This window comes from Drosophila montana, unplaced genomic scaffold, assembly GCF_035044405.1.
Source record: "Drosophila montana isolate Dmon_TW-CO22-7 unplaced genomic scaffold, ASM3504440v1 contig_3231_1, whole genome shotgun sequence".
NCBI lineage: Eukaryota > Metazoa > Arthropoda > Insecta > Diptera > Drosophilidae > Drosophila > Drosophila montana.
In genome coordinates this window covers 3,772-125,667 of record NW_026998113.1, presented here as the reverse complement: position 1 = coordinate 125,667, position 121,896 = coordinate 3,772, and the positions used below count along the sequence as shown (strand labels likewise).

General features: G+C 40.6%; 3 protein-coding genes across 19 annotated transcripts; 2 read left to right on the top strand and 1 right to left on the bottom strand.

The window, feature by feature from the left end:
- Positions 1–204: 204 nt before the first annotated feature.
- On the bottom strand, positions 205–2,688 carry Sse (separase). Its single transcript, XM_064690021.1, has 7 exons — positions 2,525–2,688; positions 2,271–2,466; positions 1,738–2,203; positions 1,302–1,685; positions 946–1,244; positions 561–886; positions 205–504 (listed from the first exon to the last, which is right to left on the bottom strand). Exons 1-7 carry the CDS (start codon positions 2,595–2,597, stop codon positions 326–328), a joined length of 1,923 nt encoding a protein of 640 aa, XP_064546091.1. The 5' UTR covers positions 2,598–2,688; the 3' UTR covers positions 205–325.
- Positions 2,689–7,071: 4,383 nt separating this feature from the next.
- LOC135433842 (uncharacterized) lies at positions 7,072–11,394 on the top strand. The gene is made up of 3 exons (XM_064690107.1): positions 7,072–7,166; positions 11,195–11,315; positions 11,381–11,394. Exons 1-2 carry the CDS (start codon positions 7,101–7,103, stop codon positions 11,291–11,293), a joined length of 165 nt encoding a protein of 54 aa, XP_064546177.1. The 5' UTR covers positions 7,072–7,100; the 3' UTR covers positions 11,294–11,315; positions 11,381–11,394.
- sif (still life) lies at positions 11,387–104,102 on the top strand. Of its 17 annotated transcripts, none has more exons than XM_064690102.1 (33): positions 11,387–11,516; positions 12,111–12,304; positions 12,403–12,521; positions 16,279–16,450; positions 16,847–16,993; positions 17,413–17,699; positions 17,816–18,159; positions 18,228–18,691; positions 19,776–19,832; positions 20,039–20,207; positions 20,272–20,520; positions 20,583–20,712; positions 53,368–53,513; positions 54,525–54,804; positions 55,762–55,893; positions 67,155–67,337; positions 69,076–69,276; positions 73,180–73,407; positions 74,447–74,633; positions 78,462–78,576; positions 80,488–80,639; positions 84,045–84,229; positions 87,811–87,981; positions 89,377–89,571; positions 89,697–89,805; positions 92,028–92,207; positions 92,275–92,412; positions 92,500–92,657; positions 92,735–93,103; positions 93,170–93,401; positions 93,506–93,788; positions 94,353–94,456; positions 101,044–104,102. In XM_064690102.1, exons 1-33 carry the CDS (start codon positions 11,410–11,412, stop codon positions 101,127–101,129), a joined length of 6,273 nt encoding a protein of 2,090 aa, XP_064546172.1. In that variant the 5' UTR covers positions 11,387–11,409; the 3' UTR covers positions 101,130–104,102. The 17 variants fall into 17 exon arrangements, with proteins under 17 accessions (XP_064546172.1, XP_064546175.1, XP_064546174.1 ...); XM_064690103.1 differs by having other exon boundaries at positions 11,399–11,516; positions 12,120–12,304; XM_064690105.1 differs by lacking the exon at positions 19,776–19,832 and having other exon boundaries at positions 16,252–16,450; positions 87,838–87,981.
- The last annotated feature ends 17,794 nt before the right edge of the window (positions 104,103–121,896 follow it).

The window sequence follows — 121,896 nt, the reverse complement described above, 5'->3', positions numbered from 1 at the left end:
ATGTTTAGATTTGAACTCTTATGCGATTCTATGTGTTGTGTTTGATCTTTTATGCAACATTTTTAAGCACTTTTTACATGCAAAGCGGGTGAAAAATGGCAGCTAAAGGGTAAATCTTTAATAAAAGGGGGATTGGGTGGTGGAGAGGGGAGAGGAGTTGTAATTTCAGATCTCAAACTCTGATCAAAATAATACACATTAAGCTGGGCTCTGTTTATATATATAATTAAGTCTGATTTCAGTTTTGGTTGAGCTTTTGTCAGGTTAATACAAATATTTGATTATACTTATATGCTAAGCCTTACCCTAATCACGACTAGTTGGGCTAAAAAGGCAGCTGCTGCACGGCTAAATTCCAGGCGGGCAAGCCGCGACACACATAGACGCAACAATTGTAGATTTTGGGCTCCGTTTTGCCCATCTGAACGTTGGCCAAAATGGCGCACAGGCTGCCGATTTGGTAGTCCGGCTGCTGGGCCAGTGTCTCAGTGTTGCCTTTCAGTGCTGCAGAGTTAGGTTTAATAATTAGCGTGAATCCTGTGTATGCTCTCTAACTCTACCTTTGACAGTGCCCTGCGAGACCCAGGCCTGGCGATCTATGTTCGTCCAGGGTATGATCTGTGGATTGGCTGGCGTTGTCCACTGGCTGAGCATATTGGCGGACACATTGTCCATATTGCCGTCTAGCGCGGGCATCAGTGTGCCAACCACAGTGGGACACAGTGCGCCATGGTAATAGTCCTGGGCGCCATATAAGGCGCTGTACAGACCCGAGCTCAGCACGCGCGTCGAATCGCAGCCAAACAGAAACACAACGCCCTTGATGCGATTCCGATAAATCAAGCGACTAGAAACATACTGCAGACTCGAGCCGTGACCTGCATAGCTGCAAGAAAACGTTGGATCAGTTGGTTGCCAGGTTCGAAATAATGTGGTTACACATACACAAAGCAATCGGCTTTGAATGCCTTGTCAATCATAAACTGCTCTGTGGGCACCGTCTCAAACATGTGCTGCCAGTGGGTCAGCCAGTACTCGAGAAAGCTGCGCAGACGGCGACCCGAATTCGCTAAGTCTGCATCGGGATTGATGAGCGTTATGCCGCGCTTGATGTTAACCGTATAGTAGCCGCATTGTATCTGCTCCTTGTGGGATTTAAACAAGCGCCACAAGCTGTGCAGCGATTTGATGCGTGTGCACTCCTGCATGGGCGCCAGCTGCTCCCAATGCATATGATCCAGGCGCTAAAAAGAACAACCATTATGAGTTTGATATCTGACTATGCTGCGAGCCTAGCTTGCCTCATCCACCACCAGAATGACGGGAAAACGCTTAGCAGCCAGGGGCTCACGTTGTTCCACCTGCTGCCAGTCGCTGGCACAGCTCTTGAGCAGCTCATAGACGAGCAGCGCTTCAGTCTCATTGTTATTGTTATTATTCTGGCTGTTGCCGCTGAGCTCATAGCTCAAGTGTTTCATCCGGTCGCGTGGCAACCGATTCGCATGCAATGCCGCCTGCGAAAGGAGTACGCGCTGATGATTGCTCCAACTGTGCTGCACACAGAACTCATCCACGCGGCCGTAAACAGCGTTGGTTTGCTGCTGCACTGCGGCGCAGGCGTAACGCTTGCCCAGAAACATAAAGCTATAGGGGTTCAAAACGCTGCCAAGATCCGCAATCAGTTTCTGCAAGATTCAAGAGCATGAGCATTTGGTAACTGTCGGATCGAAGCTATACCTTCAAGTACTCTTCAAAGGCATTCAGTTCCTTCCAGTATTTGGCCTTGGCCTCCTGCCCCTTCACCGCCAGCGGATCGACTGTGACCACACGCCTGAAACGCTCCACCAACGTGCCGTACTCCTTAAATAAGCTGGCCAGTGCATCGCTATTGAAGCGCAGACAAGTGGCGGCCAGCTCTGGACTGCGGCAGTGACGCAGCAGGGAGACATAGATGTTACCATTGGCGCCGGCGATCTCGCAGAATGTGGAGTATGTGGTGGCAGCATTGAAGCTCTTGCACAGCTGCAGCACGCACCACTCGTCGGGCAGCTGGTGGCATATGTGTGTGATGCGCGCAAAGCCCGCTGCGGGCTCTGAAACATCTTCGAGAAAGTCCAGACTATCGATGGGTGGTTCTTTTGTTTTTGCCTTGCGCTGCTCCAATTTCTGTTGGTATTTCAATATGTTCTGGAAAAACTTGTTGCTGCATAGAAGGAGAGTACGGAAAGTCGATTTGTCAGTTTACATGGTTTTTAACTTATTACACTCACCTTTTGTAGTCGGTCTTCTCCTTGGCGGTGGCTTCTGACAGAATTTCCGCTGTGTTTGGCGGCTGATTTTCCAGTTCCTGTGCCTCGGTCAGCAGCCGCATGTCTGCGCACTGAAAGAGCGCTCTCACCTGGTAATAAATCGAGTCCTGCTCGTTCCCATTGCGGTACTCCTCGTCCGCACGCAGCAAATTGTATTCTGCCAGGACGCGCACTTTGCAGTTGGTTGCTGATCGAAAATTGTGTATTTCACCTACCTTTCGTTTCGGGGCCTACCTGCACGCTTGTTAAGCCGCGCAATTCGTTGTCCGTTGCTTCGGCGTCCAACATTCTGCATTAATATTGTTGAAACTTTAATTTGTAAATTCGAAAAACGGCGCCGTCTGCTTCAGTTTCTGCATGCCACAAGTTGTTGTTGTTTTTACAGTTTGCTTGCCACAGTGTTAGCAACGTTGCAAAAATAGAGCTGCGCATCACTGCAAATATCGATAAGCGCACGCAGTAGTCCGGTACGAGCACTATATCGATACTGGTTAGGGTAATTTTTAGTACATTTCTGCGCGGGTTGTTCAAAAATTGCAAGCAAAGAAAGCATAATTAACAAAGTTTGGTTATTTTTAGTGTATTATTTATAGTGCAGTGTGGGAAATTTGAAAATTGCTCCTCGTATTGGAAATAATATATGAAAGTGAATAATAAAAGGTAAAAAGAAATATTCTTCAATCAGGTATGGTTTTAATCACAATTCCAGCACGGGACGTGCCGCAGACTGCGCGCTCCCGGCTCAAAAGCTCTGCCCTTGCTGTTGTTGTTATTGTTGTTGCTGCTGCGACCGCGTGTATTCATTCATAAAAACGCAACGACACGAAAGTTCGCGTGGCGAAACGTTGGCCAAAGCTCTGCGCAGCGGCGCAGATGCCCATACACCCAGAAAACTGTGTCAATCTCGTCTAACACATGTGTTTGCGCGTGTATGTATTTGTGTGTGTGTGTGCGTGAATGTGTGTATGTTTATACATTGTACATTATATTGGCTCACCGGTGAACCACACCCTCCAGTTGCCCTAAAAAACCTTACGCAACAACAAAGCGACACACATTGGCAATTATTGCAACAACAGTAACAACAACAACAACAGCATAAAGGGCAACAAGAACTTTGACATTTTACAGCAAGGTCCAGCGCTGACTTTTGTTGTTCGCGTTTTTTTCTGCCCAGACGCGTCTTTTTGCTGCCTGCTGCAAGCGGCTGCTGCAGTTTCTAATGACGTTTCTTAAAGAGATAACGACAGCAGCAGTAACAGCGGCAGCGGCAGCGGCAGCAACTGCAGCAGCGGCAGCGGCATTGTGCGTGGGGTGTGCATGGCTTGTGTGTGTGTATGCGTGTGAGGGTCTGACGTCAGTAAGCCTGGCGCAGCCCGTTCGCATGTGTGTGTGCGTGTTTATTCATTTTTTGTTTTTGTCGGCCGCTCCCCAGCTGCTACTGCAACCTGCAGTTTGAATGCGACGCTGCTTTACCCAAACAACTTCCCTACCCCCCTCCCAATCAACCAATTCGACCGCTTTACACTCTCTTGGGTCCTTTGGCCCCGGTCTAAGGTTGTTGAATTATGTATTTATTGGGTAAATGAATGCAGCGTGACAGTGGCAGCAATATTATTATTGATGCAGCATCCGCAGCAATGTAAGCAAAATTGACAACTTGACGAGACTTTCGTTAAATATTGAAAGCACGCCGACGCACAAGCACCTGCTCTCTCTCTCTCTCTCTCTCGCTCGCTCTCTCTCATTTTATAAGCTCTTTCCCTGTCTGTCTTGCACTTTGCTTTTGCTACTTTGTGTTTGTTGTGTATTGTTGCGCTGCCAGCGTCGCTGTTGGCGTCGCTGCTGGCCCGTTGGCCGCAGAGCACTCAGCATCCTTTCTACTTATTAATTTTGATGTTGCTTTTCACTTTTACTTTGTGTATGTTAAACGTGCCTCAGTCTGAGTCTAACATTTTCTGTGAGTAGGTGGGTGTGTGAGTGTGAGTGTGAGCGTGTGTTTTTGTCACAAATGTCCCATGACAATCATATGTTGGTTTTGCTGTTGTTGTGGCTACTTGAAGTTGCAAGTTTTGTCGTTTGGGCCATAAAAAGTTGACTTGTTGTTTGAAGCGCACGTTCAATCTTTTTGACCAGTGACCATTTGCACCACAGCACCATTAACCATCCCCGCAACCACCTGGCAACCCTTTGCATTATTTATGAGCCACTGCCAATGCAAAAACTTGGCACGTACATGTGTATGTGGCCAACCTGCGAGCGGGTTGAGTGCGTCGTACGCCTAGCAAATTATAACATTAATATTACATTAACGAACACAAGCGTGCATGCTCACACACACACACACACCCACACTCACACAAACACACTGCGACAGGCACACACATGCATCGGGGAGACATTAAAACAAAACAGAATGGCAAAAACTTTCATTTGACGTTCTAACAGCAAGAACAACAAGAACAACAGCAAAAGCACGCGACATGTAAAATAAATGTAACAAAATGCGCCCGAACACGGAGCAGAAACAGAAACAGTAGAAACAGCAGAAGAAGAAGCAGCAGCAGCAGCGCGGCAGCATCAACAAAAAAAAAAAACAACAAAAGGCCATCACAAGCACTGGTAGCGGCAGCGGCAGCGACAGCAGCAGCGGCGGCGGCGGCAGCAGCAGACACCCCAAAAAATATGGCACACATTCCAACAGTTGCAGCGATGCCAACGTCGACAGCGACGCTCAGCAGAGATCCCTCTGCCAGCTGCTGCTGCTCCTGTTCGTTTGTACGCTGCTCGCAAAGTCAAAGCGATTTTCGAAGTCGACGGTTGTGTGGCTCGCGCTGCTTGCTTCGGTGCTGCTTCCAGAAGCAACTAACAAAACGCTTTTAACACTTAACCGAAAAAAAAATAAAGAAAACACCAACACACACAACACACACAACACATATATATATATATACTAGGAAATTGCAAAAATCGACAAGAAAAGTAAGCGAAAAAAAATCAACAACAGCAGCGAGCAGAGCGCGTGAAAAAAAGTTTAGCTTGCTTTTAGGCAGCGCACAAATGACGCCAACGACAAATAACTTTTGAGATTAACAAATGCCAATAGAGCAGTGTGTCAAGTGTATTTAAATCGACATTTAAGTAAATTAAGGTGTGGTGATTTATGCAACTTTTTAGCCACACGCACGAGCACAGGGCGGCGACAGACACATACATAGGCGGAGTGAAGGGGACGCAGAGTGGAGAGCAGCAGCAGCAGCAGCCAACGACTGCACATACCTCTAAGCCATAGCCCACACATATACGAAGAGCGGAGGCATACAAAATAAAGGATAACGACGAACGAGCGACGAAAAAGCAAGAAAGAAATCGAAATTAAAATATATGTTGTACAACAACTACAGCAACAACAACAACAACAGCATCAGCAGCAGCAACAACAACAGCGCAAGCAATTTTCGGCTGTCGCTGTAATTCGAAGCTCATCTACGCTGCTTTGCTCTCTGCTGCCGCTGCTGCTGCTGCGGCTGCTGCTGTGTGGCTGCTGCTTCTGCTTCGCTCTCTCCGCTCTGCCTGCTGTATGTGTGCGTGCGTGATTCGTCAAGTGAAAACATTTCGTTTCGTCCAGTTTTGTAGGTATTTTGGCTGGCCAGGAGGCTGCTACACACAAATCTACAGAGCGACGACATGTTCTTGTCATCTGCTGCTGCTGCTGCTCCTGCCTGGCAAAAGTGAACAAAAATCTAAATAAAAATCATTAAAAAAATATCTTAAATAAATAATAATACATTTCCAGGACAACTCAAAATAAGTAAATAAAATACAAACTTGCACACACAGTTAAAAAGCGAGCACAAGGAATTGGAAAACCAAACAAAAAAGAACATTTTTGTGTGTGTTATTTTGCAAATAGGCAAAAGGCGTTGCCAAATCAAAAGCAGCAGCACGCATTGTGGCAACAAACAAAAAAACATAAATAATAAACCTATCACAAAACAGGCACAAAAGAAAGTTTTATTATTATAACTGAAAAGAAGATGAGAACTGCAAGCATAAATTAATCATACGCACCGTTAAACACCGCAAAAGGCAAAAAAAAGCAACAGCACCAAAAGTGAAATTTTCAAATGACATTGTGAAAGGCAGCAACATTCCAGGCTGCATTAATAATAAATACAACAATCATATAGCACATATATAGGATATAAAAGGATAAAAGGACTCGGCACAGGAGGCACTCTGCCTGTTCTATTATTTAACTGCTTACAACAGACGTTTTCAACTTGACGAAAGCTGATTGAAAGCCGCTTTCAACAACAGCATCCGTCGCCCACGGACCGAAAGAGAGCGCAACGCAGCGAGAGAGGGAGTGAGAGAGATTGTGAGCGTGACAGCAGCTGCCGACGTCAACGTCAATCCGCTCAATATTTATATTGCACGAGACCAATCTACGCTCAAAGTGCTGGCAACTCGGACGCAGACGCCACTAGGTCCTGGGTTTCAGTTTGTGGCTCTGGTTCATCTGGTGCCTGGTCCAGTCGCAGCACCAAAATAAATAACATCTGACAGCTGCTTCTGCTGCTCCTCCCACGCCAGTGCCACCCACGCCTCGCCAGTCGAGTCGAGGCCTAGGCAATAAACACAAGATAAACAAACTACAGCTGTATCTGTGACTGTAACTGTAGCTGTGTCTGTAACTGTAACTGTAACTGTAACTGCAACTGGAACTACAATCAAAGACAACAAACCAACAAAATAACAAGCAAAAAATAAACAACTAAAAAACACGCAATGGGTGCCAAGGAAAGTGTCGAGGCGGCCGTCAAAATGAACGCCGATGGCTGGGGTCACGTGGAGGTGTGTATACAAACAATATAATAGTATAATAACAACAACATTAACATTTTACTACCCATAAGTTACCCACGATAAGATATATAACTGTTTATTGTGGTTTTATTGTGCTTTTGATTGCAAGCTCAAAGAAAGCAAAGGAAAATGCGCAATTCTTTGCAGGCAATTGCCTTCCTCAGAGTTCTGAGCACAACTCTTTAAAAACTATATAAAATGTAAACTATATAAACTAGTTTACCTACTTTATCAAATAGTTTACTTAAACAGAATTTCGTATAATTATGGAGCCATATTTGATACTGATATTTAAGAGTTAGGGATTTGGTAATCGTTGCGGATATTTTAAAGTTATCTTTGAATTGGGAATCGTTGCGAAATAGCCTATATATGGACCATATACAGCCTATATATATCCTATCATAAATATAAATTTATCATTGCTTTTAGGGATCAAGGAATATTTGTAATAAAATGATTATTTAGGTTAATTATTGGAATAATTTTGATTAGAATGTGCCCATTTACTTTTTCTTTAAAAGAGAAACAAATTAGACATTTCTGATAATTGATTAGGAAAAAATTTCTTTTAAAATAGAAAAATCTCCAAAATAGTTTACTTAAACAAATGAATTTTCTATAATTACAGGGTTAATTTTGAATTGGGAAATTGAGCTTATCTATAAAATGTTATATGTTAATTTTATTAAAAATATATCATTGCAGAGCAGAGCATTGAATGCAGATTGAGAATATGTTTCTTAAAGTAAAGAACTCAATAACATTCAATATACCAGATCGACATCTATAATAAGCCTTATCCCTTTATCTTTTCATTTTGCTGGCACAAAAACTAATCGAATATAAGTAAACATTACTTGATAAAATATCACAAAAGATGATATCCTTAAACTCTTTCGATTATATATAATTATTGCTTTTACTGCACACACACATGCACCACTTTTAACCATTTAAGCTGTGTATTTTATCAAACCTGAGTCATCTTTTACTCGTATCAGGCTGTCAATCGCATTTCCCACAACTCAATTTGTCAATGGTAGAATGGGGGATGTGGGATGGGGGCAACGTCTGTGGCGAGTGTGACCCAAAAATCGGCAGAACTGTCGCCACCTTCATTCCTTATTGCATTTTGATGAGCACTGCGACAATTGAGAGCGACTGAGTGCTATTTGATTGATTTTAAAAATAAATTTCAACAAAACAACGAGCAAAAACGAAACACGTGCAGAGCGCCACAAAGTGTGGCATCCACTTGATGAGCCCAAAGTATGCGGGCAGCAGCATTCTGTCTGGTTATCGCCAGATCTCTTGCGGCTCTTGAGCGCAACAAACGCTGTGTGGGCGAGCGTCAGCTCTTGAGATCGCGCCGAGACAATGAGGCTGCTGCATAAGATTTACGGCTAATGTGGAGAGCTGTTCGAGATACTGAGAAACATAGAGAGAAATAGAGAGGGAGAGGGAGAGGGAGAGAGAGAGAGTGGGAGAGCGTTACGTAGCGACTGAATGAATGAATGAAAAATGCGCTTTGATTTTTCCCTCAATTTCCGTTTGGAGTATTTAGTTGTTTGCTTGACTTTGTGGCGTGTATTTCAAATGCTCTTTTGGCACTCTTCAAATATTTATATAAACAATATTTAAAGAAATTCTATGACCCCAGTCGGCTCGTAAACAGGTGTCTGTTTGTCTCAGCGGTAAAGGCTCGTAAGCAAAAATAGGTAAAGTGTACATATATAGCTTGGCTAGCCAAACAAACAACAAATGTGCTCAACATATGTGGCCAGCAACAGGCTGCAGACAGCCCAAAAAAAAAAAATAAAGAAGAAGAAAAATATGATATATATAAATAAGTTTATATTTGAGGTGTACCAAAAGAATTTAAAATTAAATTCATACAAATAAGGGGGCAGCAGCAGCAGCTTCTAATGTGCAACATGTGCTCGTGTGTGCGTGTGTGTTGGTGTGTGTCAAAGAACATAAAACTCACCGATCAGATCGAATCATAAACAACTAAATCAAAGTGAACTTCAAAGCACTTTTTTCCGCTAGAAATCTCCAAGTTGTAGCGTTTTTTTTTTGTCTATTTTTTTTTAATATTTGTGTTGTTGACACCTACACGCCAGCATCGTTGCAGCATGCGGCATGAGGGGAGCCGAGTAGGAGAAGGGGAGGGGCTCTAACCGGCAGAGCGACTGCATTTTGGCCAGCAATAGCTTTGGACTCGCTTCGTTCGCACCTCTCGACAACGGCAACGTGTTGGTGATAATAGCCCTGGCTGCAGCCGGCGTGGGTTGTTTCATGGGTTAATCATACATCTGGAAAATTAAATACGATTGTGGCACAATCGTTGCTTAATACATGCTTCAAGTTCAAATTAAATGATTAATGCAGCAGATCTTGGTATGTCTGGTATTTGACTGCATACGATTTGTCCCATTGAGTTTGAGTCTATATATATATGTGTATATAGATTTCTCTGTTGTTCGCTGAGCTTCATTAAAAAACAGGTGAATAAGTCTGCAATATCGATTTACAGTCTTAAGCTTCAGTTGGGTGTTGCAAAGCTGAGGCAATTCATGTACCAAAGCTCAGCTAAAGAAATTATATAAACCCTAAACTTAAAATGATTTTAGTTGCATGAGCGAATGTTTAATTATGCTTCAATGGGTCTTAAACTCATTCTCAGAGCTGTACATTATAACAAAATTAATACGTGTTTTCTAGATTTTGAAAAGTCTAGCAGACGGATAGACAATTGTCAAAAACTGTTGATAACAAGCTGCTTTTCTGCTCGATTTCAAACTAAAGATGAAGGACAAATAAAAAATATTTTTTTAAATATTTCAAATAATATTTGTGATGTCTTATAACTGCAGGAAATAAATTGTCCTGGGCAATGCCGGATATGGCGTGCTTTATTGTAGAAAAATAAATATATTATATATAAAGCTGATTTTGGAGACTTTTCCATGTTGAAATATATAATATATATAAGACAAAAAATACTCCAAAAACTATCCAAAAAAAAAAAAAGGATTGGGTAAAGTAAGTTACCTGTCGTATAACTACTTAAAATTTTAATTACGACTAAATTTTTCTTAACTCATGTTTAAAATACCCAAAGTGCTGAAAAAATATCCTTTTGAAAGTACAAAAATATATTTTTAAATATCTATTCTATTAAGCTCAGAAAAGACTCAGATAGAGTCTAATATCGTATAAGTAAAACTTCCATAAGATAGCTATTCGGTGATAACACAATTCTTTAATGTCTTTGCGGATTTAAATTGGAGCCCAATCTTATATATATATATATACATAATAAAATAGGTAATATATAATATTACCTTAAGATCTATGATACATAAATTTCATGTCTTTTATGTAAGGCCCAATTGGAGCCCAATCTTATATATATATATATACATAATAAAATAGGTAATATATAATATTACCTTAAGATCTATGATACATAAATTTCATGTCTTTTATGTAAGGCCCAATTCTATAAATGTTTTACGTTTGTTTCTTATAAATGACTTATAATATATAATAAGAAAGCCTTCCACACAACTTATAAGAGGTCTTTACGGATTTTGAATGGAGTCCGATCTTATACTTAGATTGAGAAAGACTTTCTTATGTTTGGATAATAATAAAATAAATCCTTAACAATTACAGTTAAAGATTCTTTCATAAGGGGTTTTTCTTATAAAGGACGAATAATCCATTATTTCAATAAGTAAAACTTACCTAAGAGAGCCATTCACCATTTTCACGAATTTTAAACGGAACCCAATCTTATAGTTAGATTGAGGAACGATATTCTAGAATTTGGATTATAATAGAATATTGCCTTAAGAATTACAATTAAATATTCCTTCATAGAAATGCTCTTAAAGGGCTACAAATTAATTATTTCCTGAGCTAGCCACACGCATGATCTAATTGATTTGACTAATAATTCTTGTTCTTTTTGCTATCTCCTTTCTCTCTTGACCCGCCTCCAGCAGCGCGGTAGTCGCTACCACGGCCATCGGCATAATCAACGGTCGCAGTCGCTGAATCGCGGCCAGGCGCTCTCGCAGGCGGACGTGACCAGCATGTGGTGACATCGGGGTGCCTCTGGTAAAGGTGAGTGTTCGTATATCGATCGATTTCGATAAACATTAATCGATAACTTATCCCCACTCCAGCAGGAGCTGCGGTGAGCTGTGCCAACTGTGCCATGGGCAACAAACTGAGCTGTTCATGTGCGCCTCTTATGCGCAAGGCTTATCGCTACGAAGATTCACCCTGGCAGAGTTCGCGTCGTCGGGATGGACATCTATTAAGGTGAGTTTGGCTGTTTAGGCGTTGGCGGCAGCAATCTTTTGCCTCTTGTAGTTGACTCTTTTGTTCTCTGACTGGCTGTAAATATGGAACAATAACAACAACAACAAAAAACAATTGAATTCGCTATTTCGAGAACTTTTGTAATTTAACTAATTGTGTTCTTTTTCTGGTTTTTCTTTCTTTCAAAAACTCAATATGAAAACAAAACGAATAACGAAAAAACTTTCGACTTTTGCCTTCACATCCAATAATCCAACAACAACCAACACACAAACCAACACACTGCCTAATCAAATTCGTTGGGCGCTTCAACAACAACAACAACTACAAATCTGCAACAACTTTTCCTTCCTAAACGACTGCAACAACAAAAAACAACAACAACTGCCAAACTGCGCTTCCTTTGTTTGACTTTACGTTCAATTGAAAACCCTCCAACAAAAATGAAACTTCCTCAACAACAAATTTGCACCAAATTTCAATTGGATGAACCAACCCAACAACAATAACAACCAACCAAACAACCAATCAACCAACAACAACAACTTTTGCAATAATCAATTTGTCAACAATCGTTTTATTAACCAACGCTAGTTCGTTCAGGTTGTGGGCTGAGGTCTTTCACGTATCGGCTAGCGGCGCCGGCACCGTCAAGTGGCAACAAGTGTCCGAAGATTTGGTTCCTGTCAATATCACATGCATTCAGGATTCGCCCGAGTGCATCTTTCACATCACCGCGTACAATAGTCAGGTGGATAAGATACTCGATGTGCGACTTGTGCAGCCAGGTGAGTTGTAAAGCCCCTCCCCAAAGCTCCTCTCCCTATTTACTTTTGCTAATTGAATATGGTTTTAATGTGTGTGTGTTCGTGTGTGGTATTTGCAGGCACACGCATTGGCCAGGCATCGGAATGCTTTGTTTACTGGAAGGATCCAATGACAAACGATACTTGGGGCCTCAATTTTACATCGCCCATCGATGCCAAACAGTTTCGGGAATGCTGTGTAAGTATTCTCTTACAGTTTGTTGCATATTGCAAGCGCGACGACGACAAGCAACCACCTCAACTGATACCTCAACCAAAGAACCACCTCAGCCAACCACAACTACAAACACTGAAATAACATTTGCACCCCACACACACACACATACAACCACATAGACCCTTCCTACTAACAATAACAATAGCATTTGGGCAGTTCTATGCGGCATGCAACAAAGTGTTGCAAGCAACTGGCCAAATCAAAGCCACAACAGCTGCCACAAATGTTAACCACAAGTTGATGATGCTGTGATGATGACCGACCGTGATGGAAGTTTAATGATAATGCGGCTCAAGCTCGTTAATTTTTTTTTTTTTTATCTATTGAGCTGTATAACTTATCTAGATAAAGTCCGTTCCACGAACCCAATTTTAAATCAAGTCAAAATTCTTTGGTAAACTTTCAACAGCTTTGAAATGTGTACGCGAATCCTTTCAATTCATGCCATGCCATGCCATTTGTCACAGTCAGTATCACAGTCGCAGTCACTGTCGCAGTCACTGTCACAGTCACAATCGCAGTCACTGTCACCCAACACACAGCCAAACACAACAGACAGACACCGCTCTCTAAACTGCTTTACTGTTCCATGTTAATATAATTGTACAAGTATATATTTATATATAATACTATATATATTCATATATATATTTTCTCGTTCTTAGTTGACTAACATATGACATATTTTGCAAAATTTGGCATCGTACTTGAAATTTATATTTGAGTTCAGTATTGAGATTGTGTTTTCTAATCTTACTTTTTATTTTTATAATAATTTGGAAAAATAATAAGATAATACATATATAGTAGTGATATTTTATTTAAGAAACCCGCCTTAACACGTTGATTAACAATATAAACCAATATACACACAAGAAAACAAATGATCAGAAATTGAAAGAGCGAAAAGAAAATGGGAGCAACATAAAGCAACATTAACTAACTTTGGTCTTGAAATCAACAATCAGATATGATGTCTATATATATATATAAAAAATTTAATTACTTTTATATAAAAAAACTAAAAAGAATAAGAAGTAAAAAAACTCAATTCAAATTCAATTTCTGATCAGAGACTTGTACTTACGATCTATAAACACACCCATACAAACACACACACACACACACCGACACTTGACAACGCCCTTCCCCCCAACTTTGCCACTCACATAGTCAGAGTATACTGTCTGAATTAGTGTCTAATAATTGTTTCGTTTCTTTTCTTACTTTGCGCCTCATTTGTTGCAGGTATCTTACATAGTAAAAAAATACGTTAGTATCGCTTCATATTATTTATTTGTCACAAAACACAGTACTATTAACTTTACAAACTGCTGCTACTAAGACTCTACTACTAATTAACTAATTAATTTTATTAATATCACTGCAGAGAAAAGTACTCCTATAAGATAGCTCGTATTTATATACAGATCTTAATGTATTTTAAAAAACCAAAACATAAACCCATTCAAGTAGCGCTTCCCTTTGTCGGGCATGTGTAAGATCTACCATAAATACTTGCATACATATGAACTTCTACTCACCCACGCACATGCACACGAACACGCACACACACACACATAACAGTGTCCTTAAGTGTCGTTACTGTTTGTAAGCTATTCAATTTTTATGTGTGCCTGTTCCTCCACCTCCTCTATCAGTCAAGTTTTTCAACCCAATTATCACATTAAACTCGCTATCAGTACAGCCAAAAACACACGCATACCATAACAGTTATATATACCAGAAATATACAAGATAAATACCAGATATATACCAAATAAATACTAGCTAATTATTTCAGTCCAACGACGCGAGTTGCATTCATTTTGCAAATGTGCAAAGTTCTTCAGCTCTTGTTGTGTGTGTGTGTGTGTATTAAAAGTTTTAAAGGTTCCAAAAACTACTTACACACACCCACACATTGTTTATACCCACACACACACACACACAGACTGACGTAACTCACACATACAGTTACACGCACACCCACTAAAATTTGTTAAATGTATTTATATTATATATTCTTTCATTTCTTTTCTCTCTTCTAATCATTTTCGAATTCATTCTCGAAACACGCCAAAAAACATATATATGTATATTAAATCAACTGAAAAACTAAATTTGTTTTCAAATATTTCATTTTTGATGCATTTCATTTTGATACTTATGAAAAAAAAAACAATAAATGTCGTACTTAAATTTGAAATATTACGAACAACTTTTTCGAAAACTACTTTTACAAAAATGACCAAAAAAAAAAAAAATACTTTACACGCAACAAAAACGAAAACAACAACAACTACAACAACAAATAACAAAAAAACAATTTTGAATACATTTCTAAATGTACACTTTACAAATCTATCTATCTATAAAACTCTGTCCCACCCGAAATGCTTTTATTATCTAAAATGAATTTTATTTAACTACTCTTAACTATATATTTATGTGTGTATAAATATATATTTTTCAACTCTATTCGTTTGCATTTGACACGTGCGCCACAAAAAATAATGAATAAATAACTAACGAAATCGAATCAATTGACAATTTCCATTTACAAAATCGAATGAACGAAAAACGTAATGAACGTATAAAAATTTCATAAATTGACTGATAATTGTATAATAATTGTTCGAATTGCCAAACGTACAATGAAAATGCAAAAGAAAAACGCAAAACGCTTTAAAACAATCGCACGTATCCTCTACTACAATACCGTTACCTATCCACTGCAAACCGTTTCCGATGAGCCCTAAGTTCCCAAGTACAATCCAGCCCGAACCTAATCCCAAGCCAAGTGGGCGGTTTAAATACGCAAATGAAAATCAAATATCGAAACAACTTTCAAAAACAATGCAAAATCTTAGACTCGAATCAAATGCTAGCAGCGCTAGGAATTAGAAGAGTGTAGCCAAGTGCTACGTTTGAGAATCGCCAAGAGAGGCGACACACAAAGTTAACCAGTTGAGCGTCAGAAGAGGCCAACGCAAATATATATTATATATTCTTGGAACATAATTTTAAGGTTTCCAAAACCAAAAACGAAATCGAAGCAACACGCACAGGCTCACAATAATTGTTACCGCAGCAAATTAATCAAAACTAAGCTAAAGATGAAATATAACTAAAACTAAGTGTTATTGTTAGGCTAAGATAAGTTAACAGTTCAAATGTTGCTTCCACTAAATGCAACATTTGAATGCGCCTAGCGCCCCAATATGCTCTCTGAGCTCGTAAAAGATCACACTGCTTAAACGAATGCACTTTTAAGGCTTCATAAACTTAACTAAACTCTAACTACTAACTAACTAATGCTTGTATGTGTATGTTTGTCTACTTCACTTTACTAACTATCAATTTCTATATTTAAACTAACATATATATATATGTGTATAATCTGACTCAAGGCTTGAGCACATGTCTAGTAATACTACCCTATGTAAATTCTATGCACTCTTCTAATAGTTCTCTAAGTCCTCTAAATCGCACACTAAGCAACAGCTACAAATTTCGCCAAGTCACACGGCTTGTGCCAGTTATATAGATGCAGATCTATATAGATCTATATCGAGATATATAGACAGTTAATGAGAGAAAAATTTCGAAAGCAGTGAAAGCAGAAACCGCACACACAGAACCTTGTAATCCCAATCAACTAACCTAATGATAGTGCGACGTTTTACAGTCGCCTTCTTTCAAATTTTCACGAAAGGCCTCGTCGAGCTACTCGCTGAAACTGGATCCGCCGGGCAAGGGCAAGGTCAAGGCCAAGCGAAAGCCGCTCAGCACTCCCGCGTCGCCGTCGCGCGTGCGCCAAGAGCCCCAATGCACCTGCATGTCCGCCGAGCAGTATGCGCGCCTGAGAACCGATCCACGTGTTAGAGGTGAGAGAACAAACCAATCCAAAAATAAAACCAAAAAAACCAAAACCAAACTCAGCCAAATCAAACTATAAGCAAATCGGTTAAGTCAATAAGTTGGCGAGCGCTTCGACTCGTACTACCCACTTTTTTTTTGCTCTTCTTTTTCTTTACGTTTCCAGTTTTTTCTTTAACCTTTCGCGATAGCCTCTGGCATTCTTATTTTTTTTTTTAAAGGGGCCATAAGAAGCTCTTGTAGATCTTCTGGTTTACCGTTTGATTTACGCTTAGCATAGTCTCTTCATGTAATACAATGTACCCCCACTCGTATACCCAAATTATACAGTTAAACGCAACTTAGCAATTAGACGCCAATACCACCGCATCCCCCATCAAATCTCATCGCCATACTCATTGCAGGTTCATCCACTTTGCCGCGTAATGTCGGCTCACACAGAATCACAGATGTCGATGGCCAGCAGCAGGGCAAGGTTGTAAGCGCCGTGAGCAGCACCTCTTTGTACGATAACGTGGCCAGCAGTGGGCCGGGCGTGGCCCAAGGAGGCGGTAAGTTCTTATCTGATTGAAATCAAATTGTTAAAAAGAACTTTAAACAGTTTGTAAACAAGATTAAAAAATAGAGCAGATGATCAAGTGTTAAATCTGATCTGGTGTGTGATCTATAACTCTAGGCTCTGAACCTAGAGCTTTCATGAATTCTGTTCCTATTATGAACGGGATTTGGCTTCATTAAAAATTCAATTTTTTTTTGGTCAAAAATGTGCTTTAAGATTTTATTTACACATTTTGACCTGCAAATAAACCTCTCTAAGCCGGCAATGTATCTGGCCTGCAGTGAGAAACGCTTCAAAAAGAAACGTTCACCAGTTTGCTTGCCACAGTGCAACATATGCTGCATGCTCTGATTTGACATACGATCCACTATAATTGTTTTTAATCTCTCTCGCGTTCTCTCTAATTCGCAGATACCTTACAACGTCAGCTCAAGGGGCAAGATGGCAACATGGTGGCCAATGCGGGCGTCAATACCAATACGCCGGGCGTGATTGTGACCGGCGTGGGCAGCGGCTCGGACATGTGCTCACAGAATCATGTTGGCTCACAGGTGGGCTCAGACGATGCCGGCGCCTGCCATATGGAAATGGATCTGCCTAAGAGCGAGGGCACACAGGTTGGGGGCGGATTGCATCAGAGTGTGGGCACCTCTACCAAATCAACAGGCACACGCACCAAGGATTTCAACGATGATATGGTAAGCTGAGTGCATCCAGGCACGCTAACTAGCCGGCACAATATGCCTGTCTCGCTTAGCGCACCTGGCTGGATTGTCTGTTCTAACCGCCAACTCTTTGTGCTTCTGCCACACAGACACGCGACGCACACTCGCACGATATGCACCACCAGCACAACGTAATCAACAACAATACACGACGCAAGACCAAGAGCACCGAGGACATGAACGTCGATACGAGCACACTAAAGCGCATGCTAAAGCCGATGCCCAGCACCGAGAGCCCCGTCACGTCGCCGGAGATGGGCCGACGGCGTTACAACTACTACAATGCGAATGGGGCCCAGACATTGGGCCCACAGCACATGCATCAGCACGGCATGGGCATGGGCATGGGCGGGGGCGGCGGCCATCACGTCATGAACAACAATACATTAGGCCGCGGCAGCGGCAGTCAGTCGTCGCGCTTCTCCGGCTCGAGGTGAGTTCTGTAAATTGCGCTTTTTGCTGTCAACTAGTTGGTAAACAATTTTTGCTTGGACTTGACAGATCTTCGCATGAAATTGGTCGCGGTTATCCGCCGCGCAATCTATATTTGGAATTGGAGCGGGAGCGTGAGCGTAGCTGCATTGAGGGCTCGCCGCCATCAGATAATGTGATGTTCGATAATCAGTGCTATGCGACCACGCCCAGCTCCAGCAATGGCAACTCCGATCAGGATCAATCGTATGGCCAGCAGCAGCAGCAGCAACAACAGCAGCCGCATCCACAACAGCAATCGCATCAGCCGCATTTGCCGCATTTGCCGCATCCACAGCAGCGAGCATCGCGCCATCAGCATCATCAGCATCAGCAGGCACCGAATGTGACGCCCACTCCGGGCAGTCCCACCTCGCGTCTGCTCATGGAGTACGAGATGCATTTGCGCAATACGCTGGCCAAGGGCATGGACGCCGAGTCCTACAGCCTGCACACCTTTGAGGCACTGCTCTCCCAAAGCATGGAGAATCTGGGTGAGTTGCTCGCACCGCCAGCCGCTGAACGCCTACATTTTAGTTTGGGTTTCGTTTGGGTTCGCTTTTGGTTCACATTCGGTTTTTGCTAAACTTGTAGCTAATTTAGTTTTCTAAACTTTTCGTTCTCGTTGTTGTTGTAGCTGAACATTTCGTCTTCTTCTTATTATCCACACCTCCTACTTTCTATTATTTTATTGTGCCCCCTCTCTAATCGAATTTTTAATTAGCTTGAGCTCTAGTGCGGTTTGTGCCCTCGTCAATGTCTCGAATCAAGTCAAACAACGTTCGCATTTCATGTAACACCTGCGTCTGCTAATGGGGCTGGTGTATATACCTTTAGCTAGTTGCTGATAATCTGATTAATGTGAGTTGCCTTTCGTTGGGGTATTTCGCAATAATGCAGATAAGCTGGTAATGGAATTCCTGTTGAAATCAGAATGTCTTTTTAAGTAAATACCTAGAGCATCTAGAGAGCTTTCGAGAGAAATTTTAATAAGTAAAATCAATTCATGTGGGGTACAACGGGAAAAATTGTTTAAGGCAGAATGAAACGATTTTAGAAGGTATTGCCAGCAATATTGACTATCTAACACCTTCTTCTCTTCGGGAAGACGAAGTCAACTTTTAATTAGGCAAGAAAATTGTTGAAAAGTCTTAGTTATGTGCATATGAAAAGTCTATTGCTCCAAAATTAATGAATGCCAATTAAACTAATATTAAAATGATAAAAACAAACACTTAGATTTCCTATAAATGTCATGCAGAATACTTTTCCTGTACTTGAATTCTTTTTCATAATTCTTAATGTGATTTCTTCATTTTGCAATCAAAACACCTCTCTCTATCTCTCTCTTAATAACCATTAATTTATAATAATAATTAAAACTTAAATGCTATCCATACATATCACAAAATGCTCATCATGCGCTCGCACACAATAACCACCACAACTATCACACCACGTACCATCAATATAAATAACAACAATAATAACAACAACAAAAACAACAACAATATCAACATCACTATTAAATATAACAAAAACAACAACCACCACAACAATAACAACAACTATCATCAGAATTCGCTGAAAGCCTACCAGGATCAACACAGCGCAGCCCATATCCACTACGTAGGCGTAAGTAGTTCCATTGAATGCACGTCTCTTAATTAATTCAGTGTCTTAAACTATCCTTAATGTAATCCTGAAGATCCTTGCGCCAATTCGCCGCTCAATTATAGAGATCTGAAATGCATTTGCCTGCCTGTGTTATGCTTTAGCTTTGAAATCAATTAATATACAAATGAACTTAATTTAATTTTGTTCTTGTTTTTCCCATGCAGCCAATGCCAAGTCGTCAACCTTGCCGCTGCCCCCACATCGCCCCCTATCCACCATACGGGATAAGGAACGCGATCGTGACCGGGATGGCTACTACAGCGATCGCAATGAGTTAATACGCGAACGTGAACGCGAAAGAGATCGCGGCTATCTATCCGATCATAATGCCAGGTAAATATCACATCTTTGATCTTATCTGCGATTTAGTTTCACTCAATATTATTCCACTTGACAGTTTCTCCAACTCGCGTTGTGCCAGCTGCATTGGCGAATCGGCACGCGCTCAGTGGTTCCGTCATTCGGATGGCTGGCGCTCGGGCAGCTCAACAATTGGCTCCGGTTCTGGTCACGGCATGATGACACAACAAATGGCCGGCGGGGGGCACAAGCGTTCGCCCTGGGACTCGCTGCCATCGCTGCGCCAGGACAGCAGCCTCAATGATTCCGGCTATAAGAGTGCACGTGCCGATTCCTTGGAGCAGCGGTAATAATCTATTAATTTGATATTATATTCTATATTAAATATGCATTATTTTCGTTTTACAGTGCGGAGTTTATACGTCAGGATAGCTTGCGCTCTGAGTATTTGAGTGATCGTGAATCACGCTATGGAATTGTACAGCAGGCCTCCATTGAGAGCACCGATTCGCGCATGTGTTATCTCACATCGTCCGAGGTGAGTGTTAGACATTTAAGACAAACAGGCTGAGATTATCAAAGCGCACTTTAAACACAAGTTTATCTATTATTTTATATTTATTTTCTTAAAACAATTCACTTAGTTGCATAATATTGATAGAGTGCATCTGGTTTGCCTTCAAGTTAAAGAAACCAAAACTTTCGGCCAATCGCAGCTAAACTTTTATTCCTAGTATAAATAATCCTTGCTAATCTTCTCATTACAAATTTATTCCTACTATAAATAATCCTTGCTAATCTTCTCATTACAACAACCGCAGCCCTTATAGAACTTTTTACTGCTACGCAAATCAAGAATCGAACGCAGTTCATCGGCCTGTTGATTGCCTTCAATCGCCCCAAGCCTTGTCATAAAACTCTTCCATCAAGTTTTCAATGTACTCAAAAGTCGTAAGCTTTTTTATAAATATCAATTTAATTCGCATAAACCATTGTGACACAGCGCTTCATTTCTGGCGCAGTAGCAATTGCCTGCCACGTAATGGCACGAAATCCATCATAAGACCCAACCCACATGCAGCTTCTGTAAAGTGGAGTCTGCCAATTCACTGCCCTCCCTGCCTGACAGCACTCGTGAAGGCAACTGTATGCTCTGCTCTATTTATAGGCACCGGGGCCAGGCAACTGGGTCAACTGTTACAGAGCCTTTACTGCCGCTGTTAGCGCTTAACAGTGATATGTTAGTTAGCAGTCATGTTCCTAGTTAACAGTAGCGAGTATCGTAAATTTGTATAGCAATCCAATAGTAACTGTGTACAAGTGTGTGTGTGTGTGTGTGTGAGTGAGTGGTGCAGAAGCGTATGAAATATATGCATGCATATTCTGTATATGTATGTGTATTTATATTTGAGCATACAATGCATTCGCTAAAAAAATAAATAAAATAAAATGAGGAGGAGGGAAAGTCAACTGGCGCATTTGGCTGGGCAACATAAATGATATTTATAGTTGCAGCCCAAACTGACCCAGTTTTGCCTTGATTAAAAACAAACTGCCAGGCATGGTACACACTCACACACAGAAACACACACACAGTTGCAAGCACACACTCCTAAGCAAACACAGTTGCAAGCAGCCCCCCGAAAAACAAAAGAGGAAAAAACTTTCTCTTTTGCAACTCCCTCAGCTAGCAGCCTTGTCAACGTCAACGTTGCTGCCTGCCTACTGTTGATGATGTTTATAATCATGATGATGATGATGATGATGATGATGCCAATGATGACTATGTTGATAATGTGCAAGTGCTTGCTGCATGCATATAAAATTGCTGTGCAGCCGCTCAACGCTTTTGTCTGCTTATTTCGCCTTGGACTCTGGGCACGACCCGGCTTGTCAAGCCGGCTAATGTTAACTGTGTGTGAATGTGGGCGTGGCATGCATAATGCATGTGAGGCATGTAATGTGCATACTTGTGGCACGCTTAAAGCCAATTTTGATCTCTTTGCCTTGACACTAATGAGTCGCAGCAAAAAAGATGTCGCCGCGTCCACTTGCACTGCACTCACGCATCATTGGGCATCAGCAGCAGCAGCAGCAGCAGCAGCCCAGGCTCACGCACACAGAGACACAAGCTATGCGCTGTTAATTGCAATAAACTTCCATTGTTACACTGACACATAATCCAAGCGTACAGCCCGCCCCCACTGCCTATTCCCTAACTAACGGGTTTTCCAGCGTTCTTAACGCGGCGCATGCGCTTTAAGCAGCTAGCGCTCTTTGGCGCTCTCTTGTGCGTGCTTTCGCTCTCGCGGACGGTCTCGCTCTCTGCGTCGCAGCTTTCGCATCGCTTCCAAGCAGCTCTGCTGCTGCGACTGTTAAGATTTCCAGCTGCGAAAGCTTCAATTGCGTTCGCTACGCTTCGCTCCGCTTGCCGCTGTCATTGCTGCTGCTGCTATTTTGCTAGTGTTGCGCTAACTTTTGCTCTGTCGTTTTATAATCAACTCACAGTTTCGCATGTGTGTGAGTGTGTGTGTGCGTGCGTGCGTGTGTTTGCCATTTTGCAATTAAACAATTACCAAATATAATCAGCAAAATTTAACAATAATTAAACCACTGCCAGTGTGTTGTAAAATTTGAGCAGCGCTCGCAAAAGCAAACAACTGTGAAAAATTGTGTATAAAAAATTTGTTGTTTTAAAATTCACGAGCAGCTTCCGTCGCGGCAGTAACTGCAATTTTCTCTCTGTATGTGTTTTTTGTAACGCTTGTGTGTGTGTGTCTGTGTGTGTGAGTTTGCGTGTGTTGAGAGGCGCTCAAAAGTATGCAACGTGTGGAAAAATTCGCTTTATTGCAATTTTGCTGAAATACCAGAAACAACAGGAGCAGCAGCAAAACACAATTTACAACAACAATAAAACCTACGACAATAAGAACAGCAACAACAACAACAACATGAAATAGAAGAACGCAAGGCGCACGTTAAGCAAGTAAATGTCAATAAAACCCCTCACCACACTCCTCCACCCTTCAAAAAAAGAAGACAGGCATAATAAATAAAGCAAAACACGAGCACAGTATCCCAAATCTAACTCTGTTGTGTGTGTCTGTGTATGTGTGTGTGTATATGTGTGTGTATATGTGTGTATGTGTGCGGGTCCTTGTGCTGTGGCATTTTATGCCAAGCTAAGATTAAATGCTTTGTTAATCTCTCATAAGACACAAGCAGTACCTAAGCAGCGGTCCAAAATAAAAGCAACTCAAGCGATTCTCGTAGCACTCAAGCGTGCGTATTTGTGTATCTGTGTGTGGGCGTACTTCTGTGTGTGTGTGTGTGTGTTTGCGGCAATAATAATAAAGCTGGCAATCAAATTTGCTGCCAGATTGTCGCACGCTGCGTTTGCATTTAGCATTTAAATGGAGCAACACGCGGCGGATACACAATGTGCACAATTCGCAGCTTAACGCACAAAAAAAAAACGTTTTCAATTAGGCTACAACAAACATTAAACATAACAAATCCAATAACGATTAGCAAATGTCTAAAAAAAAGCGCAACTCAAATGAAAAAAGCAGAAAATGTCGCTGGCAAATGCGATTAGCATCACGTTTCCCCTTTTACGGCACGTGCACAGCAGTTATGTGTGTGCGTGTGTGTGTGTGTGTGTGTGTGTGTGCGTATTTCGATGTTGTGTTTTGATAAGCCAGCAAGTTTGTATTCACAATGAGGCCGGTGTTTGTATGGCTGCATCTGCCTTTGGGACATGAAAACTGTCTCTTGTACACGCGAATTGTTGGCTTATTTTGTTGCTGGGCTCTGCAGTTAGTTAAACTCTTTTGGTCGCCATTGAGCTGCTTTGAATCAATGACAAATTAAGCTTTTAACTGATAAATCTACCTAGTTGTATCATCAGCGAGCTCTTCGCTTAAGAAATTAACTCGTGATCCTGGAAAGTTGATTATGTCTTGTGGTAGGTTCTGCTTAAGACACTGCAACTTAGCCTTTCGTGTTTTTTCAATGCTAAGGTAACAAGGATTAGATATGAATACGGATTGGATGTATTTATCCCTTTAATACTGTTGTCTTTTGGTTTTGGCATCCTTCAGATCTAAAACCTTGCCAAAACTGCTTTCAAGACATTTGAAAATGAACCTCTTGCTTACCATGACATAATGTTTGTCCCCATATTTGTTTCTATATTCTGAATATATAGATATAGATAGATTCTCAACAATAAATGGAATGAATGAGTTTGATTTCATCTTCAGTTTCCCAATTCTATCAGCTGTTCCCGTAGTATATATATGTTTTGTTTAATTGATTGCTTATTATTAATTTAATTATTTATATTATTCCCACGCAGTTAGTTCGCAATTTGTTTGATATACCTCATTAATTTGCCTTCTATAAGTCCATCATAGTCAATCTGTACTGTAGTCTTTTAAAGAGAGCGCAAACAAAGCTGCGAGTGCTGTTTAAATAATGTAAATCGGGTTGCACCTTAACAGAGCGCTAAAAGCTTTATAAAAGCTTTCGTGCACACCTGCACTCTGTTAAGTATCCGCGGCTGGCAAGCACTTGAAGCCGTTGCGCCATGTTTGGGGATTTAAAAGCTTTGCCTTGTCCACCGGATGTGGCCGGGTGGCAAGTAGCCCACGTTTCTGTTAACAGACTGACAAGCTGCTGTAATGGAAGCTTGCCAATGTGGGCGATGCACGCTTCCTCTTTCTCTCTCTCTCTCTGCCCTTCCTCTCCCCCTCCCCCACTCTCATGTTGTATATGGGATTACGAGCTGAAATTCGTAACTAAATTGCAAATTTTTGACGCAATTTGTGTGCAGTTTATTAAGGCCAAAAAGTAGGCAACCGTTTTATGGGATTTTATATAGGTGCTTGTTAAATTTGATATCTGTCCAAGTTATCGCAAATTTCGCACAGCCTGACAGCAACAATCTGACAGCAGCTGTAACTGAGACTTTCTAGTATCGATTACAGGACTTTCATTATGCTAATTGAGCGTAGTTAATTCATAAGCCATTTATCTCAATTGGTTTAAAAGGTGTACAATAATGCGAGTATTTACAATATTTATAAATAAATAATTTACATCATTATTCACGCTGCCCATCACTCGCCCTCTCTCTCACTTCCCTTTCTCTCTCTGGGGGCGACTATAAAATATTGTGCACACACAGCTTTCGGGCCTCGAATGATCAATCAAATTGATTAATTACCGAAAAGCGTTTTAAATATGAGCCAAAATACATTAATTTATGTGGTTGAATAACAAAAAACAAGAAAAGACAAAATATGCCGCGACTTTCATTAGATAAGCAAATGCAGATAAGAAATGAAGATGGGCCAAAAACCAAAGCTTGCCACCTACGCACATATATTTTGTGGCTTAAGCCACTTAGCTTGAGGACCTTTTTATTTTCCATACCCAGTGTACAACAAATGTTGGCAAAAGGGTAACATGAGCATGTGGATGTCCATGTAACAGTTGGCTGAAGAACTCTTCAAACAGATGGCAGCATATAAAAGCCTGATCAGCTTGGCGAGTTTGACTAGGATAGGGTTTCATCTGTTCGTCTAAGCAACAAATCGTATATTCCCTTCGATCTCAGAGGCTTTGAAAAGCTAGAGATGCGAACTTATTGAGGCATTATTTCAGTAAAGCACAAACAGATCTTGGTTAATTAAACTTTTTTATAACTCTGCTTCTCTCTTCTTGCTCGAGATACTTTAAAATGTCTACATCCTGCTACAATTGGTGAGAACAAGGCCTTGGGAAAATCCTTTAGTACTGTTTATAGGGAATTTTTTCGACTAGCAGATTCGCTTTTTACCTTTCTTTCTTTGTGGTTAAGTTAGCAGCTGCAACTTTGTCGCTTTGGCCACGTTCATTAGCCGTGACAAGCGTGAACCTTTTTGTTTGAGTGTTTTATCATAGATGTTGCTTCAATTGTGAGCAGCTTCCTTTTTTAATTTGTTTAAATTTCAGTTTCGCACCTTTTTCGCCGTCTGCTTCTTTTTTTTTTTGTTCTTTTGAGAAACAGCGAAACCCGCTGATATCATTAGGTTAAATTGACGAACGCGCTGCCAAACAGCTGAGGTTGCCCGCGTCCCAAAGGCGAGAGCTGCAAAACAAAAGCGCAAACTTTGTACCCACACACAATCTGTGTATGTGTGGGAGTGTGTGTGTGTGTGTCTGCTTGGAAGGGACTGGCTCTGAAAAAAGCGACGCTAAATCATTTGGCACGAAGCGTTTCAAGCAAATTGACGCCACGACTAAAAGGAATATCTCGAGAGTTGTGCAGACGTGGAAATTACAATTTGGCTACAGAGTTTTTGCCCCGGCCCCGGCCCCAGCGACTTGTCGCGTCCGCTTTGCTGCTTTGCTGACATTCCCACTGACATTTCAATAAGTGAAGAAACTAATTTTTGTGCTGCAACAACAGCAACAACAGCAACAACGACAACAACTGCAACAAGCAGCAGCAGCAACGAGCTAGCAGACGCGCAAAAAAGTTTCTTAGCAGTTTCTCATCTCAACTTGTGCAACTATCGTCCTTATATCCTTTATTTTTTTTTTTTTACTGAGCAAGCGAGAGGGAAGAAAAAAAACGGCAATATTAATTTGCAGCGAGTGCATTAAGGCGTGAGTGGGCGGGGTCGCTGCCTCGTGGCAGCTGTCAGCGAAAGTTCGACGTGTACGTGGACAGTTGTCCAAGTATTTGACACAAAAATAACAGTTTTTCCTACACTTTTGCCTCTCCGTGTGTGTGTGTCTGTGTGTGTGTGTCTTTTTTAGTGCTGACCAAACGAGAGTTTTGTGCAACTATTACACGTATTTCAGTTACCAACTTGACTTGCCCCCTTTGCTAATATCCTTTTGCAGCAGCTTCCACTGCTTTGGCAATATGAATTGCGAAAAGTGCAACCCCCACCCCCTCCCCCTTAAGTTCTTGTCAATGCTGAAACGAGTCACAATTTTGCAGCGCGCTGCCAAAGCCAAAGCCATTGCCTAGAATTCACTTTTCGATAATTCCTTTTGCTTTTTCTATTTTTTTTTCTTTACATCCTTTTTCGAACTGCCCCAAAATGACAGTCGTATGTAACACACATGAACCATTCCGTGCCAGGCTGGGCGTGGCACTGCGGTCAGCTCAGCATGTGTGTGTGTGTGTATGTGCGACTGTGTGCCACAGATTTGCTGGTTGGCTTTTGGCCGCAGGCTTATGAAACTTAAGCGCATTGCAATGCATTTCATTGCGGCCTCTTCAAGTTGCCAAGCATTTTTGGGGCTCAGTTTCAAATGCAGTTTATGGCCAGCAAAGTTTTGCGGCCAACTGTAAGTCCTGTGATGTATGAGAGATCCTCGTTCCTTTTTTTTTTTTTATTCCCACCCTTCAGCCTTCATAGGCTGCAATATTGGATAAAAACTGCGAGCTGGGTAATATATTGCCAGAGCCGACAGTAAGTTGCATATGTGGACTGAGTTTAATGTGCTTTTCTCTTATTTTGTCTACTTTCTTTTTTTGGGTCTACTTAAAATGAACTTTTGCTGAAAGTTTTTAGGTTAAGGTATGCTGTGTATTCACTGTACTTAATTTTCTTGTGTCTAAAGTTGAATTTTATGTGCAAAGTATTTTTAGTTTCCAAATTTTAAATAAACTTGGACAAACTTTTAAGAGTTTCTAATTTTAATTGTAAGAATTCTTGTTAGAAAAACTGGGAATACTCAGTACTTTGTTTAGACAATTTTCTTTTTTCCCGACAAAAAAACTATCGAACATGTTTGTATATTTATATAATATCGCTCTGTTCCATAGTGATATTTATTGTTCTAAGCGTATTTAAGAGTTTCTAAGAGTTTTTAAATCGAATAGTTAACATTTTTCAAATGACCTTTTTATAAGATAATCGAACAATCGATAGTACAGTAAAACTATCGAAAATGCAGGTATATTATCGATACTTTTCAAAGGGACATATATTGCTTTCCACCTTGCTGGGAATTTTAAAGAGCCAAATGCCTCTTAAAATATCATTTGCCTGTCAATAAGAAATGTAAGACTGCTAAAAACTATTTAATATTAATACAAGCAATGTATTTATATAAAAATAACTCTGATAATACAGATTCTAGCCAAATTGAATATATATTTAAATGCAGCTAAATTCCCAGCTGCGTTGTTAAGTGATAACGGCTTTAACATATATTTTAAGCACTCCAATTACTTGGCAAATAGTCGCGGCCGTTACAGCCCCCATTCCAAACTTGATTACCATTTCCAGCTCTCTTGTGGTAGATTTTAAAATGCTTACACAACTTTTCACTCAGAGCGCCCGAGTTACAGAGTTTCAGAGTTTCAGTTGAAGTGCAAACAAAACTTTGATGCCTTTAAACAAAAACAAAGAAGAAATCGTCACGAACTTCAATTCAACTCGGTTCCAAAATCAGTGACTGTTCCTTTAATCAGATGCCTTCGAACGAGTTGCCTTTAAGCAAATTATACAAATATAGTCATAATCAAGCCTCTACAAAAGCCTGCTGCAAATGAATGAAATTGCTGAATACAAGAATGCCAAACCAGGCGTATGACAGACGCGACAGCCAGTCGAGAAATGGAATGGAATGTGCCAACACAGTTGGCGCATTCATTTCAATTGTAAACTGCGCGGCGGGGGCATGGGCATGGGCTGGTCCAGGGCCAGGGGCGGGGGCGGGGCCAGGGGCAGGGCCAGGGGCAGGGCCAGGGGCGGGGGTCTGAAGTGTCTGAGCAGCAGACGATGAAAACCAGCGACAGGCAGTTAAAGTAAGCTGGCAAAGAACACACTTAAGTCAAAACTGAAACTGTGCCCCAAAATGGAAAAAACTCAATTCGAGATGACAATCTAGCACGAAAAAATACGCCAAATGTTACAAAAGCCCAAAACATCAATGACAAACATTTTAACAATTGAACAAACTGACTGTGTGTGCGTGAGTGTGTGTGTGTGTTGGTGTGGGGCAAACACATCATTTTCCTTTCTTTGGCCTCACACGAGTTGCAAATCAAGTTAGCATGAATATAAAAAAAAGAGAGAGGTGCGCGGGGGCAGCTGGGCTGCTGACAGGAAGGCGAAAAAGACGCAAATGGCAAATGGCTGGCTTGTTTCGTTCCGCCTTTTGACTCGCCGCTCCTTGATTTCTTCCTTCCGCCACAGATGCCGCGAAACGGCGTGTAAGTCTTACCCTAACCGAAAATAAAGTAGAATCGCGCTGCCAAAAAGCGTTTGCCAACTTTTACTACACATACTCTTTTTTCTGAGGCATATTTCCCCCGTTTTTAAATACTCTTTTTAGATACAACTAAGCTAAGATCTGGTCGGCATACCTATAGAAATATCTCGAGTTTTATAAGAGCTATGACCAGCTAATGTTATGCTTAGCTTAAAATATCCAAGTACATATTTTTAAAAATGTCAAAAGAAGAAAAATTGCAATTAATTGCAGTCTACTTTGTAGCTTGCATGGTCTCCCAGCTAATTAAAGGGCATCTAGTAGTCGCATGCTGCGCATAGCTCATGCTTTTTCGCACCTTTGTCAAAAGTCATAAAAAATAATAAAATGTGCGAGCACACAACTACAACAGCAGCAACAACAACATTAAGCAGAAGTCAGAGGCAAGCCGAATCCGAATCCGAATCCGTGCTGCTCACATGAGCGCACCCAAATATGAAGACCATATAACCCCCTGGCCCTATACCCTTGCAGCCTCTAGCGCTCCCCTGCATCCTTGCGCAGCCCCTTCAATACAGTTGTAAGGGCGCGTGTTGAGTTCCTTTTGCATTTTGTATGTAAATGTAAATGTAAATGTCGTTTGGCATTCGCGCATTTTAAGCTTGTGCCTGGCAACCGTGCGTAGGCCGCCGGGGACGGCGCTGGGGCTGGCACTGGGGCTGTGGAGGGGCGTGGCAGGCTTTTTACCTTTAGTCCTCATTTTGGCACCTTGGCACTTTCGGCGCCTGGTAATTGGCATGTGTTCAGCATTTTTGTACATTTCGCACAGTTTGCAAGATCTGAACGCGACACGCCCATAAAGGAGAGAGCAGGACCAAAAAGAAGGGGACAAGCGGCAGCGCAGCTTTGTAACTTGTCGGATTACGTGGCACGTTTGGCAGCCAAAAGATATGAATATAATTAAATGTAACAACTACATTTTTACCTCTTATAAGGCAATGTTTAAATTGAGGCGCCGCCTCTGAGTTGTCTTCCCCCAAGTGTTTATGGGCCAGGCCAAAAGCGGCGTAAAGCCATCAACTAAATTGCCAGTACGGCCGAAAAGGCGGCGCATAAAACCTGCCAATTGTATTGTGTGTGTATTTGCTTGCTGTTGTTGCTGTTGGTCAACAATTAAGGCAATGACAAGCGAAGATTAGACCAAAGTTGCAAATTAACTTCATTTTTTGCAGGCTTCTCAGATTAAGTTTTAAACTTTATGCGCCGACTTGAGTTTCTTAATTTGGCCGGACGTAAAACAATGAAAATTGCAGCTATAAAACACAAAAGAAACTAACAAAAAAGGTACACACAACAAAAATAAAAACAATTCTAATTTGACAAATTAAATAACAAAGTCAAATTGAGTTTTTACTCTAAATGACAATGACACAAACTGAAAGCAAAGTTTTTGAATAACTTAAGCTACAAAGAGTGAGAGGTGAATAGTGTGCAAGCCAAAAGTGTTTTTGAGAGTTTTAAATAAAAAGAAGTCGCTGGTTCAGTTCACAGCTTGAAGCTGCTTCCTGGCTTTAGGTGCACATGCGAAGGATTCTTTGCCACAACTTTGTACTCTAGTATTCTTGGTTATTTTATGTTTTAAATGTGAGAGAAACAATCTTAATTGAAATTTACAATCGCCCGTTGTACTGAGAATATTGCAAGCTGTAAATATTTTCATATACAAGATGCGGGCTAAATTTGATCGGTGCCAAAAGTTAGTTGCATTAATTCAATATTTGGGCCCAAGTTTTTTATGCTTAGGGGCTGGATATCCCACAAAAGTCTTGCAGCTAACAAACAACGCCAAGCCACACACATATATTCCTTTAAATTAAAACCTTTCTTACAAGATTTGCCATCTTGGTCATAATTTTGCTTTTAACATAATTTATTTAGTTTGATTTGGCATACAAATAGTTGAAAAACAATTTCTCAAACCTAATCATCTTTCTTTTAAACAACTAATCTTAAAGTGCAATTGTAATAAAAGTGTTGCCTACTTTTTGGGCAGCCAAAAGAATTTTGTCAAATTATGCTTGTGGTATGCCAATTGACCATTTTACAGTTCTGCTAAATTTTGCATATAAATTCACAATAAATTGGCAATAAATCATCTATATACATCAAATATTTATTTGAAAATAGTTGAATAAACAAATTTATTTCACCTCTCTCTCTTTCAGGTAAGTTTCAGTGCAATTTGCTTTTGTTTTCTTGAACTGTTCGCACAGTGCGGGTAAGTATTTATATATATATATATATATATATCTATAAATATCTATAGTATTGAATTTGCACAATTTTGGAATTTATGAGGCCACTGAAAATGTTGCTAATTTATGGCTGAATCCTGGCCACGACACCTCAATGCAGAGCCAATAACAAAGTTGGTTAGTTATATAAATGCGACTGTATCTCTTATAGCTCCTTGCTCTCTCTCTTTCTCCCCTTCTCTTTGTCCGTCTGTCTGCGGATATCCGCATGCAAGCCATAACTCAATAAAGCATTGTCCAGAGCCAAAGCCATAGAAGTAGCAGCATAAAACAAAGGCAAAGGCAATAGCAAAGGACAAACGACCAAAACTAAAACCCAGCAACACCAGCAGTCAAAGATACAATCGAAATGCAGCAACAACATGCGATAGCCAGCACTGACAGGGCGGTTTAAGGGGCGGGGTAGCGAAAAAATAAAAAATAAAAGAGCAGACAGATTAGAAGAATAAACAAAGCCCTGGGCTTGACTGTCATCCAACCGGGCGACTGCTCGACTGGATGCTCACTGGCCTCCGACTGTCATTGGGGCCAAGAAATAAACATTAACTGTAATTTAGTGGGGCATTGTGCTTAAGCGTTGAGTCGACTCGACTCGAACCGCCACGACTCGACTACACTCGAGACTCGCACTCGCAGCGCTCCCAAATTATAGCCCATTGTAAGAGGCAGCGAATCATTATCCTCGACCCATTCTGACCCGCTCGGCGCATAGCTAGTTTCATGTTACACTAGGCGTTTCGTGCTGGTCAAAACGCTGCGGGAAGTCCCGATGTGAAGGCAATTGTTATGTTGCCTTTGCCTTCATGGGCAAGTGCTCAGTTTTCACAGCGGCCAACAATTAGATGGCAGCAGCAGCTGGCAAATTTACAGATACACACGCAAAGTATATATATAAGTATATATATATATATATATAAAATGAACTAACTAGGCAAAGGCACAAAACTCCACAATAATCGACAACAATAAAAATGATGTTGTGCCCACCGCCTCGCAATCTTTATGAATATTGCAAAGCTTTTAAATCTTCTTAAAACGAACCGAACTGGAAAAAAAGGTCGGCAATTTCTTGATTACCACTCAGAAGAATAATGCTAAGTAGATGAAAAATATGGTAGCTGCAAGTCATGCCAGTCAGCTGACCAGTTACTAAACATATTTAATGCTCAATCATTGCAACAGATTTCTGGGCAATTAACTGGAAACGTGTCTGTAAAATGTAAATGTTAATGCGAGCAGCGTAACAGCTGTTAGCTAACAGCTGGCGGCAGAGCCAACAACAAGTGAAAGGCCCGCCAAAATGCTCTTAAGTGCAAAGCAAACTAAAGCAAAGTAAACGCCCTCTGCGCAAACGTTACTCACCACACACACACACATACACACACAGACACAGACGAACACACGCACACACAGCAGCGAGGCGCGTGGTGAGCGTGTCTGCTTTGGGGCCTGGCCCCGAACCGCCAATGGCTATAACATGGCTTTATTTGGCTTATAAATTGTTCGACGCCGTCTGCAGCTCATGAACTTTACTCATAATTCAACACCTAACAGCAACACCTACAACCCTCAGCAACAACTGAGCGCAAAATATAAAACGCACACAAAATAATAATAATAATAATAAAAAAAAAACCTTTTTCAAATTAAACTTTGCACTCTGACCACTTGATGATGCCGCCAAGCGGGGCAACAACAACAACAGAACAGAACAGAAGCAACGCCTCGGGCTGCAAAATGAAAACAGGCGCAAAAGCTGTGCCTGATATCCACTCGACAGGCAGCAGTCCACAAGCCGCACCCCGCACTGTCTGCCCCCTCGGCTGGCCCTTTATTGCAGCTAAACAATTTTCATAGCCTATCAGCGAGCGGGCAGCGGGCAGCGGCAAGTTGGCAACTTTTTCGAGTGCAGCAACAAATTAAATTTGCGCTGGTAATTGGATTTCAAAACACTTCTGCGACGGCTGTGTTTAATGCCGCCAACAGCCGCAGAAGCTTCTGCACCCGCCACGCACACACACACATACACTCGCACGCACATACACACACACACCCAGATAGACACACTCGGAGATTTGCCACGAGTTGGACAGACGTCGCGGCAGCCGCTGCTGCCGCTGATGTTGAGCTGTCAAAGGCTCTAGCCAGCACTCTGCTTGCGGCCTGCACACGCCTGCCCCGACTGCCCCGATTGCCCCGACTTCCCCGCCTGGTCGAACGAGCCACCCATCCGCGCCCTTAACACAGCTCGACGGAGCTTTGGCCTAGAAATTGCGCACCGTATCGGACGCAAACGCTAACTGCCACCAATTGCGTGTCCGTGGGGCAACTTGAGCCGCAACGCTGCCCCCGCGGCTTCTTTTATTTTATTTTTTGTTGCGCTTGGCAAATTTAGCGTGCGGCGTGTAAAGTAAACAAAATGAACTGGCACACAAAAGGACCTCGAATTGTAGCGCCCCACCGGGCAGTTTATAATTATGGCGCGCAAATAAATCTTGTCATGTTATCCTTGTTGCTGTTGCAATTGTTGCAACAAAACGACAACAGCGGAAATGAAAGCGGACATTGCCGGTCCGGAAATTATAAAAAATTGTTAAATACCGATTTCTTTTTTTGCGGTTGCGGAAAATAATGTGCGTGCCAAGGCGGCAATCGAAGAACATATTTATGAAGCGTTCAAAAAAGGGTAAATAATACTTTATGAAGCTTTAAACTTGGCTGGGATTAAAAGCGAATATGTACGAAATTATCTGAAGATCGTTTCTGAACAGTTTCCAAATATGAAATGCATAAATTATAGTATTCGTACACTCTAAAAATAATTATATGCCGCAGATTTCTTAAATATTTATAGTATTAACAAGTTTTTAATTCAAACAGATAAAGTCCAAAAATCAGTCAAATTCATGAAATCAAATATGCTATAGTGTAAGCTCTTGAATGATGGAATACTTTTTTTCTAGTTTTATTTCAATACAAACAATTCCCAAAGAATTCCGTAAACTCTAGTCAACAAACTAATATTTAGTTGCCATTTCTTTTATTTGTTTTATAAATTACCAAAGTCTTAAATAAGATTCTCAATCCATAATTTATCAAGATTTTTGTTTATCTAACATTTTCATAAATTGTGCTCATTTCTTTTTAATATTTCATCTGTTTAATCTGGCAGACCGAAATAAAAATAATAATAATAATTCCATCTTAACATCCATAAAAACTGCGCGCGCTCCAATTACATAGACAATATTTACAAAGGTTTCCGCTACGCACAGGAAATTCAATGCCAAATCCGTAAGCGACATAACGGCCAAATCCATTAAATAATCCACGTAAATAAACTAAAACCAAACGAAACGAAATGACACGAAAAAGAAATAAAAGGGGGGCCACGTAGTTGGGGCAGGGGCTTGGCTGAAGGCCATTCAAAAAAGCAAAGAGAACACAAAAATATCAAGAACAACAAAAACAAGACAAACAATTTTTGTACGAAACGTAGAAAAAACGAACAGAGGAAAAAATCATTTTTCAAATTCCAATCACAGTTATTAAATCTTTGCTATATGGTTATGGTTATTGTTGTGATTTGATTTTATGGTTATAGATGAGAGAGAGGGTCCGAGCGAGAGAGATAGCGAGGGACAGAGAGGGAGCGCGAGTAAGTGTGAGAGTTTAAGCTAAGCTAAGCTGAGCTGTTGTTGATGTGAAACTATTTTAAAAGAGCCAGCAAAAGCTTTGCGCTCTCTTTTAAGCGGCAAACCAGAGAGAAAAGAGAGCGCTCTTTTTGTTATTATTGTTTGTTGTTGTTACTGGGGCCAGCTACTGCTGCTGCCGCTGCTGCTGATATTTGCGCGCGCTACGGCAGCAGCACTGGCAACATTTTGTGTCAGGCTGCAAAAATGTGGGCCTAAAATGCTTTACTGACGTCATAAACGTGTCTTTTCTTATCTGGCTGAGTATCTACAAGCGAAATGCGATGGATGCGATGGATGATGCCGCTGCCGATGTCGTTGTCGTTGCCGTTGCCGTTGGCCTCTCTGTACAGTTATTTTGCGTATGCCTCTCCGTGTCTCCGTCTGTGTGTGTGTGTGTGTGTGTAGTACAAATGTAAATGTCGCTGGCAGGCAGCAGCTCACCAATACACACACACACATACACAGACACGCACACATGCACAGCTATACGTTTGTATATGTGCCTGTCACTGACGCATAAAGGAAAATAATTATATTTAAAGGCAATTTGGCGGCAGCCGCAGCCTTCTGCAGTGTCCTTGACCGACTTATGTAGATTTTCTGCAGCTTACTGCCGGGCTTTCACAATTTCCACACATATAATTTTCGCAGCTGCTGATGCTGTTTGTCCGTTCGCCCTGTGCTCCCCCTGACAGCGAAATCCGCCACCGTTTCCCGCTCCCCTGCTTGCATTACCACCTCCCTCCCCCCCCCCCCCCACTCCCTGCTCATGTTGCCCAAGCCTTAAACCTTGGATATGTATGAATAATATTCGCACTTGCCTCGCGCCCATCTCATTATTAACATATTTCGAGCTATTTTCTTATTGCAAGCAGAAATATTTATGTGCTGTAAGTGAAAACTGGGTGACAATGCCTGCGTATGTGTTATAATTCTCTTGTGTTTGTGTTTGTATTTCTACGTGTGTGTGCCTCTGCCTGTGTGTGGGCGTGGCAGACCATGTGACTTACTTGAGCCAGCTTAAGCCATTTTCGTTCGCCTGTGATTACCTATGCACATTGCGGGGGCGTTGCCAAAAAATAAAAGGTATTCCGTGAATGGGCCATTTGTGGCCCAAATAGTTGCTAGTAATTAAAACGCTATAAACAACGAAATAAAAAGTGTATTTAAAAAACGAATTGTGAATTGTGCTTAATGGGCAACTGTTGCCTACTTTTATCGCGGCAAAACTGTTGCCTACTTTTATGGGCACACGCTTCAAAATGTGAATTACGACAAAACTATTGCCTACTTTTACGGGCACAAATAGTTCAACTTATTTTAACAGCTAAATGCAACTTTTAAGCCGCATGCTTACCATGCGGCTCATTTGTCGCCACGTGCCACATGCCCATAAGCTGCTCATTTAGTAGAATAACCATTCTAAGTCAACTTACAACTTACTCTTATGGCTTTTTGGCAATTTGGTACCAAAAAACACCTTGCCACACACACAACTTCTACTTCAGCAGTCGCTACTATACAATTCTATTAAGTTGCCGCTGGCGCACTTCACTCCGCCAAAAACTTGTAACAGAGACTAACAAAATAAATTATGCTTACGATTTGTAAAAGCTTTAATACGCCCTAGAGCCAAATCCTAAGTGCACACAGCAGCAACAGCAGCAGCAGCAAGAAAGAGCAGCTGCTTCAGCTTCAGCTGCTGCTTCGCCAGCTTCTGCTGGCTGGCTCCAAAGACAACAATGAATAAATTTAATTTTAGCTGCGGCCGACCTACCGCACCAAAACCTCAGCTTGTTGTTGCTCGTTGCTGCTGTTGCTGTTGTGGTTGTTGCTCATGTTGACTAAACACCTTTGAGATTTCCAGCTATGCCTCGCCCTCTGACAGCTGTCAGGCGTGCTTTGGGTCCATGCCACCCAACCACCACCATCCCCCTCTCTATTCAAATGTTACTGCGCTCTGCCCCGCCAGAGCTGCCTAAGTGCATTATAACTGCATTTTGGTTTTGATGACGTCGACAACGTTGTTGTCGTCGTTGTCGTCGTCGTCGTCGTCTGATTTGTAAATTATGCTTGGGCACAGAGCACACACATACTCACATATACACAGGCACATACACGCACCCTGCACACTCACAGAGATTTATAATGTGACTAAACGGGCTGTTAACTAAAACAGCATCCGCTCTCTTAATGGCAGTTCAATCAAAGAGCGCGAGAGCAGCCAAGTCTGAGCTTGATGGCGGCAGCTTTTCACCGCGCTCATGTGACTGCCGCCAGTAAAAGAGAACGGGCCGCGACGGATGCTGCGAAAGCTTTTTGATTTTGCTGATTACGTAAATAAAAGCGAAGCAGCGATGTTTTACGAAATGTGGCGAAACTGTTATAAACAATTTGAGCGGCGGCCAAGAGCAGCCGAGTTAGCAACGACCCGCTTTTGTTTGTGTGTGTGCGAGCATAAGCTTAGCCTGTACACACACGAAATGGGGCGAAGAGCACCAGCAGCAGCGGCAGCGGCAGCAGCAACAACAATAAAACAAACGAAAGCTAACGAGGCTGCCGCCAGCCCGACACAGAGAGAAATGGCGAGAGAGCGAACCAAACGCCGAGAGTCTATTTGGAAATGCAAGGCGAACTGTCGCTCGCTCTCTCTCTCTCTCTCTCTCTCTCTCTCTCTCTCTCACTCTCTCTCTTTTGGCGCGTCGGCTGCGGCCAGCGTCAGCGTCGCGCTTAGTTGCTGCCTGTGCTGTGTGGTGAAAATCAGTCACAACGGGAACGTCGTCGCGAGCTGTTTGCGCGCTTCATGCACTTGTGTTTGTAGCGAGAGGCGAAACACAGAGAAAGCAAGCAAATTCAGAGACTGCTTACAAATGAAGCCAAATCTCGAATAACCAAAATAAAGCGTAGGAATTTACCAAACAATAATCAAAACACAAAGAAATGTAAAATTAAGCGAATGCATGGAAAACATTTCGCAGTGCGACTTTGTCGGCCGTCAAGTGTGAAAAGTGCGTCAGCAGCAGTGAGCCAAGCAAAGCAGCCACAGCTTCAGCTACGGCTACGGCTACAGCTACAGCCACAGCGGGTGGCGGGCGGCAAAGAAATCAAATTACAAAACAGCAACACACACACACAAACACACAGTTACGAATACTAACACAGCATCCGAGACAGACACACGCAGCGCTCTGAAATCGACGCAGGCTATATAATTTAGCACACAAGTTAAACGCAAAAAGCAAAACGAAAGATGAGCAAAAAAATGCAAAGAAATGAAGTAAAATCGGAACAACAACGCAGCCGCCCAAAAATGCGCGTGTGTGCGTGTGTGTGTGCTTGTGTGCAGAAATCAAATGGAAATTGTTCGGCCAATCGCCATTAAAACCAAATTAACAAGTGCAAAGTTTTCCAAAAAAAAAAAAACAAAACCAAAAACCAACAGTAATAAAAAATATAACAAGTTGCACGTAAAAAGTGTTGAAAAATACCACAGCTGTGCAGCAGTGCGGGGCAATGGCAAAAAGAAAAGAAAACACGCAAATACCAACGCACTTAACACACATACTAACAACAACAATAACAACAACAACAAACAGAGGCATTTAACAGCGTGCACAAAAGAGAGACAGGCAGAAAGAAAGAAACAAAATATAAAACACAAAAAGCAAAATACTCGAGACTTGAGTTTTTGAGTCTAGGCTACGTTCCGTTGAATTCGTATATTTTAGTTGACGCTTGTTTTGTTGGCCAGGCTAACAGCCAGCCAGGCAGCTGTTGTACTTGTTGTTGTTGTTGTTGCTGTTGCTGTTTGCCTATATTTTTAGCACGCGCAGCGAAAATTTAAAACGCCAACGCACAAAAAGTTTTTGCTTGCCCTGACTGGCTAATAAAATACATATCAACAAGCAAATGGGCGCAGAAACAACAGCAGCAACAACAACAACAACAACAATTTTTGTGGCACAATGAAAAGGCAGCGCCTGCTGTTGCCTTTGCCGTTGCCAGTAACGACAGCAGCAGTAGCAAAAGCAATAGCAGCAGCTGCAAGGATAACCAGCCAGCAACGTCATACATGTGCAAGGATATTATCAACGTCATGCCAGCCAAAGCACACACACACACACACACACACATAGTGAACGAGACAAAGCGAGTGAAACAGTTGGCTAAACGGCAGTCAGAGCGAGAGCTAGCGACATTTAGTGTGGCATATTTGTGCTGCTTGTGCTTGACAGTTGTTTTTACTAACATTAAACGTATTTATATTTATGAATGCACGTCTGTGTGTGCCTCACATGTGTGTGTGTGTGTGTTTGTGTGTGCGTGTGGTTGGGTGTGGACTGACATTAAATGCATTAAAAACATGTTGATAAATTCATTAGAATTTATTTAACTAAAAATAAATGCACAGCAACAACCACCCACAGACACACACACGCACACACACAGACACATGTTGCCCAGGCGTAGACACTCGATTGCTGCTGCTGCTGCTGCTGCTCTCATTAGTGCCTGTGGCTGCCCATCGAATTATGCGGAAATCTAATTTATTTGTCCCAGCCAGTCCGTTGATTTCAAATTGCTAGGCGACAACAACAGCAAGAACAACAGCAGCAACAAACGCAATAGCAACAAGCAGCTTCTAGGCAACAAACTTCATGGCCGCAGCGCCTTAACGAGCAAACGAAGCCATTGCCGCTATCAGTAATTCCTCCCGACAAAACTGTTTTTCTAGACAATATTGCTACTCGGAATATGCTGAACAAAAAACGTTGCCCACTTTCAAGCGCAGAACAGAAACTCTTCCAGCTCATTTCATATCATTTTGAGCGACTGCAGAAAACTGTTGCCTACTTTCCTGCGTTTGTCAAACACTTGTTAGAATGTAGCTTAAAGCCAAAAACTTTATGAATTCCACGCTAAAAAGACAAAAGATAGAGAATAGCACAAGTAAGACATTAAGCTAACGCTGAAATTAGGTACACCAGTAGGAGCAGGAGCATATTCCAGGAATAGTATTTAAAAAGAATTGGTTGTTCCTCAACTTCAAAGCATCGTTTAAAGAGCAAGCAATTTAATTCTCATATATCTTCTAGTAAGAACAACTTCTAATAGATAAAACTTTGAGCTCAAAAAGTTGGTTAACAGAGCAAAATATAAACAACTTTAGGCAACAGCTACCCTTTAGGCTAATCCAGCATCTTTATAGAGCTGCTTATCTGCGTAGCCGCTGCTTAATTTTATAATTCAATTTTAAAAACCTCCGTGCCCAAACTCTCGCCCAACTCTCGCTTATTGCCTATTGCCAAATATACGCCAAGATAACTGCCAAAACTTTTTGTGTGTCTAAAACAATCGAAATAATTTATTACAGTTGCCTAGATACAAGCACAGACACTCATAGCTATAATAATGTCATTTAAAGCTTGGAGCGGGTTAGAAACAACTAAAACTTTGAGCGCAGGAATTAACTTTATTGTGCGAATCAAGATAAAATTGCTAAACAAATGCGCTCGAGCATCTTTGGGGCCTACACCCAACCAAGCACAGTTGCCAACTAGTTGAGCTTGCCACACACACACACACCCACATATACACACAGAGACACAGCACACGTGTGCTGCATGAGGGAACGGGGAGATCTTAACTAAACACATGGCAACTTAAACTTATCGACAACTCGCATCTAACGGCTACAAGCTGGCCAAAAGTTTATTATGTCTGTGTGCGTGCGTGTGTGTCTGTGTGTTTTTGCACGCGCGTAAGCCGCACACCCCAACAACAAAATAAAATAGAAAGCAACTAAGACGCACTAATTCACGACTCGCAGCTCGCAGCAGCATCTTCTTCTTGTTTGTGTTTTGTTTTTCCAGTGCAACTTCCCCTCCAAAAAAGAAGTAGGCTATAAAAACTATCAACACTGCTCGAGGCGTTGCTCTCATGATTTTCCCTGGGGCTGCTGCAATAGTAACAACAAACTGGCATAACATAAAAATACGAAAACTTATTTTTTCAAGTTTTACAACAAAACACGAAAAACAAAAAAAAAACAAAAAAAAAAATAACAACAAGAAATATACTGGATCATATAATCCTTTCACTTAACAAGCAAACTTTTGGCAACAGACCGAAAAACTTTGCGCATTTCTACAGCTACTGCTACTGCTGTTGCTGCTGCTGCTGCTGCTGCTGCTCCTGCTTCAGCTGCTTTTTCAACAGCTATGTTGTGCTTTGCATAAACACAAGTCAAGAGCGGGGCGTGGGCCACAGGATGTGACTTGGTGCCTCGCACATACATGACGTTGGGAAAATTTATGCATTCGCCAGCCAGGCCAGAAAAGTATTTATGTATGCGCTTATAAATATATGCGCATCTTGCTCTAACAGCAGCCCCTCCCACTCTCTGTGCGTGTGTGTGCCTGTGCGTGTGCGTGTACGTTGGTGTGTGCAGATAGCCAGCAAATTTATGCTAGCAATATAACAAACAAAATATTTGCGCACCAAGAAGAGTTGTGCAAAAACTTTTTTTGGTGCCGCGCCCCTTTGCGCCGTTGTTGCAAAACTTTAAAATAACACAAGAGCAAAATATGAATATGAATATAAACAAAAAAATGTTTTATTTTTATTTTTGGGGCAGATGCAAGTTGAAATTTAAAAACTTGCAAAGCATGCAACACGGTTTTTTTTTTCGGGCGGCTCGCCTTTTTATATGCTAATTAAAGGCAGCAGACACAGCTACACACAGTTACACATACATACTAATGTGTGTGTCCTTGTGCCTAAAAAAATATATATATTTATATATTATAATATATGTGTATAAACTGAAATGCACACAAAAGCCTAACCCTGAAATATGAAGCTGAAAAGGCGCAAAGCTTGAAGGCTGCCGCTCAGCTAAAAAGTAGGCAACTGAAAGTAGACTAAAAAAAGAAACGGTGCGCCGTGAAGCAGGCAACAGAAAATGTTGCCAGGCATTTAAATGCTTAATTTCAATAATTGCAGCAATTAAGTTATTATACCAAATTAACAAAAGCAACAAACGAACATGCAAAAAAAAATACAATAAATAAATAAAATTAATGAAATCAGCAAGCGAGCAAAACAACAAAAGCAACAACAGCAAAAGCGGACAGCTATTTAAAGCGCAAGCATAATTAAATTAATTGTAAATAAATGCCAAAAAAGCAGCAACAACAACAACAAATGAAACTACGCACGCAACAACGCACAGATAAACAGTTTATCAAATAAATAAAAGAGCAACAAAAATAAAACCGAAACCGAAAACGAATGTGTTCAGTACTCGTATAATTTAGCGAATTTTTTGTGGTGCCATTCAGCGTTTCGCAACAAGTAAAAATAATTAATTATAGATAAATGTGTGCGACGTGTGTGCGACACACCCCACACACATAGATAAATAAATAAATTTCCAAAAAAAAAACCAACAACTGTTTAATAAATGACTGCATTATATAAATGAGCTTTTAGTTTAATTAATCGCCAAATAAATAACACACACACGCACACACTCACACACACGCATACATGTACAGCACGTGCGTGTGCGTGCGTCGATTTGTGTGTATGCGTTAGCTGTGAAGCCATATGCATGGCAGCAGCAACAACAACAACAGCCACAACAGCAACAACAACAACAACAAGCGCAATAAACATAGCCACATTCATCAACAAAAACGCATTTGCAACTGCAACAACAACAACAGCAACAACTACAACAAACGCAACAACGCCTCAGTGCAACAGGAACAAGTTAGCCACGCCCAAGAATTTAGGATATAGCCATAGCTGCCAAAGCTGCCAACGCTGCTGCTGCTGCTGTTGTTGTTGTTGTTGCCGCCGTTGCCGTAATTCATTCTGGCCGCCCCAATACAACAACTTCAACAACAACAAAAACAACAACAACATCAGACAAACAACGAACAGCGCCAACCAAGCGAACCAAATAACAACAACAGCAAAAGCAACACCGCCCACGAAGTCGGCGCCAGCAGCAACGTTGGCGTCGGCGTTGCCGCCACCGCCAGCAACTGCCAGAACAGCAACAACAGCAGCAGCAGCAACAACCAGAATAAACAGCACGCTGCCAACAACGACGGCGGCGGCAGCAACAGCACCAGCAGCAGCGTTGCCCCAGATCCCAAGAAAACCTTCTCGCTACACTGCTGTTGCGTGATCGTCGACATTACACCCGTCTCACATCCGGTGGCACGTTTGACATCAGCAACAACGGCCTCGGGAAGGGATGCGGGGGCTGGCGCTGGCGCCGGCGCCGGCAGCGGCGGCAGCAGCGGCTTGGGCCTCGGTGAAAATGTCTCCCAGCTGGCGAGTCAATTGTTTCGCTTTGGCAGCAAGAAACGCACCGGCGTCTGCATCTGCAATGCCCAGTGCCGGCTGCAGTCGCTCGGCGAGGGTGCCGCGCTTACGACAACGCATCACGGCTCGCTGGATCGCCTGCTCCAGCAACAGCAACAACAACAACAACAACAGCAGCAGCCACAACAGCAACCACAACAGCAACCACAACAGCAACCACAACAGCAACAACAACAGCAGCTGCCACCGAAGCAGCAGTCGAGCGGTGAACGTTGCATAAGTTGGGTCGCTGATAGCGGCGCCGGCGTCGGTGGTATTCCCAGTTCCGATGAGACCAGCGAGGATAAGCAGCAAAAGAAACAGCAGCAGCAGCAGTTGGAGGAGGCGCCACCGCCACGCCCACCGGTGCGTCATGGCGCCAGCAAGCCGCACAGCGTACGTGAGGAATTCGAAAGGGGCGTGGAGGTGGAAAAGTTCTATCACCAAATCAACGGCGACATCTTTGAGATAACCCGACGCGTGCGCGCACGCGATGAGGACACCATGGAGCAGCGTTGCATCCGGCGCAAGGGCTCCGTTCGCCTCACCGAGCCGCACTATGTGCGTCTGCCCGACCAAAAGCCGCAGCTGCCGCCGCGTCGCCAAAAGAGCGCCGAGGAGGTGACAATGCCAAAGAGTGCGCTGCGCCAGGCGGTGCCCGAGCAGCAGCTGGAGTGGTTCGATCGCAAGGCACAGCAGCGTCATTCCGCACGCTCCGCCGAGGGTGGGCAGGTGCGCGAGGAGACCATGGAATGGCTAAAGCTGCAGAAGAGCAGTGCCGTCCAACAGCAGGCGCCCGCGCGCACCTCCTCTGGCCCCAGTGAAATCACCGTGCTCAAGGATGAGCTGCCCGATTGGCTGCTGGAGCATTTGCCGCATCAGCGCGAACGCCAGTCGACGACGGAGAAGCCCGTCAGCTCCGCGTATGCCAAGGCATTGGCCGAGCTGCTCAAGAAGCCACTCTCCCGCCAGAGCTCCGGACCCTGCGAAGTGTCGCTGCTGAAGACGGACATAGTCGAATGGCTGACCAAGATGCAGTCGACAGCTGGCAGCAAGGCGTCCCGTCGCTCGCATCATCGCCGCAACGGCAGCAGCGGCGCTGCGCCGCGCTCCAACTCGCAGGAGGATCACGCGGCCACGGAACATGCGGCGCTGCAGCGCAAACGCCACTCGCTGGGCCACAGCGATGAGGAGCAGCTGCAGCAGCAGCAGCGGCAGCAACAACAGCTGCCAACGCTGGACTGGATTGCGTATCCGCTGAACAAGCTGCAGTCGCTGGGCAAACAGCCGCCGCCATTGGCGACGACCGTGCCCAGCGGCTATGATGTGCCTGTGGCTGCCACACACACGCAGCTGTGCCAGGAGCAGCGGCGACGCGAGGAGCGCTCCCGGGAGCGTCGACTGCGCCACTCGGCCAGCGAGGTGGTCAGCAGCGGAGCGCCGGCGTCCAGTACAAGCGCACACCTGGATCGACTGGAGCGTCTCTATGCCAAGCCGCACAAGGAACGCTATCAGTATGTGCCCAAGGTAACGCCGCCCAAGGAAACCATCACCACCCACATCAGCACCCACACCAGCAGCTCCGGCAAGTCCAAGCGCGAGCGTTCGCGTCGCCATCAGACGCAGCGTTCCGCGACCGTGACGGACATGTCCGCTCAGCGTTCCAGCGGCAGTCACAAGCGCAAATCCTCGAGTGCGGAGCGTGCGCCCCGCTCCCGTTCGCCGTCGCCCTGCACAGATCCCGCCTGCCCGCTGCTGCCCATCTGCACAGATCCGCACTGCCGCTACCAGGAATGCCAGCGGCGACGCTGTCTCACGACCTCGGCCAGCTCGGTGAATCTGGCGCGGCACCAGCAACTGGCCCAAGTGCAGCTGCATGCGGTGCCCGCACATTTGATGGGCGGCTCCGATGCGACAACGCCTTCGACAACGGCCACGCCACCACCACAACAACAACAACAACAACTACAACCACTAACGCCAGCAGCTGTTGTGGCACCAATACCGGAGCGCCGTCTGGTCATCTGCCACGAGTGTCGGTCGTGCGCGCCGCTGCTCAGCTGCCAGAATCGCAAATGCCTCAATGCCGCCAAGTGCAACTCACTGCCTCGCTGTGCCGCCGATTTCAATCGGTTGCGCACTTCACTCGCCCAGCCGCCGGCGACACTTGATGACATTGAGCCGGCGCCGCTTGAACTGGAACAGCAGCCGTTGCCGTTGCTGCCGCCTGCCTCGCCCACACGCCACATGCAACATTATCGCAGCAATTCGCAGCCGAATACGTTGCAGCGCGGCGATTCGACCGCCTCCAGCTGCGGCCTGGCCACAAATCTCGGCTGGCTGGAGCCAGTGCAGCAGCCCTCGAACGGCCATATGCATCATGTGCTCAATGGGAATGGCAAACTGATGAAGTCCGCATCGGCTGCATCGTTAAACTCGCGTCGACGGCGCCACAAGACCGTGCACTTTGGCGAGAATCTGTTGCGTGAGGTGTGCCAGAATCGTAAGCTCATCAAGACGGAGCAGGTGCCATCGGGCTCGGCGCCCATGAAGGCCAACATACAGATGCTCTACAATTTTGTGGAGGGTGTGCTTAGCGCCTGGGTGGACGACGATGAGGATCAGGTGCGTTCCGGCGCCGAATCGGAACCGGAACACGGCCTCGTCGCTCTCCAGCCCATACACCGTTGCAATCGGCTGCGCTATCAGTGCATCAGGCGTGTCGTCGAGGAGGCAGCCGATCTCCAGGGCACCCTCAAGCTGGGCAACTCACGGTATCGCCATCGGCACTGGCGCAGCACCGCCAAGCAGTGCAACGAAATGTTCCTTCGCAAGGTAAACAAAAAACATCGTGTGAAAACCTGATAAGTACTATTCTAAATTAACATATCATAAATTATTTAAGGTATTTCTGCATTAAAAATGCAAAAATGTCTGATTTAAATATATATCTATAATCTTTTTTATAGCAAATGTTTTTACCAAAAACATTTTAAGTAACAGCTTGCCCGCGAGCTGAAAGTATTGCCTATACCTTACCTACTTATGGTATTCCCGCATAAATGGGTTCGATTTTTCAAATATGTATATAAGATCCCATTTTTGGCTTTAACCTTTCAATAACTCATAAATTCCATACATATTTGGGGTGTTCCTGAATGGTAAAAACTTAATTTAAATTAATGGCATTTGCGCTTTAATCAAAGTGTGACCAAACCAGTTTGTGCATTTGCCAGCCATGCTTGCCTTTGTTCTAGCCTTCAGAGGCTATCCTTTACCTCCCATTAGGGGTATTCCTTATTATATGACTGACAAATGCAAGTCGTTATCAATATTTTTATTTATAGCATTTGGTCACACTTGTATTGCAGGCATGCCCTTATTTATTACATATTATTTATTGTATTTTTGTTAAGACCCACAAGTTTAATTGTAAAGTAAATTTTTTAACAATTTTAAAATCGATCAAAATTTGTTGCCGTTTGCTTTAATTTTGAGCTTTGCTTGAAAATCCTGCCACAAAGAGTGTTGTCGAACCCGTCCCCGTTCCCGGACCTGCCCCGCCCCGTGGCTCTTGGCTCTTTGTCGCCAACACCAAATGACTTAAATATATTGTCGCAACGTTGCGTCTGTTGTCCGTTTGTCTGTCTGCTACAAATTCATTTTGGTTGCCTAACAAAACGTTGATCAAAGCCAAAAGCATCCTTTTCACGCTCGAGCTCCTGCAAGGCAGCTCCGGCAACGTCTCCGGCCCCGGCCCTGGTCCCTGCCTGCCTGTGTGCTCACAAAGGAGGCTGGCAATAAATTAAAGCATTAGCCCCAGCCGAAAAAGCTCTTAACAGAGCACACACGCACGCACCAGGCGAACAAGTGGATGATTGTGAGGGTGGAAGGGGGGTGGAAGAGGGATGTGGCGCGCTGATGCGAGGGGGATTTTCATTTACTGTTCGTATTTAGTTTTTGGATAATGAATGGCATTGATTGGAATTCACATGAATCACAGTGGCAAAGTGATAAAGGCTATTTGCAGCATATGTATGTACTTTGTGGACTTGCCCAATGGGCGTGGCATCGTCCATGAGTGCCGCATTCATGCGCATCAACAGTGCAGCCGTAAAGCACTTGTATCTTGTATCTAGCAACTGGTTACTTGTATCTATAGCAACTATGCAACCATTTTCAATCGTGTAGCTCATTTGGTGCCCGGCTAGGGGATACCCTCAATATGCAAGAAGTAAAGAAATACTATACGAGAATCGTCTGGCGCATCTAATGGGCTAAATTTAACGAAGACAAATGATAAACTGGTTCTCCTTCAGTCTGTTACATACATTTGTATGTAGTTTAGAATACCCAATTTGCCTGTTTGCAATGTGCTTAGGGTATTCAAATTCAGTCGAATTGGCCAAGGGAGAGCAACCTCTGCAACTGCATTCAACTTGGACCCAGATACACATCGAGCTGTCCATGTGTGTAAGTATGGCTGAATGGCTGAATTTGAATGGGGCATTAGTTGAATAACTGATAGCTAGCCAAACGCGCTGCATATTAATTAATTGCCATATAAACAGAACATATTGAATCATGATATAAAAGCTGACTCTGCTCCAGTAAATGCATTGAAGCTAAGGTTAAATTCATTCATGCTACATCTCTTGAGTTCCAATTGAATGTAGTTCAATGTAAATTTGTTTGCGAGCTTATGTTTGTGGATCAATTCAGTAGGTTGCAAAAAAGGGAATCTGAAGGTTTTAAAGAGTGAAGAAAATGAAAAGAAGGGTCGATAGGTTAAGGCAAACGATAAAGAGTATTTTTATACGGTTTCAACGACGCGGCAAGCCTTCAGTTTCGGTTCGTGAAGCTGGTTCTCCGCATGTCCTTATCCAGAATTTGGTTCAAGATCGTATTGTTGGTCGAATGTTGTCCAAATTTAAATGAAACAATTGAGGTTTTCATTATTATGTGCGCTTTGCACTAAATATGATTCAGTTTGGGAATCGCATTAGTTTAAGGTTCGGCCCAATTACAAATAAATTGGAATTCCGGGTTTGAACCGGCTGGCTTGAGTCTTATGGCTAAAAAAGAAATTCTCGCAGGCATTGCTCCGTCTTCAGCTCTGCACGCAATTGGCTCAGTTAACCCATCTAAAACCCTTCTTAGTTTTGATTGATCTGCTGCCACAACCCCATCGCTGCACAAACCAATTAATGCTAAGCAACGCTCAGTGCACACATTTAATCAAATGGGAATGTCATGACACATACCTGTGCGTTTAACCCCTGGTTGGGCCCCGGGCACCGCTCCCCGCTCCCCGCTGGCTGCCCAGCGACAATATTTCCGTTTTAATCATTGCCAAAATCCGTCTTACAGCTAATGCCAAATTGCTTTCGCTTAGCTCGCGTTGCACAGAGATTTGAATGCTGCTGAGACAGCTCCATTTGCCACTAAGATGTTGCCAAAAAAATAAATACCAGGGGTTGAGCTGGGGCTGGCAAAGACTTGCAAGGCGCTGCAGATTTTCCATACTGAATCAATTTCTGGGCAACAGGACTTCAGTTTAATGCCTCACTTAAGAGCTGCGCAACGACAAACGTGCCACGAATTTGCAGTTCTTTTTTTTCTTCCATTTCGCTGACAGCGGTTGGCAAACCCCACAACGTAAGCAAATGTTTGCTTACATATGTGAAATTGTGCGAATGTGTGAGATTTGAATGCTTGGCAGCGCGCGCGCGATTCGGCAAGGACAACCGACAACTGACAACCGACATTGGCAACAGCAACAACAACAACAGCGTCCTGCATATAAACACTCTATCAAATATTGTAATTTTTGACAGCGACAGCGACAAATGAAATGATTTTTCCTCTTTTCTTTTTTGCCGGAGAAGGGAGTGTGAGTGAGCGTGTGTGTGTGTGTGTGTGTGTGTGTAGGTGCCACTGGCAGGCAACTCTCACATTTGACATTCAAAAGTCATTGATAATTATGGATGAAACGTGAACGACAGCCGCATCGAGGGATCACAATCAATTCTTGATTAGAAAACGCAGCGCCGACATCAGGGGCGCTGCCACGCGGCAGCTCACCTGTCCGGGCCACGACGAGGGTGTGCCGCCTAAGTGGGCGTGTCTGGGCGCCAGAGTGCGTGCGTGTGTATTTGATTCTGTGCGTAAATTGAATTTTGATTTTGCACCGATGCTGAGATATGGCATATTAGGCCCAAGTAATCAGATGAGAAGAGGCTGGGGGAGGGAGAGTTGTCACAGCCCAGGACTATAGGCATTTAATCTTTTGTGTGTGTGTGTTTGTTTGTGTGCGCGCGTGTTTAGGGCTGCCCATTTAGGCTTACCCATGTGAGTTAGCCCACAGACACAACAACAGACCCATTGTCAGGCAGTCTGTCCCAAGCTGCTGATGAAATTCGACAACGTTTTAGCTATGGAATGGGGCCCATACATACCTTGTCCAGGCCGGGTCATATCAATTAAAAATTCATGAATCATTTGACAAACTCTTTGGGTCCTGCACAAATTGTAACCAGGCGACGGGGCCAATCAGTCGACGTTGAGATTTGATGCTGCCATTTGCGCAGTCTTGGTTACGGTTCGGCTCGGCTCTCGTTTTTGGCCAGCCACCCACACACACACACCTACACATACATAATACACAATTGTAGATGCACAGTAATCTGTTGTAAAAGGTAAAAAACTCGTTAATTTTGCGAGTTGTGTCCTTTTTGCTAGCCACTCAGGGCAGCTTTCTAAAGGGTTTTCCATTACATTAGCGTCGATTGTTCCGAGTGTTTTGTTGTTGTGCACGGCAACAACTGATGAAGTGACTTTTAGTTTTACAAAGTTCTATTTTGGTATACTATATATATATATATATAGATACATATTTACAGATACAGATACATGCGTATCTTAGCGGCAACTCGGCAAAATGTATTTTTGGCCCCTTTGCTTATTGTCTTTAATTTCGTTGCGAAAAGTTCGTACTGCTTATGTATTTGTGTAGCACACCTCGTTGCCAGGGTTGCCATAGCTGCTGGCAGAGTTGCTGCCGCTTGCTTGGAACAGTTCCGCTCGACAGCTTCCGTTCGGCTTGATGATTTCATGGAAAACTTCATTGAGCAAGCGGAAACTATTTCATTTGGCGCTATAAATGTTGTCAGGTGTACTTTGGGGCAACGGCGGGGCATCGCAGTGGTGCGGGCGGCTACTGATAAGTGGGTGAGAGTGCTTTTTGAGTGTTTTTGAAGTTTTCAATATTGAAGCTGTCCCGAATATGATTGCGGCCACTCGCTGGCTATTTAAAATTGAAGCTCTGTTATGAAAATGTTGTACATTAATTTTGTAAAAAATTACACAAGATCAAAACATATTTGAAAATAAATTGAAAGCAAAATTTTATTGGGATAGTTAATTAAAAAAGCTGTGACGGTTATTCAAAGTACATGAAAATGTTAAAAAAAAGGTAATTAAATCGAAACAAGGAAGGCAGAGTGTGTCAAAGGTGTTCAAAATATGAAGAGGAAAATATATTAAACTGACCTATTCAAGGAAAGGTCCTGGTTGAGTGGTAATTAAGTGCAAAGAATTTATAAGGAAGCTTACAATATGCATTCAGTGTTGGAAAATTCCTTAAAAATATACTGCTCTAACAAAAAATAAACTGCACAATGCTTGCTGAAGCTTTTAATGGCTTCTCCGCTTGCCCTGCCCTATTCTATACCATTCCCAATTAATCAGAGCTACAAGCTTTGCACCTTAACACGATTCAATGGAATTGCCCTGCGCCCTCCGCCCACCATGAAACCCCTTGCCACAGTGTGGTACCGCTTTGATGTGCTGCCGTTGGGTTTCCCTTTTTATTATTTTTTTTGGCAATTTCGACTCGGAAAATATTTATGTTGCCGGAGCGGAAGCGGCAGTCACTCAGCCAGCTCACGTTTGGGTATTTGCATGCCTTTGCACTCCTTCGATTAATATAAAATTTGATTAAACTTGGCCAACGACAAACGACGATATGAGGGCGACATCACTTGTGGGTTAAGCACACATGACTTTGCCTGCAGAAAGGGCGAACGACTGCTCCTGAGGATTGGGGCGTGGCTACTGTGCAAACATAAGCGCGCTTGCCACTTGACAGTTGCCCATTTGCCGCCCCCCAGCCGACGCGCCGGGCAGTCAAATAAATAACTTGTAAAACATGCATATGAGCAAAAATGTTTGAAAATTGCCAAAAACGTAAAAGAGGCGGGCGGACATATATGGATGGTATGGGCTGGTGGAGCTGGTGTTGGTGGTTAGGGCGGCACGCTGTGTATCGCAGTAACCAAAGCCAAGAAATGGGGCCGAGGAATCGATGGGTCTGTCGCTGGCTGGCGTCCGTCCCGTCCCGTCCCGTCCCGTGCCGACCCATCCAGAGCCAGCAGGAAGCGAAGACGAAACGAATAAACACATTGTAAATTGATTTCCTTGGGAACTCAAATAAAAATGGCATGAACAGCAAGTGAGCGACATTGTGGGCGTGGCTGGTAGCTGGGGCTACCAGAGCACCCCATCCAATTGAAACGAATGAATGGGCAAACCAATTTTTATTGCCACGCGGGACACGTAGCGTGCGCGCGGTACCACAGCCTCAGCATTGGCAGCGCCGTGTTGCCTCAACTTGATTCCCACACGGACGAGCTACCAGCAAACCCCCTCTCTGCAACCCCTCTCTCTCTCTCTCTTCCTTCCTCTCTCTTTCCTGTTGCAAAAGCAAAATTGGCGCACTGGGCTCTGTGTGTGGTGAGAACGGAAGGAAGTCGCAGGATGGTCCAAGGCAGCACAGCACAGCCCAGAACAGAGCTGAGCAGAGCAGAGCAGAGCTGTCGCACTCGACCCGGCTTTTGATGAAATGCTCGCTAGCCAGCTCGCCTCGATAACATGGCCAAGAAACTGTTTGGCATTGCCTTTATTTTCTACTGTCACATCTCCTCCACTTCCAGCTGCTGCTGTTATTTTGTTTCGATTCGTTTTCTGAGCCTTTTTTTTCTTTCTTTTTGTTATTGTCAATTGTTGTCCATCCGTCGCCCTCTCGAGCCGTCCCGGCAGTCAATTCTGCTCCCATGTTGCCAACTTCACTAAAAATGCAGGCGAGAGAAGACAAATTGCTTTATCGACGACATACGTAACAAATGTTGCTGTCGGCAGTGACAACGGCAACAGCAACAACAGCAACAGCAATACGAACAACGACAACGACAACAACAAGGAGCCAGTCAACCATTATTGGTTTCAAATGGCTTACGGGGTCGATTCGACTCATTGCGATTCGTATCGGGTTGAGTTGTGTATGGCTGGGTGTGTGTATGTGCGTGTGTGGTTGTTGTTGTCGTTGTCGTTGGTTGTGGAGCCTGCCTCTGACTGGCACTGCTAATTATGACTTAATTATTTCAATTATTACCTCGCAGACTTATTGAATTTTTATCGTTGCCAGCATCAACAATCACAACAACAGCAGCAAGTGTAGTACATATATCTGTTTGCTATTTCCTCCTTACTTACACGCTTTCCCTTAATGCATTTTTGCAGATCTCGGACGATGATCGAATGAGCCTAACTACTGCCGTTTCGGATGAAGATGATGGCGAAAGTGTCATGGCGTCACCATATAAAGCAAAAGCCACTGGCACCGCTGCATCCTCCTTCAACTGCACGGGCGCTGTGCGTAAAGCTGGGTAAGTTAATACCAAGCCCCAACTAGCTGTAATCAGTGGCACGAAATGGTATTCCCTCAGGCATGGCCGCCTGCTGCTGCTGCCAGCTGGGTAGCATGGGCACGTGTGCCCCAAACATTCTGCCAGCCCGAGCAGCTAATCATAAATAAAGTAGCAAATGGCCTGGCGCTTGCCATATCATTTACAGCGATTACGGCCAAGCGCATAGCACACTCTGCTATCAGCGCTGTGATGAAGTGTGCGCTGCTCGCAGCTGCAATGCCGTAGAGACTCTCAAAAAGGCAAACTGAGAAAAGTTCTTGACTGTAATAAGAGCTGCGCGCTCTTTGCGGCCACAAAGCATGCACGTTTTGTGTTACCTATTAGCTAATGAACCTTAACTATCTTACCTATTACGTTAAATGAATCCTTTTGCACAAAAATTCACTGAAATCGCGTTTTTTATAACGTAATCTAGTCCACTTCTTTAGCAACCTCAGTAATTTATAAAGTCGTTAGCCTTGAATTTGTGAACACTCATTATCCTAGCTAAAGATACTCTGTCGAGAATTTCCCCATGTCAATTATTACCTCTTTTTTAATTAAGAGGAAAGAACTAGTCATTGTAAATTTATAATTCTCAACTAGTAAAAGCGAGCAGCACATAAAATCAGCAAAATACCCAACTCTTTGGGCAGCTTTTTCCGAATATTCTTTATAATTCTCCACGTCTCAGATATTCTTCAAACTTAGGGATATAAACGCGATTGTTATGCCAATTCAAAGCACATTTATTTTATAATTCGCAACGGCTTCTAGAAAGCAGCCTGCTTAATCAGCTCGCTTTTTATAATTGATTGTATCGATTTGCCAAGTCATGTCTATTTAATTTTCTGGAATCCTCTGAGGGAATACTGTTCATGCTGCTGCCAATGGTATTTACCAGCTGTCTACAAATTTGTTTCCTACACTTGAAATTTATAAGCTGTGCTTATTTAACAACTCAATTTGATTACATTTCTTTATTTACAGCTTTCTATCGGTAAAGAAATGGTTATTACGCAAGAAGCATCAAATCGAGCTGGCTCGCAAACGTGGCTGGAAGGGCTATTGGGTGTGCCTAAAGGGCACCACTCTCCTGTTCTATCCGTGCGATTCGCGTGAGGGTCGCAGCGTTGAGGCAGCGCCCAAGCATTTAATTATTGTGGACGGAGCAATTATGCAGCCAATACCGGAGCATCCCAAGCGCGATTACATATTCTGTTTGAGCACCGCATTCGGTGATGCCTATCTGTTCCAGGCGCCCTGTCAGGTAAGTGCTTCTTGCTGCTAGACTTGGCCCATGCTGTAATATATGATGCGTGGCATACCCAATAAAAACTGGGAAGTCCTTCAAGCGTACAACTTTCATGCTGCAATTAGAAAAGACATCAGGCCCCGGCCCAGGGGCAGTTGAGCATAAAAGCTGGCCTTGTCCTGGCTACCGAGCAGGCACCGATGATAGCATTGAGCAGCACGACTTGGACTTGGACGACATCGTCGAGCCATTGAGTGAGAGCTTGTTTGCATAGGGATATCAAGGATATCTATCAGGCAGCTGCGTCTGTGTGTGTGTGTGGTGTCGAGTTCAGCGCTCGCGGGCTTTCAGCAGACCTTATTCGTAATCGCCATGCAAAATGTGTGCCACACACCAACACACACACACACACGCACACACGCAGTGACAGTTTAAGACTCGAAGGCGTTAACTGATGCAGCCCCGCAAATGGCTGAAATGCAAATCGCTCGGCTTAAAGTGCGATTGAGGCTGGGCATGCGACAGCCAACTGGCAGATTGCCTTGAACCAATAGTTGCTGCCTAGCTGGGTCCTTGTGCCTAAACTGTTACATGTCTCAGAGGCATACGCTCCTCATTCACACCTGCCACCTACCATCTGTCCCTCCCGCAGAACCCAACATACTAACTGACTGAATCGCTGGCTGACAGCATTTCAGCGTTTTGCCTGGTCGCCTCTGTGATTTGTCATTAAATTTGCATAACTGATAGTCAGCCAGCAATGACAACGACAACAGCCACAACAACGACAATAGCAACAACAACAACAACAACAACAACAACGCCGTTGTCGACATTTGGCACTGGGGAGCCATGTCAAATTGCTTGTGGTGCATTTGGCTCTACAAATTGTTGCAACGAAAAATCACCTTTCTCTCTCTCGCTCTTATCAACACTTTCCCTTACCTGCTCTCTCATTCTTTTCACACACAGGTGGAGCTGGAGAATTGGGTAAATAGCATACACAGCGCCTGTGCCGCTGCATTTGCACGTCATCGCGGCAAAACGGGCACGCTGCATCTGCTGCAGGAGGAGATCTTTCGCCTGGAGAAGGCCATTGAATCGGTAAGTGAATGCCAACATTTTACTTAAAATTCTACCACACTAGCTAGCTTATGTGTGCGAGCATGTATGAAAGAGCATGCCTCAGCATGTGTGTGTGTGTGTGTGTGTGCACAAGGATATTGAGTTGAATTATTGCCGTGCATTTTCGACTTGAAGGAAATTGTTGAGCTCCTTCAGCGCAAATTCAAGTGATGAGAATTGAAATTGTGTATTGAGCATAAAAGTTGTTTGTCGAGTGTACACCCACCAAAAGCAACGGCATTATTATGAAAATGATATGCAAAAAAAAGAGAAAAAGAAATAAAAATAAGCAAAAAAGAATATCTAAAGACATGCAAATTCCATGATTTATGAACCCAACTGGTTTGCATATTAGATGGCCGAATATTTGTGTGTGAGCTGCTAATAGAGCCAAGGCAACATTAAACAGTAGAACATCGAAAAGTTCTTAAATTATCGATAGCCCTGTCGATAAAAGCAATACTCCACTCGATATCGATATCGATAAGTTTTATAACATCATTAAATGAAATACTTTAATAGATCAATTTGGCATCTAAGTCTGGCAACATTATTCCTGCTCAAAATTCATGTGAAAATGGTACCCTCAGATATCCTATATAGACATTGGTCAAAATATCCCAGTCCCATAACTCGGTCAAATCTCATCCGATTTCCACTAGATTTGGATCTTTGTTCATGGTTTGGTCTCTAGATCAATTTGGCATCTAAGTCTGACAACATTCTTTTTTGGTCAAAATTCATGTGAAAGTGGTACCCTAAGATATCCTATATAGACATTGGTCAAAATATTCCAGCCCCCTAACTCGGTCAAAAGTCATCCGATTTCCACGGTTCTTTGTTTATGGTTTGGCCTCTAGATCAATTTGGCATCTAAATCTGGAAACTTTTTTGTTGGTCAAAATTCATGTGAAAATGGTAACCTCAAATATCCTATATAGACATAGTTCACAATTTCCCACGCATATATCTCGATCAAAACTCAACCGATTTTTATTAAGTTTGACTCTTTGTTAATGGGTTGGCCTCCAGATCAATTTGTCGTCTAAATCTGACAACTTAATTGTTGGTCAAATTTCATGTGAAAATGGTACCCTCATTTGAGGGATATTTTCCTACATAGACATAGGTCAACATTTACCACCCCCATAACTCGGCGAAGGTTTAGCTCTTTGTTTTTTTATTTTATACGTACCAAGGGCAAGGCCGGAGTATACTCCGTATTATAAAGAATCCATTTTTTAAAGCAACTCTGAAGTTATAGCCACAGCACCTGGCTGCCCAAATCCCTAACAATCCAAAATGAACAACAAAATAAATCCAAGTAAAACCATTAAATCAATCAATAAAATTATCTTCAAGCTACTCATGTACATTCAATTTGAGCTGCCGCAAAGTTTCTTGTTCTATCTCATTGATATTCAGAACATGTTTCTGTATATTTCAGCACCTAATCAGTCGTTAAAGTAATCAAAAACAAAGCCAAATTGTACGAATACATCAATTCGCGATGATTTCTCAACTCAGCTCCCCAACTTTCTGGCAAAGACACAACAAACGCATTTCGTCTTTTGCTTTGGCTTTTCCCCAGCAAAACACGCAACACGCAGCACCCAATTTTCCATCCACCACATTTTGCCTGCCCAATTTCTCAATTTCTGGCACAAGCACAATATCTAGCCAATTTCTCAGTGTGGTGCTCCCCAAAGATTTATGCGCTGCCCTGTTTTTGGTGGCTTCTTGGTGGCTCTGCTCCATTTATGTATTTGCTTTCAAATCAATTCCCCATCAATTTCGCGTCGCGGCTTTGCAGCAACAACATTTGCTTCTTGCCTCCTGCCTCCGACTGCATTGCAATTTATTTGCACAACTTTATGGCCGCAGCGGTAGCCGTGTGGCAGCTTCTCTTGCAACTCAACTCGTGGCAAAATTGAGCGGCCAAAATGAAAGCAAAACACAAATACACAAGCCAACTAGAACTCGAGTTGTTTGGTGGGGGGCGCCGAAGCAGTACAAGGAACTGCACTTGCCACACAATAAATGGCTGGATAAACTCAGCCAAAGTGGCAGCAAGAGATGCTGAGTGAGCCAGTTGCCAGTGCTCTGGGCCAGGGAGCAGACCTCCAGCTTGCTCCGCAGTGTCATCCTGCATATCTTCTTTTTTATTTATTTATTTATTCTTTATTTTATATTCGTTTATTTATTTTTGCATTATGTCATTTGCAGTGCAGCCGGCATAAAAAATTTTGCGACCGATTGTTGGTCTGGCCAGCAGTAGGTTTTTTTACTACTACTTAAAATCCACTTATAGCCCGCATTTCATCAGCGTGGAATACGGCAGGTTGTGAAGCGCAGGTTTTAAATGAAAAAATTCAATTTTTTACATACAACTGCCCATTCTGCTGAAAATATTGTAATACTTATATATTTTCATATACAAAATCTGGGCTAAATTTGAGTTCAACTCAAAATTGGCAGCAAACGAATTTGGTTGGATGCAATGTTTGGGATGTAAGCTATTTATGCTTTAGGGCCAAATCTCGGCTTTGGCTAAAGAAATGGCTTGCAGTCGAGGATCGACTTGGTTCTTTACAATTATTATTAACAGTATGACTTGTTAAACAAGACTGGCCCTTGGCTTAGATAATTTTATATCTTGGGATTTGAACGCCAATCCTCGTTGATCAGTTCCTTGATTTACCTGGTCACGTAGACAACTCTCTTGCCGATTAGGATTTTCATCCATGTTGCATCTATGTACATTTTTTTTAGAGCTTGACCTAGCGTGTCTTAAAGTCGACTGCTTTGAATCCTTCTTCTCATATTTTCACTCCGTTTACTTTACTTTAACCAACCACGAACCGAACCAACATCGAGTTATTATTGTTGTTTGTTGCCGAAATTCCCAAAGAAAATTATTTTGTCGGCCCATCTACGGAGTTGAACTTATTCAGCCGTGTTCTGTGTCCAGTCTGGGTTGACTCATTCATTCATTCGTCTCTGTCGCATTTCCCTTGCGTCTTGCCCCTTTTCTAATTTACATTTACACGTAAAGTTGGAAGTTTTGATGTTATGAATCGTCTTCTCGTTTTCCTTTCACAATTTCTTGCTGCTGCTGTTCCTATCATTATTCTAGTTCTTGCTGTTGTTGATGTTGTCTTGCCTGGCCTCGCCTCTATCTGTCCCTTTGGATAAACCATAATTACTTCCTTGAACGCTGCATTTTTCCTGTCTACTATCCCACTCATAAGTTTTCAACTTGATGTTGATTTCCTTTATTTTTTGTTCGTTTCGTTTTTTTTGTCTTTGTTTTATTTGGTCTACTACGCTCTGGTCGCTGGCAAGAGTCACTTGACAGTCAGTTCGTTTAGTTTTCAAGTGCCACGCCCCCTTGCGAAATGCCCACTGCGCCTCGAATTAGGGTGCCCCATTCTGCTGGCTGCCAAAGTTGGCGGATGAATATTAATTAAATGAGCTGCCGGAGTGGCCACAAAACTGCAGTTGCATTTGCATTTGGACTTGCATTCGCATTTGTTGTTAATTAATTTTGTGTGCAAAGAAAAGAAATGAATATTAAAAAAAATATTAAAGTGCCATCGGATAAACAAAGCCCGCAGGTCATAAAAAAAAATTAAATGGGCAGGAGGCGAATATGCTGTTGCGCTGAATGAAATTAAAAAAGGTGCCAACGCAGCCGGGCTGCCTATCACAATTTAATGGTCGTGAAGGCGTGGCTGAAAAGAGCAACAGTGTTGTCTACGGCTTTTGTCTTGCCTTCTGCTTAATATATGAGTGTGTGTATGTGTGAGCGTGAGTGTGTGTGTTTGTGTGAGGGTGTGTGGTGGGCGGAGTCCACCTACGTACGGCTGTTTGTCTGGCCTTTTTATAGCTGTCACCTTTCGGAAATAATCAAATATGTGTCAGTGGGGGACAGCACTTCGCTTCGTTTGCTTTAGCTTTTCTAGTTTTTCGCTAGCTATCTATTTTTCTTTGCGCATAAAGCACTTGCACACACTCGCACACACACACATACCTACACACAATGCAGGCGTAGAGAAAAAAAAATAGTAGTAGCTGCCCGAGCGCATTTGGTTTTTCGTTCGCTCTGGTTTTTACGCTCTAATTACGACTCCTACGAGCAGCCCCGCCGACCGCTTTTCCCCACGTGTCCTGCCTTACACAAACACACACACACACACACATACACACACCTTGCACCCTCTGCTCGGCTGTGCCCCGCAGTAACTGTTTTTATTCCCAGCTGGCGTAGCTCGTGTGCAATTGCCATGGCGCTCAGTCTAAACAAGGCTCACTTGCCTGCTGCTTTCAATTTGCAATGGCGGCTGTCATTTCAGCTCAATAGCAGCCGCCACCCGCTACCACCCCCGGGCATACCCATCGCCTCGCGGCTCCCCATCATTCATGCGAACTGCATTTTTAAATCGCTGCAGGTTGCGTTTTAAATTCTGCGTGCATCGCTTCATTTCAGACATTTATTCCGCATTCTTCCTTCGATATTTCAATAATTAAGCTAATTAAATGTATCATGTGCTGTTTGTTCAACGTTATTGATAACAATTAATTAGGTTTTTTTTTACAATGGCCAACATTGTACGATTCGGGAATTAAATTTTCCCATTTTCTGATTTCGAAATAAAATTTGCTTGTTTTTCGAGTATTTTGATGTATGTTAGTTTTAGTTACAGAGCTATTTAATTTGATTTTCATTCTTTGTGTGTAATAAAGCCCGTAAAATATAAGCTGTAAAATTGTTTATGAAAAATAATTGAAAATAATACTTTTTTTTTTCTCATAAAATTTAAATAAAGCTCAAATGCCACATAGTTTTTTCAGAACCAAAAGCTGCAAAGCAAATTAAAAGCATTTCATAAATAAATATCATGTAGAGAGTAATTTTCCAACTTTGGGCAGCTAATTTGATAGAACCAACACACAAACATGATGCAGCATAACGCAGTTAAGCCATTAATTAATTTAATAACAATTAAGCTTTAATTCAAGCTTATGAACTCCTTAAATTTACAATGCAGCAGCAGCACCCAAACGCAAATTTGCAAGCCAAAAAAACCCGAAACCAACAACAAAAAAAAACCAAAAACAAGCTGGAATATTGCAGTCGGGTTCTACGAACTATTTAATACTCTATCACGGTCCATATTAGCTTAAAATGCGTTGCTTGGAATCTGAATAACTAAATATTTTCAGATCAATCTTTAGCGAAGTTCAAATGTGGTCTACATTTGGAATTTGGTCACACTCTAAAAGTGAAGAGCCTTGGCCACACTCTAAAACTCTAGAAGAAATTAATTTTTTTGCCATTTTTCACGCCTTCAGTGGGCGTATAATCATCATGCTTTATTTGTTGCGTATGTACATGAGTATATATATTTAAGTTTCAAGTCTCATGCATAATATACCCTGTTCACTGTGTGGTGGGGGATTAAAAACAGACCAGCACTGACTGGCAAAACCGTATAATGAAATACACATTAAGTTAAGTTTTAAACATTTGTTAATTAGTGCGTTGATTCTTTGGCCACGGCAAACTGTTGGCCAACTTAAAGCCACATGCATTTCCGCAGCACTCTTCCCCTCTTCGCGCACGAGAAAGTTATTTAGCTGGGAAACAATAAACTAGCGATGCAACTTTCTTTCCAATTCTTTTTTTTTTGTTTTTTTTTGGTAAAATAAAGTTTATAATTACCATAAAATGTAGTGCTCAATTTTCTGCGGTTGCCCAGCACCGAACTTCCTTTTAACTGGCCTTGGCAAATAGTGTGGGCGTGACGGGGGATTTCACAAAACTAATACCAAAAAAAAAAAGGGGAGGGAGGGTGTATTACATAGATGTGGCAAGAATTTATTGCAAGAAATATGAGCAAAGCCGACTTCCAACGTCATAAAGCACGCACACATGTCGCCAGCCCTGGCAGTTGTCCACGTTCCAGCTGCCTTCTGCTAACCCTGCTGACCCCTGTTGCACCCTGCTGCCCCTGCAGCTGCTTTTGTCTTTGTTTTGCAGCAAACGTGCGAATATTTTTGCAACTTTCGGTCGCAAGTTGCACAGGATATGGCCAGGCATACGGTCATATGGCCAGCTAGAGCCAGCTTGGCGCTAAGGCCTGACACTAGGTGTTACCCAGCTTGGGCACGACTACCCCCTACCCCTACCCATCCCACTGCCCTAATGTATGGGTAGCTGGCAGCAAATGCGCTTTTGGTTTTTGATTTGTTTTTGGTTTTGCCTATTTGGGTTTTGCATGCTGAAATATGCTTTATGCGTCTGGCATGTGGGCGTGGCATTGCCACAACTGCTGCCAAATTCAATTCAATTGTCAACAGCCATAGCAGGAGCAGCCGGAAAAAAGGCAAATGGGCATCACACACGCACACATAGTACACGTTTAGCTGTGGCCACAAGGACAAACAGGCGGCAGTTTTAGGTTTTAGGCTTAGCTTGTTTCACGCACAACCTGCGTCCCCCCCTCTCGTTATATAATGTGGCATCATTTTGTGGTCAGCATTTATGCAGGACATGTGCATACACTCACAAACACACACACTTTCAGCCACACAACGTGCACGAAGCGTACAATTTGCAGGCCTTTTGTTGACATTTTGCACCCTTGCACCACCCACTTTATGCGGTTGCCCGCACTCACATTTGACTTTTTGTGAGTGGTAGCAACGTGGGGGCGTGCATTTAATGCACCAGCAATGGCTGAAGCGGCAACAAAGTCAAAAGTCCTGCCATGAGGTCAGCTGAGCTGCAGTTCATTTAAAATTTCACGTTGCGCATACGCTTCGTTGTACGTGGTGCACCACAAACTTAAAGTTTAACTTTACTTTTTGTTTAATTTTCTTTAACTCACAGCCAAAAGCTGTCCCTTTCTTTGTTGCTATTATTGCTGCAACTGCTGTCTGTTGCACATACAGCAGAGCACAATGACTATAGTTGCGAGGGGGAGGGGGAGCGGTGGCGGCTGCTGTGTTAATTGATCGTTATTGTCTTTGGCTGGGTGAGAAAGAATGTGGAGCGACCGGTTGACTTATCGAAGGACGAGGCCATTAGCAGCAACAAAACTGATACCAGGCAGCGCTTTTTGCTGGGGCGTTATTATTATTTCAGTCATTGTTGCCTACGCTTGTTGCTGCTGCTGCTATGTGTGTATGTGTATTCGTGTGAGTGTGGTTATTATTGCTGTTGTAGTTGTTGTTGTTTGTGGTTTGCGGTTGCTGTGGTTTTGCTATTTGCGGCATCTTTGGCTTGTCATGCGATGCTGACGCTGACGACGATGACGATGACAACAATAGCAAAATGTATTTTTTAATTGTACTCTCGGGTAAACATATATCACAGCAACGCACAGCAACAAAACGCACCATGAACCCAACTCAACTCAACTCATCTCAACTGAACTGAACTCAACTCAACTCAACTCGGGCAGCCAAACTGAGGAAGCGGAAATGACAGTACGACAATGGCGACAACAAGAACGGCAATGGCAATGCCAGCTACAGGATCTAGGAGCCCGAACAACTTCAACTACAGTTTGCCTACTTGAGAGAGCCTGTGGCTGTGCAGCTCACAAATGTGCGCACGGGGAGCCATACACGAGTGACGCTTAATGAAAGCGCAACAGACAACCACAACTCGCACACACACACACACATACACACTCAGGCACACACATAGAGTATAAGCAAAAGCACTGGACCAGAGCAAAGCGCAAAGAGCATTGAGACAAAAAAAAAATGTAAACCGCACAGAAACAAGCAGCAACAACATAGCAATAATAAAATTGCTGTTAAGTGGGGAATTGAGATGACAGTCCAAATTGCAGGGCCCCCCCGTAACATAGCTACGGAGGGCTGCTAAAAAAACTATAGGTCACAGCCAACAGTCATCTAACTAACTAACCGCTTTCAAAGAAAACGCCAACATACTGATTCAAGTCGAGTTTTTGCGTCGCATAATTGAGTGTTTTTTACAGTAAAACAAACATAATTAACGGCTATCAGCAACAAGGCGTAGAAAGAAAATCTTTATAGCTTTATTTTCCCCTGCTTTAAAAACATATGAGCCTATGCAAATGTATAATTTCCACCCATTGTTCCTATATGAGCTATATAATTAGTCGTTTGATTTTAAGCGGGTTTCCAGATGGGTTATCTCTTTAAGATATCTTGCAAAACAGCAGATTGTTCCAAACAAAATCTTATTATTCCCGCGAGTTTTCCCACAGAGCCATTTGTTCCTCTAGTACAATATTGATAAGATTTAGCTCATATGAAGGGAACGTTATGAAGCTTGCAACTGCAAAGCTTTGTCTAGATATCTGCTTAAGATATCTTGCAAAACAGAAGATTGTTTCATACAAAAACTTCTTTTTCCATCAATTTATCCCTTAGAGCTTTTGATTGAGACTTAGCTTAACATATACATAGTAGGCGCTTTTAAGTGCTAAGTTTGGTCTAAATATCTTGAACAACATCAAAGTAACTTATACAAAAATTTAAATTTAACCGATTATTTTCATGGCAGCTATATGACATAGTAGTCCGATTCCATGTTGAATCTGCAAAAAAGTATTGTAAATTAACGGAGCTGAGTTTAGTTATGTGACGATTTCCTTAGTTGATACTGATCGACAATATATATGTTATTCATGCAACGTCTCTTGCGAAAATCGATAACATCGATAGCAATTATATCACGTCGATTTACATTGCAAGTGCATGCAATTACAAGGTAATTAACATTGCCATTTAACCATGAAGCGCACAACGTGACGGCAACAACAGCAAACAATACGACCACGATTAATGTGTGCACACCACACTCACGCACATCCACACACATACATCCATCACGTTCAGCCATTTATTTATGTTGCTATATTATTTGTGTGTGTGTGTGTGTGTGTGTGTGCTGGCAAGCTCAAGCTGTTGTCTATTCTGGCCATTTGTCCTTTTGTTTTTGACCGTAAATAATAACAAAATTCACTTGCCAAATGTTTTGACTGTCAATTGTGTTTGTCAAATGACGCCTACACAACCCTTCACCTAGCCTTATGAATTGTACCATTTCTTGTTGTCTGCCTGGACATACATATTATGCCACATGCCTATCGCTTTTGCAATTGTTATAAAACTAATGCAGCCCTGTTGAGCAGCTCAGCTGCTTGTTGCACGTATTATTTGTGAACTTGTGCGCAGATTAAGTGCAGTCATTAAATCGTAATACCATTTATTGTTCTTGGTGCTCGTTAAACTGGCAATGGCAATCGAGAGGCCTGTAGCTAAGCCTCTTTAGTTGATTTAGCTTCTTGTGTTGGTAATGTTGGGCCAAATTTGGCCTAAAATCATCAATTTTGTTGCAAGAAGTCAATAGAGCAACTACTTAAAGAAACCTACTTGACTGGATCGAAGAGTGCTTGATCAAAGTAGCAAAGTAGTCATATATCCGTATACTAATGATAATAAGGATGCATGAGAAGAGTTTCAATTCGTGCGAGGAGTTTGTTAGGCAAGCTTCATTCGCTAGTCTTGGCTTTTTACTTGCTCTCGTACTACATGGTAATCCCAATTTGCTTGTCTCTTTTATTCACTGGCTCTCCTCTCAGTGTAATGTCTTGGCATTTACCCTCTCGTCGTATGGTAAGCCACATTCGCTAGTCTCAGCTTTTCACTCGCTCTCTCTTCAGTTAATACTCTTTACCTAAAGCTCACCTACTTATCTAAGCCTTTCACTCGCTCTTCTTCTAGCGTATACTGATTAGGCTAACTTACTCGCTGATTAGTCGCACGCCCTCTCTCAGTATTTTCATTCCCGCTCATACTCGATGACTAAAAATTCTTCACTTGCAACTTTGCTCTTATTATATTATAAGAACACTTTCAAATACGTGCAGCAAGTCCATCAAATATAGCATATGATTGTTGCATTAGGCACACGCATTACGTATACGCCGTTTGGGCCCGGTTGAGTTCGTTAAATCAAATACACCAAATATGATTTATTTCACGTAAAATAAACAATACTGAGCTCAACAGCGTCACATAAGCTAGCAAGTAGCGTGCTCTCGCATATATACACACTCACACGCAACGCGCTTACGCAGACACCTGTGTAAGCCGGCGAACAAATACATTTACATATGTGTATTGCGTGTGTGTTTGTGTGTGTGAGTACTGCTGCTGCTACTGTTTATGTGTACACATTCATTAAAATGTCGAACATCGAAAGTGCCCATTCAGGTTGTTGTTGCCACGGCAACGCCCACTTTATCCGCCACTGCAACGGCAGCTGCATCTGCAAATAATTGTCAGCTTACACGAGCTGAATGCAGCACACAGCACCAACAGCAGCAACCATAACAATAGCAACAAGAACAGCAACAGCAACAGCAACTGCAATTGCAAAGTAAAAAAAAAGTCTAGCAACCAAAATGAAACAATCACGTGCTCCATGAAATCTATGGAAGCGTGTATAAATGCACGTGAAAGTGGGATTGCAATGGCACTGGCAATGCTAACGAAGGGTGGTTGGATTGGGCAAAGCAGGCTAAACTAGGAAGGGTATCCTGCTGCCGCTCCTCTACAGCGTCCTGCTGATGCGGATGGGATGCGCTGCGGCGGAAGTCAAACGTTATTTGTAATGAAAACAGGGGCATGTGTTGCATATGTGTGCGTGCGTGTGTGTGGCTAACGATGCCAAAGTATCTCTAACGGTGTGTGTGTATGTGTATGCATGTGTGTTTGTGTGTGTGTCAAAGTTGGTGCATTGCCAACGCACTTCAGCAGCCAAAGCGAACGGCAGGGTTGTATCTGGAGTGTGGAGAGCAGGGCCCAGAGATATTTGAATTGCGTCAACGAAAAATGCTGCTGCACATGACGCGTGATTTATGTATTTTCGTCAAATGGCAGCCACAGCAGCCACCGCAAAAGCAACAAAAACATCAACGTCAACAACAAAAACAGCAACAACAACACAAGCAGTAGTTGCTGTGACGCTGCCATGAAATGCTAATGATGCCATGCCAGAGATGCTTTCATAACCGTCACGAGTGCGACACTGCCGCATCCTTGCCCTACAATCCACACACACACAGCACACACAAATACGAACACACTGCTTTAATATATGCATGTATGTGTCTGCTCATGTCTAATGTCTGTCGTTTTTCTGTGTTTTCCTTCTTTTTTTCTATTTGCAGGATCACAAGCTGAAGCACATGGCTGAGCTGCAGCAATCAGTTGTCACCGATCAGGAGACGCGCCATCAAATTCAGGCACAGATTTTGCAATGGGAGGAAAACCTTGAGCGCCTGCACTGTGAACAGTTCCGACTACGCTGCTATATGGCCTCGCTCCAGAGCGGCGAGCTGCCCAATCCAAAGGTGAGTTATGCGTACGATTATAACATCCAGCCCCACAACCCTCGCAAGCGCCAAATGGCAAAATGGCAATTGCCGCAATTTGTTTTACCTAACGGAAGCCACAGAAAGTTCACATAACGTGGCTGAGATTGCGTCAATTTGAATTACTTAGCTCCTGCTGCTGACACTCATGCTGATGCTGATGCTGATGGTTCTGGAGCTGCTCTCGTCTCTGTGGTGATAAACTGCGTACCTGAAACTGCTATTCAATGCAAAGTAGTTGTCAAGTGCACAGGATAACAGCAGTCTCTAGGGGGCCAGTAACAGGTGGTACTCGAAACTGAAGGAATAGCAAGAAGAGTTACAAGTCTATTTAAATCTGTTATATTATAAATGCAAAGTGAAGCTAGAGGGTTAAGCCTCGACAAAACTTGACAACTGGTTCAGTTTTAATGAAGTTAAGAGAATTTAAAGTCCTTAAAGAAGGAATTGGAAAGATTTTAACGAGTTAAATAGAGTCAATTCACGTTTGGTGTGCAAAAAACCATATTTAAGACAGACTTAGAGGCTTGAAGATATTTTTGCTTCTTAGGAGATACTTCCACTAACATTCACATTCATTTTAAGCAGACTTTCGTAATCGCATATAAATAAAACTAAATATCTAACAAAGTAACGCACCCACCTTCAATAATCATGTAATCAACCACAAGACTTGTCATAATCTTCTTAAAGTTTACACACTATAACAAGGCAGAAGTTGATTAAAAATCACCTAGACCCTAAGATAAAACGCACTTGTAAAACATCTCATAGACAGCCATAACGAAGCTTAAAACGCAACCCCAGCCACAAAAAGGGCACAGATTACAGCTCTTAGCAGAGAGTTTGGGGCCCCGTTGTCTATAATTGGTTTTACCTACTTATTTGTAGAGCGGCGGCAACAGTGGGCCGAAATTTCGATTGCTCGGACTAGTTGAGAATCCGAGACGTGTACAGTTAATCTCCATAACACAATTTAAGCGCCTTAAATGAGCTGCAGCTTAAAGGGTCAAAGGGCACTCTTGGGGGTAACTTCCAGTGGCAGCACAAGCAGCTCGAACTTTGCACTGCATTAAAAAGATTTGCGAGGCCAACCCAACGTGATGGGTGACGAAAAGGGTTGCAAGTTAATTGCGCTTTTTATGGCTTGTAGAGGAGAAGGTGCAGGGTTTTACGGGAAAAAAGGGGGCTGGCAGCCAGCAAATGCAGGGCTTTCAACTCAGCTACTCGCATAAAGAGCAACCACATTTATTATTAATAACCGCAAAACCCAAACAACTTCAACAGCACCACTTACACGAGAAAGTGCATGCACCGGAGGCTATTTACACAGCACACTCGCCAGCCAAGCATACACACACAAACACACACACGCACACAAACACTCAGCCAGTTAATGTACTTTGTGTGGTTGTCTGTATGTATTATGAAATTAATTATGTCATATCAGTCAGGTTGACCAAAATGAATCAGCCAGTTGCTCAGTAAACGCTTTTCCACCTGCTTCTGGCTCTTCATCAGAACGGGAATACAAATAGGAGTAGCTAAACATCAGAAACCTTTAAAGCCACATTTTCAGTAGTCTTTGTGGGTTTTCTTGCTTTCGATAACTGTTCATTTACACTCAGCAATTTTTGGTTTTAAATTTATGGGCATTATTTTTCTATGGATTATCTAAAATTGTAATGTCTCTTACTTTTATTTTTTTCTACTGCAGTCACTGCTCACACACGTGTCGCGGCCGACGAAGAACACTTTAAATAAATTGGGAGTTTTTACGGTGTCCTCGTTCCATGCCTTCATTTGCGCCCGGTCGCCGTCGCTGCTCAATAATCTGTTGGCTGGACGTGGTGCCACCAAGCGACGACCTCCGATGTTATCTCGCTCCAATAGCGGCTCCAGTCGCCGCTCCATGCAGGTAAGTTATATATAAAATTGAGCCCACTGCTCGTATACGTAATAAAAGTATATCAATTTTTTGAAACGCTTTTATGACGCCTCTGTCCGCTCATTTTTATTGCGTTTGAGAAGTGGGCGTGTGTATGTTTATGTGTGTGTGTGAGCATGCTTAAATAATTGAATTGTATTTAAGGCAGCGGAAACGGCATTAAAAGCCAAATTGAGCGCTAATGCGCATCTGAACGACAGCTGAATGTGTCACCAGCGTTCCACAGACTTCTCTAATGTACTTCCACGCTGACCGCTGTCGCGTATTTTTAGCATATTGTTGTCCTTTTTTTTTTTGTTTGGTGGTTGTGTGCGCTTCTTTTATAATTTAAACTTAATGGCCATCAGGAATTACAAAAACAAATTTATGAAGCTGCCAGAAAAAACACCCAATTTTTGTTTTGCTTGGCTGGAAGATTCTTTAGATAGCCATTAGGCAAATGGCAGCAGCAGCAGCAACAGCAGCAGCAACAACAGCGGCAAAAAACTAATCCAAAGTTCTGAAAATATTTGCATAAGTTACGTAGTTCGCTTTTAAAAAGCCAGTTTAATCTCGACAAAGGCAAACAGACAAATCACAAATATGTAAAACAGTTTTACAATTTACATTTCACAAATGCAGCTCTTCAGCTAAATGCTTTTTATTTGCTCTTCATCCCATTCAATAGTCAAATAGTCTTTGTATTGATATTTGGAATTTTAGGTATTTCATTTAGAAGCCAACCACACAAATAGCAATGAAAATAATTGAAATATGCAAAAATAGTAACAAATGCAATGCAGTTTGTGCTTAGCCTTAAGATTATCACAGCCGCAAATTGCATGAAGTATACGCAGCGGACATTTTTAAAGCCATTTAAGTGTATTAAACTATAAACTCAATTTGCGGAAATAGATGCTTGAAGTCAAGTTGAAATATGTGTGGATTTTCATACACTGCCAGTGGCTATTTTGGCTATGTCATCAAATATGCTGCGCATTTAATGAGTGTCCCGTATATTGACAACAAAACAAATAAATAGACTATCAATGCCAAAAGGATAAAAGGAAAGTCAAAATGCCCATTTGCTAGAATACTCAAATTAGTTTACCATGTTGTTTAGTTGGTTGCATTTATGTAGCAACACGAATTAAGTCCGTTCTTTCAATTTATTATGCTTTTTTTGTTGTTTTATTTATGGACTCGTTATGTATTTGATGCTGCTTATTTGATAAACTTCAATTAGAGTTGGCATTTTTGCATATACTTGTTTTTTTTTTTGTTTTAATGAAATTCATTTCATAAATTCAATTTGTTTCGATTATTGGCAAAATAATCTTGTGCGCAGCACTCGATACACACACACACACTCACACACCCATATATACACACACACCCCCGTTCACAGGGGCGTGCACACTTCATTTCCAATTAAATTTGCCAACGCAGCACAATTGCAGTCGCCGTTGCCAGTGAAGCCAAAAATATTCATGGTAAAAACAAGAACATAAATATAAATATATATAAAACGTTACTAACGTAAAATGAGACTCTTGGATTTGGCGTTGTAAATGCAGCGCTGAAAATTCATTGAATTTGAAAAATGTGCATTTGATTTGCTTGATATTTTTTGCGCAGTCAACTCGATTGAGTATGTGTGCGTGTGCATGTGCGTGTGCGTGTGCGTGTGTGTGCGTGGCTTTTCATTCTGCCAGCATGTCAGCTGCAATGCAGTTGAAATTGCAATTGAAAATGAAATGAAATCAAATTAAAGGTGTCCGCCAGCGCCGGTGGCAGCGCTCGCAACTGGCAATTATCGAGCAGTGCAAACTCTTTGGAAAATGGCCTTTAAACAATTTTTGTCACGACGCATTTAATTGGCCCATACTAGTTGGCCCGAAGAGAGGTGGCATCACGACACAAAATTGAATTACGCAACGAAGCGACAACTGAAAATTGACTTGTGCCACACCAACGGCTCAACCAGCGTGCAACTCGTTGTGGCATTAAGCAGCCAAAGTTCATTAATCGACAGTTCAATGTGCGCCCAGCCACAGGCAACATGAGCTGAAATTCAAAATTAAAACAGTTCCTGCAAAGTTGCATAATGCTATTGAAAATCCGCGCTGCGCGGATGCAGCTGCGATCTAAGAAAAAACTGCGCTGAGCTCAATTGAATGGTAAAATATTAAAGTTTGAAGATTATTTGATATATTCCAGATCGGCTTTAACGGTCAAGTCTAGCTGATTTTAAACGAAATGCATTCTGTATATTTTTTATATTTAAATTTTAAATATTTACATATGCAAGCTATTCAATTTTAAACAAGTAAAAACATGTCAATCGGGTATAACCGACTGCGTATACTCAATCAAGCCAAAAAATATTGTTTTTGCCGATTTCCAGCCCAGATAAATTTATTTTGCATCTTTTGAGAAGCTCCTTTTGATCTACGACTGAGGCAGATATAAATTTTGGCGATTTGCCACGCCTCCAACGGGTCTAGCCATATACACTCAGTACTATCTGGCAGACGAGCATTGCATAGGCCCCATATACTCCGTTTTCATTTGTAAACGAGCATAAAAAGTAAATTGCAATCACAAATTTATTGAATATTTTCCACAGAGATTTTTAAGAGTCTTTTGTATTCCGAATATTTCTTAATTATCAGACATAAAAACAAAAATACTGCGAATTGTTTGCATTTGGTAATCTCTCTTCCTCTCTCTCGCTCTGTCTGTTTGTCTCTCTCTCTCTTTGTGGGAATTTTTAACTTGATTATATTTATAATTTGCAATCTCTGCAGCTGTTGCCTTCGCATTTCACATCACGTTCAAGCCACAACACGAACAACAAAGGACAATATAATACAAATGCCTTCATTTCCTGTATATGAATATAAAGTTGACACCCAAAAATGCAACGCATTGCATATTTATTATTGATTTCGCTGTGTGGCATCAACTGTGCGGCATAATGACTTTGCAAGCGATATATGCCACAATAAACATATATGCGAATATATACATATATAAATATACGTGCTTATAAGTATATATATGTATGCAAAAGTAAGATGCCAACGTTGCCCAATTGTTATGCAATGCAAAGATTCCTTTCAGTTGATGCTGCTGCTGTCCCTGCTGTACATGTGGCAAGCCTGACGGATGTGCATGCAAATGTGGCATAGCTGCCGCTGTCGCTGCTGCTGCCAGTTTGTCTCTCTCTCTGCGCGTGTGTGTGTGTGTGTGTGTGTGAGAGTTTTGTAACTGCCAAACTAATTCAATTGTCGTGCAAGCAGTAAACTGTACACACACACAACAGTTGATAAGTTAATGTGGTGTGTGTGTGTGTGTGTACGCATTACACCTGTGTGCTGTTGCCTCGGGGCGCCTGCTGCAGCGGCAACGGCAATGGCAGCCAAAGTTATTCAGCCAGCAAAATCCATCGTCGAAGGCTGCCAATACAAATGCAATTTTCAGCCGGCAACAACTGGCAGCTGGGCGCCTGATTCGTTTACCAGTTGGCCAAACTGTTGGCTGCAGCACGGCGCCAACTTCACCTCCAGCTGCAGCTTTAGCGTTAACTCCTCCCCTCTTCCCATCTCTCTCACACACACAGAGAGAGAGACGATGATGCCGTTAAGCATTTTAACAGAATTTTCTTCAAAATGGTGTCTGTCAGAGTCCGTTGACTGCCGACTGCCTGCTGGCTGACTGCTGCTGACGTTTTTCATTACACATTTGCTCGGATAGAAATGTGTTTTTGCTATTTTTCAATTTTCACTTCCGTGTGTATGTGTCCCAACAACAGCCTTAATGACATTGTGTATGTGTGTGTGTTCGCCTGGCTCGCCTGTTTATCCAATCGAATTTTCTGCCTTTTTCCAGATGAATTCACGTGACGAGCCGGAAAAAACCTTCAAAGTTGCAATGCCCGACAATGCTTACTCGACAGTTTATCTACGTGACGCGATGTCTGTGGAGGAATTCCTTGCCAGCGCCTGCGCCCGTCGCAACCTCAATCCCATGGAGCACTTTGTGCGCGTCAAGAAGCGACGTGACATGGAGGATCACAATTACTTTGTGCCACATCGCAATGATCTGATTGAAAATTATGTAAGTAACCTATACCAGAAGCCCGGCACAAAGCATTCCCAGGCACACACCCACTCGCCTTGTGGGTGTGTGTCTGTTTGTGTGTGTGGGTGGCAATTTCGATTGAACTTTGAACTTTGCGCATGTATTTGTTGTTTGCTCAAAATTAAGGGCAATTAAGGAGTTGGGTTTTTCTTGTATCGACAAAAGAAACGTGAACCAATTCAAAGGATTAAATGCGATTTGTTGCCACAAACGATGTGCAAATGTTTCGGATTTACCAAAGACTTCTGAGATTTTCTTACTGGAATTAGGATTCAAGTTAAATAACAGTTGCAACTAGAGCAAAGCAGAGATTGAATTTCAGTTAAAATACTTTAATAACTGCCCTTAAAAGTATGCAACAATATTATTGACAATTAAATGCAATTATAAATGCAATGGACGTGTTAAGACACAAAATCCATTTTAATTACACAAATGACACCGTAATCTGAAAAACAATTTAATAACCATTAAAATTAGTGTCAATTTCAATTAATTAAATTGAAATATATAATTGAAAATTGTTTGCTAAAAAATTATATTTGCTTGCAAGTTCGAAAAGCTTGGCTATTTGATTAATATCAGCTCAGTTTTGTGTATACCACACACATGTTAGGCGTTCGCAGATGTCATCCTTCTCAAGCCTGAACTCCGAAAATGTGGCCACTTAGCAGACGATTAGTCTAAGGATGCCATTTCTCAAACTGCCAAGTCAGCCAACACCCGCCCGAAGGAAAGTGCTTCAACAAAACTGCGAGCAGAACTCCCTAAAAAAGTTTTTGCTGAACAACAAGCTGTAAATATTGCCAGGTCAAAAGTGCAGCTGTACGAAACTTTTTGGCTGCTCAATAAATTGCGAATTAAAACAACTTTCCGTGGCCAAAATTTATTGAAGCTGACTGGGAAGGGTGTGGAGGAAGGGAAAAATAAGAAAAAATTCAACATTTTTTTTTTTATTTTTAGCTCTTTTGCACTGTGGCTTTTTGGCTAATTTTTGTATTTTGTTTAACCGCAGCTACATAATCACGAATTTGTGGAGGTCTGCATGAAAATACTGTACCAGGTGGAGCTGCAGCGCACCACATTGGAGCAAATGTGGGGCTTCTCGGTGGAAGCGGAGCTGATTGAGAATGCCGAACGGCAGGACGAGCTCTGTTGCTATGTGAGCCGCGTCGAGGACAAAAGTGTCGCCATGCACAATGGTAAGTACTTAAGGGGAATAACACTCGAATGTCTACAGCTGCTTAGCTCAGCTCAATTCCGTGCACTCACTTGCAATTTATGACACAAAATGCCAAATGGCCAATGCCAATGGGCAAACATCATGATTTCCTGTTTCCGGCCAGCCAAACAAAAACGTTGCCAGGCCAACTAAGTCTTTGCCAGCCGCAGTTCGCCGACTGAAACAATGTGCGGCCCAATGTTGGCAAAGGATATTATCAAGTGGCACGCCCAAGCGTCCCGCCTCCCCTCCCCTCACCACGCCGCACTCGAACACTCAATTGTGCTCGGTTGCATGCGCCTTTTTTGTGTAAGAACTGCGCTTCTTTTATATTTAAATGCTTTTCACTTTTATGTCACAAAACTTAAGCAAACTCGCTTTGGTTGCACAGAGGCGAGTCAAGTGGTGCACTGAAGTTGCAGGAGTTGGAAATGAAGCAACTGCAGCCTTTGGAGTGAGCAGCAGTTTGTATAGCAGCTCCTCAGGGCCAGCTACTGCGCCTGCTGCAACTGCTGCATCTTCATAAAAACTCAAAAGTCAGCGCTTGTGACCGAGCAGACATCACGTTGATGATGAGCAGCGCACTCGAAGATGCTCTCTCTTTCTGTGTGTGTGTGTGTGTGTGTGTGTGTGGGTAAGCGTGTATAAAGCGGATGCACCTGTAATGGCAGCCACAGGGCCATAGCACCATGTTGAGTCCTTAAAGGGTTTTTGGGCGTCATCTTAGACGTCGTTGCTCACCCGCCCTTATCCCTTGCCAACCTTGTTGTTTTTCTATCACTTAAAATCAACTTAAGTTGGCATTTGCATGCGTCCTGGCCTGGCGCACAGGCGCAGCTAGCGAACTGCAGTCAAGTGCTTGTAGTCGAAATGCCACTCGAGCAGCGCTTTAAATTATGTCGCCTGATGTTGACAGTACCTCAGCCCGCCCCTACGGCCCGCCAGGTGTTGGCAGGATAACTGCAACGCTGCACTTGCAAAAGTGATGAACCTGAAAGAAAATTTCACAGCGGAAACCTCATTAAGCACGTGGAGTGCGAATGTGGCAACGATGGCGACGACAACGACAACGACGATGACGACAACAACGAATCAAAAGTCCATAAAACAATGTGCACGAAAATCGTTAGCAAAAACTGAGACATGAACCCGCCCAGCACCCGCAGGCGCCAAGGCCCGTCCGCGACTACTTTAAAAGTTAGCCCTGCCACTGGCGGTTAGTTTATAATTTGCTATAAGTTTTTCCTCCCTATTTTTTTTGTTTGTTTCTAGTTTTTTTTTGGTGGCTTAAAACTGCGTTAACAATGCCACTGGACAAGTTTTTGCCAGGGTGTTGAATTTAATGAGCAGCAAATAAAGTGCCGCAGCAAGTGCCAGATTTGCTAATGACTTTACTTGTTTATTTTTCTTTTGGTTTTGCAAAATTGCATTTCAATGCAGGTGCACAACAGAAATTTCAAGATATGCGGAATATAAATGAAAGGAATTACGTAAAATTAACCTTTAAGGCAGTATAGCCATAATTTAAAGAATTTATATTAACCAGCAGGTATTTTTGTTGAATTATTTAAAAATATTGTGCTGCATGAAAGTTATGACAGCTTTCATTATTTTCCGCGCAATATTATTTATGAAATTGGATTGATAAAATGGCGCCTGGGCAGGGACTTGTTTTATTTTCTGTAAATATATGGAAATTAACTTTAAAGTGAAATTTTAAGTGCAAAAATAGTCATACATAATTTATTTACCCATACGCAATATAAATACCAAGGCAATGGCACCTGAGCAGGGATTAATATTATAATAATTAAAAATATTGTGTTATTATGGGCTCTTTAAGACTTAGTAGTTGTTTTAGATCTGTTATTATTAAAAAGCAAGTTTTCTTTAAATTGTTGACGATTTTGAACAGAAACTGAAAGAAATGGCGCCCAAGCAGGCACTTATTTTTATAATTTGCTGCAAATATAAAAACTACGACGAACTTCTTAGAAGACATCATCAATATTTAGTAGGGCTAAATGTGCATTGAAACGATCAATAACAAATTGCTATAATCTGTATGAACACACACGCACAACACAACACAATGACAGTGACAATAACAGGATATTATTCAGGGAAATCAACAAATAATACATAATACTACCTAAACTGTTGTTTGAGGGTGTTCCGAAAACTGTACCTGAACAACTGCGTGTGGCTGCATAAATTAAGCACTTCAATTTACATGGCCAGTTGGTTGCAACAGCTTGAAAGTTGCCACAAAGAGAGAGAGGCACACGTACAATTGATTTAATTGCCTATTAGCAAATGCCAAGGACCAATTTAAGGGCATTTGTTGGTCAGCGCTGGGCAGCTGGCAGCCCGATTTTCGCCTTTAACAAAAACAGAGACAACCACAAATGCAGCAGAAGTAAATGCAAATGCAAATGCTGTGGCAGCCCACTTTTCTTGGGCTAATTGAAACCCCAAAATGTCTTTGAATTCGGGCTGGGGCTTTAATGAGCGCACAAAAACAATTTAGTGCCTTAAATCAATGCGCGTTGGCTTTAAGTGCAATTTGCCACACATATGCCACATGCCACATGCCACACGCCACTCTTAACTGGCAACTGGCAGCTCTCGACTGTGACTCAGCGCCTGTTTGCTTGGCTTTTTCCAGTTAACAAACAGACGCAGTCGAGCAGCCATCGAGCCATCCATAATAATGATGGCCACAAATGCAGCAGCAGCAGAAGCAGCGGCAGCAACAACTACTGCTGCTAAAGTTGCACCAACTGCTGGCAGAATGTGCACAAAAGTTGCATGCCGCACACTCGAGTGTTGAAAAACAAGCGTGGCAAAGTATTTGGCAAACATGAAATAACAATTTGCTCAAGCCAAGAACAAAGCTGTTGTCAACGCAGCCTCCCACCTCTCCCCACCAAAAAAAAGGATAAAGTAGAACGAGGGGAAAAAAGGGTAACCGCAAAATAAACAAAATAAATACCAAGTCGAGTATATATTTGTCTAATGCATGTGCTGCCAAAGCCAAAGCCAAATAATCCACACCAAAACGTAACGAAACGTAAACGTAAACGTAACGAATTCCCTGGCAAAAAAAAAGAGTATGGCAAAATCCATTTGAAATTGTAACAAATGCAAAAATTGTGCATGAGTTGCTGCTGCTGCCTGGCAGCAGGTTCAAGGTGCAGCAAACTCTTGCATAAAATACACAACTGTCTGGCAGATAACAACCCACACCCACACACACACACACACACACACACACACATGTGCATATCTGTCGAAGTTGTTGCAGCTGCAACAACACTGATAACGTGCAACAAAACAAAAATGAAGCAGCTGCCTGGTCGAAATAAATGTTGTAGAAAATGCTCACAGATACACACACACACACACACCCACGCATACACCCACACACACATGAGCTAGAAAAGCTGCAATACATTAAACTGGCAACGTGGCGCATGAACAATGCGAAACCTAGAATGCTGTTGTTATTGTTTTTATCGCTAGCTAAAGACATGGGCGCTTATCTTAACGAAAGATGTCACTGCCTCGCCCACAATTGATGCTGTTACAGTTGCCACATCCAACCCAACGCCCCGCCGCCCACTTCCCTTTGCCACAGCAAACAAACACAATAACAACGCGCATCTATTAAATTTCTCTTTACCTCAAGCAAAAACAAAGCTACATTGTGCGCCTTCTAGCTATGCATCTATTATAAAATAGTTAAGATATAAACGTAACATAACTTGCTTTTAACTCCAGTTTCTGTCTTTATTTCATTGCACAGGCATTATCAAAGGAGACGAAATAATGGTCATCAATGGCGCGATTGTTTCTGATCTAGATATGATGTACTTGGAGAGCGTTCTGCAGGAGGAGCAATCGCTCAGCATGATGATGCGGTAAGTTGCTTTAGTCCTTTGTGCTCCTGCCTGTCCCTGTGCCTGTCCCTATCCCTGTCGCTGCCTGTTCGTGGTTTTGCCTGTAAATTGTCTGCATCTCGCACGTTTCGCAAACATCTGTTGACTTGAATGCAAGTTAAGTGCAGAACCCCCCACTCCTCTGCCCACACACTTTGCCCTGCATTTCTATTTCTATTGACAATACACACATTGCTATTGACGTATTTCGATGTGGTTGCCCATTGTTTAAATAGATATACAGATTAATTAACTATCTTAGCCGCTAGCGAGCAATTGTTTTACTTACAATGCCATTTACCGTCATACTAGTGCCTCAGTTGATCAGTTACAATAACAATTGGTTACACTCAGATTAACTACACAATTGCTTCTATGCAGCCTGTCCATATTAAATCTATAGCACACAAAATGGCAACCAGCTCCGTCAAATTTGTGCTTTATTTTGGAATTAACTTTAATGCGGTGCAATAACAATAAGCGTTTAACCTTAGTTAAAGTTGTGTTGAGGTAGCTTTGACTATTCATATATTAAAGTTTATATATATTGAAGAGAAAACATACAACAAGAACGAAAGTAATTGTTGTATTTATCTGTGATTTACACAAATTAAATAATGAACTATGAAACTATGAAAGGACATGTATTACATGAGCACTTTTTAATAGAGAACATTTCTCAGAAAAATACTGAATTAAATTTATGTCAAATAGAATAGCTTCAAGGGTATTTTTAAAAAAAATAATAACGTCCATTACAGCCCAACTAAACCACATGCATATAATAAATAATAAATATACTGCCTTTGGCTCCATAGTGCATTTTTCTGACAGCTCCGGCTTTGTTATGGCACTCGAAAAATCAATTAAATTTTTCTAATGGGACCTTGTATCACTAGTCCGGTGCCTATTTTTAGCAAACTCATGCTCAGTATATATATCTTAAATTTTAACATTTAGCTCTCTTGTAAAGTTCAACTCCCGCAACCCCAAAATTGTGTCTGCTACAATCCCAACCTCTATGGCAGCCAACATGCTCGTTTAATATTAAATACCGCACATAAAAAACTTTCAAAATGACGCAAAGAAAAAAAAAATAGAAAAACCTCCAAATATGTCAACATTTGACAAGCTTTAGCAAATTTTTGATAAGCAGTTGGATGAAGCCAACCCATAGACACATAGACACAACCAACACACGCACACACACTGACAAAAATTGTTTGGCAACAAATCAAAAATGGTAAAATTTAGCACCAAAAATGGCAGCGACCAACAATTTTCCGAGCTTTCAATATTTCGCTTTTCAATTTTCATGACAAAGTCCAAACAACAAAACTAAAGCCGCAGATGAACAGAAACACGTTAACCACTTCCCTCCATGCGGCAGCAGCAGCAGCTCATGGAGTGGGTTTGTTGCGGGCAGGGTTAAAGTAGGGGTAACATGGGTTGGGGTAGCGTAGGGTGTAGATTTTGGGGGTTTTTTTGGGCGCTTGCTTGGCTCAGCTACTGCGACGACGACCCCACTACGGTCGCAGTCGCGGACCCAGGCATTTTGATAGCCTAATTAGCTGCTCTTTATGGCCGCATTGGCTTTTGTGCTAAGCGTTTGCGAGGCAACAAACTGTAGCCCATGCCCAGTAAACAAGCCGCCCGTTACCCGTACCCCGTACCCCGTGCCCTGCTCAAATCCCATTCAAATTATGCACGTTGGAGAGCATTTTTCCGCATCTTTTGCCACTGACATAGAAAAAGGTCAGCCAGGTGTTTGCTTTAAAAAAACGACTGCAAAGCAAACCCAACCAGAACTCAAATTTAATAAAAATTTATGTAAATTTAAAAAAAAATAAAAATAAATAAAAAAAGCTTTAATTTTATATATTTGTTTTGCAGCTCGTCACGCACCGAGCCGCCAGATCTAGTAGGCATTATGCGTGTGACGGACGATATGATTGACTCTCTGGTGTGCCCGCCGCCGCCAACAGATCCGCCAGTGATGAGCGAGGAGATGATAACTGGACTGATTGTGCCAGCGCCCGGTTGGAGTAAGTAACCACTACCACCCACCCCCTCTCTCTATACACAAAGCCCTAAAAATACTTTTGGTCTGGCTTCAAACTAAAACTGTGCGTGGAATTTATTTTGTTTACGTCGTTTTTCAACATTTAAAAGCCGCAACACAACATACATCTACGGCTACAACAAAAGCATACTAATCACGGCAGTTGTGCTCGTTGTTGTTCTTGTTGTTGTGGTTAAGGTGCGGTGTGCCTTTCTCGCTCTCGCTCTCTTTCTCTTTTTAGATGTGTGTGTGTACTGTGTCGGCAGCAGCGGAAACGTAAAGCGCATTTCCGGCGCGCATGCGAATTTCTAAAGTTCATTAAAGTAATTTATATTTTTTGTTAAATGCATGTTGCAAGTGCTTCATGCAACATGCAACAGCAACAACATTTACTTCAATAAGTAGCATGCTAACCGTGTGCGAGAGGAAGAGAGACAGAGTGAAAAAGAGTGAGAGAGAGCGGAAGGGTAGCAGCAAGCAGAGTTGTGTGCGTGTGTCTGTGTGTGTGGTGGGAGTTGCCTGCCTGCTTGCCACACGCAGTCGTTTCGCTTTTCAGCAACAACTACATAATTACAGGATTACAAACTGCACTCACACACACAACCACACACACATACACGCACACACACACACACACGCTGCAGTGCACTCAAAAAGCCGAAGTGGCTAAGAACACAAAACAATTAAAAACCAACAAACGCAGAATACAACAACAAGTACAACAGATGTGTGTGTGCGTGTGTGTATTTTATACACAAAATGAAACATTTTTATGCGGCAAACAATTAAAAGGCACAGCAAACTAAAAAAGAATTAAAATAAAATACACACAACAAGAACAGAACGTATATAAAAAAATACAAAAAAAGTAGAAAAAAAGATGTAGCAAAAATTAAACGACTCGCATGCAACTGGCACATGTATTGGTTGTGTGTGAGCGTTGCGTATTTTGTACCATATTCCACATTTTGGCACACACACACATACAGTACTCACATACAGCACACACGTTCGCACATACTCAGTGTGCTGACGAACGGACATTTGTGGCATATGGGTTATGGATATGGCGGCATATGCAACAAAAATCGTTTGCCATTCAACATGAATGGTAGTTGGGGCAGACGCAGGCTTGGGGTGCAGGGTAGAGCGTATATATAAAAGAAAAAAAACTGGATTACATTTCACTTTGGCAATTAAACAGAGAAAGGAACTTGGGCAACGGAGCAGCAGCAAGGGGCATGCAACTTGATGTTGAAGCACTTTTAGCTTATTAAATGCACAATTTGCTGAAGACTGCAATCAGAGAAGCGCAAGCTGTAGACATGCACAACATGCGCTGGTCAAGAGTTACACAATTTTTATGCTGTGCAAACCAATTAACGAAAGAGCCACAAGCATTGCGGAGTAATCGAAACAATTTTAATTATCATATTTTATGCTGTTTAATCACGAGCCAAGGCACACAATTAGCTCCCTTTGAAGTGCCTTGAAGTCCCCCGAAGTACTTGTATCAGAGCAGTTGCAGATAATTGAGTGGGTATCAGGGCTGCAAACCAAGCTTCAAATTGTCGCTGGTTCAGTTCAGAGTTCGAACCGACTTTCTGCATTGGAGTTTGGCTCGTCATCCATCCAGGTTCTGGTAGAAATGTAGTTTTGCTGTAGATTTTCAACAGTTTTAAAGGCAAATCGTTTTCAAAGCTATATCGCCTTTCAGCTCGGCTCTTTTATTAAAAACAGCTTTTGCTTAAAGTTTTATTCTTTATTAACAACCAATTCGAATTCCAGATCGGTTCGTTTCAAGCCCCCGTAGCTATAGCTATAGATAACTGTTTGTAAAACTGTGTGAACGTCTCGAGAAGTCTTAGATGTTAGCTCTTAACTGGCTTAGAGTAAATTCTTTATCATATGACAGCCAACAGCAATAAAATTAAATTTGTAAATCACAAATCTTGAGAATTATCTTCAAGCTATAAGTATCTCAGCTCGATGTCAGCTCACTTTTTTAAAGCAGCCAGCTTGTGCGCAACATCATCTCTTTATATAATCCAGTAGGTTAAATATCTTTGAGCCATCAATAGCTGTCAAAAAGAAAAGCGTCCAGGTGGCACTTGCTCACCTGACCCTAAAGCATTCTATACTTTTTAACAGCCTCACGTTTGGCAAATAGCTACCAGCTCGGCACGCGTCATAAAGTTGTGCTCCTTGGCCCCGCCGAAAAAAACATCATAGTTTAAGTAAAGCCACTAAAACTCTAGACTTTATGGGCAATGCACGTTTTCGACTTGGTCGTTTAAATGACCAACAGCAGCAACAACAAACAACGAACGAACCACGTCTAGAAGTTATTAGCCCCAGCCTGTTGTTCTTGCTGTTGTATTTGTTGCCTAGCTCTGCCTTGGAGCACTACGTGCAATTTGTAAGAAGACCGCAAGTTGAAATTTATAAGGCGGCAATTTCAATATCTCACACACACGAACGAACACACACACACACGCGCCTAGCTAGTATGTGGTGTCAAATTTGAAGCAAAATGTTCATAAAATTTGTTGTAACCAATTTGCATGTGGCAGACCGTGGCCAAGGGGACAGCGGTGGCGGCATTCAAGGACATGATTTTTAAACGCTTCCTGGCGCTGCCAAAACTACCACTACATAAGCCGACCCACACGCACACACACACGCACACATGTATATATGTATTTATATATAGCCATACTGCTGCTTACATATGTATACATGCCATGTGTATGGCCCATAAATTTTTTTCTTGTTGGTTAAATCTTTGCCGCGCCTGCATATGTGTGTGCGTGTGTGTGTTGCGTGTATGCGCCCCTGCATGCTCCACCTTCTGCAATGCCCCTTCGCTCTGCCTTGCTTGTGTGGACGTTGTGGCAAACACATAGCAGCAATAATCATTACAGCTTGTTGTGGCTGTTGTTGTTATTCTTGTTGCTGCTGTTGTTTTTGGCTGCTTGGTGGCTGCTGCTGCTGCTGTTCCTGGCTGCTGGCAGTATTTTTGTTGTTATTACTTTCAGCTTTGTGCCGCCTGGCTGGGTTGTTTTTGTTGTTTCCTTGTTTCTTATTTTTTTCTTTTTTGTTGCTGCTTTCTTTTTTGGGCGCCATTTCCGCAAGTATTAAATTCCTGCTGCTTTTTATTGCGCAAACATGGAATTTAAAATTAACAAACAAGCTGCAACAACATAAATAAAATGCTTAATCGAACTTTAAAACTGGCCCCCCGCCAACATTAACAGCAACAACAACAACAACAACTGCAGGCAGACTATTGCCCAGAGGCAACTGGCAACTAATTATGGGCTAGCCAAAAACTAATAATAATAAACATAACTAACTGTTATCCAACAAATACATTCCTTTACTCTAGATGGCACTGGCAAGGATTTGTATTCACCGGAGGCGGAAAGCTCGCCGGCGCCCTCATTTGTGGAGCCAACTGTGGCGCAATTGGCAGTTGGCGCAGGCGGCGGCGTCTCGGCATTGGGCGTGGCCAAGCCAACCTCGCGCACCAGCAGCTTTGAAATTGAGAATCTGCTAAAGACCGCGGAACAAGTAAGTGCCTAGTACTCTGTCTGTCCCCTTTTTTTCGCTCTGTCTCTTTCTCCCTATATATATAATATAAACATGACCAAGAAGAAACAAAACGCAAACACGTTAAACCCGTCTGCCCTGAAACCCGAAAAAAAATTAACAAAAAATAATACCCTGACCCCTAGACCTGACATCCAAGAACATTCAAACCCGGCGCTGGGAACGGAACTTGGCACTTGGCTGACACCGGCTAAGGCAGCGGGCAAAGTCAGTTCCAATTGCTTTGAACTCGCTAAGCGGAAACGGAAACTATTAAAACGAGCGCCAAACACGAGGCGGCAACGCATGGCGTGTGGTTGGCAAGGGTGGGGGGGCGAAGTGGTTTGAGCTTCGGCTGGGGGTTTGTGCACTTCTGATTGAAATGTGCACAATTTGAAATTTGCTAAAGCTATGAGACGACGGCGGACCGGGGACTTCATATGGGGCCGTTATGGTTTGGTAAGCAGCTGCGAGTCTCTGAGAGGGCTTCGAGCTGCAGCTGGTTGTCAGTAGCTGGTTGACGCTCAAGATGTCGTGCCACAAATTTGGCCTATTGGGTCTTGTTGCTTGCAAGTCACCAAACAATAAACGTCACAAATAGAAATGTGCTGGCATAAAAATATCAAGGATATATTCACAACAACAGCTATGAAAGACAGGCGACAGAGAAAGAGAGAGCGACAGCGAGAGCGAGAGCGAGTGAAGCGACAAGAGACAAGAGAAAGAAACGCAAAGACGCCACAGAATGCACTTTGTTTCTGGATATGCTTTACCCAAGTGTGCTCGAAACTGGCAGAAACCCACTTCATTTAATGATACTTGAACACTGTGACACACAAACACACTGAGACCGAGCCACACACACACACTCAGACACACGCACACACATGCAACTGCCAGGCGAGACAGCAACTGGAGAGTCAGGGCGTTACATAAGAATCCTTTTAATTCAAGTTGACATTTCGCACAGCAGCAGCAGCATCAACAGCAGCAGCGGCGGCTGCAGCTCACCAAGAAATTCAAGAAATTTTCAAATTTTTCATCTTTGGGGCATGACGCCAGCAGCAGCTACAGCTGCAGCAGCAACAACAATGTTGGCACTCAGCAGCTGGCCCATAGGCTGCCTCAGCCGCTCACCTGGCACTAAACCCACGCCACGGCATGCCAGCCAGCACCCCAGCACCGCCCCGCCCCGCCCCTCCCGCCCATGGCCCTTTGTGTCTTACTCTTTGTTGGTTTTGGGTCGCTGCCGCCGTCGCTGCCGACGCCGCTTATGCAAATCAGCGACGCAGCCGTCGACGTTGCAACTGAAAGAAATGCAGAACAATAAAACAGTTAAAAGTAGACAAGAACAAGCTGCACAACAACAGCAAAGAAGAAACGTCAAGAGAGAGAAGGAAATAATAATACACAAAGTGCAACTGCATAAAAGTGAAATGTCTTCCACAATGCCAACGAGCAGCAACAACAACAACAACAAACAACAACAAGAACAATTCAACTGAATGTTGCACGAACAATGACAACTGAAATTTCATGAGATTGTTGTTGCAACTACATGGCAAAGTCTTCAAGTGTGCCTCTGCGTGTCTTTGTGTGTGTGTTTGTGTGTTTTTAGGGATGAAACGTGACAAAACTGTCAGTCACGACAAAAAAGTTCAGCTTAAAATCTATATGCAAAAGAGGTTTCCAGCCATATTTCGCGTTAACGCAAAAATTGTTGAAGACAAATATAAATCTGCCATAAAATGTGGCTGCATTTCGGATAATGGATGGCGCCAGCTATAAAAAGTACACAAGTGACAAATAAAATTTGACTTTCGGTTAATTTGTAACTTCTCAAGGAAAATGCAAATTTGCATATCAATTAACTAAACTTTATTCATAGATAGATAAAGCTAGCTTTAAATATTCGCAAGTAACCAGTATCAACAAAACTTACAGTTATTTTATAGCTTCCGGCTGTTTATTTTCATTTCAAACAGCAGTCGGAAAAATGTTTTCATTAGCCGGAAACGGCTGTTTAGCTTAAGCATGCAGCCAACAGATGGCGCCAGCAACCAATAGAAACTGCAGCTGAAACAAGTATTTATTCTTTGCATATTGAATGAATACAATTTGTAGAAAAATTGAAGAAACTCGTAAGAAACTGCCGCTGAAAGATAACTTAAAATTAGGTTTATTGAGTATTTAATTATTGAGCATTTGAATTTGGCTGTCATCTGCTTGAAACTGATATTTAAATTTCAATTGTGTTTAAATGAATATCTCAGATATCTTCAAGTGCAAACCAGCGCCCACTTAAACCTTTGACGCAATCACGCTGTCATCGCCAGTGGCCGTCTGTTCCTTGAAGAACAACACGCATTTTGAGCGCTGTCAAGTACAGTGGTAAGGCTTATGCGCCAGCTCTCAATCCCTGTCTCTGTCTGTATTTGTGTCTGTGTCTGTGTCTGTTTGTGTCTATCTCTTTGCTGTTTACCGCTCTGTTGATTTAAACTTTGACCTTTTGCAAATTGCACAGCACTCAAATACACACACATTCCCAGGCACCGTAAGGCGTATAAAAATATTTGTTTAGGCATTTACAATGCAAATTCGGACAATATTTTGCTGGGCGTGGCAAGTCAATTTAACTCAGTTCCGGTCAACGCGCCATTTAACACTTTTGCCTAAGCCAAAAAGCAGCAACAACAAAATAAATATAATAACAAAAGTTAAACCAAAAAAAAAAAATAAGTAAATCAAATAAATAAAAAGAAGACTTAAACAAAAATGAAAAGCTGAGAGACCTAAAACCACTGTGCAAGTGACATAAGAAGGCTGAAGATTTGCGCACCTCTACACTTTATGCAAAATGCGGTTGTGTGGTTAAGTCTGTGAGTGTGTGTGTGTGCGCGTGTATTTGTCTGGTGTAGTTGTATGCACACACGCTCTATGTCAACCGTCAAGCGTCAACTGTCAGTGCCAAATGTGCTTGTAACCGCACACAAACACCAACACCAGCAGCAGCAACAACTTTGGCGAGGACAAAACACAACAACAACGACGACAACAACTACAACAAGCAAACGGCGCCCCCAACTTGGACTTACGACAAGGACGTGACAGTCATTTAGAACCGCAGCTGACGTCGTGGACGCTGGGGCTACGTTTATGTCTGTCTGTTTAAAGTGGCCGCCGCGAGTTGCACAATAAAACCAACCCCGAACCAGAGCAGCAGCCGAACGAGCCATGCCAACAGTTTGACCCGGGACACAGCCCCCTGACCCGCTGCCACACCCAACGTCTAACGCCCACCGACCCACCGGCCCACCTACTCCAATGTCCTGTTCTTAACTATCGCTGTCTATCTATCTCTGTCATGCTAACTTCATTTTTGTTTATTGTCATTTATTTTTGGTGTCTCTTTTTTGTGTGGTCGCTTCGCTCGTTTTCGTTTCGTTTCTTTCGTTTCACGATCCTCATCATGCAACAATAACAACAACAACAATAATAACAACAACAAACACAACAACACAACACAATCAACAACCAACCCAACCGAACCCTGACCTGTTAAGGTTACCGGATTTTGTCGTTCACCTCAGGAAACACGCAAATCGAGCCCCACGGGTTCAGTCACATCGTCGGTCTCGACCACAGCGCTGACACCGTCGCGCCAACTAACCGATGCCGAGAAACTGCGCAAAGTCATCATGGAGCTGGTGGACACGGAGCGCACCTACGTTAAGGTGAGTACCAGAGTCATAGACCCCATGCCCATGCTCACACTCTATTCAATTTGTTGACAAACTTTTGTATGCACTTGCTGCAGGTATTTGCAATTTGTCATTAAGCATGAGATTAAAAGCATATGTATAGATCAGGGCTAAAAAAGGGGCTGCCTTGAGTTTCGGTTCTTGAAGTAAACCTTGTTTGGGGATATATATATTTTTGCTTTTAACTTTAAATGAATCAATTAAATTTTAAATAGACAATTGCCCATTGTACTGAGAATATTGCACGCTATAAATATTCTCATATACAAGATGCGGGCTAAAAGTTAAATAAAGCCAAAATTTCCAACTAGTTAGATAAATGGCAAACATATTTTGACTATGCGGCTAATTCTGTCTCATTAGTTTTTTATTTTGGATCGGTTTGTCTATTTTTCTTTTCTATGCAATTGTTTCGATTCAGGGCTTAACATATAGTAAAAGATCAGTTGGGAAACCGGCTAGGAATCGGTTCAGCCTAAACTCTGTTTGCAGGTTGGGTATATAATACTTATAAGCCGAGTTCTAAGCGTCAAAGAAATTTGACTTATCCGCCTCGTCCGTCTGCTGCAATTATACATAAATCAGATAAATAGTTGCCATATTATTAGCAAAACTTGTTCAGATCAGAGACTACTTTATTTACTACCTTAGTTTATAGTACACCTGCCACAGCAAGAAACTATCAGGGTATTTAGACTTCTTGAAAGCAAAGTTAAGGCTACTTTCTTGCTGTCCTTGCTGGCCAACATTACACATTCCATTCATTAGTCCTGGCTTGCAATTAAAAATGCAAATTTTAATCCTTTAACCATGCGGCTATGTTTCTGGCTTTAAGCCATGGCCGCCCGAGTTGGCCAGGAAGCATACAAATAATTATTATAATTTAGAAATTATGTAAAGCGCCGCGCCGCTGCCGCAACGTTGGCGAGTCTTATCTCTCGCTGTAACCCGACTGCCCACTCCCCCTTCACTCTACTCCACCCTCCCTCTATCCGCTGGCCGGAAGTATTGTTCCAAATGAAAGCGCGCGCCTGCGGCTATGCTACAGTTTTTTCGCCCATATTTTTATTTACTTTATTTTCTTCTGCTTCTCTGCGTTGGCAAACTAAAAAGTTCTGGTGTTCTGGTAGCTACCAGAGCACCAGGAACCGGTCACCAGCTCAACCCAGCTGGGAGCTCGTTGGAGGGGGGCAGGGCACTGCTGTTGTGGGCAGTTGTCGTTTTTGGGCGACTGCTGCTGATTTTTTAATTTAATTTATGCATCTTTTTTTTTTGTGTTGTTGCTTTCTTCTCATTTTTCATTTTTTATGTGTCAACAAATTTGAATTTATTGAACAACAACAACGTTTGAATTATTTTCGTATGCAGCACTTGAACAATCTGCTCGAGCATTATCTGGAGCCCATGAAACGCGAAACGTTTCTATCGAATGCGGAAATTAATGCGCTCTTCGGCAACATACACGAGATTGTCACATTCCAGCGCCAGTTCCTGCAGAATCTCGAGGAGGCGCTCGAACTTGAGCCGGAATTCAATAAATTCGAGCACTGCGGTCAGTTTAGGGTAAGTTCCAGTTCCCTTCCGAGTTCCTGCCAGTGCGTGACTTGCCTGTCTAATTGCACTTTTAAATACATTTTTTATATATATTCGTAATGTTTAATATCTGTGTGTTTTCTTGATTTTTGCAGAACGTCCTGTTTGCAATCGGCTCCGCTTTTCTCTATTATGTCAATCACTTCAAGCTGTACTCCTCGTTCTGTGCCAGCCACAGCAAGGCCCAAAAAGTTTTGCATCCAAGTAAGTACACATATCAATTGTCTTTAAATTTCATACAACTGCCAAAGATACCAAGCTTTTGTCAAAACTGAATAGATTTCCATTCAAAATGTTATTATAATTAAGTTAACTTTTCAAATTTCATGAACTATTTCTACGAAAATGAAATCGCAAAATTTTGTTCTAATATGATTTCTGTTGTCTATATATTGTATTTTAATTTAGTTATTGATACAATTCCATTTGACTTCGCATACGCCTGGTAGTCCGCTATAAAAAACTGCAGCCTGCTTGTAGGTTGTTTTGTACAAAAATTTGCATGGGGATAAAATTTAAAACCAAAGCGAACGCAACTGAGAGGCAAATGTGTGGACGTGACGTGTGAGAAATCAAAAGAAAAGTGTTTGCCATATGCATAAATACATATATTATGAGCCATTTCTATGTATGTGTGTGTGTGTGGATGTGTGTGTGTGTTTGTGCTTGGTGTGAGTTCAACTATTGCAATCAGCGTGAAGCGTCAAAGTCTATTTGAGTTTGAAGTTTGATGCGAGTGGGTGCATGGTTCGGGGAGCGGTGGTGGGTTGTTCGTGAAAGTTGTAAAAGTCAAACAAGCGACAAGTTCCGAACAATTGGCAAACTATGCGCTTCAATTGTTGTCTGCGGCTGCCGAAACTCTCGCAACACGCCTCCGCGCCTTTAAATGATTTGCAAGTTAAATGAATAATTACAACCGCAAATGCAAAGATACGAGGCGCAGGCGCGGCAAGGCGTGGCATATTCATATTCATGCCATGGCAGCAGCGGCAGCAGCAGCAACAGAAGCTGTCAAGTATCTTTTGTTAATTAAACTTGTAGAATTATGACACGTTCGCAAATGGGGACCGCGCAGGGCTGCCAAAAACTATGTCGCGCTGTTGCCACTGGCAGTGTCCCCATGAAAGGCAGCTGGAGCAGCAGCTGCGACACGGGAATAGGAGAAAAAGTGCAGACTAGAGAGACCTGCAGACTCCAGACTCTGGCTTAGGCGACAACATGTCATAATTAAATTAGACTTAGTGGCAGCTTAAAAACACTCGAGCAAACACAAGTGCCACAAATGAGAAACGGATGGAAAAGAGAGCAAACAAGAGCGTACCAGATATGCCCGGGTATGCCGCAGTTGAAATACCCTTATTTTGACAGCTATTAAAGCAATTGATTTTCAATATAATTTTTAAATATTTTGACTGATTTTTAATGGAGCTTTCTTGCAAATGACACGATTGTTCCTATAAGAGCTATATGATATAGTATATAAATAAATGATATTTAAAAAAATATAATATATCACTCAAGAACTTAATTTGTGATTCATAGCTTTATAATATAAAGGATGATACTGAACAGCTCTTCGTGAAGATAGTTTCAAAGTTAAAGATATGTTGGCATGGAAACAGACTGGAGGTGACTTCAAAGACTCTGAGATATACTTATAACTACAATACCTGATAATATTATAAAACCCTCTGCAAGGAACAAAGAGAATGAAAGTGAGTGTTGTAGATGTGGTGAATGCTTTACAACTTCATAACAAAGTAGCTGATTAATGACAATAGCAGCAAAACGTCGAGGTACAAATTTGCAATATTTGCAATCAATGGAAGTCAAAGCTACTGCCAGGAGCAGCAGCAGCAGCAGCAGCAACAACAGCTGGAGTAGGAACTGAAGCAGGAGCTGAAGCACAGTGTGTCAACTTAAGTTTCAGCTTTAGCTACGGCAGATACTCGAGCTGCTGCTGTTGCGCTTGGCTGTTTCATGCAATTTTATGCAAAATGTTGAAAGGATAATTAATTATAGCAAGAAGTGCACTTAAGTGCCTTCGTTACAAGCAGGCAGGCAGGGAGGCAGGCAGGCAGGCTGGCAAAAGCAGGAATAGGTGCCCAGGATGGGAGAGGGAGGGAGGTAGAGAAAGCAGCCATTAGACGCAAATCCGTGCAGCAGACAGGCTTTGACTATGGCCTTTATCAAAGCTTCTCAGCTGACTATAAGAACAAGTTAATGACATTTTCTTGTCAACGTTGCGCACGTGTAGCCTATCCCTGTGTCACCTGCTCTGGCCCTGGTTCGGGGCTCTTCAGTGCGGGCCTCTAACAACGTTCGCAATTAATGGCAATTGAAGCGTGCACTGAAATCAAATCATTTGCCAAATTTGTGTCAATTTCTGCAATTGTTAAACTTCTCAATTTTCTCATTTGATGCAGACGAGGGCAACCATGCGCTGCAGGAGTTCCTTGCTGCACGCAATCCCAAGCAGCAGCACAGCAGCACCTTGGAATCGTATCTGATCAAGCCGATACAGCGCATACTCAAGTATCCGCTGCTTTTGCAGCAGATGCGTAATCTAACAGATACGCGCGCCGACGAGCACGTCCATCTCTGCGGTAAGTATGCCACACCCAACCCACCACACTGATGGCAATTTTACAACCCATTCGTTTAACCCAACAGAGGCGCTCAAGGGCATGGAGAAGGTGGCGGAGCACATAAATGAGATGCAACGCATCCATGAGGAATATGGCGCTATATTTGACCATCTATTCCGACAGCATCAGAAGTCATGCAAGCAGCCAATCGATTTGAGTCCAGGTGGGTTACAGCAAAAGCATTCAATAGCTACATCAGCTTCAAATGCCAATGCAAATGCTCCTCCCCCGCAATGCTGCGCATTCCCAGGCGATTTGCTCTACTATGGCGGCGTCGAGTGGCTAAACATTTCCGATTTTCTGGGCAAGATCAAGAAAGGCCTGGAACTGCATGCCATGTGCTTTGTATTCAAATCGGCGGTTGTGTTCCTCTGCAAAGAGCGTTTGCGTCAAAAGAAAAAGCTAATGGTAAGTAAATCACCACGAATAATTACCCCCTCTCCCCTGTCAAACCTGTCCAATCTCATGCTCGCTATCGTACACAGGGCGTTTCGAGCAAAAATGCACCAAACGAGGTCGAAATTATACGGTATCAGGTGCTAATACCCGTCACCGAGGTGCAGGTGCGCGCCAGCTCTGCCAAGGACATGGACTCGCACTTCCTCTGGGAGCTAATACACTTGCGTTCGCAGCTGCAGCGCCGCTCTGAGAAGGTCTATGTGCTGTCGAATAGCACCGCCGATTTTCGCAATGCATTCCTCAAGACGATCAGGCAAATAATACGCGAAAGCGTGCGGAACATGTCAATTCCCATGAAGAACTTTGGCGGCAGCTCGGGTTCCGTTTCGGGTCTATCCTCCCAGCTAGGTGGCTATGCGGGCAACTCGCAAACGCTGGAGCGGCCCAAGCAGCAGGTAAACTAACAGCTACTTATAATACCCAATCCCAATGCCAGCTGCTAAACTCGCTGTTTTTCTCAGATCACCATCGTTCAAGGTTCTCATACGCTGGGCAAGCCAAAGAAGAAGTCCGGCTCACAGCGTCATTCGGCCGGCAATATTGACTACGACAATCTGTCAGGCAGCCAGGAGGGCGATGAGCTGCCGCCAAATATGACCGGTGTGGTGCACTATGTGCCACTCTCACACGCACAGCAGCTGCAGCAGCCGGGCGGCTTTCGCAGTCGCAGCAAGACCCTGGGTGATGTGACAGGTGAGTTTGAGCTGCAGTCGATTGCGGGCGTCTCACGTGCCTGGCAAATAATGCTAATGACACACAAACATGCACATCATTGCATCGCTTCATGCTTCATATAGAAATCATTTACACCTCCATAGATCCGCAACAGCCACAGCAGCAACAACAACAACAACAACAGCAACAGCAGCAGCTTGTGCAACAGTCGGTGGCGCCGCATCCACATCCGCATCCGCGCGAGCCACCGCCGCCGCCCATAAGGCAGCCGCATTTGCACCATCACAGCAGCGACATTGAACGCATCGATCCGGGCACCAAATCAGAGGGCGAGGAGGATTCACAGCAGGGCACAATCAGGCCCAAGGCTACGCTGGGCCGCACGCCCAATCACCTGACGCTCAGGTAGGTCCCAAAGCTCTCGCTCAGTTGCCTTTGCTCAACCCTAGCTAGTAATTTGGCAGCTAGCTATTAAATATAATTGAAAAAAAAAAAGTGAAAGCCCGAAAGTTTGCAATAATTGTAATGCTGCTGCCATTTAGTTTGTAAAACTGAAAGTTTGGTTCATTTCGATTAATTAGCAGGGCTGTAAACCCAGCAATAATATGTCTGTAGTTCGCCTTACGGTTTGAACCAGCTTCTGCCCTTTGGTACGATTCAGAAAACTGGTTTTTACGTTCTTGAACTCAGCTTTTGGTTCAACTGATGTGCTTTGCGCAACTTATTTGCTACGATTGATATTAAAAAGTATGTTATAATTGCGATTTGAACCAATGTTCAGTTCAAACACAGTTTAAAAACTAGTCAACCAATAACATTGTTCTGTTAACCTAATGTTGCGGCAGTTGGGACTAGTTTAATAGGTAGTTAGTTATATTAACTGTTAATTATTATAATCCTCGTAACGCTCGTTTATTGCTTGACTTATTGCTATTTTTCTCTCTCTTTCTGTGTCATTTTATCATTTAGCACCACATCGACGCTCTCGGTGGGCAGCACTGGCAGCCAGGCGCGCTTGATACAATCATCGCATCCGCCGGCCAGCTATCAGCCGGTGCTGATGAAGGATCTAGGTAAGATCAGCCTAGATATAGTTGCCAGCGAATCCGAGCACGATTCGGAATCCGAGGCGCATGCCGCAAACGTGGCAGCCACGTTTAATTTAAGCCTAGGTAGTAGTAGTAGATTGTTTGCAGCAACAATCTGTAGCGATACGAATCCGAATCCGACTTTGAACCAGACACTGACACTGACCCAAACTCAGAGCCAGACCATGAGACATTTGTCGCCGCGACAGTCGCCGCGTCAATCGCCCAAGCAGGAGATCGAGGTAATTGAGATCTTTGAGAGCGAATCGGAGCGTTTGGCCGCCTCTCAGCAGGTGGCCGTGGTGCATCAGCATTCTAGGAGCACAGCGGAGTCGCAGCACAAGCGTCGCGAACGTGACGCCAACAACGGATCAGCCACTGGCCATGTGACCGAATCAGATGCCACCACGCGTTTCATGGACAAGCATCTGTGCGAGCTGGAGCAGGAGGATCTGGCAGCGGGCATCTGTGACATAGCCGCCTACATGGCCAACTTGCGCGAGAAGGCCTTTGAGCCAGCGGATGGCGGTGAGGAGGCTGCTGATCAGCAGCAAAACGACTCCAGCCTCTCGCCCGAGCCACAGACCATTGTGGAGAACACACAGCAGATCGTGACCGTGGACATTGAGTCGCCCTCGAGTCGACCTGCCACCGAATCGGACAGCACTGGCGGCAACACAACTGGGCCATCGGAGCGGTCTGGCGATGAAACCGAGGATGAGCCAACCAGCTCGCTGGCCTCCCACATTGTTGTCATCGACAAGAAGGTGGACAAATTGTTCAAGGCCAAGTCCCCTGAACGAGCAACTGCTGCGGGCGGCGCCAAGCCAAAAGGGGGCAAGCGTCAGAGCATTTATATTTCGCCAGATCGCTGCAAATCCCAGGGCAGCTCTCCGGTGCGCATCATTAAGATTAAATCGCCACGCAACAGCGTCAGCGACCAGGGCAAACGTTTGAGCATCTGCTCCAGTCGCGAGAACTCGCAGGATCGCCTCTCCAGCGGACGACGGACGCCCAGTCCACGTCGCAGCTCCGAGGGTGGCGGTGGCATCTTAAAGCACACAAGTCCTGGCGCGGGCATACTGAAGCCACCGGCCAGCCCAGCCAAGTCAAAGAGTCCCGATCGCAGCTGCCTGAAGAAGGGCGGCGCCTCGCATGTATGTGCCATGGAGACAACAAGCACCACGTTGTCGCCACGCATCTCGCCGCGTGGCAGTGTGGATCATTTGTCGCCGGATCGCGCCAGCATTTGCCAGCGCCATTCGCCGCGCAGCAGCTTTGATAGCCACGGCGGCTCCGATCATAATCTGGATGTTCCCTACGGCGGCGGCGGCAGCGGATCACGCAAGCGCAGCATGTCTGCCCACGGCAGCTTTGAGACGGGCAACAAGCCGCACGCCCAGGAGACATATCAGTATTATCCGGTCTATGACAATCAAACTTGCAGCGATCATTATGTGGCCGCCGCGCCCACCACAAGCAGATATGGCTCTGGGAATGGACGCAGTCGACTCAGCAAGTCCCTGGAGCGCTCCACCTCGCGTGACAGCACCACCACGAGCAGCTCGTATCGCCCCTATGGCGTCTCGCCCGAACGCAACTATGTCGTCTATAGCTCCGGTCCGCTGCGCTCCCAGTCAGCGGAGAATACCTTCTCGCAGCCCATCTATGATGCGCTTCCCAGGCACGCGCCACAGCAATACATGCCCATGGTTACCTATATGCAGGATATGGATATGGGCTATGGACAGCCGCCGCCGCCCAGTTGCCAGCATGACCCGGCACAGCAGTCGGTCTATCAGATGAGCTCCTCGGCGCCCGAATATACCACATGCATTGACTGTCTGTACCAGAAGCGACCCTCCTAGCATAAGTCCCGCGTGCGGCAAAGTCGCACGCGGAAGAAGACGCCACGTGGCCTAAGCGGGGTGTCCGGCATGGTGGTTAGCACACAGCCCACAGCCAGCGGTGGCATTGGCTACATGCCCGACATGGGCAGCGATCAGGCAGGCGGCTGTGTCGATTGTCATGATTATTTCGAGATACACGTCTAAAGACGTACCAACTGACAACAGACCCAACAAGGAAAATAGGGGGAATTAAGAGTGAGGGAGAGACACAAAAACAGGGATTTTATGAGATCTATTAAATATACGAGTAGTTGAATTAAAACTCATTACAAAAGCGCAACCAAAGATAACATAAAACAACAACAACAGCAACCCAAAATGCCTCAAGAATTTTACAAAAACTAAAAACAAAATGGAAATATTACCGCTCAGCTCTACAAAAATACTAACATATACGTAAACTCCAATGCAAACTATATAAAAACGTTAATCAAAACTTGAACACAAGGGATTGAAAACAAATACTTATACACAGCACACACACACACACACATAGCACACACACACACACACACGCACAACACAGCACAGTTAAGAGTCATGTTTAAATGTTAGATTAAGCTCTTGGTATAGCTCTTAGGAACACTCAACTACATCTTCAGAGCACAAATTTTTTTTTGTGGGGTGCGGCGGGCGCTCAAAAGTTGCAGCTACAATTTGTGACCGCGCCCCCCTCCCCCTCTCCACTGGGGTGTGTGTGTGCTTGGCACATCAGGTTAATTATTTTGGTTTTAGAGAGAAAAGCAAATTTTGGGGCGTTATTTTTAAGGCTATGATTTACACAAAATGGCGGAAGTTCTGCATGCTGCGTGCGGCATTACGTATACGCACATGACGCATACGCCGCGTTGCACACAATGCTCAAGTGGCGTAATTACGACTAAAAACTAAAGTTGAAATTCATACTCGCACTCAAGTAAACTAAGAGACATGCATGCCCAACTTACTAACAACCACACACACACACACACAAATACACATATGCACTCGCACGTACACTATGGCAAAAAATAGGTACTTATATATAGGATAAAAGTTGTAGGTAATGCCAGTCGTTCCAACTATTAGCTGTGCAAACTGTGTCACTGGCATTTCCGGAATCGTAAGAAAAAGTTTTTAATTACACAGCTTGCAAGATGAAAAATGATTGCAGCTGCTCCGGGGTGCAAAATACTCGTGTGTATTTTAGTTTAAGTCTAAGTGAATAATGCGGGTTGGCAACATTCTATAGGTTAACATTATACATACTACCTAAAAACAAAAACAAAACCAAAAACAGGAAGCAAAAACAAATATGAATATTTACATACATAGTTAGCTAGTGAAAAACAAAATATGTCAAAATATGTGTGGGTGTTGTGACAAATAATTTTGCATTAATTAATAACAAAACATTTACGAGTTTTTTATTTATCAATCATAAAATTGCATATGCAAATCACGTACATTTTTTCATAGGCAAATATTGATTTACAAAAAAAAAAAAACAAAAACAATAAAAACCAAATGAAATAAATGTATTGAAGAATGATAATCGTAAGTCGTACCTCAATGTTCAGTATTAAATAAATTCAACAGAAAATGCATATAGGCATATTATATAGATCGATTATACATAGCGCTGCGTATATATATGCGGCCATAAATATACACTAAAATCAGGGCAGGCAGGTGTGAACACAAACCTAATGCATACCCAGAGATCTTCCAATTCTAAAAGCAAAGCCCAAAGAGTCCGAATTCCATCCTTCTATTTAATCCATTCGTTCGACTTGCCTCGCTCTCATATACACATTCATACTTAGACTAAGTTTGGGTGTCTATTAACTGCAGGCATATAGTACACATAGAGAGACCCAAGACGGACTTAAAGATCAAATGTCAGGTTGTTCAAGCTATATTCAAAATAGTCAAAATAATTCTTAAGATATCTACAATACAAAAACAAAAAGAAAATAAACGTTTACAGTTTACACACTGGGCTTCACAGCAGCAAAATCAAAAACAACAAATTTCAAAAAAATGGAAAAACCAATAAAATCAAAATATATACGACATACAATTAATAAGGCAAGTGACAACATTTACTAACTATATACAATACATCAATTTACATGGCTACATAAGTAATAAATTAAAATTAAAAAAAAAATAAATTAAATAAAAACCACAAGCAGACACAATACGTATAAAAAAGGAAAACTAATACAACTAACAAGCAAATAATCGCGTAAACACTTTAATCACAAAATCAATTTAAAATTCATTGTTGCATATATGCCAAAAACTCCAATATAAATGTATACCACTAAATAAATAATCAAACCAAATATAATCAAGAGCGTTAAAATCAACAGCAACAAGAAGATGAAAAAAATATAGACAGCAAATAAAATGATAATTAAGCTCACAAAATTTAAATAACGAATATTGAAATGTAAACAAACAGAATAGCTAATTAAACAACAATTCAAATTAATATCAACGAGCTCTTTGGACAGCGACAAAATGACAGTAATCGATGCAGAACCCTCTAAACCCCGCCCCCGCCCCTGCCCCCGCCCTACAACTCACCCCCTTAAGGACAGTCACAGAACCGTTTCGTATCGTATCGTATCGTATGTTTTATGTGCCCAAAAATATTAGTTGCAAATTGATTTTAGTTGATTTAGTCAAGTTAGCAGGTAAGTGCGTATTTTCCTTTTGTAAATTAGAAACAAATTATTAATTATATTGAATTAGCAGTTAAACAATTTAACGGGTGATATTTAATTTTGTTATTGCAAATTATCTTCAAGATAAGTAAAAAAAATAAATTACAAAAAAAATAAATAATATCAAATGCATTAAGCACAATGCAAATCGTAACACAATCTCCTATTAATTTATGCTAAAATATGTATGTCTATTTATAAGAAGAAAACATTTAAGTATGTTCGAAGGTTTTGTGCCTAAGCCACACACAGATACATCTGCATCTATGGCCAAAGCCAGCCGTACAGTGTGTATCTGTTGTATCTGTTGCAAGCACTTGATAGCTAATAAAAACAACCAAAAACAACAACAAGAATAACAAGATCTATCTAAGTATATTTAGTTGGCATCGCTTGATTAATTAATAAGTAATAAATAAAATTTTATTGAAAATGAAATTTGGCGGCGATTTTGCAAGTTCTTTCCATTAAACATTTTTGTCATTTCAATAATAATCTGTTTTGCATTTTCTAATTATCTAAAAAGAAACAATAACAACAACAACTAATAGTTAAATAAAACAACATCAACTGTGCCAGATTAACGTAAACTCTTGAAACGCTATGATTACGTTTATGATAAATTAGTGCGAATGGAAAACTAAGAGCATTAATTAAAATACGCAATAACATATATATACATATATAATCGAAATATTTATATAAATGTCTTATGGTTACACACACGTGTCCCCACAACCAACTAAAAACCAAGCAACAAACTCCATGTAAACACTTCCCCCTTCTCTCTCTCTCTCTCTCTTCAGTCTAATTTAATAACAAAAAGAACAGCAAAAATTTTATTTCGCTTCTCGTATAACATTTGCATTGCATTTTTGTGTATCTCATACCTCGAAAAGCACATCGTTTTTTTAATCACGGCAATAATTTTCCAAAAAATGTTAACTTTATTCCAAACTATTTTCCGAAACCAGCTAAAACTTGTTTATTGCAATGGAGGCGTGCCAACGCTCGCCCCCAATTATCTTTATCTAATTGGCCGACAAATTGCAGTACTTTAAGCATATGTTTTAGATGAATCTAACATTTTCAACATGCACTCATTTGAAATCAAAGTGTTTTCCGAATTTATAAGAACAATCACGACTTTGACCATATTTTATTTCCATTTCCTTTTTGTACTGAACACGAAACATACAAAAATGTTGGCATAAAATGCAAAACTGATTTAAAATAATTCGAACATTTGTACAATCTCTAAATGCAACTAACTGAAAAGTAGATTATCTTGAAGTAACGAAAAAAATATAGAAAAGAGAAGAAAGAAAGTAATATGAAAAAACCAAGCGATGTCAACATTTTAAACCAACAGAACTAAACTTTTATCCCATACTGTTTTAATTCCCTCAACAAATATAAAAAAATTTAAATTTATACAAATTCTTAATTAGTTGTTTTAGACTAGCTGTTTAAACTGCCCGAAACCACAATTAACCCCTCCTTCTCCTCCTCCTCCTCCCCCTCCATTCCATATTAAGTAGCAAACGCAGCGTTAAAGTAGTGCTCATTATGCATTTAAAAGAAATATAATTAGTTTTGCTTATATTTTATTTAAGCTAAAAGAGAACGTTAAAAGTATTTGTTTTGGCCAAGTACTTTGAACGGGGTGCGTTGCATGTTTTAAAAGTAATTATCTGAATCAGAAGACGACAATTGGCTAACTCCTAAATAAACCTAAACTAAATGTACACCAAATTATAGATTTAAACAAAATGGAGAGCTTTTCTCTGCTACTCTTTATACTGCTACAAATTAAGTTCTGGATTTTTGTTTGACCGCATAAGAATGAAAAAAGCAAACAAAAATAATAGAACGAGGCTACGAAAATTTCATATTCTTTCATATATGGTTTCCATTGTATCTTTTCTTTTCTTTCATTTAATTGTAGGGTCCCCGGTGTGGAAACCACGAGACATGATAAATTTAGGCACAGATCCACAGTCAACAACCCGCAAAGACGATGTGAAAAATTAAATCAGAAAAAGCAAAACAATACATTTAGTATGAAGCTAAGCAAACATAAGAACTCTTAAATAAATTCTTTTGTTACAATTTTAACTAATCAAGTGTAAGAAACAACGGCAACAGTTCAATCAAAGAACACAACACACAGAAACAATACGAACTAACACTTTTTCCTCCCTCCCCCAAAATCAAAAATGAAGCAACTTGCAAAAAAAAGAATAAAAATAAAAAGAATAAAAATAAAAACCAAAATAAAACTTTATTTATTATTAACTAATTAATACTGAAACAAGTGTGTCAAAATGTTAAAGTTGCTTTTGAAAAAGTGAATAGTCTCGAATTGTTTTTAAGCATAAAAAAACATCGAATGAAAGATAAAACAAAATATGAAATAACAAACAGTTTGTTGTTTTTTGTTTACGTTTTTAATGAGAGCGAAAAGATGCTAACTTGCACATCTTTTTCAAAAAGAAGACTTTGATTTATAATATCGATTGTATTTAATGTGCAAAACATATAATAAACGTATAATTATAGCAAAGGATTTTGAACAAATTTAATAAGGATTAAATAAATAAATAAATAAAAATGAAAATGTGAACAAATTCAAATGCATTTGTCGCTGAAAAAGACTTGAAAATAAATTTCGATTTAAATACATTTATTGAGGAGAAAACGTGAACAAATTGAAACATTGATTGTATTTAGGCTTAGAGAATTTAAAATGAAAACAAAACTAACAATCGCAAACGAAAACCAAAAAACCAAAAACGAAAATTTAATAAAACACAAATAAAACAAAATATATTAAAAATGCAACTTTAAACAAACGTTCTAAAAAGATAAAAGAAAGAAAGAAGAAAATCTTAGAGAATTAAGCAACACGAACAGCAAATCAACATACACTCGAATTAAATCTAAAGCTGCAATGCAAAATGTTTAGTTTGTAGGAAGTACACTGAAAAAAATTAAAAACAAAAAAAAAGAAATAAGAAAATACCATACAGCAACCACAAAAGAATACACAAAACATACACACATGAAAACAAAATAGAAACAATTTAGTCAAAATGTTAAATGGTAAACTAACAAGTAATACTAACTAAAGACAAGAGAATTCCATACACTTTAACAAGAACATATTTATAAACACACACTAAATCGAAATGAGTTTTGGGGATTACAAATCCCAGAAGACAATGGTAAATGCAGCATTCAGCGCCAAATACAGCAAAACCTAACTTGTTAAACGCGGGCAAACATTTAAATAAACCTAAAAACAAAACAAGAATTATATATAAATATATAAGCGAGAACACGACAGCAAAAAAAAAAAAAAAAAAACTAAACACACAAGAAAACACTCTTCTAGCTAAATTACAATAATATTATAATTAAGATCTTCACTCGAACACTTGCAAAAGATGCGAAAACCAAAATACATGCGTAGGTAAATTCCATAGTTAATGAAAACGAAAACGTTAAACCAAATATTGAGCACAAATTTCCATTTCTCCTGATAGGTTTTGCTTTTTTTTTTATATGAGTTTTCAATACGAAAACAAGAGTTTTCACAAACAGAAAGAAAATATTCTGCCAGAAGAAACAAAATAATAATTATATTGGTTGTGAATGCAGCTTGGATGTTATTCGAATCAGGAAAACAAAAAAGAACCTATCCAATTGCTGAAAAAATTCAATGCATTAACCAGCTCATTAATCCGGGGTACACTGCAAGTAGTTGGTGCAATTGTGTGTCAATTGCGAGGGGCTTTTGTTTCTATTCTCTTTTTTTTCAGTGTACACTTGACTGGCATTGTTTTATGCGAGTTTCATGTTTTCATTTTTCAATCCCATTCAAGCACACACGTGTAGCAAAAATCGAAACATAATCAAAACATTTTTAGGTTTCCAATCAAATTGAATTAAATATACAATGAAAACTTCAATTAAACTACAGACAGTAAAAACAAGCAAAGCGTAAAAATCGAGTCAACAGAAATTCTAAACAAAATAAATATACAATTGATAAATGGATGAATGTTAATCAAACACAAAAAAAAAGAAGAAGAAAACACAAAAAATTAAAGCAAAATACCAAATCACAACATTTTAACATAATTTTTACTGTTTATATAAGTTTGACAACAACAAAAAGAAAGAAAAAAACAAAATGTAAGCATAATAAATAATAATATAAATAATAAACAGAAAAGCAGTCAGCAGTTTCTTGCGGGAAACTTTAGTCAAATGAAATAGTTAAATTATAAAACTTATTTAAAGATGGTTAAGTATATGAATCATTCGAAATAGTATAAACTTTTTGTACACATTTGACTATTTTTAATGCATTTTAATAACAATTTATATATACATATATAAATCAATTAATATATATGTATAATTATTACAAAATGTATAAATATACATATGTGCTTATTTAGTTTAGTTCAGGCCGCTTCTCTCTGCCTTGAGTAAAGGTGCGCGTATCAAGTTTAACAAATTGTTAATGGCTATTTTGATTTGTTTATTCAATTGTTATTAATTTTTGTTTGAATCACATTTACTTTGGAAAGAGCAGAAGCAGTGCATAGAAAAAGATTGCAAATGTATTACATTTATAAGTCAGCAACACACGCAAGCAAAAGAAAATTTATGAATCGAAATTTAAATTATGAACCATTTGTAACACACAATAGCAGCAAAAACAAAAGCAAAAACAACAACAAGTTAAACAGAAACAATTCTAGTTATAACGAACAAATGAACAAGCATTCAAGAATTCAATTTTTATTATTGACAATTAACAACTGCAACAACAACATGCAATCGATGTTAATAATTTTTGAAAAGATAAAAACAAAAAAAAAAACAAAAACAAAAAAGAAATATACAACAACAGAATACACAATGAGAAAAATTATTATACAATTGCAAATGCAAATTAACACTCAAAGTAAGGAAAGTGAAAATATGTGAAAATGATTAAATTACAAAGATCCTTTTGAAATGAACAAAAAGAAAAACAAAATAAAATGTGAAAGTAAAAAAATTTCTTGACTTGTATTATTTCTGCGAGTTCAATTATGTGTGTCCTTGTCAGATCCTTAAGGATTTGGCCGAGCTATGGCCAAAAAACGAATGTCCTTTTTAGAAAAATAGCAATAGCTCGGCTATATCCTTGCGGATTTTCAAAGGGCATGGTGCGTTAGGACCGCAAGGACCAACCTTATCGTTCTGCATCAAAACATTATGGGGTCATCTAAGAATCCACGACTTGTAAATTTTCAGTCGTGCGGGCCGCACGTACTATGGTCTAAAATCACAAAATCCTTAATAACTTGGAAACTACAAGGACGATATAGATGCCCTTTGGCCAGTTGGTAACCCTGGTCAAGTCAATTTTTTGGCACAGGACTCGTCAGGATACGCAAGGATACGGCCTAATTATTGCCTATTTCTCTTGACAAAATTGTCCTTAAAACTTCTCTATTTGAAGCACTTTCGTCCTTTTTGTTGTATATTCTTAATTGGGAGGATGATGACTACTTGCTGATCAAAGGACATCCCGATAGTCCTTCAAATGGCCAAGTTAGCCCGGATTTTTTCGTTTTTGGCCAACTTTGCGACTAGACCCCTTGAAAAAGTTGAAGGCGAAAATTTTGGTCGAATCCTGGAACTACGGGACGCACGTACAATGCTCTAAAATCATTTTAAAAATCGCTGGGTTCAAAAAAGTTGTTGACCAAAAAACGATTCGTTTATAAAGTCAACCATTTTTGATGTCCGAATCAGTACAATCGATTGGCACCAAAAAAATGAAAATCTAAATTTTGACCAAATGGCATCGGAATTGTTTCGAAAATCAAAACTTTTTTGATGAATTTTTTTTTAATATTTCGGGTAAATGTTGCCTGATTTTAAATGTTATACCTTTTTGAGTTCATACGGATCTCTACTTACAATTGGCATTCAAACATTTTAAAAATCGCTGGGTTGAAAAAAGTTATTGACCAAAAACCGACTCGTTTGTAAATTCAAACTCTTTTGATGATTTTTTGGAATATCTCGGCCAAATAATGTCCGATTTTGGAATTTTATACCATTTTGGACTCGTAAGGATCAGAACAATCTATTGGCATCAAAAAAATGAAAATCTAAATTTTGACCAAAATCGGCCAAATGGCAAGGGTTTACATCACGTTTTTTCTAAAAATCGGGGTCGGTTCGAAAATCAAAACTTTTTTGATGATTTTTTTTGAATATCTCGGGTAATTATGTTCAGATTTTGAAATGTTTTACCTCTTTGATTTTGTTAGGTTCCCTACTATCAATTGGCATTCAAACATTTCAAAAATCGATTGGTTAAAACAAGTGGTTGACCAAAAACCGATTCGTTTTTAAAGTCAACCATTTTTGATGATTTTTTGGAATATCTCGGCCAAATAATGTCCGATTTTGGAATTTTATACCATTTTGGACTCGTAAGGATCAGAACAATCTATTGGCATCAAAAAAATGAAAATCTAAATTTTGACCAAAATCGGCCAAATGGCAAGGGTTTACATCACGTTTTTTCTAAAAATCGGGGTCGGTTCGAAAATCAAAACTTTTTTGATGATTTTTTTTGAATATCTCGGGTAATTATGTTCAGATTTTGAAATGTTTTACCTCTTTGATTTTGTTAGGTTCCCTACTATCAATTGGCATTCAAACATTTCAAAAATCGATTGGTTAAAACAAGTGGTTGACCAAAAACCGATTCGTTTTTAAAGTCAACCATTTTTGATGATTTTTTGGAATATCTCGGCCAAATAATGTCCGATTTTGGAATTTTATACCATTTTGGACTCGTAAGGATCAAAACAATCTATTGGCATCAAAAAAATGAAAATCTAAATTTTGACCAAAATCGGCCAAATGGCAAGGGATTACATCACGTTTTTTCTAAAAATCGGGGTCGGTTCGAAAATCAAAACTTTTTTGATGATTTTTTTTGAATATCTCGGGTAATTATATTCAGATTTTGAAATGTTTTACCTTTTTGAATTTGTACGGTCCCCTACTATCAATTGGCATTCAAACATTTCAAAAATCGATTGGTTAAAACAAGTGGTTGACCAAAAACCGATTCGGTTGTAAAGTCAACCTTTTTTGATAATTTTTTGGAATATCTCGGCCAAATAATGTCCGTTTTTGGAATTTTATACCATTTTGGACTCGTAAGGATCAGAACAATCTATGGGCATCAAAAAAATGAAAATCTAAATTTTGACCGAAATCGGCCAAATGGCAAGGGGTTACATCACGTTTTTTCTAAAAATCGGGGTCGGTTCGAAAATCAAAACTTTTTTGATGATTTTTTTTGAATATTCTCGGGGAATTATATTCAGATTATAATATGTTATACCTTTTTGAATTCGTACGGATCCCTACTATCAATTGGCATTCAAACATTTCAAAAATCGATTGGTTAAAACAAGTGGTTGACCAAAAACCGATTCGTTTGTAAAGTCAACCATTTTTGATGATTTTTTGGAATATCTCGGCCAAATAATGTCCGATTTTGGAATTTTATACCATTTTGGACTCGTAAGGATCAGAACAATCTATTGGCATCAAAAAAATGAAAATCTAAATTTTGACCAAAATCGGCCAAATGGCAAGGGGTTACATCACGTTTTTTCTAAAAATCGGGGTCGGTTCGAAAATCAAAACTTTTTTGATGATTTTTTTTGAATATCTCGGGTAATTATATTCAGATTTTGAAATGTTTTACCTCTTTGATTTTGTTAGGTTCCCTACTATCAATTGGCATTCAAACATTTCAAAAATCGATTGGTTAAAACAAGTGGTTGACCAAAAACCGATTCGTTTGTAAAGTCAACCATTTTTGATGATTTTTTGGAATATCTCGGCCAAATAATGTCCGATTTTGGAATTTTATACCATTTTGGACTCGTAAGGATCAGAACAATCTATTGGCATCAAAAAAATGAAAATCTAAATTTTGACCAAAATCGGCCAAATGGCAAGGGATTACATCACGTTTTTTCTAAAAATCGGGGTCGGTTCGAAAATCAAAACTTTTTTGATGATTTTTTTTGAATATCTCGGGTAATTATATTCAGATTTTGAAATGTTTTACCTTTTTGAATTTGTACGGTTCCCTACTATCAATTGGCATTCAAACATTTCAAAAATCGATTGGTTAAAACAAGTGGTTGACCAAAAACCGATTCGTTTGTAAAGTCAACCATTTTTGATGATTTTTTGGAATATCTCGGCCAAATAATGTCCGATTTTGGAATTTTATACCATTTTGGACTCGTAAGGATCAGAACAATCTATTGGCATCAAAAAAATGAAAATCTAAATTTTGACCCAAATCGGCCAAATGGCAAGGGGTTACATCACGTTTTTTCTAAAAATCGGGGTCGGTTCGAAAATCAAAACTTTTTTGATGATTTTTTTTGAATATCTCGGGTAATTATATTCAGATTTTGAAATGTTTTACCTCTTTGATTTTGTTAGGTTCCCTACTATCAATTGGCATTCAAACATTTCAAAAATCGATTGGTTAAAACAAGTGGTTGACCAAAAACCGATTCGTTTGTAAAGTCAACCATTTTTGATGATTTTTTGGAATATCTCGGCCAAATAATGTCCGATTTTGGAATTTTATACCATTTTGGACTCGTTAGGATCAGAACAATCTATTGGCATCAAAAAAATGAAAATCTAAATTTTCACCAAAATCGGCCAAATGGCAAGGGGTTACATCACGTTTTTTCTAAAAATCGGGGTCGGTTCGAAAATCAAAACTTTTTTGATGATTTTTTTTGAATATCTCGGGTAATTATATTCAGATTTTGAAATGTTATACCTCTTTGAATTTGTACGGTTCCCTACTATCAATTGGCATTCAAACATTTCAAAAATCGATTGGTTAAAACAAGTGGTTGACCAAAAACCGATTCGTTTGTAAAGTCAACCATTTTTGATGATTTTTTGGAATATCTCGGCCAAATAATGTCCGATTTTGGAATTTTATACCATTTTGGACTCGTAAGGATCAGAACAATCTATTGGCATCAAAAAAATGAAAATCTAAATTTTGACCCAAATCGGCCAAATGGCAAGGGGTTACATCACGTTTTTTCTAAAAATCGGGGTCGGTTCGAAAATCAAAACTTTTTTGATGATTTTTTTTGAATATTTCGGGTAATTATATTCAGATTTTAATATGTTATACCTTTTTGAATTCGTACGGATCCCTACTATCAATTGGCATTCAAACATTTCAAAAATCGATTGGTTAAAACAAGTGGTTGACCAAAAACCGATTCGTTTGTAAAGTCAACCATTTTTGATGATTTTTTGGAATATCTCGGCCAAATAATGTCCGATTTTGGAATTTTATACCATTTTGGACTCGTAAGGATCAGAACAATCTATTGGCATCAAAAAAATGAAAATCGAAATTTTGACCAAAATCGGCCAAATGGCAAGGGGTTACATCACGTTTTTTCTAAAAATCGGGGTCGGTTCGAAAATCAAAACTTTTTTGATGATTTTTTTTGAATATCTCGGGTAATTATATTCAGATTTTGAAATGTTTTACCTTTTTGATTTTGTAAGGTTCCCTACTATCAATTGGCATTCAAACATTTCAAAAATCGATTGGTTAAAACAAGTGGTTGACCAAAAACCGATTCGTTTGTAAAGTCAACCATTTTTGATGATTTTTTGGAATATCTCGGCCAAATAATGTCCGATTTTGGAATTTTATACCATTTTGGACTCGTTAGGATCAGAACAATCTATTGGCATCAAAAAAATGAAAATCTAAATTTTGACCCAAATCGGCCAAATGGCAAGGGGTTACATCACGTTTTTTCTAAAAATCGGGGTCGGTTCGAAAATCAAAACTTTTTTGATGATTTTTTTTGAATATCTCGGGTAATTATATTCAGATTTTGAAATGTTATACCTTTTTGAATTTGTACGGTTCCCTACTATCAATTGGCATTCAAACATTTCAAAAATCGATTGGTTAAAACAAGTGGTTGACCAAAAACCGATTCGTTTGTAAAGTCAACCATTTTTGATGATTTTTTGGAATATCTCGGCCAAATAATGTCCGATTTTGGAATTTTATACCATTTTGGACTCGTAAGGATCAGAACAATCTATTGGCATCAAAAAAATGAAAATCTAAATTTTGACCCAAATCGGCAAAATGGCAAGGGGTTACATCACGTTTTTTCTAAAAATCGGGGTCGGTTCGAAAATCAAAACTTTTTTGATGATTTTTTTTGAATATCTCGGGTAATTATATTCAGATTTTGAAATGTTTTACCTTTTTGAATTTGTACGGTTCCCTACTATCAATTGGCATTCAAACATTTCAAAAATCGATTGGTTAAAACAAGTGGTTGACCAAAAACCGATTCGTTTGTAAAGTCAACCATTTTTGATGATTTTTTGGAATATCTCGGCCAAATAATGTCCGATTTTGGAATTTTATACCATTTTGGACTCGTAAGGATCAGAACAATCTATTGGCATCAAAAAAATGAAAATCTAAATTTTGACCAAAATCGGCCAAATGGCAAGGGGTTACATCACGTTTTTTCTAAAAATCGGGGTCGGTTCGAAAATCAAAACTTTTTTGATGATTTTTTTTGAATATCTCGGGTAATTATATTCAGATTTTGATATGTTATACCTTTTTGAATTTGTAAGGTTCCCTACTATCAATTGGCATTCAAACATTTCAAAAATCGATTGGTTAAAACAAGTGGTTGACCAAAAACCGATTCGTTTGTAAAGTCAACCATTTTTGATGATTTTTTGGAATATCTCGGCCAAATAATGTCCGATTTTGGAATTTTATACCATTTTGGACTCGTTAGGATCAGTACAATCGATTGGCATCAAAAAAATGAAAATCTAAATTTTCACCAAAATCGGCAAAATGGCAAGGGGTTACATCACGTTTTTTCTAAAAATCGGGGTCGGTTCGAAAATCAAAACTTTTTTGATGATTTTTTTTGAATATCTCGGGTAATTATATTCAGATTTTGAAATGTTTTACCTTTTTGATTTTGTAAGGTTCCCTACTATCAATTGGCATTCAAACATTTCAAAAATCGATTGGTTAAAACAAGTGGTTGACCAAAAACCGATTCGTTTGTAAAGTCAACCATTTTTGATGATTTTTTGGAATATCTCGGCCAAATAATGTCCGATTTTGGAATTTTATACCATTTTGGACTCGTAAGGATCAGTACAATCTATTGGCATCAAAAAAATGAAAATCTAAATTTTCACCCAAATCGGCAAAATGGCAAGGGGTTACATCACGTTTTTTCTAAAAATCGGGGTCGGTTCGAAAATCAAAACTTTTTTGATGATTTTTTTTGAATATCTCGGGTAATTATATTCAGATTTTGATATGTTATACCTTTTTGAATTTGTAAGGTTCCCAACTATCAATTGGCATTCAAACATTTCAAAAATCGATTGGTTAAAACAAGTGGTTGACCAAAAACCGATTCGTTTGTAAAGTCAACCATTTTTGATGATTTTTTGGAATATCTCGGCCAAATAATGTCCGATTTTGGAATTTTATACCATTTTGGACTCGTTAGGATCAGACAATCATTGGCATCAAAAAAATGAAAATCGAAATTTTCACCAAAATCGGCAAAATGGCAAGGGGTTACATCACGTTTTTTCTAAAAATCGGGGTCGGTTCGAAAATCAAAACTTTTTTGATGATTTTTTTTGAATATCTCGGGTAATTATATTCAGATTTTGATATGTTATACCTTTTTGAATTTGTACGGTTCCCTACTATCAATTGGCATTCAAACATTTCAAAAATCGATTGGTTAAAACAAGTGGTTGACCAAAAACCGATTCGTTTGTAAAGTCAACCATTTTTGATGATTTTTTGGAATATCTCGGCCAAATAATGTCCGATTTTGGAATTTTATACCATTTTGGACTCGTAAGGATCAGTACAATCGATTGGCATCAAAAAAATGAAAATCTAAATTTTGACCATCGGCAAAATGGCAAGGGGTTACATCACGTTTTTTCTAAAAATCGGGGTCGGTTCGAAAATCAAAACTTTTTTGATGATTTTTTTTGAATATCTCGGGTAATTATATTCAGATTTTGAAATGTTTTACCTTTTTGAATTTGTACGGTTCCCTACTATCAATTGGCATTCAAACATTTCAAAAATCGATTGGTTAAAACAAGTGGTTGACCAAAAACCGATTCGTTTGTAAAGTCAACCATTTTTGATGATTTTTTGGAATATCTCGGCCAAATAATGTCCGATTTTGGAATTTTATACCATTTTGGACTCGTAAGGATCAGAACAATCTATTGGCATCAAAAAAATGAAAATCTAAATTTTGACCCAAATCGGCCAAATGGCAAGGGGTTACATCACGTTTTTTCTAAAAATCGGGGTCGGTTCGAAAATCAAAACTTTTTTGATGATTTTTTTTGAATATCTCGGGTAATTATATTCAGATTTTGAAATGTTTTACCTTTTTGAATTTGTAAGGTTCCCTACTATCAATTGGCATTCAAACATTTCAAAAATCGATTGGTTAAAACAAGTGGTTGACCAAAAACCGATTCGTTTGTAAAGTCAACCATTTTTGATGATTTTTTGGAATATCTCGGCCAAATAATGTCCGATTTTGGAATTTTATACCATTTTGGACTCGTTAGGATCAGAACAATCTATTGGCATCAAAAAAATGAAAATCTAAATTTTGACCAAAATCGGCCAAATGGCAAGGGGTTACATCACGTTTTTTCTAAAAATCGGGGTCGGTTCGAAAATCAAAACTTTTTTGATGATTTTTTTTGAATATCTCGGGTAATTATATTCAGATTTTGAAATGTTTTACCTTTTTGAATTTGTACGGTTCCCTACTATCAATTGGCATTCAAACATTTCAAAAATCGATTGGTTAAAACAAGTGGTTGACCAAAAACCGATTCGTTTGTAAAGTCAACCATTTTTGATGATTTTTTGGAATATCTCGGCCAAATAATGTCCGAATTGGGAATTTTATACCATTTTGGACTCGTAAGGATCAGAACAATCTATTGGCATCAAAAAAATGAAAATCGAAATTTTGACCCAAATCGGCAAAATGGCAAGGGGTTACATCACGTTTTTTCTAAAAATCGGGGTCGGTTCGAAAATCAAAACTTTTTTGATGATTTTTTTGAATATCTCGGGTAATTATATTCAGATTTTGAAATGTTTTACCTCTTTGATTTTGTTAGGTTCCCTGCTATCATTGGCATTCAAACATTTCAAAAATGATTGGCTAAAACAAGTGGTGGCCAAAACGATTCGTTTGTAAAGAAACATTTCAAAAATCGATTGGTTAAAACAAGTGTTGACCAAAAACCGATTCGTTTGAAAGTCAACCATTTTTGATGATTTTTTGGAATATCTCGGCCAAATAATGTCCGATTTTGGAATTTTATACCATTTTGGACTCGTTAGGATCAGTACAATCATTGGCATCAAAAAAATGAAAATCTAAATTTTCACCAAAATCGGCCAAATGGCAAGGGGTTACATCACGTTTTTTCTAAAAATCGGGGTCGGTTCGAAAATCAAAACTTTTTTGATGATTTTTTTTGAATATCTCGGGTAATTATATTCAGATTTTGAAATGTTACCCTTTTTTGTGGTTCCACTATCATTTTTTTAATATTTCGGGGAATTATATTGATTATAATATGTTATACCTTTTGATCGTAGGATCCCTACTATCAATTGGCATTCAAACATTTCAAAAATCGATTGGTTAAAACAAGTGGTTGACCAAAAACCGATTCGTTTGTAAAGTCAACCATTTTTGATGATTTTTTGGAATATCTCGGCCAAATAATGTCCGATTTTGGAATTTTATACCATTTTGGACTCGTAAGGATCAGAACAATCTATTGGCATCAAAAAAATGAAAATCGAAATTTTGACCCAAATCGGCCAAATGGCAAGGGGTTACATCACGTTTTTTCTAAAAATCGGGGTCGGTTCGAAAATCAAAACTTTTTTGATGATTTTTTTTGAATATTTCGGGGAATTATATTCAGATTTTGAATATGTTATACCTTTTTGAATTTGTACGGTTCCCTACTATCAATTGGCATTCAAACATTTCAAAAATCGATTGGTTAAAACAAGTGGTTGACCAAAAACCGATTCGTTTGTAAAGTCAACCATTTTTGATGATTTTTTGGAATATCTCTGCCAAATAATGTCCGATTTTGGAATTTTATACCATTTTGGACTCGTAAGGATCAGAACAATCGATTGGCATCAAAAAAATGAAAATCGAAATTTTCACCAAAATCGGCCAAATGGCAAGGGGTTACATCACGTTTTTTCTAAAAATCGGGGTCGGTTCGAAAATCAAAACTTTTTTGATGATTTTTTTTGAATATCTCGGGTAATTATATTCAGATTTTGAAATGTTTTACCTCTTTGAATTTGTACGGTTCCCTACTATCAATTGGCATTCAAACATTTCAAAAATCGATTGGTTAAAACAAGTGGTTGACCAAAAACCGATTCGTTTGTAAAGTCAACCATTTTTGATGATTTTTTGGAATATCTCGGCCAAATAATGTCCGATTTGGGAATTTTATACCATTTTGGACTCGTAAGGATCAGAACAATCTATTGGCATCAAAAAAATGAAAATCTAAATTTTGACCCAAATCGGCAAAATGGCAAGGGGTTACATCACGTTTTTTCTAAAAATCGGGGTCGGTTCGAAAATCAAAACTTTTTTGATGATTTTTTTTGAATATCTCGGGTAATTATATTCAGATTTTGAAATGTTTTACCTCTTTGATTTTGTTAGGTTCCCTACTATCAATTGGCATTCAAACATTTCAAAAATCGATTGGTTAAAACAAGTGGTTGACCAAAAACCGATTCGTTTGTAAAGTCAACCATTTTTGATGATTTTTTGGAATATCTCGGCCAAATAATGTCCGATTTTGGAATTTTATACCATTTTGGACTCGTAAGGATCAGAACAATCTATTGGCATCAAAAAAATGAAAATCTAAATTTTCACCAAAATCGGCCAAATGGCAAGGGGTTACATCACGTTTTTTCTAAAAATCGGGGTCGGTTCGAAAATCAAAACTTTTTTGATGATTTTTTTTGAATATCTCGGGTAATTATATTCAGATTTTGAATATGTTATACCTTTTTGAATTTGTACGGTTCCCTACTATCAATTGGCATTCAAACATTTCAAAAATCGATTGGTTAAAACAAGTGGTTGACCAAAAACCGATTCGTTTGTAAAGTCAACCATTTTTGATGATTTTTTGGAATATCTCGGCCAAATAATGTCCGATTTTGGAATTTTATACCATTTTGGACTCGTAAGGATCAGAACAATCTATTGGCATCAAAAAAATGAAAATCTAAATTTTGACCAAAATCGGCAAAATGGCAAGGGGTTACATCACGTTTTTTCTAAAAATCGGGGTCGGTTCGAAAATCAAAACTTTTTTGATGATTTTTTTTGAATATCTCGGGTAATTATATTCAGATTTTGAAATGTTTTACCTCTTTGATTTTGTTAGGTTCCCTACTATCAATTGGCATTCAAACATTTCAAAAATCGATTGGTTAAAACAAGTGGTTGACCAAAAACCGATTCGTTTGTAAAGTCAACCATTTTTGATGATTTTTTGGAATATCTCGGCCAAATAATGTCCGATTTTGGAATTTTATACCATTTTGGACTCGTAAGGATCAGAACAATCTATTGGCATCAAAAAAATGAAAATCTAAATTTTGACCCAAATCGGCCAAATGGCAAGGGGTTACATCACGTTTTTTCTAAAAATCGGGGTCGGTTCGAAAATCAAAACTTTTTTGATGATTTTTTTTGAATATCTCGGGTAATTATATTCAGATTTTGAAATGTTATACCTCTTTGAATTTGTTAGGTTCCCTACTATCAATTGGCATTCAAACATTTCAAAAATCGATTGGTTAAAACAAGTGGTTGACCAAAAACCGATTCGTTTGTAAAGTCAACCATTTTTGATGATTTTTTGGAATATCTCGGCCAAATAATGTCCGATTTTGGAATTTTATACCATTTTGGACTCGTAAGGATCAGTACAATCGATTGGCATCAAAAAAATGAAAATCTAAATTTTGACCCAAATCGGCAAAATGGCAAGGGGTTACATCACGTTTTTTCTAATAATCGGGGTCGGTTCGAAAATCAAAACTTTTTTGATGATTTTTTTTGAATATCTCGGGTAATTATATTCAGATTTTGAAATGTTTTACCTCTTTGAATTTGTACGGTTCCCTACTATCAATTGGCATTCAAACATTTTAAAAATCGATTGGTTAAAACAAGTGGTTGACCAAAAACCGATTCGTTTGTAAAGTCAACCATTTTTGATGATTTTTTGGAATATCTCGGCCAAATAATGTCCGAATTGGGAATTTTATACCATTTTGGACTCGTAAGGATCAGAACAATCTATTGGCATCAAAAAAATGAAAATCTAAATTTTGACCCAAATCGGCCAAATGGCAAGGGGTTACATCACGTTTTTTCTAAAAATCGGGGTCGGTTCGAAAATCAAAACTTTTTTGATGATTTTTTTTGAATATCTCGGGTAATTATATTCAGATTTTGAAATGTTTTACCTCTTTGATTTTGTTAGGTTCCCTACTATCAATTGGCATTCAAACATTTCAAAAATCGATTGGTTAAAACAAGTGGTTGACCAAAAACCGATTCGTTTGTAAAGTCAACCATTTTTGATGATTTTTTGGAATATCTCGGCCAAATAATGTCCGATTTTGGAATTTTATACCATTTTGGACTCGTAAGGATCAGAACAATCTATTGGCATCAAAAAAATGAAAATCTAAATTTTGACCAAAATCGGCCAAATGGCAAGGGGTTACATCACGTTTTTTCTAAAAATCGGGGTCGGTTCGAAAATCAAAACTTTTTTGATGATTTTTTTTGAATATCTCGGGTAATTATATTCAGATTTTGAAATGTTTTACCTCTTTGAATTTGTACGGTTCCCTACTATCAATTGGCATTCAAACATTTCAAAAATCGATTGGTTAAAACAAGTGGTTGACCAAAAACCGATTCGTTTGTAAAGTCAACCATTTTTGATGATTTTTTGGAATATCTCGGCCAAATAATGTCCGATTTTGGAATTTTATACCATTTTGGACTCGTAAGGATCAGAACAATCTATTGGCATCAAAAAAATGAAAATCTAAATTTTCACCAAAATCGGCAAAATGGCAAGGGGTTACATCACGTTTTTTCTAAAAATCGGGGTCGGTTCGAAAATCAAAACTTTTTTGATGATTTTTTTTGAATATCTCGGGTAATTATATTCAGATTTTGAAATGTTTTACCTCTTTGATTTTGTTAGGTTCCCTACTATCAATTGGCATTCAAACATTTCAAAAATCGATTGGTTAAAACAAGTGGTTGACCAAAAACCGATTCGTTTGTAAAGTCAACCATTTTTGATGATTTTTTGGAATATCTCGGCCAAATAATGTCCGATTTTGGAATTTTATACCATTTTGGACTCGTAAGGATCAGAACAATCTATTGGCATCAAAAAAATGAAAATCTAAATTTTCACCAAAATCGGCCAAATGGCAAGGGGTTACATCACGTTTTTTCTAAAAATCGGGGTCGGTTCGAAAATCAAAACTTTTTTGATGATTTTTTTTGAATATCTCGGGTAATTATATTCAGATTTTGAATATGTTATACCTTTTTGAATTCGTACGGATCCCTACTATCAATTGGCATTCAAACATTTCAAAAATCGATTGGTTAAAACAAGTGGTTGACCAAAAACCGATTCGTTTGTAAAGTCAACCATTTTTGATGATTTTTTGGAATATCTCGGCCAAATAATGTCCGATTTTGGAATTTTATACCATTTTGGACTCGTAAGGATCAGAACAATCGATTGGCATCAAAAAAATGAAAATCGAAATTTTGACCCAAATCGGCAAAATGGCAAGGGGTTACATCACGTTTTTTCTAAAAATCGGGGTCGGTTCGAAAATCAAAACTTTTTTGATGATTTTTTTTGAATATCTCGGGGAATTATATTCAGATTTTAATATGTTATACCTTTTTGAATTCGTACGGATCCCTACTATCAATTGGCATTCAAACATTTCAAAAATCGATTGGTTAAAACAAGTGGTTGACCAAAAACCGATTCGTTTGTAAAGTCAACCATTTTTGATGATTTTTTGGAATATCTCGGCCAAATAATGTCCGATTTTGGAATTTTATACCATTTTGGACTCGTTAGGATCAGTACAATCGATTGGCACAAAAAAATGAAAATCAAATTTCACCAAAATCGGCAAAATGGCAAGGGGTTACATCACGTTTTTTCTAAAATCGGGGTCGGTTCGAAAATCAAAACTTTTTTGATGATTTTTTTTTAATATCTCGGGTAATTATATTCAGATTTTGAAATGTTTTACCTCTTTGAATTTGTAGGTTCCCTACTATCAATTGGCATTCAAACATTTTAAAAATCGATTGGTTAAAACAAGTGGTTGACCAAAAACCGATTCGTTTGTAAAGTCAACCATTTTTGATGATTTTTTGGAATATCTCGGCCAAATAATGTCCGAATTGGGAATTTTATACCATTTTGGACTCGTAAGGATCAGAACAATCTATTGGCATCAAAAAAATGAAAATCTAAATTTTGACCCAAATCGGCAAAATGGCAAGGGGTTACATCACGTTTTTTCTAAAAATCGGGGTCGGTTCGAAAATCAAAACTTTTTTGATGATTTTTTTTGAATATCTCGGGTAATTATATTCAGATTTTGAAATGTTTTACCTCTTTGATTTTGTTAGGTTCCCTACTATCAATTGGCATTCAAACATTTCAAAAATCGATTGGTTAAAACAAGTGGTTGACCAAAAACCGATTCGTTTGTAAAGTCAACCATTTTTGATGATTTTTTGGAATATCTCTGCCAAATAATGTCCGATTTTGGAATTTTATACCATTTTGGACTCGTAAGGATCAGAACAATCTATTGGCATCAAAAAAATGAAAATCTAAATTTTGACCCAAATCGGCCAAATGGCAAGGGGTTACATCACGTTTTTTCTAAAAATCGGGTCGGTTCGAAAATCAAAACTTTTTTGATGATTTTTTTTGAATATCTCGGGTAATTATATTCAGATTTTGAAATGTTATACCTCTTTGAATTCGTACGGATCCCTACTATCAATTGGCATTCAAACATTTCAAAAATCGATTGGTTAAAACAAGTGGTTGACCAAAAACCGATTCGTTTGTAAAGTCAACCATTTTTGATGATTTTTTGGAATATCTCGGCCAAATAATGTCCGATTTTGGAATTTTATACCATTTTGGACTCGTTAGGATCAGTACAATCGATTGGCATCAAAAAAATGAAAATCGAAATTTTCACCAAAATCGGCAAAATGGCAAGGGGTTACATCACGTTTTTTCTAAAAATCGGGGTCGGTTCGAAAATCAAAACTTTTTTGATGATTTTTTTTGAATATCTCGGGTAATTATATTCAGATTTTGAAATGTTTTACCTCTTTGAATTTGTACGGTTCCCTACTATCAATTGGCATTCAAACATTTCAAAAATCGATTGGTTAAAACAAGTGGTTGACCAAAAACCGATTCGTTTGTAAAGTCAACCATTTTTGATGATTTTTTGGAATATCTCGGCCAAATAATGTCCGATTTGGGAATTTTATACCATTTTGGACTCGTAAGGATCAGAACAATCTATTGGCATCAAAAAAATGAAAATCTAAATTTTGACCCAAATCGGCAAAATGGCAAGGGGTTACATCACGTTTTTTCTAAAAATCGGGGTCGGTTCGAAAATCAAAACTTTTTTGATGATTTTTTTTGAATATCTCGGGTAATTATATTCAGATTTTGAAATGTTTTACCTTTTTGAATTTGTTAGGTTCCCTACTATCAATTGGCATTCAAACATTTCAAAAATCGATTGGTTAAAACAAGTGGTTGACCAAAAACCGATTCGTTTGTAAAGTCAACCATTTTTGATGATTTTTTGGAATATCTCGGCCAAATAATGTCCGATTTTGGAATTTTATACCATTTTGGACTCGTAAGGATCAGAACAATCTATTGGCATCAAAAAAATGAAAATCTAAATTTTGACCCAAATCGGCCAAATGGCAAGGGGTTACATCACGTTTTTTCTAATAATCGGGGTCGGTTCGAAAATCAAAACTTTTTTGATGATTTTTTTTAATATCTCGGGTAATTATATTCAGATTTTGAAATGTTTTACCTCTTTGAATTTGTACGGTTCCCTACTATCAATTGGCATTCAAACATTTTAAAAATCGATTGGTTAAAACAAGTGGTTGACCAAAAACCGATTCGTTTGTAAAGTCAACCATTTTTGATGATTTTTTGGAATATCTCGGCCAAATAATGTCCGAATTGGGAATTTTATACCATTTTGGACTCGTAAGGATCAGAACAATCTATTGGCATCAAAAAAATGAAAATCTAAATTTTGACCCAAATCGGCAAAATGGCAAGGGGTTACATCACGTTTTTTCTAAAAATCGGGGTCGGTTCGAAAATCAAAACTTTTTTGATGATTTTTTTTGAATATCTCGGGTAATTATATTCAGATTTTGAAATGTTTTACCTCTTTGATTTTGTTAGGTTCCCTACTATCAATTGGCATTCAAACATTTAAAAAATCGATTGGTTAAAACAAGTGGTTGACCAAAAACCGATTCGTTTGTAAAGTCAACCATTTTTGATGATTTTTTGGAATATCTCGGCCAAATAATGTCCGATTTTGGAATTTTATACCATTTTGGACTCGTAAGGATCAGAACAATCTATTGGCATCAAAAAAATGAAAATCTAAATTTTCACCAAAATCGGCCAAATGGCAAGGGGTTACATCACGTTTTTTCTAAAAATCGGGCTCGGTTCGAAAATCAAAACTTTTTTGATGATTTTTTTTGAATATTTCGGGGAATTATATTCAGATTATAATATGTTATACCTTTTTGAATTCGTACGGATCCCTACTATCAATTGGCATTCAAACATTTCAAAAATCGATTGGTTAAAACAAGTGGTTGACCAAAAACCGATTCGTTTGTAAAGTCAACCATTTTTGATGATTTTTTGGAATATCTCGGCCAAATAATGTCCGATTTTGGAATTTTATACCATTTTGGACTCGTTAGGATCAGTACAATCTATTGGCATCAAAAAAATGAAAATCTAAATTTTCACCAAAATCGGCAAAATGGCAAGGGGTTACATCACGTTTTTTCTAAAAATCGGGGTCGGTTCGAAAATCAAAACTTTTTTGATGATTTTTTTTGAATATCTCGGGTAATTATATTCAGATTTTGAAATGTTTTACCTCTTTGAATTTGTACGGTTCCCTACTATCAATTGGCATTCAAACATTTCAAAAATCGATTGGTTAAAACAAGTGGTTGACCAAAAACCGATTCGTTTGTAAAGTCAACCATTTTTGATGATTTTTTGGAATATCTCGGCCAAATAATGTCCGATTTTGGAATTTTATACCATTTTGGACTCGTAAGGATCAGAACAATCTATTGGCATCAAAAAAATGAAAATCTAAATTTTGACCAAAATCGGCAAAATGGCAAGGGGTTACATCACGTTTTTTCTAAAAATCGGGGTCGGTTCGAAAATCAAAACTTTTTTGATGATTTTTTTTGAATATCTCGGGTAATTATATTCAGATTTTGAAATGTTATACCTTTTTGAATTTGTAAGGTTCCCTACTATCAATTGGCATTCAAACATTTCAAAAATCGATTGGTTAAAACAAGTGGTTGACCAAAAACCGATTCGTTTGTAAAGTCAACCATTTTTGATGATTTTTTGGAATATCTCGGCCAAATAATGTCCGATTTTGGAATTTTATACCATTTTGGACTCGTAAGGATCAGAACAATCTATTGGCATCAAAAAAATGAAAATCTAAATTTTCACCAAAATCGGCCAAATGGCAAGGGATTACATCACGTTTTTTCTAAAAATCGGGGTCGGTTCGAAAATCAAAACTTTTTTGATGATTTTTTTTGAATATCTCGGGTAATTATATTCAGATTTTGAAATGTTTTACCTCTTTGAATTTGTTAGGTTCCCTACTATCAATTGGCATTCAAACATTTCAAAAATCGATTGGTTAAAACAAGTGGTTGACCAAAAACCGATTCGTTTGTAAAGTCAACCATTTTTGATGATTTTTTGGAATATCTCTGCCAAATAATGTCCGATTTTGGAATTTTATACCATTTTGGACTCGTAAGGATCAGAACAATCTATTGGCATCAAAAAAATGAAAATCGAAATTTTGACCCAAATCGGCAAAATGGCAAGGGGTTACATCACGTTTTTTCTAAAAATCGGGGTCGGTTCGAAAATCAAAACTTTTTTGATGATTTTTTTTGAATATCTCGGGTAATTATATTCAGATTTTGAAATGTTTTACCTTTTTGAATTTGTACGGTTCCCTACTATCAATTGGCATTCAAACATTTCAAAAATCGATTGGTTAAAACAAGTGGTTGACCAAAAACCGATTCGTTTGTAAAGTCAACCATTTTTGATGATTTTTTGG

Excerpts from the sequence above, each read along its gene's own strand:
- LOC135433842 (XM_064690107.1), top strand. The coding sequence starts at position 7,101 with ATGGGTGCCAAGGAAAGTGTCGAGGCGGCCGTCAAAATGAACGCCGAT. Across the intron at positions 7,167-11,194 it reads ATGGCTGGGGTCACGTGGAG|CGCGGTAGTCGCTACCACGG; the intron begins GTGTGTATACAA and ends CGCCTCCAGCAG.
- sif (XM_064690091.1), top strand. The coding sequence starts at position 11,410 with ATGGGCAACAAACTGAGCTGTTCATGTGCGCCTCTTATGCGCAAGGCT. Across the intron at positions 69,277-73,179 it reads CCAGTCGCCGCTCCATGCAG|ATGAATTCACGTGACGAGCC; the intron begins GTAAGTTATATA and ends GCCTTTTTCCAG. Across the intron at positions 92,413-92,499 it reads GCCAATCGATTTGAGTCCAG|GCGATTTGCTCTACTATGGC; the intron begins GTGGGTTACAGC and ends GCGCATTCCCAG.
- Sse (XM_064690021.1), bottom strand. The coding sequence starts at position 2,597 with ATGTTGGACGCCGAAGCAACGGACAACGAATTGCGCGGCTTAACAAGC. Across the intron at positions 2,467-2,524 it reads GGTAGGCCCCGAAACGAAAG|AATACAATTTGCTGCGTGCG; the intron begins GTAGGTGAAATA and ends GCGTCCTGGCAG. Across the intron at positions 1,686-1,737 it reads CCTTTGAAGAGTACTTGAAG|AAACTGATTGCGGATCTTGG; the intron begins GTATAGCTTCGA and ends TGAATCTTGCAG.